We start from the raw sequence: 116,850 nt of genomic DNA, 5'->3' as shown, positions 1-116,850 counted from the left end.
TTTTACTATTATGTGTACTAGGAACAATAATTGTGTGTTGGAGATGGAGAAGAAGTGTGGGCAATTTTGTGTGTGTACAAAAACGTGTAAGCGTCCCCCACAGCTAAAAGCTGCGTTCTTTCCTTCAACTTCAAATCAAACACTCACAGCATTGCAATAAATGTCAATCACCTACCCTTTATTTGATACACTGCTCATCTTCTCACAAATCCAATCAAATATAAATCTTGTCCATCTTTTTACACGACATGTGTTGCAGCCTAAGATTCCAACTACATTCTCAATACTCAAATCAACAAATAAAAATCAATACATAATAAAAATGAAGCAGTGATAAACATACGTGAAAAAGATAGTAAATTGATGGTTAAAAGATAATATCAACTATTTGAAAGGCATCATAAATCGTCATCGGTAAGTGAAAATCAACGTTATTTTTTGTATCAGTATAAATAAGGGTTTAATGTAATTTACCTTTTTGTGATATTACAAATAAGCAAATTACTCCCCTATAAAAAAAATGATAGAAATTTACATCCTGTATTCTTTCATGCTTACATATATTAAAAAGAATTCCATCATTCATGGTAGGATGTGCATAAATGCGACCGATCCAAAAGGGACATCTCCCAACTCCAAAGGCCACTTGTACAACGTGAGAAGCCTTGAGTACAACCCCTTCCACTTTGTCAGAATGACTTTGACTTCGCCTTCACTGCTCAAAATTTATTACACCTCTGCAAAGTAATTAAAGATCGAAACTACTCCGTATCCATTGGGCTGTGTCCTTTTTTTTTTTTAATAATTGTATATATGTGATGTGTACGAAATTACCTTAATGAGGGGTAAATTGGTAGAAGCAGATGAAGATCCGATTGGCGGATAAAAGTAGAATCGTCCGATCAAGGACGTGGATGCCGCAGATTGTGACATGTGGCCCAAATAATGGTGTACATTTGGGCTCTATAAATATTCTCATACACGGCATTTGGGATAACTGGCGTTTTATCATTTTCAACCTATTCTTATCCACTTGTATATTTCTATCTCGATCAAACTAAATTGAGCGCTTGAGGGTCGTTGTTGGGGACGAACCCGACAAGTCTCACGTTCTTATTTTATCCTCAGGACCCAAACAAATATTGGGAGAGTACATGGCCATCATCGAGATCATCCTTCGATATCGCTTATTTCGAGTAAGATCAATATCCGACATATTTTATTTTATATAGATTCAATAATATTTGAATAGAAATATAAACTTTATGATTCTTAAAATTACATGTATATTAGAAACTTTATTTTCACTATAGGGCCTCAAACACCAAATCAATAATATATAAAATAAAATAAAATATGAATAAACCATCATGTTATAATAAAACCCAAAAATACTTTCTTTTCTTTTTCTTTTTTTTTTTTTGAATAAATGCATATTTTATCAAGTTGATTGCGAATGTCAAATCTGGAGAACAACTTTCATCGAAACCAGTACTTAGTTTTGGATAAAAGTTTGTCGATTTTTTTTTTTTAAATGGATTTCATTTTGTGGCAATGAAATACATAATTTCATCAAATATCAAAAGGAATATTCATAATTATGCCACACCTCAGAGAAGATCGTTGTATTTTACCCATATATCTAACGAACTGATTTTAAAATACAATATTATGATATATTTCTCAAATGAACGTACGATGTCTAACGCGTACCAAAAGTTGGAGAACGATATTTAAAAAAAAAAATTATTTTGCTACTTTAGGAGAGAAATAGAATTACGGGGTGATATTCATTTTAAATATTATAATATAATTTTATCATGAATTATGAGATGGGCCTAATATCATACCTAAAAATAATATTATTTGACTTAGGAAGAAAAAATTGTGATCTTGAAATGTATTATTATCAAGAATAGGAAGCCACCACTTGATGATGATGTTGTGATGATGCATGTTGAAATAAAATAATTGGTGGGCTCTTCTTTGTTAAATAATTGATAAAGATATAGTAAATAATTAGAGAAAAATATTTTTTTAATTTATTTGGGTTGAAAAAGAGTGCTTAATTATTAGGTAAGTTCCTTGGTCTTGCTATATATATCGCCAACTTCAGCAACTATACTATTTTAGGGCATGAGAATGTCATCTAATAACTAATTACCCATACCTATAAATTAAATATTTGTGTTATTTGATTTGGTTGACTATTTATGGATTAAATGCATCAGAAGTTTGAAAAAATAATAGTAATACATTAAAAATACCTTTTTTTTTAATTTCTATTTCTAAAAAAGTACGTTTGGGACTCGCTAGTGTGAATAGTAACGAGCTTTTTCTTTAAAATTCGGAAGTTTATTTTATTTATGAAGATATTATTATTTTTACACGGGATAAAATAAATTATATGTCCCACTGTTTATAAAGATATGATAATCATAATAACATCCTAATGGCTTCATTAATTGCATTTCTTGTTACTATATCATACAATACCATTTCAAGAAAAGACTTAAAAGAGAGGTTTGTATGAATTTAAAATAAATGATTATTATCGAAAATAAGTTGAAAAGAGGGAATTTGGTTTACAAATTTTATTTTATTTTTATTTTTAAATAATTTCAACTTTCATTACGACTTAACTAACATTTTTTTTTTACAATTTATTCCCATCACAAAAATAATAGTTATTGTAGAGTACTGTCTCCACGTTCCAGCAAAATATCACGTAAAAGGTTATTCTTCTCAACCAACAGCAAAAAGTCTAGCAAGTTGTGTATGTGTAGTGTGTGTATGTAGTTTGCAAATTTGACGATTCTAACACAGTCAATAAAGACAATTTAATTTTCGAAGGGAATACAAAATCTAGAACACTGCAAAAGATATAACTGTATTTCTTATTTCCTGCTCTATAAATGGATAATAACACCACTGGGATTTTGTCCAAACAGAGAAAAAAACCAAACACCTCTAAGTCCTAACCATCATGTCTCAAAGACCACTATTTTGTTTGTGTCTCTTTGCAGTGTTTGCAGCTCCATCCATTTGTCTCACACCAAAGCAAGAATCCAAAATCAGGGGAATGTTTGTGTTTGGGAGTTCTCTGGTTGACAATGGGAACAACAATTTCATTCAAAATTCCTTAGCCAAGGTGGATTACTTTCCCTATGGAATTGATTTTCCTCTTGGCCCTTCAGGCAGATTTACCAATGGCAAGAATGTCATTGACATTCTGGGACAAAGATTGAACCTTCCAACCTATATTCCACCCTTCAATGATCCCTCAACTAAGGGAAGTAAGATTGTAAATGGTGTCAACTATGCTTCTGGTGGTTCTGGAATACTTGATAATACTGGTGCACTTGCAGTAAGTCAATCCACTTGTTTTCTTTCTCTCTTTTTCATTCTTTATTCTCTACTTAGTATCACTAGTTTGAACGTTACTGACAATGTGAAGTGCGCTACTTTATGTAGCTGACGACGACGAACGCTCAATCAGTTAGTTTTCTTAGTTTGGGTAGCAAGAAAAGAAAGACGGTTAGGTTCTCTTTGTTGGGATGGCTGAAAATGTAAAGCTCGCTGTTTTATGTGGATGTATTATAAGCTGGCGGTGTCAGATTGTCAATGAGTGAGTTACCTTAGTTGGGGTAGCAAGAAATGCAGACGGTTAGGTTCTCTTTGGTGGGATCACTGATAATGTGATGTCTGCTGCTTTATGTGAATGTATTATAAGCGGACGGTGACAGACTCTCAATGAGTTAGTTTCCTTAGTTGGGGTAGCAAGAAATGCAAACGGTTAGATAACTGAAAATATAAAGCTCGCTATTTTATGTGAACGTATTTTAAGCGGGTGGTGGCACACTCTCAGTGAGTTAGTTTCCTTAGTTGGGGTAGCAAGAATTGAAGACGGTTAGGTTCTCTTAGTTGGGATAATCAGGCTCTGCTATATATGCTCATGTCTGTGTTGTTTGATTTCCTTTTCATGCAGGGCAATGTGATAGGTTTGAATCAACAAATCAGAAACTTTGAGGAGGTGACTCTACCAGAATTGGGGATGCAGCTGGGAGAGAGAAGCACAGGAATCCTGTCTCAGTTCTTGTTTGTGGTGGGAAGTGGAGGAAATGACTATTCACTGAATTACTTTCTGGGCAACAATAATGTCAGTGTTGAGGCTTTCACTGCCAATTTGATGACCACACTCTCTAACCAACTCAAGGTACTTGGATCTTATTTTTACTGCAGTAGTTTTGTGGATTTAAAGTAATTTAGGGAGTTTGAACGGCTTGATTACTTGGTTTGTAGTAGCATAACAACGTTAGTTATCTTCCAAATGTGTCATATGTTAGAATCATAAAGAAGATAGTTTCGGATCTATAAGTTATTGCTCTTGTTTCTAGCTATAATCAAAGAAGTTCTTCGAAACTCGCTTCATGGATGTTAATTGAGTCAAGAAACAAAATTTACATGCATTTGATATTCCAAAAGAAAAGGAAGGAAACATGAATGTTTTGAGGAAATTGCATTTGTTAAACTGCAGATTTCTTCTGACCATTCATTGCCTGACCACTTATGTTGTGCAGAGGTTGTACGGTTTGGGTGCTCGCAAGTTCGTGCTAATGGCAATCAATCCTAATGGTTGCAGTCCAATGGCTACAGCCAGGGATCCAACAAGCAACGGTTGTGTGCAAAGTTTAAATAGAGCAGCTCATATGTTCAATGCCCAATTGAAGGACTTGGTGGTTTCTATCAGGCCACAAATGCCTGGTTCTAACCTTATTTTCGTCAATTCATACAAAATTATCAGGGATATCATAAGATTTCCTATTTCTAGAGGTAAGCTTTTATATCCTATGATGATATATGCCCTTAAACAAAATTCATTAAAAAGAGAAGTTTAAAGTTAAAGAGGCAACAAAAACGAGGGATCTAAGACAGATCAACGAGTAAAAGGTTTACGGACTGATATCATGGTTTTGGTTTTATGATTTATTCACGTACTATATTGAGATACGACAAGGTTACTCGCATTTCACTTTTATGATTTGAGGAATGCTAATTACGGTTGTGAGTATGCAAGTTTATGAATGTAGTCATCAAGATGGTGTGATGCATAAGGAAAATAGTGGTCTAGATTTGTACACTCACTTGGCCGCAAGTGCAACTTAGCATTCGTCTCCTGAGGTATTATATGATGAACTAGATTAATAGTATAACAGTAACTTAATAGTAGCGTATATCCTCATTTTCACTATAATAAATGGTACGCACTGGAGTCCATTATTTAGTTGCCATCAGCTCAAGACTTGAAAAGGATATGAATATATACATTTATATCAACTGACAAATGGCTCCCACAGGAAGTTGTTCGACATCAATTTCTTCTTTTCTACTATAGGAGCATTCAGGACATGTTGGTATCCACACAATTCTGTATTAAAGATGTCGACAAATACATCATTTGAGTCATCAGTACATAATTATATGGACCCTCATGATATGCTTAGTGCCCCTAGCGCAGCACGAAATGAGTTACATTTTTAGTTGAAGATTTGGTACCTAACCACATGCTGGCCCTTCCTATTCAACATGATAGCAGAAAAATGAAGGGCCATTTTTCCTGTAATTTGACCACTGATCTCTGCCTGTTTTGTTCTCCTCTGAGACAATTTCCCTTGTAAAAAGCAAGAGAAAAGGTTATAAAACATATCTTTTGTCCACTTATTCAGCACATTCAAAAAGACTGAAATATTGATCTTTCTTGTTCATGCAGGTTTCAACAATGCCAGCAACTCTTGCTGTGAAGTAACCAAGATAAGCGAAGGCGGAACTGGAATTTTGTGCAAGAGAGGAGGGACAGTTTGCGCAAACAGGAGCGAATATGTGTTTTTTGATGGCTTGCATCCAACAGAAGCCGTAAATGTTGTGATTGCAGCAAAGGCTTTCGCTTCCTACCTGAAAGCTGAGGTCTACCCTTTCAATGTCAAGAAGCTCTCAGAAATTTAAGTTTCTTGTCTCTGTCTATGGAGCTTCCCCTATTTTTATTAATAGTGCAGTTTTAACAGTGGATGCAATAACTTGTTTGTATCGTTTGATTGGTTTAAAGAATGGAAGTACTTTACTTTCTTCCAACTCTTTGAGCACGTGATATACGAACTTGGACACGCATAATTAGGCTTGTGCATGATCATAGCCTACTATATAGCTACTTAAACTCAATTCAGGCTCAAATTAATCAAACTTACGTTTAAGATTACAATGCGAGATGAACCAGCAGAACATTAGACTTGGTTTTCTCATTTGGACAGTTTGTCAAGTCTTTGCACTGAACTATACCTGGTATTATGGTTTAACGTATCAAGGAGTATAGAACGTAACGTTACGCAGAAGTTAGTGGAAAACTTTGACTACCTGCGTGCAATTTGGTTCCACTGGTTTCTGTTCTTGGTCATGTGGTCCACTCCCAGGAAAAGAATTGGACTCCAAGGTTTCAGCTGAGTTGAAAAACATGACTCAATTAGAAAAGCAATAGTGCTTGTCTTTTTGGTTGAAAAACCAACCAAGAAAAGACTATAAAATAAAGAGGGATGCTAAGTCATTAACAACCTATTGAATAGAAAATATAGTTGAAATGAGGAGTTCCATCTCAAAATAAACTATTGAAAGTTCAACAATCTAGCAAAATTCGTGAAAACCATCATTAGCCATCCTCTCATCTTGTGGTTGAGAAAACTGAATGGGACATCATGCGAAGATTCATAAATCTTGATGGTGCAATATTTATATCATTCTGCTTATGTAGGTGGAATAATAGTGGTCCCCTTTGTGGTACTGGCATTCCAAAAAATATCTGTTGGTGAAAAAAAAATAGATCTGCATTTTTCTTACAATTGATTCATTCTTTTGGTTGCCTTTTTGTTGCTTACTTTCTTGGTTTCACATATTTGGATTCAGCCTTAAGGTCGGACAGGAGAGAAAGTGAAGTTGTTTTCATTGAATATGTTCCTGCTTCTTTTCATCTTGTTGTCAGCTGTTAGCGTTGTAGCTGACGATATATCTCCAGGCTCAACGCTTTACGCCTCAAATCCAGAACAGTCGTGGAATTCTCCTAACAACTCTTTCTCACTTTCCTTCATTCAAGAATCTGAAAACACATATTTTGCTGCCATTATCTATAATGGTAACCCCATCTGGAAAGCAGGTGGTGATCCTGGTGGGGCTGTTGATTCCTCAGCTGCACTTCGCTTCCTCCCAGACGGAAACCTCCAGCTGGTGGCAGGGTCAACAGGTTCTTTAGTATGGCAATCCGGCACTTCTGGACTAGGCATCACCTCTGCTTCACTTGAGGATTCAGGTAATTTTGTACTCAAGAACGGGAGTTTTCCCATTTGGACAACTTTTGATAATCCAACTGATACAATTCTCCCTGGACAAAATTTCACTGTTGATCATGTTCTGCGATGTGGGTTGTACTCTTTTCGTCTGTTAAGGTCAGGGGTAGCTCTCCAGTGGAATGATTCCATAGTGTATTATACCTCTTCAGGGATTAACACAACTGGTAGCTTAAACTTGACTTCACCAAGTCTAGGCATGCAGCCAGTTGGGATATTTTCGCTTTATGATCCGTTGCTTTTGACTCCTGTAATTATGGCTCGAGATATTGACTATGGTGAAGTAATTGATAACACTCTAAGGTTTGTGAAGTTGGATTGTGATGGGAATATGAGGATTTACAGTTCTGCAATGAGTAGTGGAAGGGGAAGTAAGGTTGTGACATGGACTGCTGTCAGTGATCAGTGTCAGGTTTTTGGTTATTGTGGGAGGTTTGGAGTTTGCAGGTACGATGAGTTTAATGTTAATCCAACCTGCAGTTGCCCATCAGAGAATTTTGATCCTATCGATCCGAGGGATGCTAGGAAGGGATGTAAGAGGAAAGTGGAAATTCAAGGTTGTCAAACAACAATGTTATCTTTGAATAATGCTTTGTTCTTGACATTCCAGCCAGAAATCAGTTCAGATCTCTTTACGGCGAATATCAGGGCTTGCCCATCATTATGTCTCGCTGATACTTCGTGTGTAGCCTCAACTTCCTTGGCAGACGGAACAGGAGTTTGTTACATGAAAAGATCAGCATTTATCAGCGGATATCAGTCTCCAACGTTCACTAGTACGTCATATGTGAAAGTCTGTGAGCCTGCCATGCCAAATCCTCCATTCTCTTCTAGTAGAAGTGACAAAAAATCTGAAGCACTGAAGATTGCTGTTGTGGTTCTGGGCTGCAGTTTGGCTCTGGTCATTCTAGTGGTTGGTTTTTTGTGGTTGTATCGGAGGTCTAAACCAAAATATGAAAGTTTACTTCCTCATTATTCAGTTTCTGACTATGCATCTGGTGTTCCTGTTCAATTCTCATACAAGGAGCTCCAACGTGAAACGAAAGGCTTCAAGGAAAAGCTGGGAGAAGGAGGATTTGGGTGTGTTTATAAAGGAACCCTCTCAAATAAAATGGCTGTTGCTGTAAAGCAGCTGGAGGGAATTGGCCAGGGAGAGAAACAGTTCAGAATGGAGGTTGCAACAATCAGCAGCACACACCATCTAAATTTGGTGAGGTTGATCGGATTTTGCTCAGAAGGCCGACACAGGTTACTGGTGTATGAGTTCATGAAAAATGGCTCTCTCGACAGTTTTCTGTTTACTTCAAAAGACAAGAACGTTCTAAATTGGGCACATCGGTATAGCATTGCCTTGGGGACTGCAAGGGGGATCATGTATCTGCACGAGGAGTGCCGTGACTGCATTCTTCACTGCGACATAAAGCCTGAGAACATTCTCTTGGACGAAAACTACAATGCAAGAATCTCTGATTTTGGGCTTGCAAAGCTCCTGAACCTGAACGACCATAAGCACCGGAGCCTAATCACCGTGAGGGGAACCAGAGGGTACTTAGCTCCAGAATGGGCCGCGAATCTCCCAATAACTTCAAAAGCTGATGTGTACAGTTATGGAATGGTGTTGTTGGAGATAGTAAGTGGAAAGAGGAACTTCGAAGTTTCTCCCGCTACGAATCACAAGAAGTTCACATTGTGGGCGTATGAAGAGTTTGAGAAGGGCAATATAGAGGGAGTCCTTGACAAACAGCTCATAGAAAGTGATATAGACATGGTGCAAGCAATGAGAGTCATCAAAGTAAGCTTCTGGTGCATTCAAGAACGGCCGTCGTTTAGGCCTACGATGGGAAAAGTGGTGCAAATGCTTGAAGGGATTGCTGATATACATAAACCACCTCCACCTGTGGCTCTGGTTGAAGGATCAGCACCAGCTTCATCAGTTTATTCATCCCAAATGTCAGCAATCTCATCTTTAGCTTCAGAATGAAAGATGTGGAGGGAAATCTTGATTGAGTGTGTCATCAACAGCTTTCCTTATGCCTGGAAATACTGAGTAGGACTTGGAAGAATGATAGCCAAAGTTGATTCTGTAAGAACCCTTTGATGAATATGATTTGTTTAGTCTTTTGTTGTCTTTTTCAGATGTGAAATCAGAAACGGTTGTGTGATTTTGTAGTCATAGTCTTTGTAATACTTAATGATTCTTAATTTAAATAGTGATCTGATATTTAAAGATCAATGGTAAAATCATGCCTTGGAAACAAAAAGAGGGAAGGAACACCAAAGTCAAAAGTTGGACAAGATATTCTATGTATACCCAACCGTAGATTAGCTGACCCCACAAAAACATATGAATACATATACCCCCAACTACGGTGTATTCCTCAGACTCTCACCGGTATTCCAACGCCAGACTTACAAAGTCAAAGTCGTCTCGTCCAACACACACTCTATACCTGTGTTCTTCCTCACCTTTATGTCATGTCTTTGTGGTTTGCAGTGATAAAGTATAATGAGATGACGCCCCCACCACTGCTCCTCCATCTCTTCCTCCTTATCTCCGTCGTCTCCGCCGCAGACATCCCTCTTGGCTCCACCCTCTACGCCTCCGACCCCAACTCCAAATGGGCCTCGCCTAATGACACCTTCGCCTTTGCCTTCACTGCAGACCCTACTTCATCCGCCCGGACCCTCGTCGCCGCCATTACATACAACAATATATCCATCTGGCAAGCCGGCGCCTCCACCAACTCCTCCGCGGTACTCCGCCTCCTTCCTTCTGGGGACCTCCAGCTCCTCCCCTCTTCTTCCTCCACCACTCCCCTCTGGTCTTCCGCCACCGCCAACATCGGCGTTTCCGCCGCCTCACTTGAAGAATCCGGCAATTTTATACTCAAGAATGCCTCCGGTGCCACACTGTGGTCAACCTTTGACCACCCAACTGATACCGTCGTTCCCACACAGAATTTGAATGTCAGCCATACTCTTTCATCTGGGCTATACTCATTCAAGATTCAGAACAATGGGAACTTGACACTTTTGTGGAACAACACCATAATCTACTACAACTCGGGGCTGAACTCTACTATGAATTCTAACTTAACAAATCCAACTCTTGACCTTCAAGCCACTGGGATTCTTACTCTTTCCGATCCCACGCTTGCGACCCCTCTGGACTTGGCTTACAGCAGTGATTTTGCAGCGGAAGGGGATATTTTGAGGTTCATGAAATTAGACACCGACGGGAATTTGAGAATTTATAGTTCCGCTAAAGGTAGTGGAACTACAAATATAAGGTGGGCTGCAGTGAGTGATCAGTGTCAGGTTTATGGATTCTGCGGGAACATGGGAATATGTAGTTACAATGAGACTTATCCAGTCTGTGGATGTCCTTCTGAGAATTTCGAGTTGATGGATCCAAATGATAGTAGGAAAGGGTGTAAGAGAAAAGTGGAGCTCCTAGATTGCCCTGGGAGAGAGGCTATGTTGCAGTTGGATCATGCTAAGTTCTTAACATACCAACCTGAATTGGCGTCACAGGTTTACTTCGTGGGGATTTCACCTTGTAGGCTGAATTGTCTTGTTGGACCTTGCGTCGCCTCCACTTCTTTGGCGGATGGATCAGGGCTATGTTACTTGAAGACGAGTGACTTTGTTAGCGGCTACCATTCCCCAGCTATTCCTAGCACTTCATTTGTGAAAGTTTGTTCACCTGTGATGCCTAATCCCTCAGTGGCTTCAGCTAGTGGAGGGACACGGACTAGATGGAGACTGACGGCGTGGTTGGTTGTGGTTGTGGTGGTGGTTACGCTTTTGGGGTTGGTCGCTGTGGAAGGTGGTCTGTGGTTGTGGTGCTTCAGGAATAGCCCCAAATTCGGGGGATTATCAGCTCAATATGCACTCCTTGAGTATGCATCTGGTGCACCGGTGCAATTCTCGTACAAGGAGCTTCTTAAGGCGACTAAAGGATTCAAGGAGAAGCTTGGAGCTGGAGGATTTGGAGCTGTGTATCGAGGGGTTCTTGCAAACAGGACTGTGGCTGCAGTGAAACAGTTGGAGGGGATTGAGCAAGGCGAGAAACAGTTTAGGATGGAGGTAGCCACTATCAGCAGCACTCACCATTTGAATTTGGTGAGATTGATTGGATTTTGCTCGGAAGGGCGGCATAGGTTATTGGTTTATGAATTTATGAAAAATGGTTCTCTTGATAACTTCCTCTTTACATCTGCGGAGCAATCAGGAAAGCATTTGAATTGGGAGCGTCGGTATCACATTGCCTTAGGGACGGCAAGAGGGATCACATACCTTCACGAGGAATGCAGGGACTGCATTGTTCACTGTGATATAAAGCCTGAGAACATTCTTCTGGATGAGAACTACCATGCAAAAGTTTCTGATTTCGGTCTTGCAAAACTTGTTAACCCCAAAGATCATCGGTATAGAACCTTGACAAGTGTGAGGGGAACTAGAGGTTACTTGGCTCCAGAATGGCTTGCTAATCTTCCAATAACGTCCAAATCCGATGTGTATAGTTATGGAATGGTGTTGTTGGAGATTGTGAGTGGAAGGAGGAATTTTGAAGTCTCAGCAGAAACTAACCACAGAAAGTTCTCTGTTTGGGCTTACGAAGAGTTAGAGAAGGGTAATTTTGAGGCAATTGTGGATAGAAGGCTTTACAACAACGAGATAAATATCGATCAAGTCCTGAGAGCAATTCAAGTTAGTTTTTGGTGTATCCAGGAGCAACCCTCTCAAAGGCCTATGATGGGCAAAGTTGTTCAAATGTTAGAGGGAATTATGGAAATTGATCGGCCACCAGCCCCTAAGGCTGTCACAGAAGGGTCCGTTGGTGGCACTAGTGTAACGGCAAGTAGCATCAGTGTTCTCTCTACCTTTGCAGCTTCAATGCCAGTGCCCTCTTCGTCGTCATCCCTCCAAACTGCTGGAATTTCATCTTCTGCCTCCGGAAAGCATGGGGAACGAGCATCGTCTTCATTATTACACTCCGAGACAAAGTGATCTTATAATGCCTGCAAGAATTGGTTAACCAAACAGAAAATGAAGACGATGAAACAACTTGTATCTTGCATTTATTGCCCTCATTATGAGATGCAGTATTGTTTTCGTTCTTGCGTTTTGTGACAACAAAGCTATTTGTAGTAATATTGTATCAAGAAAAAATAAGGAATTATAATTAATGTTTATATAGATGTTTCTTCTTCTTTTGTCTTGATGATATATTTATTTCCTTTTGTTTGGTAACTTGAACCTTTACTAATACTCGAGATAGACAACAAAACAATAATTGGTTACTAATTAGACCAACAATCAAAACACTTGACAACAAACCAATTTTAATGAGTTTTGCTGTCTATGAAGCCATGTACGCCAAAGACGGGCATAAAGTTCAAAACAGATTGAAAAGATTTCTAATTTAACCCTTACCAAACACTTAAACATTCTTTATTCGTGTATCCAGCTAAATCATTTTATAAAGGTTGACCCTGCAATAAGCAATTGAGGACAAGAAAACTTCATTTTCTTTTGAAATATATCCTTTTTCCCATAGGGGAGAACTTTCTTGGACATTTCAGCAAAGAGGAGAAGAAATCTACACCTCATGCTTGAAATCAATCCAAGAAAAACACACAGACAAACATCGTATAAGGTTAAATCTCTCAGATAGATACTATTACTCCCTATTTCCTTTGACCAAAGAGTTAAGAAAGCAGGGCGAAACTTCCTATCTTGTCCATATTCTGGACTACCGTGTCCCTGGTCAGAAAGACTAGCGCAAGTCTTTATTAAGATTAATACCAGAGACAAGTCTGAGCCTCCATACTTTTCTGACGAGATTGGTGTCAAATCTCCCACCAAGTATATTCTGAAGAACATTATATATACAATCCCACAATGAACCAAGAATTCTTTACATATCTACCATCGGAACTCATCATCAACATTCTCTCAAGACTTCCCATTCGAACCATCATAAGTTGCAAGTGTGTTTGCAAGTCATGGCACAACCTACTTGACACTCCCGAATTCGCAAAATCCCATCTTTCCATATCAGTCCCCGGGCTAATCCTCTACGAATCCCGGGGACACTTGGAATCCCGGAGACTCTTGGCATACATGGAAATAATTGAATTTGAAGATGAACTCGATCTTGAGGCCCACGAGCTTCACTACAATCCAGTCACTGAAATTAGCTGCAGGGAATTCATTAATGAAGAATATCCTGGTTTAGGAATACAGGGTTCTGCTAATGGTTTGGTTTGCTTCCGGAAAATAGGCCAACATCCTGAGACTGTTTACGTTTGCAATCCAATCACTCGTGATTATATCCAGCTTCCAACTCCTGGAACTATCTGGCACTACCCCACAATAGTCACTTATGGATTTGGGGCCAGCAAAACCAGTGGCCAACACAAGGTTGTCAGGATTTACCATGAATGTAGACGTGACCCCGACACACATAAATTGCTGGGAATTCCCAAGTCCGAGTGTTGGGTTTACACTCTTGGAACAGGATCATGGAGGAGAATTGCTCCAGGTCCGAAGTTGGAGTACAACTGTCGTTCCACTGGGGCTTTTCTGAATGGAAATCTTCACTGGTTGGTGACAGATTTAGAGGGCACTGATTGGATATCTTGTCTTGATCTTGAGACAGAAGTTTTTAGCACCTTTTCTCCTCCTCCTGCTATTCCGGAAAGAAGCAGATTTCTTGGGGGGCTTACGGTTTTGGGGGATTGTCTGTGTATGTGCGACAACACGTCTGATGATGAAATCGTGATCTGGTTGATGAAGGAATACGGGGTGGAGAAATCTTGGACGAAAGAATTCGTGATCAGCAAAGTCCCAAATTACGCAGGGAAATCTTACGAGGTGGTTTACCCTATCAAAATCTTCAAAGATGGAGACATTTTGATGGCGTGGCAGGAGTTTAACCTGTTCTACCACTCCCTCAAGAATAAAACTACTGCAAACGTTGATATACCTAAACTGCACACCACAATGACCACATACAGTAAGGAGGCAATGCTTCACACCCCAACCTTTCTTTCACTCCAAAGTTTCGCAATGGAGAACGTCTGCTCATTCTGAGAGATGGAGATGGAGAGGGTCAGGCCCAATAGGTCTCCGGTAGAATCTGTTGTGGTGGATATGGGCCTGATTTGAGGTTCACACCATGTCTCTTTTTAGACCCAAATCTGTCTGTTTAACATTGTCATTGCATTTATGTAATTTTTGTTTAGTAATAACAGCACCATCCCCCACACTCAGATGTGCCTGCTTAATTTTCTGAACTTTTTAATAATTGAGTATATATAAATAAAATAATTGAACATTTGAAAATTAGTAAGAGATGAACAAAAGTAGAATCCCAAATAAGAAAACTGAAAGGGAGGATGACAAAATTAAACAAATAAGAGGAGAGTGAAAAAGAGGAAAATGAAATAAAAAACAGAGATAATGAAAGCATTCAGTTTCATGTTTTTAAATAGTAATAGTATTATCAAGGCATTAAAAATCATATCAGTAGCCCTTTGAGGCTTTTATTAGGCTAACTTGCTTTTTCAGTTCCACAAAAATAAAAAACGGGATTTGCTTTTTTTTGGTCTCATGATTTATGATTTCTTTTTTTTTTTTTTGTACCAAAATTGTTAAGAAATTCTCAAAATTAGTTTCAAAAGTATTTTTTATTTAAGAAATTTGCAAAATTAGTCCCACAAGTCTTAAGCGCTTCTGGGACTATCCTTGCAAACTTTTTAATAGTTCTGAGGCAAAAAACATGTGAATCATAGGATTAAAAATGCAAATTTCCCTTCTTTATGTATGAAAAAAGCAATTTGGCCTATTTTATTAATAGCATAGGTTTCCTAAAGGGAAAAGGAAAAAAGGGCATCCGGTTATGTTGCGTGAATACAAATATATAAATATAAATTAAATAGAATATGATAGGAGTATAATTGATAGGGGAAATACAATGAAATAATCTAGGGACATATTTGCTCTTTAGATATAAGAAAATTCCGAAAAATCCTCTTTTTTCAAGCGGGTAGTGTTGTACTCGACTCATTTGATCTAATAACCCGAATTATCAACCATCGGTCTCAAACTCAGTGGAGAATGTGATTTAGCTGCCATTGTAGAGGTAGAATTTGGCTAATTTTCTCATATCAAGATTGCTATACAATATTCTCTGTTAAATACAGGGGAAAAAAATGACTAGCAATAAAAATAATGAACCCAAAATCAATTAACCAACTATTTAACAAAATAAACGTGAAACTAATAAAAGGAGAAATCGTGTTTTCACAAATGCGGGTCTTCGTAAGGAGCTCTGCTTTTCTGTTTTGTCTGCGATCAACCAATGCCAGCTTTGGATGCAAGGTTGACATCCTTCATCCGAGAATTCCCAACAGGACCTTTACTAATACTTAAGATAAACAACAAAACAATAATTGATTACTAATTAAACCAACAATCAGATCACTTGACAACAAACCAATTTTAATGAGTTTTGCTGTCTATGAAGCTATGTACGCCAAAGACAGGCATAAAGTTCAAAACAGATTGAAAAGATTTCTAATTTAACCCTTACCAAACACTAAACACCCTCTAAATCATTTTATAAAGATTGACCCTGCAATAAGCAATTGAGGACAAGAAAACTTCATTTTCTTTTGAAATATATCCTTTTTCCCATAGGGGAGAACTTTCTTGGACATTTCAGCAAAAAGAAGAAGAAATCTACACCTCATGCTTGAAACCAATCCAATAAAAACCAGAGACAAACATCGTATAAGGTTAAATCAGTCAGATAGATACTATTACTCCCTATTTTCTTTGACCAAAGAATTAAGAAAGCAGGGCGAAACTTCCTATCTTGTCCATATTCTGGACTACCGTGTCCCTGGTCAGAAAGACTAGGGCAAGTCTTTATTAAGATTAATACCAGAGACAAGTCTGAGCCTCCATACTTTTCTGACGAGATTGGTGTCAAATCTCCCACCAAGTATATTCTGAAGAACATTATATATAGGCCCATAAGACAAAGTAATTACCACAACCCAGAAAGCCTCTAATCAATCACACAATGAGCCAAGAATTCTTTACATATCTACCATCAGAACTGATCATCAACATTCTCTCAAGACTTCCCATTCGAACCATCATAAGTTGCAAGAGTGTTTGCAAGTCATGGCTCAACCTACTTGACACTCCCGAATTCGCAAAATCCCATCTTTCCATATCAGTCCCCGGACTAATCCTCTACGAATCCCGGAGACACTTGGAATACTTGGAAATATTTGAATTTGAAGATGAACTCGATCTTGAGGCCCACGAGCTTCACTACAATCCAGTCACTGAAATTAGCAGCAGGGAATTCATTAATGAAGAACATCCTGGTTTAGGAATACAGGGTTCTGCTAATGGTTTGGTTTGCTTCCGGAAAATAGGCCAACATCCTGAGACTGTTTACGTTTGTAATCCAATCACTCGTGATTATATCCAGCTTCCAACTCCTGGAACTATCTGGCACTACCCCACAATAGTCACTTATGGATTTGGGGCCAGCAAAACCAGTGGCCAACACAAGGTTGTCAGGATTTATCATGAATGTAGACGTGACCCCGACAATCATAAATTGCTGGGAATTCCCAAGTCCGAGTGTTGGGTTTACACTCTTGGAACAGGATCATGGAGGAGAATTGCTCCAGGTCCGAAGTTGGAGTACAACTGTCGTTCCACTGGGGCTTTTCTGAATGGAAATCTTCACTGGTTGGTGACAGATTTAGAGGGCTCTGATTGGATATCTTGTCTTGATCTTGAGACAGAAGTTTTTAGCACCCTTTCTCCTCCTCCTGATATCCCAGAAAGGAGAGGATTTCTTGGGGACCTTACAGTATTGGGGGATTGTCTGTGTATGTGCGACAACACATCTGATGATGAAATCGTGATCTGGTTGATGAAGGAATACGGGGTGGAGAAATCCTGGACGAAAGAATTCGTGATCAGCAAAGTCCCAAATTACGCAGGGGAATCTTACGAGGTGGTTTACCCTATCAAAATCTTCAAAGATGGAGACATTTTGATGGCGTGGCAGGACTTTTACCTGTTCTACCACTCCCTCAAGAATAAAACTACTGCAAACGTTGATATACCTAAACTGCACACCACATACAATAAGGAGGCAATGCTTCACACCCCAACCTTTCTTTCACTCCGAAGCTTCGCAATGGAGAACGTCTGCTCATTCTGAGAGAGAGAGATGGAGAGGGTCAGGCCAATATGTCTCCGGCAAAATCTGTTGTGGTGGATATGGGCCTGATTTGAGGTTCACACCATGTCTGTTTTTAGACCAAATGTGTCTGTTTAACATTGTCATTGTATTTATGTAATTTTTGTTTAGTAATAATTGCACCATCCTCCACATTTAGATGCGCCTGCTTAATTTTCTGAACTTTTTAATTACTATAGTATACATAAATAAAATAGCTGAACATTTAAAAAAAAAATAAGAGATGAAGAAAAATAAAAGCCCAAGTAAGAAAAGTGAAAGGGAGGATGACAAAATTAAACAAATAAGAGGAGAGTGAAAAAGAGGAAAACGAGAAAAAAAAAAAAAAAGAGAGAGAGAGAGAGAGAGAGAGATAAAGAAAGCATTCAGTTTCATGGTTTTATATAGTAATAATATTATAAAGGCATTAAAAATCATATCAGTAGCCCTTTGAGGCTTTTATTAGGCTAACTTGCTTTTTCAGTTCCACAAAAAAAAACAAAGGGATTTGCTTTTTTTGTGGTCTCATGATTTATGATTTCTTTTTTTTTTTTTGGGTACCAAAATTGTTTAAGAAATTCTCAAAATTAGTTTCAAAAGTATTTTTCATTTAAGAAATTTGCAAAATTAGTCCCACTAGTCTTAAGCGCTTTTGGGACTATCCTTGCAAACTTTTTAACAGTTCTGAGACAAAAAAACAACATGTAAATCATAGGATTAAAAATGCAAATTTCCCTTCTTTATGGATCAAAAAAGCAATTTGGCCTATTTTATTAATAGCATAAGTTTCCAAAAGGGAAAAAGGAAAAAAAGGGCATCCGGTTATGTTGTGTGAATACAAATATATAAATATAAAACAAATAGAATATGATAGGTGTATAATTGATAGGGAAAATACAATGAAATAATCAAGGGACATATTTGCTCTTTATATATAAGAAAATTCTGAAAACCCCTCTCTTTTCAAGCGGGTAGTGGTGTACTCGACCCATTTGATCTAATAACCCGAATTATCAACCATTAATCTCAAACTCATATAATAGTTATTCAAATTAGGCGTAATTCTATACAATGTAGTACAATTGATACACTTCATAAGATATGTCATTTATTACTATTAGATTGCACTCTGCAATCCCCACTAAACTCAAACTTAAAATTAATTTAAGCATCAAAGAATTTTAACTAGCAACCACTTTGTAAGTCTAACATTTTCTATGCAGGCCAACCATTATCTGTCCAACTCGAGATATTCATTTTATCCAATACTCAGGATCATCGCAAGCTCCTTTCCGAATCAACCCTTCATTTTTCTCTTGAAATATATCATTTTCCCTTATAGGAGAACTTTCTTTGTCATCAGCTAGAATTCTTACATTTCATCAGTCAGAAGAAGAAGAAATCTACACCTCAAGCGTGAAAGCAGTCCAAGAAAGGCACAGAGATAAACATCATATATAAGGTTAAATCTCTAAGATAAGTACAATTACTCCCTATTTTATTTGACCAAAGAATCAAGAAAAACACCGTCAAACTTCAATTCTTGTCGATATCCCGGACCACCGACTTCCCTGGTCAGAAAGACTAGTGCAAGAAACTTTTCTAACGAGATTGGGTCAAATCTCCCACCAAGCATATTTGAAGAACGTCTATATATAGGTCATAAGACAAAGCAATTACCACAACCCAGAAACCCTCTAATCAGTCCCACAATGAACCAAGAACTCTTCACAAATCTACCAGCAGAGCTCATCATCAACATTCTCTCAAGACTTCCCATTCGAACCATTATAAGTTGCAAGTGTGTTTGCAAGTCATGGCTGAACCTGCTTGACACTCCCGAGTTTGCAAGATCCCATCTTTCCAGATCAGTCCCCGGACTAATTCTCTGGCAAAGGCATAGGGACCTGGATTCGGAGCACTTCGAAATATTTGAATTTGAAGATGAACTCGATCTTGAACGCCACGACCTTCACTACAATCCAGTCACCAAAATCAGCTGCAGGGAATTCATTAATGAAGATCATCCTGGTTTAGGAATACAGGGTTCTGCTGATGGTTTGGTTTGCTTCCGGAAACTAGGCCGACATCCTGAGACTGTTTACGTTTGCAATCCAATCACTCGTGATTATATCCAGCTTCCAACTCCTGGAACTATCTGGTACTACCCCACAACAGTCACTTATGGATTTGGGGCCAGCAAAACCAGCGGCCAACACAAGGTTGTCAGGATTTACCATGAATGTAGACGTGACACCGACACACATAAATTGCTGGGAATTCCCAAGTCCGAGTGTTGGGTTTACACTCTTGGAACAGGATCATGGAGGAGAATTGCTCCAGGTCCGAAGTTGGAGTACAACTGTCGTTCCACTGGGGCTTTTCTGAATGGAAATCTTCACTGGTTGGTGGCAGATTTAGAGGGCTTTGCACGGATATCTTGTCTTGATCTTGAGACAGAAGTTTTTAGTACCTTTTCTGCTCCTAGTCTCCCGGAAAGGAGCCGATTTCTTGGGGGGCTTACGGTTTTGGGGGATTGTCTGTGTATGTGCGACAACACGTCTGATGATGAAATCGTGATCTGGTTGATGAAGGAATACGGGGTGGAGAAATCTTGGACGAAAGAATTCGTGATCAGCAAAGTCCCAGATTACGCAGGGGAATCTTACGAGGTGGTTTACCCTATCAAAATCTTCAGAGATGGAGACATTTTGATGGCGTGGGAGGATTTTCACCTGTTCCACCACTCCATCAAGAACAGGACTACTGCAAGTGTTGATATAGCGGCGCTGCAGACCGCAGGTTGTATCGGCGCAATGCTTCATAACCCAACCTTTCTTTCACTCAAGAGTTTCGCAACGGAGAACGTATGTTCATTCTGATTTTCTGGCTATCAGGCGACACACACCCACGCAGAGAGAGAGAGGGGGTTGGATCAACAATCAAGATCCAACCCAAGAAATCAGGGTTAGGCCCAACGGGTCTCCTAGCAAAATCAGGTTTGGATGGAGCTACAATTGAACAGTACTGGATATTACACGTATATGGGCCTCGTCTTCAACTCTGTTTTACGTTGTATCGATGTAACTTTTATTTAGGAATATTACCAAAAACGAAAGGAAAAAGAAAATAGGCCTCTAGTGTTGCATCGTGATCCAGTATATTTCCGATTTTCAAATAAGTTTTGAATTCATTTAATCAATTTTAAAACTTTTAGGATTCGATTCTGATACATTCAAAATCCTAATATATATATGGATTTACAGTAATTATTTGACAAGTGAAACCGTATAGTTAAAGAAATTTATAAACAGTCTCCCTTCATACAACAAATTCAATTTTCGCTATCCTAGTATTCTTACAATCCATCTGATTTAAACATTAAAAAATTTAAAATTGAAGTCTTCCCGTTGTGATTCTGACCATTGTTTAGTATGTAAACTACATAGTTATGGGTTTGCATGCACAATTTGCTCATAATGTTAGAATTCACCTAAATATAAAGATGAAATTAATTAAAAACCAAGTACAGTATAGCTTAAGAATGAAGAAATCAGCAAAGTGTTGGCATTGGGGCCCAAACTTTTCATGTGAAAGCAGCTGCTTTTTTAAAATGAAAAGAAAAGCCTCACTTTTCCTTTGAAAAAAAGTGGCCCTTTCAGCCGCTTGTTTTATTCTGGAGAGTCCCTTTTACTTTACTTACACCACCTCCATTCTTTTTTTCTCTTTTTAGATTTAGACGTCCATTATTCCAATATTTCATGTAAAAATAACATAGGAGTTGTTATCAGATCCAGATTTAATTCAATTAAATTAATTATATTAAATATATCATTATACTTATTATGTAATTAATAATTTGAATTATTTATTTTAATACTGATAAACATGATATACTCGATCAATACGTAATATAAGCACTACAAAAAAATTATAAATCACTACCACTAAAAATTATGGTAATTTTTTTTCTAGCTAAGTGACGAATGAAATGGGTTATGTCAATCTTTTTGAGGTGTGTAGGAGTTATATCAGGTTATATGACATGAAAAATGAAGTCACGAATGACAACTTTTGTTTTTTAAGACATGGACAAGTCGCCCAATATGTGGGGGAAATCTCATTTTAGTTCTTTTTCTTTCTTCTTATCTCTGTTTCCTGATTGCTGACCACAATTTATAGAATTTTCTTTCTTTCTTTTTCTTTTTTTTTTAAATAAAGAAAAGGGCACTATTTATAGATTTCGACAACTCTCTTATCGAAATACAACTACGTTTTTTTTCTTTAATATACTTAAAAGAATAATAATTTTTTAAAAGAAAACAAATGAATATTTGGGAAAGTTCAAGAAAACTGAGGAATGTAAGGTAAAGTGATATTCCGTGAAGAAATTGGCAAAGTTGGGAGAAGTTAGAATTGCATTTTTTGTTGCTTAATTAAAAGGGAATTGCTGACTAAAATTCAAGTGTTTGGTCATAACTCCTGAAAAAGGGCACATCACTAATCACTAATCACAAACTATTATCTATTTTTTTATTTGATCATTGATTACATCTCTATTTAATTAATCTCTACGTGTGACCATTAAGATTCTCACAAGTAATATTGTTCAAGACTTAATTTCATTTTAATCCCTCAAATTATGAAAATGCACATTCTTGCTCCCTTTTTTGGGAATGGGAATTTAAATCCATCAATATTTTACAAAACTTTTAATTTAAATTCATCAATATTTTACAAAATATAGTTCAAATAAAGGCTAAATACAGCACGTCTAAGTACAACATCCCAACTTCTTTTCCCATCGCCATCAGCCGCTATCAGTTCTTAGAGTAAACGCAATGAACCTTTTATTACACTCAACTATGTCTATGTGTCTGAAGAGTCCTAGGTCCCTTGGAATCTCAATCTTCTCGTATTTAACGAGTGTCGTGCAAGAATTTCATATAATGGTTATTAATGGATAGATCAGTTATTGCAATAAAGCAACAACCCCAACCTAAAAGCCTTCCCACCTAAGTTAACAGCAGGCCACAGCAAACTTCAGGCCGGTTACTTTTTTCCATAATGCCTGCACATGACCCACACTCTTCTATATATTCATCCACATGGGGTAGCTTTCCTACATCACCCACAAACCAGCCAAATTCTATTCAAGAAAGCATGGAGAAACATCAGCTGTTCTTGATGAATCTTCCCACTCATATCATGCTTGAGATCCTCACAAGACTTCCTCCTAAGACCATCTTCATCTGCAAACGTGTTTGCAAGGCGTGGCTCGAGCTGATCAACGATCCTCATTTTGCCACCTTGCATTTTTCCCGGTGCAGGGCCGGCCTGGTGGTCCACCACTCCGAGATGTTCAAGAAGTACTTCAAGCTGGTTGATTTTGAAGATGCATATGACCACCATGATCTTCCCCATGATACCATGCTGAAGTTCAATGTCAACAAGCTGAGCAGCTTTTTTGATGCTAATATCGTGGTTGACGGCTCGGCCAACGGCTTTCTTTTCATGCGGGACATCAATTATAAGCATGAAACGTTGTATATATGCAACCCTCTTACACGTGAATATATCGAACTTCCTAAGCCTCGAAGGATCGCTAGGTACCCCAGTGTCGTCACTCATGGATTTGGTGTGGCGTCGAAGAGTGGAGAATACAAAGTGGTTCGAATTTTCCACGAGCGTGAGCTTGATCCAAGAACCCGTGCTTGCCGAAGGGTTCCTTCCTCTGAGTGTCAAGTTTACACTCTTGGAACAGGGGCGTGGAGGACAGTCGGGGAGGCGCCATTTTCTTACAACAGTCGTCTCCTCGGGTTGTCTTTCCGGGGCAATCTTCACTGGTTGATAGAAGATTTGGAGGGCTATGAGCTGATTTCTTGTTTCAATCTTGAAACTGAGATGTTTCAGCCATTTCCTCCTCCTTTTCCAAGCAGGAAGCTTCTGGGGAGCTTAGCAGTCTTAGGTGACTGCTTGTGCTTATGTGATAACAGTTCAGAGTTTGATATTGACATTTGGGTGATGAAAGAATATGGAGTGGAGAAATCATGGGCTAAAGAGATTGTGATCAGAAAGATTCCGGAGCTTGCTGGCCCATCATTTGAAATAGTTCAGGCTATCAAGATTTTCACAGATGGTACCATTCTGCTTCTGTGGGGTGATTTCTTTATGCTCTATTACTGCAGCAAAACTGGAACTGCTAAAGAAGTTGACTTGGAGCAACCTAGTGGGCCTAATAGCATTGAGGCAATACACTATGTCCCAAGCTTCTTCTCTCTAAAGAGATTTCTTTTGGAGAATATGAGTCCATTCTGATCATCCAAACAGGGACGAGAAAAGTTATTGTTAGTGTGAAAGGTATAAGATTCTATATGGGATTGTTCTAAAGCAGCTATAGCATAGATACAGATAAGGATCCGACGAGAAAGGTGATTGTATTTCAGACAGGTAAGTGCCATGTAATATGATCAGTTTCAGTTTTTGAGATGCCAGTGTTCTATGTGTTATATAATTAAACCAGCTGATTCTTGAAATTCTGCTACATTTTCTCGATATTTCTCCACCAACACCGCCATTGAGTACACTAACTGCAAAAAGAAGGTTGATTTGAAGTTTATATTCAACATTGGTATTTCCAACATAAGAGAACACGTGTCAAAGCACACAGTCGCAGAGAGATCCTCGGCCGATCTCTTTGGAAATTTTGCTATAATATTGACAAGATAGATAACCAATGATAAAAGAATAATTAAATTGTTACTATCACACAGCTGGCTACATGTATGGGAGCCCAGGTAGCAGGAGAATAGTGTCGAATGTCGGCAAACAAACTAAAAAATCCAATAAGACACGGAATAGCATTCAGATGCGTTCTTGACACGTGAATTTGCTGAAGCGGGAACCTGCATTAACTAATCAGTTTAACAAAAATTATTTGCAACAACTACCAGAAAATTCGCAATCCAAGTACCTTTCCCTCACTTAAAATGGTCTTGACGGATAATTGTCATAATTCAGGATGCAGTTCATCATTGTCTTTCAGTTTCCATATCTCAGCAGTGCGAGAACGAGCCATAATATTTGAGGAGAAAGAACTGAATAGTACTCTGCAGATAATGACACCCCACATGACAAGCTATAGATACTCATTCACAATGGGAGATCGGTAACATATCATTCATCCAAGTTCTAGAAATAATATGAAGAAATCCACAATTTAGGTCTGACATCAATTTAACTCAACCGGAAAAAGCAGGTAAAAGAAGATACACTGATACAGTTAATTCAGTTCATGAATTAAGATTTTATTTAGCAACTATCCCAGGCAACCAACGGAGAATGCTACGTTGCGCATGATTGTTCTAAAATACTCTTATCCATCATAAATCAAATAAGAGATGCCTAATGATTATTCGCAGGACCAAAAAATGAGCATGTGACTCAACATATACTCAGCCCAGCATGAAACTCTCAGCATACGGTATATGCAAGCTGCAAGTAGCGAAATTCAAACACATGCAAGCTCCCACAATAAACAAAACGCATCTGCTATACGGGGAAGAAAGTCGACAATGTCATTTCACTCTAACATCAAAGATGAAAGGTGTTACTCTAACATAAGTTTTATAGCGATACCTATTGCTGTAATGCTCATAAACCTGGAATGAAGCAGTAAACTGGCATTCATCAAACCAACAACAAGATTGACTTATCCATTACCAACGCTTACTTCCTTAAATTCTTCCCTCTTAACAAGCACAAAATCAGGCCTAGTTTTTCCCCTAGTCCAGCTGAGATGGAGGACCTGAGGAAAACAGAGGGGTGATTCCACAAAAGTAGTACTGAGTAGCAACGCAAGCAAGGCTCAACAGATAACTTCTGTTTAAAACCACTCTAGTTTCTGCCAGAAAAATGCCTTTGCAAAAACCTATATATTGCTCAGGGATAATTACATTTATATGATCTATCTACATAAATCACCCATGTTCTTTGCGTATTTATAGAACCACCCTCGGCCGCCAAAAGACTGGGAAAGTTTGTGTAATAACGTAGACGTTTCTGGTGGTGCATGTGTAATTTTACAAAATGCATGGGTGATTTGTGTAAATTGCCGTAGGTCCTGGGGTGTAGTGTAATGATCTCTATTGCTCAACAAAGTGAAGATACTTCTTCAATCTTCACAAACCATACCAGCAACTCAGCAAGCCCTGGACCTACTGGTAATAACTAGTTATAACAGAAAAGGCACAAAGCCCTAAATAGCTTCAATCTGAGGAGTCAAGATTCAAACTTTACAAAGAACTAACCTCAAGTTCCACAAACAAGGGTCAGAAAATGAAAGAACGCACATCAAATAAAACTTACTGGCAGGAGAGCCGGACCTCCTGCTCTCTGCAAAGTGCAGATCCTTCTTCTTGATGATGACGCTCGACCCGATCGCCAACCCGAACCCGATTTCGTTGGTTCTGTACATGACCCGCACTCAATCCGGTTATGTCAAAAGGAAACCATCTAAGCCCAAGTTTCAAGTTTGGCTGGTTGATTACTTCATCAAAAACTTAGCCCAATTTAGACAAAGCCCGATTCTACGACCCATAATAACCATTGAAACAACTAGGCCCTAAAATGGCCAGATAATTTATAGGAATAATTACACTTTCCTTCTTTGACAATTTATTTAATTACTTTTCACCATTGTACATCGTCCCTACATGCATATAATAAATAATATTTTATATTTTAAAAAATATTATGAATAAAAAAAATATATATAATCCAATTACAAAAAAAAGAAAGAAAGCAACAAAAAAAAATCAACTTAGAGATATTATTAATATAATGATAAAATTAGTGTTGCAGTGTCATGAACGTCATTTGTGAGAGAAAATGACCTTTTTTTATATAGTATAAATATATAGGTTTTTTATAATTTAAAGAAAGACATCTAGCATACTGATAAAAACTTTCGTCTAACAATTAAGTTTCTCTATTAGTCAAAATTTAGTGAATTTGCTGATATAAATAAAAAAATAAATTGAATAAAAATTTATAGTTATCCTTTATTGATTTATTATTAATTTATTGTAGATCAAATAAATCTTTTTATGATTAGATTACCCTTATCATACGTTAATGCATTTGAGGAGGTATGTTTTCAATGTGAGGGTAGTTTAGACAGAAAAAAATAATTTGACTTGCAATAAATTAGTGATAAGTCAATTAAAGATAAATATCATTTTTTATTTATTTATTTTTGTTAATATTTAAATTCAATTAATTTTAACTAACATATGAACTTATTTGTTAGACGAAAGCAAATTTTAAGAACACTATATATAATTTTTCAACCTGCAGACATGTAACAACTTCAGGAAAGAGGGGTTTAATTATCTTTAACAAAGATTGTGTTGAATTGACAAATTTTGATGTAAGAATATTACAACGAATTTGAAATTCTTAAACTTTCGTCGTAAATTATATTTTGAACATTGTAATAAATTTTAAATTTATTTAATATAGAATCATTTAAAAAATCTTTGTTTTTGGAATTCAAATTCTTTCATACGAATGCGACACAAAAAAATTTTATGAAGTAAAGGGGAAAAAAAGCAATTAAAGGCAAATGATTTTCATAAAGAAGTTAAAGATGCGATTCTTCCTCTCAACCAAAAAAAAAAACAGCTTTTTGTGATTCAATATTTTTGCATTATGGGACATATGATTGAACTTCCTTTATTTCTTTAGAATGGAATTGTCCCATTCATCAACCAATTTGATAACAATCATTTCTAGCTATCATAATTAGATGCACCCCAATAATATATATGTTCTATCCAACACCTAACTATACTCATTCTCTATGCCCAAAAAATAGTTGTGCCGTACGGACAATCGAGTGGTTTAATGATGATATTTTATTTTATTTTTGAAAAAGAGGATAAAAAATACTAAAAAAGATTTTTTTTTTTAGCAAAATATTTTCTGTGTTTTAAAAATTGAAGCAAAAAAAAATTATTGTCTGAACTGTTGATACGAATTTTCTTGCTTTATTTTTCAAAATATAGGGAACTAATTTACTAATTATTCTTTTACAAAGTATTTTTTGATCATTTTTCGTACTATATAAATTGGAAAAACAAACTTTGATTCTCATCTAATAAAGAAAAAAATTGTGAAACATGACATGCCAATCATATCATGCGAGGTGAAATTAGATGTTGATGATAGAATTCAATCAAACTCAAGCTAAATATGGTGCAAATGATTGGCATATAATTTAAATCAAGTGAGCTATTGCAGCATGAAAAATAAATTAAATTAGTTGATATTAGATGGAAATCGATCGATAAAATCTGGACTCAAAATCTTTACACACACAAAACACACAGTCGCGCTCTTACCATCGCTTTCCCATCACTACTGCTTTGTCTCAACAAATTTTCATGCTTGCTTTATTTATTAATTTCGCTCATGTGTCCTTTCATTCTGCTTCAGTTTCAGAGCCCCACAAAAGCCCATGTCACAGTCGCCGCCATTACCAAAAGTCGTACACTTTTTTGGCCTTTACGTTGCCAAGGTTTCTTGTTTTTGGATGAGCGGGTACCATTTCTAGGCTGCACTACACAAACCAAATAATGCTACTACTATGATGAAGAATTTATGCACACAGACACCAACCGCCCGGCTTATTACAACGTGTGTGTGTGTATATATATATACATCCTGAAACATAATACTGCTACTACGATGTCAAGCTGCTCTACTTTCATCATTGAGTTCAAGAATCTTGATTTTAGGAAGAGATAAGAAGTGGGCTTGAGAAGAAATCTCTTGCTTGCTTCTCTTTTATGTTTCTTGATTTGTGAAGGGACAGCTTGTTGAAAACCAAGAACTTTGTTTTTCTTCATCTCTGAGGACTTCTTGTGCGTGTGTTACTTTCGGTTTGTAGTTTTTTGTATTGCAAACGAGCTTCCAGTTCTATATATTGGTCTTGTTTTCTGTTTACCAAAGGCCATTGCAAGAACGTGCTGGAAACCTCTCTCTCCAAGCTCGCATACATGGCTGAAAAAGGTCCAGACTTCTACTCTCACAAATTTCCTTCCTCATCCCAGGTAATTCCTTTCTGTCTGGATGATAGCATACTAATCTGTATATGGATGTCTCCATGCATATTCACTTATTTCATGTTCTCATTTCCTTTGAATGTTTGTGAAAATTAAGGTGGTAGAGGAGTTGAAGGGACTATGGTCAATGGCACTCCCTATAACGGCAATGAACTTTCTGGTGTATGTTAGAGCTGTGGTTTCAGTCTTGTTCTTGGCCAGGCTTGGGAGCCTAGAGTTGGCCGGTGGTGCGCTCTCCATTGGCTTCACAAATATCACTGGCTATTCTGTGTTAGTAGGCCTTGCTTCTGGCCTTGAGCCAGTCTGCAGCCAAGCTTATGGGAGGAAAAACTGGGACCTTCTATCACTATCTCTCCACCTCATGATCTTCATACTTCTGCTGGCTATCATCCCCATTGGTATTCTTTGGATCAATCTTGAGTCAATCATGCTTTTCATGGGCCAAGATAAGGATATCACCTCCATGGCTGCAACATATTGTATCTATTCTCTGCCTGACCTTTTGACAAACACTCTGTTACAGCCCTTGAGAGTTTATTTGAGGTCACAAGGGGTGACCAAGCCCCAATTTTGGTGCACTTTAATGTCTGTGATATTCCATATACCTCTGAATTATGTTCTTGTGATGGTTATGGGGGCGGGGGTTCGTGGGGTGGCAATGGCCTCTGTTTTGACAAACCTGCATATGATGGTGCTGATGATGGGATATGTGTGTGTATATGGGAGATGGAAGTGGAGATGGACCAGAGGGGTTGGTCGGACGTGTCGTAGGATCAGGCGTCTTCTTAAGTTGGCTGTGCCTAGTTGTATTGGAATATGTTTGGAGTGGTGGTGGTATGAGATTGTGACGGTGCTGGCTGGATACTTGCCTAATCCTAAGCTGGCGGTGGCTGCCACCGGGATAATGATTCAGACAACCAGCCTCATGTACACTGTTCCAATGGCCTTGGCTGGCTGCGTCTCTGCTAGGGTAAGTTTTCGTTGGTAGACTGATCTTTCTGAGTATTGTATCTGTTAATATATGAAAATATGCACTTGCATAAAGTTGGCAAGTTGAACAAATTAAACAGAGATCCTGTGATCCATCTATGTTGAAGTCCAGTAGAGAGCCATGAAGGACCTTTTAGAACTTGAAACTTTTATTTGAAGTTGTTGCTTTGATTTTGCTTGACGACTAGACTGAAAGTTTCAGTATGCCGAAAAGAGCCCTTTTTTTTTATTTACCTGATATGTTTCAAATTGCAAGACTCTTGATCTGTTACTTAATTGCATAATACATCATCTTACTCTACTGATCACACAGGTAAATGAGGTTGGATGAAGTTGCAATATCCATCCTGCTTACATGATCGTTTTGTAAATCCATTCGTAATGCATTACATTTGTACTTAACTAAAAAATTTTGCAACTCCATCTGTCATTCATTTTTCCTTTTACACCTAAGAAACATGATCATGCTTTTGAAGCAATCATCCATGCTTCCAATATTAGTCATGTTGTGTTCCTTTGTCAACCATGTTCTGTTGCTGGAAAATCATGCGCCTGTTTGTTTATTCCCTTATCATAGAATTCATGCATTACTCCTCATTGCAGGTAGGCAATGAGCTGGGAGCCGGGAAGCCATACAAAGCCAAGTTGGCTACAAATGTGGCATTGGTCTGTGCATTTGCAATTGGATTCGTCAACATAATTTGGACAGTGATATTTAGGGAGAAATGGGGTGAGCTCTTCACAAAAGATGAAATGCTCAAATCTCTTGTTGCATCAGTTTTGCCAATAATCGGCCTGTGTGAGCTCGGAAACTGTCCACAGACCACTGGCTGCGGCATCCTAAGGGGTGCTGCCAGGCCAGTCGTGGGTGCCCATATCAATCTTGGCTCATTCTACTTCGTGGGAACTCCTGTAGCCGTCCTCTTAGCCTTTCGGTATGGTTTTGGCTTCAGCGGGCTGTGGCTAGGCCTGCTGTCGGCTCAAGCTGCCTGTGCTATCTCAGTACTTTATTTTGTGCTGTGTTGTACAGACTGGGAAAGTGAAGCTGTGAAAGCCTCTACATTTACAAGCCCAGAAATGGGAAATGAGTGGAGTAGTGATGATGAAGAGGAACAAGAACTATTGGTTGTACAGGATCAGAATGTTAATGATGCTCTATAGGCTGGGAACTTGGAAAGTGCAGCCAATTGTTGGTCATCTGGAATTGTTTTTGTTTTCTACAATGCCCCATGAGGGATAAAGGTTCTTGGTTTTTGAGGCATGGGGCTTTGTAAATCAATAAGAAAGAAGTGTGATCATGGTGGCCTATACAGATGTCGTATAATTAAGGCTAATACAATATTTTTATCACCAATACTTGTGCTCTGTGAAAATGCAATTCAGCAAAAAATTGTCTATTTGCATAAAAGAGTAGAAATTCTCGACCCTTAGCCAGTTCATAACTGTGGAAGAAGTCAAGAAACATCCTTCTTTTCAAACTACAGACACACCCACTACATAAGGGGTGAAATTCTTGGACAGCCATATTCGTCCAATGTCGTCTTGATTAATTTACAAAAATGGAAGGACCGATCGTTGTATTAAGACTAAAGACATTCCCATGATGATAGGAGTGAAACTCTTGAACGTTCTGATTCGTCCAACATCGTTGGATTTTTATTTGCACTCGATTTATCATAGAATTACTCTTGTATAAGGTGCTTATCTATGAAGCAAACGTGTCCATACCACATCATTTTGTTGGCTTATGGAGAAGTGGGATTCTAAAGACAAGTGCCAATTTTAGAGAGGAAAAGTAGTGGATAGGGATGGTCAATGGATTTAACAAGTGTAGTATTGGTGGGGGGCTCAGAGAATGTGACAACTCAGTTAGTTGTAGAGGGGATTTTAACATTTTAAGGGTAGTGCTCTGAAATCCCAAGTTTTTGTGCTGAGTTCAACTTTTGTTTTGCTAAGGAGCGTGCACTTTCTGTTCAAATACAGACATCTGAGTTTGACCCTACATGCAGCAACCCCTTCACTATCACCCCCATTTCCTGTGGGTTTTCTGCTGCCTGAATATTGATTTGAAATCATATTTATGTCATATAATCAATGACTCGCTATGCTACTAAAGAAATAATCAATAACAAGATTCTGACAAAGCAACCAAAATATTTCGAATTCTTGAAGGAATGAGAATAAAGAAAGGTAGGAGGAGTGATCAGTAAGTACTTAAGGCTAAAAAATGTTAAACAACACAGTAATATTACTTTGCAGGAATGTCTGGTCCTCAGTCCAAACGACACTTGGAAAAGAGATATATTCTATTTCCCCCTAAAAGTTTGAGTGCAAAATCTAGAGCTCTAGGCAATAATTGTTAGAATTAGGTCATCAAAAAAGCTGAGAATAAAGAGATTTTAGCTCATCTTTGCTGTTAAGATCTTAACAGAAGCAGACAATTTGAGCCGTCAGTAGCATTTCTGGAGAATGGTTCTTTTGGAGAGCCAACTGGAGAAGGAATATTGGGCAATAGGCATGAAAATGCAAAGCCGAGAAATGTTCACGAAAAGGAACCACTTTAGTTTAAAGAAAAATGCCCATTTCATTCCATTCGTTCACATTTCACCAACTACTCCCTTTTCTCTTTATTTTTAAATGTAGCAATAAGATTACATGCTTTGCTTCTACTTTATTGATATGCTGAGATGCCAATTCCCACATTTTTACATATATGCTGGAGTTTCGTTATTCACTCATAAACTACTATTGCGATTTATATTTGTTTTTGTTTTTGAACTGTTCTTGAAACGGTCCACAACACATCGCTCATCATGTTGTTAGAATTATCGTAATTCATCTTTGCTTAGTTCTTGCACTCTACCAGAACAAACTTCAATCTCCCAAAAATAGTCTGCTTATGGTGTTATCTCTCTCTGTTTCAAAATAAACAAAATCACGGCATGTTGTTTTTGCTTCCGCATGAACTTAAAAAAGAAGAAAACTAAAGAATATAGCAAATGCTTCTTGAGCTTGACTCTACTGTCCTTTACCTATTAAAACAAACATAAGTGGCTGGGAATTGCTCAGTCAAGAATATGACTTCACTGTATATTGGATTTGAATGAGTCCACTAGATAGCTATTTCATTTGAATAAGGTAAGTTAATTTCCATTTCTTTTGTTAGATGATGTATCACTTTCCTGTGAAGAACTTTTCCATCTCATCAGCTTCTACAAGTAGCTTGTGTCAACATCCAACATGCAGTTATATTGTGCCAAAATGCAAATGTGGAAAGAAATAGAGACAAAACTTTAAGCAAATAAATGGATAATCATGTAACACTTCATTGTAAGAACATGATAATGGAGGAGTGGGGTTGAGTTGGAATGGAGTGGGGGGGGGGGGGGGGTTCATTTTAAGCTATATTCTTTCCCACTAACTGCATTCTGTTTTCCTCACAAGGGGAAGAAGGAAAAACACCATCAAAACCAATGACAGAGCATCACATCAGCAGATTACGCAGCAGACCTTCACAAAACTTGCTTTATTTTGCTTGTTATCAATAATCAACTGGGTTTAAAATTGATTCTTGGGTCAGATTGTCCATCACTTCTAGGAAACTAAAGCCTAGCCTTGTGCAAAACTAACAGCTTAAGACTGCAATGTTTCTAGTTTGAAATTTTCATGTGATGATAATAGGTTCACAAATTATAGGCTTGGAGGCAATATAAACAAAGCGATTCACCAAGCACAATGCTTAGTTTTGCGACTGCCCACCAGCTAACTTTAGTCAGCTCTTTATCAACTGGAATTGGAATTTTCCGCAAATCAAGACTCATGCTGTTTCCATCAATACATAATAGACACATAAAGAATGCCTAACAGATCAGCTGAAAGAGAAGTCCTGGAAGTTCACCAGAAAGCTTAAGAGTAGGCTGTACAACACTATTCTTGGGCATAAAATTAACACAAAAAAAAGATATGTTTTAAGAACAAAAATAAAAACAACTCCTTTCTATTCTTCCAACTGCAAGCATACAGACTTTGTGATGGATGTGATCCACAAATGCTTAAGAAGCTAAAGCAAAGGAGAAATCCGAGAAGAATTATGGTTTACTGAATAGAAGCAATGCTGTAGCAGAAGTCTTCACCATATCGATCCAGTAATGTAAGTTTCGTCTTTCAACATTCTATAAGAATCAAGGAACAGGTACATGACCAGAGACAAAATCACACTTCCTCTCTTCATTCAAACTAGTGCTATAATAATCCTCGAGTGGAAAAATTATGTCAGTATAAATTCAGGATGAAATATAACCATACAGAAACCAGGAAAATTGAAGCAATCAATTTCATATATTCAAGGCATGCATCACTATGATCGATATTAAGTCATACTACAATCTCTATAATGGAGTTAGACTATGCAATAAGTGACAGCATAAGTTGTTTTATATAAAACAATTGCACTAAACACCATGATTTCTTTGGCTGATAGTTAGAATACAACTCACTGTAATTAGTTCATAAATTGTCGTAATAGAACAAACCTAATCCATGATTTACTTGCTCAAGTTGCTGAATTTCCCCTATATGGCGTCCTTTCTGTTTTAGAGCTAGCTCTATTCCTTGAGAAATCTAACTTTTGTGGTGGTCTTCTAGGAATATCCATATCGCCACCTCGAATATTCGTTCTCCCAGAAAACCTAGTTGAACTCTTGTACACATTTTCTTCAGCTCTTCTTCCATTTGCACTCCTTGCTAAACTTCTTCTAGGATTCTTCTCTTCAAAGGTTGCACCTTTCCTTTTGAATTCCCCTCTTGTAGTTACATTTTCACCCTGAAAGGCCACCCTAGTTGAACTCTTATACACATTTTTTTCAGCTCTTCTTCCATTTGCACTCCTTGCTGCACTTCGTCTAGTATTCTTCTCTTCAAAGGTTGCACCTTTCCTTTTGAATTTCCCTCTTGTAGTTACATTGTCACCCTGAAAGGCCTCCTTGGACTTATCATTCTCATCATCATCAGACGAATCATACATGTCATTATCTTCTTCCCCACCCTCACCATCCTCTGATTCCTCTCCTCCTTTAATCACATCAATACCTGTCTTTTTCTCTTTGCTTTTCGGTTTCTCCTCATCCTTCACTACATTCATCAATTGGACATATTTGAACCTCATATTCATCAAAGGATGCCTATCAATAAACATCCCTCTCTTATATGCGTCCCTCAAAACCACAGTATATGTCCCAATCTTACTTGAGACATAGAAAATCCCTGGATGTTGCAAAATTGCACACTTAAACCTCGCCCTCAGCCCAAAACACTCTCCCAAACTAAGAAGGCTGTCCCTCTCTGCCTTCTTCCCAACAAAAAGACTGAGCAACTCATGCAACACTGCCACTGCCCACTTATCTGACTCATCGGTTTTGGTGGCCAAATGCGTTGCATTCTCATAAGGCGACACATATGGCAACTTCTGCCACTCACCCACCCACTTCTTGTACTTCTTATCTATCTCAAACCCTTTCGAATACTGCAAAGGAAATTGAATCTTTCCATCCTTTAGCCGCTTCTTTTCCATCTCGGATACTGCAAACTCATCACTCCAGCAAACCAACTCAAGCACCTTACTATTTTCACCAAAATTCTTCCCATTAATCACCCGAAAATAATCCGGAAACTCGGGAATGATAACTTTCTCATAATCTTGGGGCAAACCCAGTTCCCATTTCAACCTTTCCAACAGAACGATCGGAATTTTATTTATTCTACTTATCATCAACAACTTCAGCAGGCGGCCCGCAATGTCTTGCTTATAGTCTACACTCTGGTAGAGCAAATTTTCCTCGGAGTTTAAAGACACAATTTCGGGGGTGAGTTTAATATGGGGTTGGATGTTGAGAGAGCCCGGGCGGAATTCTTCAAAAATTGAAGGGTATTTCCGAATAAACTCAATGGGACGAAATGGGACTCCTAAGCGTTCTTTCGATTCGGTTATTAGGGAGAGTGGGACTGATTTTGATGGCTCGGAAATGATGAAGTTTTTAAGATTAAGCAGAGGTTTGAGGTGCTTCTCACGCTCCACCGCGTGGTCGAGGCCCCGGTCCCGCGGACATCTCAAGGAGGATACAGCATCATACAGAGTGCGAATGTGGTGGTGATGGTGGTGGCGGCAGCGGCTGATGTAGGCGGAGTGGTAGCGGTGGAGGAAATGCATGACAAGGTTTTAGTAGGGTTGTCAAATTCCTATAGCTCGCATTATGTATTTGGAAATGTACATATGAATTAGGTCAAATTCCTTTAGGTCCTTAAATTTAGACTCAATTACAAAATCGTCCCATAATTTTTCATTTTGTCAATAATTTACCGGCCAAAAGTTTTAATATGATTGAAATACCCTTGAATATATGACATGATATAATTAAAGGAAAAAAAATGCAATTTACCATATGTATAAAGAAAAATAAGCAATTTACCATATGTATAAAGAAAAATAAGCAATTTACCCTATGAAAAATAAAACAGTAATTTAGCTTTCGTATTATCATAAATAAAACAAATATCCCCTTAGATCCATCGGTGCACTACATATATATATATATATATATATATATTCCTTTCTTGCAAAAGAGTGACTTGGGAGGGAATATTGAAGTGCTAAAAGTTTTAAAGCCATATTCTATTCAGAAAATTGCACATTCTCTACAGAAAGTAGTTGTTTCCTTTCGATGGGTTCAAACATTTGCTTTGAATCATCATGTTCAACCTTATTAAAATTTGAATTGTTCAAAATGTATAAATATAAAAGAAATTTAGTTTCATGTTGCAATTAAGAGTTTTTGAAAAAAAAAATACATTTGAATTATTAGTAGGATTTTGGAAAATAATACAACTATTAATATATGATGGCATTGCAAAACTACAATTTTATTCGATATAGGACTAAATTGAAATTTTTGGTCGAAAATTATGTATGGGATGGGAGGACGATATTGAGGAAAAAAGAAGAAGATATGGACTACTTTGCAATTAAGATGTAAAATCGGGGCGAAAAGATGAAATTTTTCGCTTTTTCAAATAGTAATTGAGCAGGGAGTTGGAGGAAGAAGTTACGAAACGGAAGGAGCCACGGGTAAAGTCGTCGCGAGTCGTTGACACGGCCAGAGATCAGTGATGAGCAATACGGCTGCAAGCTTTTCAACCGGTGCCGCGGCGGCCAAATCTTTCGATTTATCCGCCGTTTCGAGCCCCAAGAGATGGCTCCTCTCGGAGGATCAGCTCCGCCACTGCTACGAAGCTCTCAAAGTTTTCAAAGGCAAGAGATTTGGCTCCCCGCAAACGATCCATCATGAGTTTCAGATATTAGAGGTATTTAGGGAACTGCTTCGGATATATGTGCTGATTTACTTGTTCGTTGTTTATTTTATGAGCATGGTTGTTTGCGATTTCGTAATTTTGTATTGCTTTTAGATTGTTTAAATTGAAATGCTAGCTACTGTTTGTATGACGGCAGTAAGGTGTTAATTTCCGTCACCTTTTGTTTTGTTTGTTTCTCAAGCTAGTAAATGAAACTAGACATGCGTGTGGAATTAAAAAGGTGGTGAGAATGGGAATAATACGTTTATCTTCTTTAAATTCCTTAGGCGATGGAATGAAGTTCCACTTTTGAGTTCCCTTGTAGTTTGTAAACGTTGGGAACATAGAGCAATTTAAGGATTTATATATGGCTGAGTTCTGACTTCAATTTAAATGCGAATGAATTCTGGGAATATCTAGATTAACAAGATTAGGCTGCTCTTCATTTACTTGAAAAGTTTATGGGATTTCAGCAGTCGCAATTCTTGTCATGGGTCTTCCATATAAATGATATGGCCATCATGTGGGAAAGGTATATCTGATTGCTGGTTAAGTAAATGAGGTGCTAGATGTAAGAACCTGTAATATGGCACCAGACTCTGCCATGTCTTTATTTATCCTTAAACGGTGAGATTGAATTTGAAAATCTTGGTTCTCTTGCTTTGGTATGGTGCACTTGAAAAGCTGAAGCAGTTACATCCAGCTTCTGTTGTTAAGGAAAATGGTTTAGCGGATAGGAAAAGGAAAATACTAATGTATTTCGGGAATAACTAGTTACTGTTATTACTGAATGAAGTGTTGACAAATTTTTGTATGGTGAGCACCTCCTTTTACATGTGTCTTCCTGTAATTGATTTGCAAACAACTAAGTGGATTCCACCAGTTGCTCTAGGAGCAGCACTATATTAGTTACCGAGAAATTGGTGTACACTTCAGGTGAATTATTTTGTTAGGGAACATTGCAATTTGTCTTTTACCGGTTCACTGCATGACCTATCACCCCCTATGAGAGATAAACTTGGAAGTTAAAGACCAACCAATCACTGAACATACCATGCATTGCATCTCCACATTCATTCTGCTTTTTTATTTTGCACCGCCACGTATTGTATGTCATCTTAGTGTAGTGGAGCTCTATCTCTGTTTCTGTTTCTATATGTATTCTATTCATCCTGACTTACATTTAAGCAATTTGTGATGTCCCCAACCTAGTTTCTTTTCTACATTTAATAATGTGGAGCGTACATTGCTTGATTACAGGCAAGAAGAATGGAAGCTTTGGAAATGAGAAGTAGATGCACTGTTGCGCTCAACAGCGTCCATCAGCGCAAGAACCGTTACACTGATGTCCTACCATGTACGCTAATTGGCAGGATAATGTGCTTCACCATTTAAATTATTTGTTCATCTTTCCGGATCAGGAATAATAACTTTTGAACTTTGTTGCTCAGTTGACGATAACAGGGTTATTTTAAAGCAACATAAGGATTACAAACCTTCAGCAATGGGATATATCAATGCAAGCTTTGTCATGGTCTGCTTTCTTAATCTATTACTAGAATTTGATGCTGTTTTAAGGCAGACTTATAACACACTTGGTCTTGTATATTGATTTTTTAATCCATTCCCAAATGATTCTTTTGATTGTAGACTTCTGAAAGTGTTTCTCGGTTTATTGCAACTCAAGGTCCACTGCCAAACACCTCAGAGGACTTCTGGGAAATGGTACTTCAGTATCATTGTCCTGCCATAATTATGCTCACCCGGTTGGTTGACGGTACCTACGTAAGCAATCTGATCTTGCGATCTCATAGCAAAAGATAAGTAGTATTATGATGTAGTGATTATGTTTGCTACCTTCTACAAAAGAGTCATTGCTTTTATTTTTCTCAGCTTTTGCGAACTTTTTCCCCCATTATTAGTGTGACCGTTTCATTTGATTGAACAGTAAGTAAATCATCAACGTGGAAGCTGCTTCCTTGAGCATGCATTTTTGTATATTTAGTTGGCATCCTATTTATTGTTATTTCTGTATGCGGTTAAGTGCATTTGATTTCTACTAGGATTATGCCGTTCATGTTAATTCAAACTACTCCTGATTTTGCCTGATTCCTGTAATGAAACGAAATACAGGCAGTGAAGTGTGGAGATTACTTCCAAGCAGAGGATGGCCCTAGAGAGTTCGGAAACATATGCATCACTACCAAGTGGATTCAAACAACAGATACTTCATTAATTCTGCGATGCTTAGAGGTGAAAAACAAGGAGGTGAGGAATACTTGCGTAGTCTATAAATGTTGAACTCTTATAAAGAGATTTCTCCACATGTGAATCGCAGATTACCGGTCACATGCCCAACTAAGAATGTTAGCCCAAAAAAGTATGATGCCTATTGAAGAAGTGCAGTAGGAAGTGTTTGCTGCATTTGCAATTAATGTACTGGATTGATTTGTTAACCCAAATTTGGCCTCAACCTTGTTCTTCTTTCCTTCTACCTTTGAACATGTGCCACTTCCTTGATTTGGCGCACTGTAATTCGATATCTATAAATAAGTTAAGCTTTGAAATCTGAAATTTTATCCAAAAAAACGAAAAGAAAAGAAAAAGAAAATGATACGTAATATTGTACAGCGTGAAAACAAGCAATTGAGAGAATTTGCTTTCGGAACTCTGTTTTATTCTCAATTTGTTGACCTCTAACTTTCAGTTGAACTGAAGAATCGAGGTGCTTGGTTGCGTTGACACTTATTCTGTCTTTCTGAAAATATTCTGGTAAAGATAGAAGTGGAGTTTTATTATGAATAAAAACATTTTATATATTCATGTGTACAGTCAGATGTGTCACCATTATCTGTTTTGCACATTCAATATCCTGAATGGCCGGATCATGGAGTTCCAAAAGACACTGTTGCTGTTCGTGAAATCTTCAAAAGAGTATCTGCTATTCCACCCAGTCTTGGGCCAATTGTTGTGCACTGCAGGTCTGCCTTCTAGACTGACATAATGTGATTATCAGAACTTTCTATATAGTCTGACACTTATTTGCTTTAGCAGTGCAGGTATTGGTAGAACTGGAACATACTGTTTGATCCACAATACTATCCAAAGAGTTCTTATTGGAGATATGACTGCTTTGGATCTTGTTACCACCATCACCACATTTAGGTCACAACGAATTGGAATGGTTCAAACAATGGTACAAATTCTTGATACTTCGTCATTCATATTCTGTAGTGAGAGTGACAAGAAGGCGTCTGTGCAATTGAAACTAGTTATTCATTGCTTAGATCACGTAAACTATCTTTCATCATTGAAAAATCATACTTCATGTTGGGGGAAAGCATAGTGTATCCTAATATTGGAATAAGGATATTTTTGAGTTACTTGTGTGTTTCTCCAAATATTTGCATTTATTTTAGCATTTGGATATCATTCAGTTAATAGGTATGAGAGGAGAGACTGATTGAACATACGTCCATTTGGGTTAACATAAATGATGATAGCAAATTCAGATTATCTTTGAAATCCTTCACTATTTGATTCTCCCAGACTTATTGTCACTATTTGGACATAAATTAGAAAAGTAAGAGTGCTGGTAAGATTATATACTGCTAAAAGTTTTCTGTTAAATAATTTTGGAAGTGATTTCATGCATCTTGCTGACTATATACTCCTTGCTTTGCAGGAACAGTATCTCTTTTGCTATGATGCAATCGTTGATGAACTTGAAGACCTCATATCAGTTAGCAACTCCCACGGTGGTTCGCATTGATATTTTAGTCTTCCGTGCAGCAAATCAGCCTCGTTTGCTTCTATGGACTACATATTTATTCCTTCACCTTCCTACTGGTTCTAGGCTAAATCAATAACTTTACATTGGCCATAGGTATTACAGAAAAATGGGTCCATTCTATACCTTATTTGACTCAAATCTGAAAAACCTTCACTCCGTGCATTGTATACGAACTTTTATTCTTCTTGAAACTGACCAACCATGGTACCTCGTGCCAAGCAACTCATGAATCTTTGGTTATTAAGGTTTGTTGTACGGAGAACAATACTGGATGTCTGCGCAAAATTGTTTGCAGTGTTTGCAAAGCATTCTCTAAAAGATTGTTTATGTGCTGGAAATCAAGAAGGATTGTTTTCTAAGCTTGAGGCATGGATTTTCTCGAGTCCCATGGCATACCAGGTGCTCCCCATTATGCTAGGTTAATGTGCCGAAAGATGTTATTGATATTGCAAAACATCAGCATCACTTCAAGATTTGTGAAGTGCACAGGAATATGAACATGAAAATACTCTGAGGAAAATCTGTGCCTTAAAATTTCGAGGTATTTCATGCTGATATCCAAGGTTGTATTCATCCCTACTGTTCTCTTAAGGTGAGATCTTACCCTGAGGAAAGGTAACTCCTACGTCGTCGAGAAAATTCTTCTTGACAGATCTTCTTGACTGAGTTCTCGGGGAAACCAATGGTTGAAACAAAGCTTGGAAAAAAAGGCATATAATTAGTCTGCAAATCTTGCAATGAGGTCTGGGATCCATCATTCTCAGCTGACCATATAGATATGTTTGAATGTGAGTTGATGAAAAACCTCAGAAAATAACTTGAAATTTTCCAACTATATATACTTCTTTAAGGACTGGAACTTTTGGACAGTCTATTCTAGTTCCCTATTTGTGATGGCAATGAATTCCTGACATATGATTATGATTTGTTGTGTTCTCGAAATTCTTTTGGTTGGACTGAAATCTATGTTGGTCTATTTGATTTAAAGGGTATTTTATCACATAAGAATTGATTTGATGTCGAAAATATTCAAAGAAAATTAATGACTTTACCTTTTCCTTATTGTCGATTTTAGTCGCTATCTTTCCCTTTCCACAGAATTATTCAATGTAATTGAATGCATTATAACAACTCAAAATTCAAATTAATTTGGTATTTGTTTAGACAATTTTAAATTCTTCAATAGTAAATTTTAATTATATTTTATTAAATAGGGATAAATTTTAAATTCTCCTAACATGAAAAGATTTGAAATTTTTTTAATTTTATATCCATCAATTTAAATATAACATAAAATACGTATCAATTATATGTTTACAGCATTGCAACGGGTCAATTGCTTACTAGTTAACTCTTTGGTAAACAATTAAATATAATATAATGGCACAAATATAAATTGATTATAATTAATTGAATGCATAAGGTTGGACAATCAATCGCACTCATAATAAACTAATGCTCCGATCAAATTAAATTAACCAAGTACACTTTTTTTTTAAAACTCAAACACAAATTCTTGAGTTCACCACTTGTCCTTGACCAAATCTTATTTGCACCCTTTAGAAGTCTGATTGATTAATATTAATAACTAAATTAAAACAATGAAGTTAAGCTTACAAAAATAGAGTATTAGAGCATCAAATTTGCAGAAAAGGCCCTGTAGTTTCCACAAACTGGAGAGGTAATTTCAAGAATCAAAATTTTATCCTGATTTTCTATTTCCATTTTGTGATGAAGAATCAAGAATAGGTTATCCACACTTTCTAACTTTGATGACAAAATTGTCACAGTGGTAAAAACTGAAAATGGTAATTAGTTAGCAGTGCAACCTTGACTTCAAAGATTACCATAATTACTACGCAAGATGTATTTTCACTTGTTGGGGTTTTGACCAGGTAGAAAGAGGAGAGGCTGAGGGGGAGAAAGGAAGGAAAGTGGGTGGGCTTCTCTACTCCATCCCTGACCTAGTTCTTGAATCTTGATTTTAGTGTCATTTGGTCTGTAGCAGAGGGGGGGAGAGAGAGAAAGAGTCAGCAGCAATCAGCATCAGCGCTTACACCACTAATACTACTCTTTAAGTGAAACAGTGAAGAGTCCCTTTGAAGGTTGGGACAACAAAAACTGCTCCCTTTTGTACTTTCTTGAATCTTAATTACCTTCAGTCTTCAGAGACCCTTGTTGGTAGAGTCCACAACACTCTCCAAGAACCAACCCAATCTACAGATAGAGACACAATTGTAATCTGCTATGATCCCTATATTTTTCCTTCATCATCATTGTAATTAATCTCTCTCTTAGACTTGTGTGTATCTGTTCTTCGTGGACTAGAAACAGACGCGGACAAGAATCTTTCTTTTCTTTCTCTTAGATCCAAGTCATCATCTTTATTTGCTTTCTGCCTCTTGGAAAAAGTACCCCTCTATGTGTATACACTAATAGATGTAACGTATTTGTGTATTTGCATGTTGTAAGTGATAAAATTATTTTCTTTGGCTCCTTCACTTCGATAGGGGTTTCTGAAGTTTGATTTGGTGAATTAAAGATTGGATTTTTGTAATTTTGTTGGCGTATATCACGGGTTGAGTTTTAATTTTTCATTTGTTCTGTTACTAGAGCGTGCCTGTGGGGTTCAGGTTTTTGCTGTTTTGGATGCCAATATGTTAATGATTGGTGTCATTTGTTTGACTTACCTTAATTCTCATCTTTGTTAGTTTTCGTCCACATTCTTTTTCTTGTTTCAGGTTCTTATATAGATTTTCTCTCTAGTTTGTGCGTTGACTATATAGTTTGGCTCTACCATTTCTTCTGGGAGTGTTCTTCAAGTTGTGATTTTTGCTTATGGGTCCTGATTTCCTGATTTGCAGTTGGAGATTGCCTCACAATATCAGTTGAGTGGTCAAAGCTTGCATTTTGGTAATCTTGTTAGGAGTGAAATTCAGACTTGAACTTCCAGAATCTGATTTTTTGTATTCAGTATCCACTTGCCTTAGTGAGTCACAGAAGCTTTTGGGGAAAAGTATCGATTGTCATTTTGAATTGAAGATTGGTTAGATGAGTAGCGGCAGATAGAATTGTTGTCGTCACAGTCAGAATGGGTGGGCTTTGCTCAAGAAGGTCCACTGACGACAGAGCATTGGCTGGTGCGCTTCCACATGTCAATGGTCACTTTAGTTACGGCCCTGGAATAGTTTATCAGTCTCATGGATTGGACATCCAAGAAAATAATGTTCCGACAGATGTGGAAGTTGCAGATAAGCAACTGACGGAACCGTTTTCATTCCCAGAGTTGAATTCTGTTGCTCAGGGGACAAATTTGGATGACATTAATGACGGTATACCTCGTTTGTCTAGGGCTTTATCAGATAAATCTAGGTCGACAAGATCAAAGCAAGTTGCAATTGCCAAGGTATGTGTTCCCACGAGTGTTATTCTTAACAAACTTATTTATGCTGCCGATTATTTCGTTTTTGGATTTGCCACGTTTTATTGAATACCTAATTTAAGTTTCACGTGAAATCTTGGTACAAAGCTTAATTTTTCTATGCAGAGTTTCTGAGTAATTTAAAACAGGATATGTTGCTTCTTTTGTTTTTTTTTTTAACTTGTTGCAGAAATATTATTTACTGAGGCGGAGTACATGGAAGTATTTGTTTTATTAAGTACCTGTTCTCATATCAACATATTTTTGCTGTGAAATTCAGAGAGTCTGTTATTCTTTTGTAGCTTCTGTGTCATGTACTTTCAACATTTTAAATAAGATAACACACAAAATCTTCCAGGATGATGTATAACTCCTGAATTGTATTTGTGAATGCTACTGATTCTTATGCACGGAAGTTTTATATCTTGCACATTTATGCTCATTCTCTTAACTGTTGGATATAATAACCACATATTATCTGTATTTTATTTTACAGGTCTCTGAAGTGAGTTCACTTTTGGGCAGAGCAGGCACTGTTGGGCTTGGGAAAGCAGTTGATGTGTTGGATACCCTTGGTAGCAGCATGACTAATCTGAACCTTAGCAGTGGTTTTGCGTCAGGGATAGCTACAAAAGGAATCAAAATATCAATTTTGGCTTTTGAAGTGGCAAATACAATTGTCAAAGGTGCCAATCTTATGCACTCCCTCTCAGAGGAGAATATTAGACATTTAAAGGAAGTGGTACTCCCTTCGGAAGGTGTCCAACGCTTAATATCAAGGGATATGGATGAACTCCTGAGCATTGCTGCATCTGACAAGAGGTGTTAATATTTGAAATAGTTGCACATTTTATGTTATGCTCATTAGCCTTTGACATTGTATTAGATATCCTACCCAAAAGTATTGGCTCATTTTGTCTACATTGTATCAGGGATGAACTCAAAGTCTTTTCTGGAGAAGTAATTCGCTTTGGTAATCGCTGTAAGGATCCTCAGTGGCACAACTTGGACCGTTATTTTGAGAAGTAACTTCCTTTCTCTGTTTGTATTCATGTGGTTGTTAACACATCAAGTAAACTTCCAATATAATATTTAGTTTCACTTGAAAAATTAGGTTGGAGTCGGAACTCACACCTCACAAACAATTGAAAGAAGAAGCAGAAACTGAGATGCAGCAGTTAATGGTGTTGGTTCAGTACACTGCTGTAAGTTATCACATCATTATGTGTTTGTTTCCTTTTTCCCTCCTTTTGGCAAAGATGCTATTTGCCAATGATTTATGTACAATGACAGTAGTGCTGAAGTAAAGTATCTCCTCTCATATCCTTCTTAGAAAATCGAGGGTGTTTAACATTGTGGGCTAGTTTGTTTAAAAGAGAACTTTTATGTGAATAGTGATGCTACACTATCTCCATCTTGAGATTTCTTTTCTAGCAGACACAGCCATGAGCTTGGTTACTCTAGAAAGGTTTCAGGGTCTCTTGATGATTTGTGAATCCTAAACTGAAAATTGTGTAATTTATTTTGAATAGATATATGGTTAAAGTTAAAAAGGATGAACAATTTGACGCCTTAGACTTTAAGGTTAATTCTGGTAATATGCCACTGAAGTATGAATAGTTCTTGAACATGGAGGGCTACACGCATTGTTCAGCAAACATCTCTTTTGTTTAAAGATGGTTTCAAGCTCTTTATTTGGGTGACTTTGAACTTCGAAAGGAGATATTAAATATGTCTAGGTCGCAGGAACTATATCATGAAATGCATGCACTGGACAGATTTGAACAGGACTGTCGGCGCAAGGCTCAAGAAGGGGATAACTCAAACACTTCGCAGGGAGGTAATTGTTTTGACATTCTCTAGATTTTTTTATATTATTTTTATGCTTAAACCTAGTTTTTTCAGCCATAAAACTGTAATTATTTTTTTACTTTATCAACAATTCTTTTAGACTACCCATGATACTTTAGTTATTAGTTATTACAAGAGACCAGTACCCATTGTTTGCCTAATACTGTAGAAATGATAATTTCCTCAAACAAAGAAGAGAAAATCTTTGCTGATTTTATAAAAAAGTAAAAGATTCCTGTAGATTATTGTCTAAGCCCGTTGTGTATTGTTGGTACTGGACATGTCAAATCAGTATCTTTTATCCCAATCAATTGCTTGTTCCATATGCGTTGCCTTTCAATCTGTTTGTATTGCTCAATTCCCCATTTTTTAAGCGACCAGGGATCTGTTATCATAGTATCTTTCTTGTTTCCCTGTTTATGACAACCTTTTGAGATTGAATGCATTAGCGTTGACAGCTGTACTTTAATCACATTCTTCTTTTCATCCTTCCGATGATTGCAGTTGGCCCGATCTTCAGCAATTTTGGTTTCTTTTTGCCAGATCATATTCTTTATCTAATAGTGTCTGACTTCTTACATGGACTAAGTTTAGGAATAACAAACACTAGATTTTTTCTCTCGGGTTCATGCAAAAAGGGGATCTAAACTATTTAGCTCAATTAATGGTGGGAAAAAGACTTGTATATTCCCATTCTAGCATCTGGCCTTAGGTTTTGCTGCTCATCCCACATGTTCTATCGGCCTAATTAACAGACTGCCAAGGTGGTTTGATGAAGCTTCCTATCTGATGGCTTTTTTTCTGTATGTTCTTTTGGTGAAATTTATTGATGTTTCCTGCTTTTATACTTATACTTGCATACGTTTGTGATGAAGTCTGCTATGCTGTTTTTCTTGCTGTATGCCAATTGTGACAGCTTGTGTTAAATGTGCAGCTGCTCTCTCATTGTACTCTACTTTTGACTTTCATTTTTTAATTCTTCTTTTCGATTTCCTCCTGAAGGAGACAGCCTAGCGATTCTGCGTGCAGAGCTGAAGAGTCAAAAGAAACATGTTAAGAGTTTGAAAAAAAAGTCCCTGTGGTCTAAGATCTTGGAGGAGGTAGCAATTCCGAGCTCTTTGTTTTTAAATGGGTTCCAGATGTATGCTATACGTCTACATGACTAAAGCAGCTTTTTTCAACTGGATTTATTAGAATTTATATTGCAATGTATGTCGCAAAGTTAATTTTATGGTTGTTTCTCTTATCAAGAGTTTTCTTCTAATCAACAAGCTCATCTTCTATATTTGATATGTTAAGGTGATGGAGAAGCTTGTCGACATTGTCCACTTTCTACATTTGGAGATCCATTCCGCATTTGGTAGCAGTGGTAATGTATTCAAAACCATTAAACTACTTGGCAGTTTCTGGAATTCATTAAAGCAAGCAAAACTTCTGAAAATTCGAAACCTGAATATGTATGAAATTTCTAAGAATTGCCTGTAGAATATTTCTTTGTTGCTCAATGTGTCATATGAGCTTGATATAAAGTGTCCAAAATCATGCAGCTGCTGTGCTTTTATTTGTTAATGTTGCATGCTTTCTACAATATTCTGTCGTCAATGTCGATGTTCTGTGCAATCTCTAGGTTCAGTTATAGGAGTATAATTGTAATTTTGTTCTTTTGATGGATTTACTATTAAAGATGGAAACAAGCCGGTAAAGTACCACCATCAGAAGTTGGGCTCTGCTGGGCTTGCGCTGCATTACGCGAATCTCATTACCCAGATTGATACACTTGTGAGTTTTTCTTCCTTAATTCCTCAGTAAAGTACTTTTTCGGGGTTGCACTTATTATTTCTCTCTCTTAATTGTTGCTTCGTCGTGATGCATTACCCCCTCCCCTCATGTCCAGAAGTAGGTGATGTTGCTTAACTGAATATTTGCATTTTCTCGGAAGTTTGTCGCTTATCCTTTAAAAAGGATGATGTTGCCATACATAGAGTTTGCAGAATTTTCTGAACTAAGGCTGTGATGTTAATCAGGTGACTAGATCTAGTTCCGTGCCACAAAGTACAAGAGATGCTCTGTACCAGGGACTGCCACCAAGCATAAAGTCGGCACTGCGAACCAGATTACAATCTTTTCATCTCAAGGAAGAGGTACTTACATTTTCTAACTGATCACCGTCTGATAATAATTTTCTTTTTTTTTTGTTTTAATTGTTTGTGCCTTGAATATGATTTTTATGCATCAACATAGTTGTACTGATTCATCTGGTTGTTCCTTGTGCAGCTAACGGTCCCACAAATCAAAGCAGAAATGGAGAAAACTCTGCAGTGGCTGGTCCCCATGGCCACCAATACAACCAAGTAAAACTGCAATCCCTGTCAAACAATTACCTTTCATGGGGGTCGATTGCATTTAATGAACTTCAAATTACAACTCTGTCCCTGTTTTCTTAGAGGGAAAGTCCTTGTTTTTAGTAGTTTGAGTATCAGAGTCTGACTTGGTTTGTATATGTTAAAATAGCTTGGATGCCTTGCATGCACTTACTGTCTTTCGTGATTTTCCTTGTACGAGTACCATGTGTTCTCTACTGTAAACTTTTCTAAATACTTGTGCACACCTTGACTATGTGGAATAATATAAAACAGGGCTCACCATGGCTTTGGTTGGGTCGGAGAATGGGCAAATACCGGGTGAGTTTGACTTCCTTGGTGCTTATCTTCTAATGATCTCAATTTCTTGTCTTTTGCCTGAATGCCTTATTTTACTTCAGGTCCGAGATGAACCGTAAACCTGCTGGCCAAACTGATTTGCTCCGTGTCGAAACACTTCATCACGCAGACAAGGAGAAAGCAGAAGCTTACATTCTTGATTTGGTGGTGTGGCTTCATCATCTTATCAGCCAATCAAGGGCTGCGAATGGCGGACTTAGATCTCCGGTAAAATCCCCTATTAGGTCCCCAAATCAGAAGATGCTCCAGTTGTCAAATCAGAAGCCAAGCTCACCATCATCGGCGTTGACCATCGAGGACCAGCAGATGCTCCGAGACGTGAGTAAACGGAAACTGACCCCTGGCATAAGCAAGAGTCAGGAATTTGATACATCAAAAACGAGGCTATGCAAGCACCACAGGCTGAGCAAGAGCAGCAGTCATTCTCCAACAAGTGAAAATAAGAGGGATCCTTTCCCAATCAGGAGGCCATCTTCCGTCCCAATCATTAACTTTGATATCGACCGGATCAAAGCATTGGATGTCATAGACAGAGTCGACACAATTTGAACAGCAAAAACGTATGATGGGTTCCTCCATATTTGGCAAAAGTGCGTCGATTATGCATACGAGTACCTCTCTGCAATGCATTTCTATGCGCGTAGCTGTTAGCAGTCTGTCTTGTCTGTGCTGTGAAAAGGCTTTGGTCTCCTCATCTTCTCTATCTGGAATCAGAAAGTCGGGGTGGAGAGGTACAATATGAGTGAAGATTTTATCTGTGTATACTGTTTTTCTCTGGGTGAAGTTAAGAAAATGTGCATGAGCGAATACAGAGTAGTCGGCTGGGGGGATTTCTGTTTGTCGCGGTAAAGAGTGCTCACTGGGCGCTAGTTTTCATCAGTATGTGTACAGAACAATGTGTATTTCTTTATGTCTATTATTCATCGGTCCGTTTAATGAGATGCATTCTGCTCTTCTAAATTGCAAGCTGTTAACATGCCCCGTACGATCCCTCGTTTTCTATATTCTTTTCTCACTCAGGTTGCATGCTTTGACAAGAACCTCTGTCAAGGTTTGGTTTCTCGGCCTGGAGTTTCGTGTACTTCTTCGGCTTCTGGTAGGCAAATTCTATGCCCACAATGGGATACTTCTTCCGCTTGTTGGGGAAATAATATCCCTTATAATTGTTACATGATTGATCCCTCTCTTTGAACTGTATACCAAAATCAACGGGGGGCCAGTTGGTAACACACGATTCTTCAACTGTACACGCAAGACCAAGTTGGTAAAACGTTCTTCTTGAACAGTAGGAGCAAAATCAATGGGAGGCGGTTGGTAATGGAAAGCTTAAAGTAATAACTAAAATTATTCTCAATATTGGGGTTGGAATATGATTTAATTGAGTATCTCCTTTTCCCCATCTCCTCATGTCCAAAAGATGGGTATCTGCAATGAACTCTATTCCATGGTCTTTTCAGTTATCAGAAAAGGGCCAAAAGAAGGCAAAATCATATTCCCCCACACAAGAAAAAATACAGAATTTAGTATGTGATATGACTGGTAATGCTCCCTCTGAGATGAGAACCCCACCTCACGCTGTGGAAGATGACAAAATCTTCAGAAATGACTTCAATCTTCACTCATCATCAAACTACCAAAATATTCTTGTATATATAATGGGTGTTAACATCAAATAATGCAGCTCCCACTGTAACAATAATGTTCAAATTCTATTGTCCTACTGTCTTGATTCATGTTATTTGATATTTTTTTACACGAAAGAACGAGCAAAATGGTTTCCGGTATTGATAGAGAGTGGACATATTGGTCTAAGGGTATAAAAGGAATTCACTTACGAATTGATTGGAACAAAACTGCACAATCAGATCGAAACCAATACCTCATAGAGTTTCTCTTCAACTATGAACGGAAAGAATGAAAGAGAGACGGTATGCTAATTCCTTATCTGCAAATCAGCAAACCCAAACATACGATTAGGACATGCACGTCTTTATTTTGACCATAGGCCAAACAATGGAGTTCCCCTACTGTTACCTTTCCGATAAAAAAAGCCGATATCGCTCGTGCAAGACGGCTCATATTATTCATTCATCAGCAAGCATATGAAAAAAAAAAAAAAAAAAGGATAAAAATAAGATTCAAATACTTGTGATTATAAATACAATAAACTTATAAATTTATTAATATCTCAAAGTCATAAATAAAATTCACTTACAAATTATGAAAAGTGACGTCATCATGACTCAATTGCTACCCCACATCAAGAGCGGGTATAGGGGTAAATTCGACATTTGTGCCAAAAAGTAATGATGCAGTTGGTGTTGGGTTTTTGTTTGCGTGAGCAATTCAAAATTGACTTCTCTTGTCCTTTGGCTAACAAAGGTTGACTTCAGTCAACGTCACGTCGTGTCAAATTCAAACCTAAATATATTTAAAATAATTATTGAGTGTAATATTTTTTTTTAAAGAAAGTAGATTTTGTTCACACTCTTTAGTTAGGACACAGAAATTTTTAAATAAAAAAATTTTTATTTAAAAATTGTAAATTAAAATTTACTCCCTATTATGGAATTAAAAGGAAATAATCCTCTCTAAATTAAAAATTAATAATAACTTAATTATTCAAACTTTGATACGTAAAGTGATGTAAAAATATAGGAATTTTGGAATTTGTACGAATAGCTTAAGTAGTTGAGACGTTTTAATTTCTTTTGAATAAAGGTGGATATCTAACTCTACGTAAATTCAATAAATATATATATATATATATTGTTTGAAATATTTTGAACTCGTTTATTAAAAAGAATATTACACTTTACGAAAAATCAAATGTTATTAATTGTGTGATACTTTTGTCTAATTCATGTCAGTATATTTATTTATTTATTTTGTATTACTAATAATCAGAACACATTCGTCGGGTTTATATAGATTAAAATTTCTATTTTAATTATTTAATTAAATTAAATTATAAATTTTAAGTGGTACAAGAATTATTATTTTAAAAATAATAGTATAGATAGAATAAATTATTAAATTTTATTAATATATTTTGTATGTAATTAAAATGAATGTTGAAGAACATAAAGGTAGGCAGAACGAGTGAGGTGTGACATATAGCCTATATTTAGGGTGCAGTTGTACAGTGTCAGTCTGTAACATTTCTACAATTATTACGTATTCATTGTTTCAGTCTTTGAAGTGCTCAAATTTTACACCCCATAATGACGCTACCTCTCCCTCTCCCACTCCCTTCTATAATCATTTTTTTTATATTATAAAAATAATTTTATTCTTCTCCGTTCACGTTTAGTGTAATTATATATAAATTTTTATAATTTAATAAATTATATTTAGTATTTTTAAAATTTAATTTTTTAATAAATAATTTTTTTTATTAGTTAAAATTTATTAAATTTTATTTATATTAATAAAAAAGATAAAAATTTATATTTATTTATGATCGACTTGTTATTAATTTAAAACAGATTAAATAATTTTTTTTATGATCAAATTATCTTATACATCTTCATATGCTAACTAATGAATGTGAGGAGGTAGATTTTGATAGTTATAAAGATAGTTTAGCCAGAAAAAAATATATTTGATCGATAATAAATGAATCCAGGGTAAATATTAATTTTTATTTAATCTTTTTGTTACTAGCGACAAATTTATGATTTTTGACTGACGAATGAACCTATTTATTAAACGAAAATAAATTTTTTAGAGATACTAAACATAATTTTTAAACCATAGAGAATTTATATGTAATTAACCAAACATCAGGCGAGAAAAATATAATTATTCCTATTATTTATATATCTTGTAATTAATTTTGCTTATATTCAATTCATACTATGAATCTATGTTGTTACCAATACATGATCGCTTCACATCATTATTAAAAAAATAGATTTTTTTTAAAAATTAATTATTATGATAAAAAAATATTAATTAATTATATCATAATAAATAATGATTAACCATGATCAAAATTTAGATTTTTTATATTAAATTTATTTGATCATAATAGATAGTATTCATTTATCGTAATTTTTAAAATCATATTAATTTATAATGTATTTCAAAGGTATTTAATTTATCTCGCCCAAAATGCCTCTTACCTCATTAAAAAAATATTGCTATTTCACATGCGACAGTATTTCTTTTTTTGGGTAAATGTAAGTTTCATTGATAAAACAAGATCGTACAGTACAACAGTACTCAACTGGTGGTTTCTCCCTCGACAGGCCAAGGGATACGCCATAATCTATATAACGCACATGAACTAACAGAACGAGATAAATTAACACTGATAATCATCTGTCTAATATCTTCTACAATAATAGTGGCTATTATATTCGGTGGTCGCTCCGTAAGCTCAAATCGTCTCGAATTTCGTTCCCTCCAAATGTGGTAAATGCAAGCAGCCAGGAGTGCACGATAAGCCAAGTTAATGATATGTTTTCCTCTCCATTTCCTTGCAGCCCACTCAACGTCCCGTGACCACTCTTTATTAGGCAATAGTATTTCATAATTTTCATAAAATTTTAAGAATTAAATAAAATATTTTGCAAACTGATCATGATTTATATTGCTCACTCAAACTCGATATTACATAGTTAGCACGCGCATACAAAAACTTAGTATTCAACAGTTAAAAATTCCAAATTAATTTAAAATAATATCTTACCTAACAGAATTCGACTCAACTCGATACGTTCACGACTCTACCTGTAACAGAGCAAATATATTCCAACTTCTAGACATTAAAAGTGTCGTGACCAAAACTAATTGGCTACACTAAATTGGAGCACTAATGACATCATTATAAGTAATAATAAACTATAGGTTAAAATTAAAATGGATACTCCACTTTAATTTATACCACCTAGGTAGTAATAATTGTAGGACATGCAATGGATATAAGCATAAATGGAATTATTCCAAAATCTAATATTAAACATTAATTATAGGGAGAGAGGGGCAAAAATAGCATGATGTCGGTGGATTAGATAGCACAGAATTTGGTCACTTTTTATCCAAACAAAAATGCTGATTCTAATTAAATATCCACCATTCCTTTTCTATTCATATAAAACTAGTTTTATTCTTCTATATATATATATATATTTATTTATTTATTTATTTAGACCAATTAAATTTTTACAAATAATGTAGGATTATATATATAGGGTCAATTATACTTAATTAGATTCCTCTAAAAATGTGAAATTACACTTTCCTCCTAAAAAATTTTAAAATTACACTTACACTTCCTCCAAAAATTCTTCATTTACAATGACCTCCTTTTCTTAGATTTTGAAAAAAAAAACGCTAACGTATATGAACAAAAAAGTTTACATGAATTTTAAATTTTTATCCATTATTTAATATTTTTATACTTATAAATATATAATATATATATATGAAGTGAAGTTAATATTATTATATTTATTTTTCTTATAAGTATAAACTTATTACATGAAAATGTTAAATGAGAGGTCAAATTGAAAATTTATATAGTTTTTTTGCTATCGTAAATATTCTTGGTCCGAACCATAACGAAAGCGAGTCGACGTAACGATGAATTCTTGAAAGGGGTGTAAGTATAATTTTAATTTTTAAAAAATATTATATAATTTTATATTTTTTTAAAAAAAATTATATGTAACTAACCTGTATATATAATAAAAGAAAGATATAATCATAAAAATTGCAAGTATTAGACTTTAGTGTATTGGGAGGAAAAGAATGGAACCTTATGACATGGTAGTCACTTGGTTAGGCAAAACTATTCTCTTGGAATATGTATGTAAACTTTATACTCATTACTTTTTCATATATCTATATATTAATTGGAACTAGTGATGTTTGTGTAATTGAACTCCAAATTTTTATTTTTTAGGTTTTATTATAATGATTAGTGAATGTTTATTATGTTAATGATTTTGGGGGTAGTGTTAGTTGTGAGTGTTTTGTAATCATTTCCAATTTATAAATGTAATAATGAACTTTGTAAAGTTGCAAAATGGGACTTTTGGCCAACTTGCCTTCACAAAATATGTTCTTTCTAAGTCAAATTGTAATAAATTATTGAAAAAATAATTATTTCAAAATTAATTTATTTGAAATGAAATTATTTATAGTCTATGAGACCTGATTTAAGCAGCAAAATTCTTGATTATGGGTTTGAGCCCTGCTAATATGTGACCGTCGGTCTATTTTAATATTAGTTTAAATTAATTGTTGGTGATTGAAATTTATGATGTAATTAATTCTAATAAATGAAATTCTTCAAAACCAAATGTTTAATGTTTTTTCATAAATTACAAAAACAGCCCATTAATTTCTTCAAAGTCACTAGAATTTGAAATCCTATTAGATAAATATCGTGGTCTAAATTAAAATGAATTAAGAAACGTGAGTTACTTCTAATCCACGAGTTAATTAGTGGATTAAAGCAATGATAGGAAGTATTATCTATATTAATATCAAAAGAAAAGTCATTCCATACTCACAAACGGTGGTTAATGATACCGCAGCATCATTTTGTGTGAAGTAAAAAAATATCCTTTATGATAAAGTAACTAACTTATTCGGCTTTTCAAAATCTACATTAATTGATAAATTATTATTTTTTCTTTATTTCTTTTTGTTAATATAATGCATTAGTTTATATATTTTACTCTTATTTATAATATATTTTAAAGCGTGAGAAATTATTTATTATATGCACGTTGGAACGACGTGGCATAACAACTAATATTAAAAAAAAAAATAAAAGCCTCTCCACACTCACAAATGACAGTTAATGATACCGCCACACCCTTTTTTTGTGAAGTAAAAAATGCCCTAATGATAAAATAACTAACTTATTCAACTTTTCAAAATTTATATTAATTAATAAAATAATATTTCTCTCTTGTTTTTTTTATTAATATAATGTACTGGTTTGTATATTTTTTATTTTTATTTATAATATATTTTAAAACATAAAAATTATGTATTGTATGCACAGAGAAATAATGTGCCACAACATCTAGTATATAAAATGCATAGTCAAACCCTTGTCAAAAACTAATTGAATAAATCCATAGCAACTTTACTTTTCGTAGTCAAAAAAATTCATGATAGCCAAAATGATGCTGCACAAAAGAAATCATGCTTCTCAACTCTCACCAAATTTAATTATTTTTTATAGATTATGAAAAATATATAGTTTTTCTTTTTCTCTTTTAATTTAAAGTATGTCTAAATCGCATCTAATTACACAAGTTAACAAAATAATAACTTTATGTAATGTTTAATTACGAGATTAGTGACTCAAATTAATGATGTGTGGAAGTACGAGGTGTCAAAGAACTCTTTTTCAATAACTAAGGAACTTACACGTACGTAATCATCATACCCAAAATCATATCTTGATTTGCACAAGTCAACTCTTACCAAATTAATTTAAACTTTGGAATAAATTACATAAAATAATGATCATTTTATCCTAAACACTTGCCTAATCACATATTAATTGATTTTCATAATCAAACAATTTTGTCAATCATAATAAAAACAAATCACCAAATAATCTGTTTTTTTCGTTATAATCAAATAATTTTTCATGTCATGATAGCCAAAATACAAGAATTCAATTTTAAATTTGACACGATAAAAGAGCGTATTAGATTAAGATTAATATGAAAAAAATATCGAAATCTATACAAAATTATTTGTATATAGTTCATACAAGTATCCGAGTTTACTACAAATGTTTTAATATTAACAAGAAAGAAACACTTAATCTAATGTTTTTTTAAAGAAAAATTGACAAAATGTAAGTATAGGAAACTAAAATATTTCTAATTAAATCAAGTATGTGTGGGATTGTGAATGCGACGTTTGTTGCAAGTATGCAAAAACAAGTAAAGATAAACCCAAATCTAAATGCCCACCCCCCAATCACCCCCTCCCCCTCCTATTAATTTTAGCCTAACCCCAATTAGATTTTCTTACCTCAAATTTTAAAAAGCTGCAAAAATATTCAATTTATTAAACCTTACATCGACCCTAAATTTCAACCTTTTCTTCTTTTACTTTTTCCACAAAATCCCATATGGATAAGGCCCCCCCTACCCCACCCCACCCCCCACTTTCCTTCCCCGCCAAAACCATTATAAATACCCCCATATCCCATTCCCATTTCAGTACTACTCCAAAAGTCCTGAGCCCCTCTGCATGTAGATATATACATACACAGAGATACAAAGAGAAGGTGAGGTCGACCAAACTTATACAGACAGCTTCATGGAGGTTGGGGGTGAAGTGAAAAACAATGCCCCGTCGTCCTTCCAGCTACAGCAGCCGCCTACGCCGGCGGAGCCGCTGCGGAAGATCATCCTCGTGGCTGCGATAGCCGCGGGGGTGCAATTCGGGTGGGCACTGCAGCTCTCCCTTTTGACTCCTTACGTGCAGTTACTGGGCATACCCCACGCTTGGGCGGCCTTCATTTGGCTGTGTGGCCCCATTTCTGGTTTGTTAGTCCAGCCCATAGTCGGCTACTACAGTGACAACTGTACCTCCCGGTTTGGGCGGCGCCGACCATTCATCACCGCCGGTGCCGGCCTTGTTGCGGTGGCTGTCTTTCTTATTGGTTTCGCTGCTGATTTGGGACATGCGGCGGGTGATTCTCTTGGCAAGGGTCCGAAGCCTAGGGCTATTGCTGTTTTCGTGGTTGGGTTTTGGATTCTAGATGTTGCAAATAACATGTTGCAGGTAATTATACGTACAAAATCATGGGGGAGAATTCGGTTATTTTTCGAGCTGGTTAGGTTAATTGGATTCTGATTGTTCCCCCCTTCCCCTTTTTCTTTTTGGTGTTTTTGCAGGGGCCGTGTAGGGCATTTTTGGCTGATTTATCCGGCGGAAATGCGAGAAAAATGAGCACCGCTAATGCTTTGTTCTCCTTTTTCATGGCGGTCGGCAATGTTCTAGGCTACGCCGCGGGTTCATACACCAGCCTATACAAGATCTTCCCATTCTCCAAAACCGAAGCCTGCGACTTGTACTGTGCGAACCTCAAGAGCTGTTTTTTCATCTCCATAGCTCTTCTGTTGACTATGACAGTACTCGCACTCACCATTGTTCGTGAAACCGCACCCGCCGCCGCGCCGGAACAGACGGCAGTGGCTAAGAAGGGGAAGATTCCGGTGTTTGGGGAGTTATTCGGTGCGCTGAAGGACTTGCCCCGGACGATGTGGATTTTGCTGCTGGTGACGTGTCTGAATTGGGTTGCTTGGTTCCCTTTCCTGTTATTCGACACTGATTGGATGGGAAGGGAGGTGTACGGAGGTGAGGTGGGGACAAAGCTGTACGATCATGGAGTACGCGCCGGTGCATTGGGGTTGATGATCAACTCTATAGTCTTGGGCTTAGCTTCCCTTGGGGTTCAATTCTTGGCGCGTAGGCCTCGCCGGGTGAAGAAATTGTGGGGTGCGGTCAACTTTTTGTTGGCAATTTGTTTGGCCATGACTGTTTTGATCACCAAGTTAGCGGAGCGCGGCCGGCCGGCCTCCGGTGCCACTGCACCCCCGGCGGTGGGTATAAAGGTTGGAGCTTTGGCCCTTTTCGCCGTCCTTGGCATTCCTCTAGCAGTGAGTACTCTTAATCCAATCGATATTTTCAAATCAAGAATAAATTACATACCTCAAGTGCTATATTTGTTTTAGACAACTTTAGTCCTAAAATTTCATAAAATACATACAATTAAAATCCCGTTATATATAATTCTCACATAAAAAGATAGATATAAAAATTTATCATGCTAAAATTATGTCTATTTTAATTTTTTATGCGCAAATTATTATAAGATTTGGAGTGTGAACACTAGAAAAAAGTTCATTAATAGATTTGGCAAATAATTGGGTGTGGAGTAGAAGAGAGTTTTTGGAGATAATGCTCAAATTTGGCAAATAGCTAAAGATCCCAACAAGAAAAGGTTGTGTTGTTTTGGTTGTTTCTAAATATTGTCAAAGCATCCCATCTATAGTTTGGCTCAATGCTTAAGCAATTCAAACATCTATCCGTGTTGATTTGGTTCTTAATAGGCACTTGTCAATTTTTTCATTAGGCCACAATGTACAATAATGTGGAGCAGATAAGAGCGAATTGCTTTTAATTTCCCTCTTTTGGGTTGGGAAAAAATAGCAATAACTATAGTTTTGGCACTATATTAAATTATTCTTGAGATAGATTCGAATTCAAAGAAACATATAAAATGCAATGCAAATTTGTTATCATAAGATAAACAATAAATTGTCATTCATATCATTAATCTCATATAAATGTCATACATATATTAGAATTGTTGTGTGTGAGTGTGTGTTTTAATTATTAAATATGTATCCAAGAAATATCGTACCTACAATTATACAGGTATTCACACATCATAAATTAATCCCAAATACAAAGACAATAACCAAATTTGGTAGTATAGCTGCCTGCCCAAAAAGTAATAATTAGGTCCCGTTTGGTTATCATGATGAAGATATTGTCAAAAGCAAGTTTATCTACAGTTGCGCACATGCTAAGGCACATTGAATGTCCTCTTGTAATGATGGGTGTTGTGGTACTTGGCAAGACTTCATTCCACAAAAGATACACATGTTGATTTTATTAAAAGAAAGAAAAAGAAGAAGAAATAGAGAGAGATGCGCATGCACAAAATTCCATTTTGCTTTCCTTGTTGTTGGGGTACATGGTGGTTGATTGAGTTGTTGACTTTGGTAAAAAAAAGTGGTATGTCCAGCACCACTGGTAATGAATGGAAGAACCACTTCTTGAATAATTCAGATTTATTTCCATAGAAATCATCATTGATCCCGTAATTGCTTTTTAAATAGATTGTTTATTGGCGAATAAGCTGTTGAATGCACTTTGCTTTCTGGGGCCCTCCATCACGGTGTTTCTGTTTCATCATGTGGAGCCAGCCTTGTCTGCTCATCAAGATTGGCTGATTGATTATTCATAGTATTATTACCAAATTGACTTATAACCTCCTGCTCTAAAACACCACTTATTTCTCTTGTTTAGGTAACTTACAGCATCCCATTTGCTTTGGCTTCCATATTTTCCAGTAATTCTGGTTCAGGACAAGGTAAAAAGTTCAAATCTTTTTTCTATTAAATAAAGATTCTTTTCAGTTTATTGTTCTGAGCTGATTGTGATGAATCACATGGTCAGGTCTGTCGCTTGGAGTTCTGAATCTTGCAATAGTCATACCACAGGTAATATTTTATTACCATATTGGCCACAGAGCAGTATGTTTGTCCATAACGGATCAACAGAAATTTCTATTCTCTGTAGATTATGTCAGTGTGGCATGTTTGTCCATTTGACTTTTCTGTCTCCCAATCTCAAAGAATAAAGGTGTATAGAAGAAGAATACACACAAAAAAAGATGCCATCTTATTAGTATGGCATAAAGTTCCCACTTTTAACTTCAACTGGGAAACTGCCAAAGCAAGTAACATGTCAAACAGAGTGATCAGACTGAACTGATTTGTATGTATCTCTGCATTGTTTGTTTGTTTCTTGCAGATGGTGGTGTCTGTGGCTAGTGGGCCATGGGATGAATTGTTTGGAGGTGGTAACTTACCAGCGTTCGTGGTGGGTGCCATTGCAGCCGCGGTGAGTGGTATTTTATCCCTCGTCATGCTGCCGTCACCGCCTGATGATGTTGCAGCAGCTAAGGCTATGACCGTCGGAGGATTTCACTGAAATGTTTACGTCGCATTTAAGTTCTCTTTCCGGGCTTGAAGTTGTTCGCATCTCGTTTTTCTGGGGATTGTAATTTTTGTTGCCCCCCACCCCCGGGCCATCTAGTGCTTTCTTTCTGTCAGAAACTATGGCCAGATTTGTAAACGCTAAGCGTGATATTGGTATGACTGTTAAGTATGGTCTTCCGGGGATGCCTAAACTAGTTTTCTATTTCATTATGAAGGTCTTGAAATCATTTATCCGAATTCCAGAGCAATTACATTTACGTTTGGGACTTTCTTGATTTAAATCTTTACCGTTGTTCTTTTTTCTGATATATGTTCAGCATCTCAATTTGTTCAAAGTCTTGGCATAAGATTCAATTCTTGAGAAGTTAAAAACATATGCTGAATCAAGCCAAGTTGCCAAGATTGCGCAGGCCAACAACATTGATCATGAAAATTGGGATACTTGACATGCTCAGTATTGTTGCGCTTTTAGCTTGATCTTGATCTGCCAAGAGTTTGGCATATGGTATGGACCCTTCTTATATAGAATACGCGCTTGGAGGTTAGAGGTGAAAATTTTGCATCCTTGTAATTGTAATTTAATGGTCCAAAATGAGAAGGGAAAAAGGTTGTTATGACCAAACATTCTAGGAATGACTAGAATTCTTTGGGGGGGCCGGGGGGCGGGGGGCGGGGGGGTGGGGTGGTTGAGAGTAGTTCTGTCGCGATTTTTGATGAAAAGAGGAGAGAATCAGGGAGGACCGTGTTGTCTTTGGACAAGCAAGATTTACGGAAGACTCGTTTTCCTATTTTCCATCCACACAAGAATTCTCCAAATATATGCTCCCATAAGAATTATTGTATTTCTGTTGAGTTGAGAATTTTCTTGATTTACAATCCACCATCAGAAAGAAACGTGCACGCACTCACATAGTAAGACAAGATTTTTTGTCTATCTAGATACGGAGTGTGTGTGCATTCATTTGGTTGGATAATATCTTGGGCTCGTAATATTATTAGCAAAAACCATATTGTTGAGCAAACGAATATGGTTTTCGATGATACTATTGAGTCTCAGATTCCACCTCCTGATGTAAACATCATAAAGAAACTAGCGCTGGTAGCGTCGGTAGCAGTCGGCGTACAGTTCGGGTGGGCGTTGCAGCTGTCGCTTTTGACTCCATACACACAACTCTTAGGCCTGAAACATAAGTGGGTATCCTTAATTTGGCTCTGCGGTCCTATATCTGGTTTGGTTGTCCAGCCAATAATCGGTCACCACAGCGATCGGTGCACTTCCCCTTTCGGGCGGCGACGCCCGTTTCTTGTGTCAGGCACTGTCCTCCTCTCCATTGGTGTCCTGCTTATAGGCTTTGCTGCTGATCTAGGCCGACAGTTAGGTGATTCTCTGGAACCAGGGGTTAAACACGGAGCAATCACAATATTTGTACTCGGATTTTGGTTCCTAGACGTCTCAAACAACATGATTCAAGGTCCTTGCAGAGCCCTTTTGGCTGATGTCTCATGCCAAAATGATGCTTTGGTGACAATAGGGAATGCCATGTTTGCGTTCTTCATGTCTGTAGGAAGCATCTTGGGCTATGCTGCAGGGTCCTATGGGGAAATTCATCAACTTCTGCCATTCACGAGCACTGAAGCTTGTGATCTCAACTGTGCTAATATCAAGACTTGCTTCCTTATATCTGTTCTCCTCACAATATTCATAGTAACAATCGTTGTTGTTTTCGTGGAGGAGGAAAGACTCGATCCATCCTGTCTGCTGTACTGGCAAGAAAATCAGGGTGCAGAAGAGAAGCCCCCCTCGTTTCTCATGCAGATAATAATAGCTGCTAAAAGCACACCAAGGCCAATTTGGATCTTGTATATGGTGACAGCCCTCAATTGGATAGGAATCTTCCCATTTACCCTATACGACACCGATTGGGTTGGCAAGGAAATATACGGAGGACAAGCTATGGGAAGCCCTGAGCAGATTAAGCTGTACAACGACGGGGTCCGTGCAGGAGCATTTGGACTAATGTTTTATGTAGCCGTATTGGGGTTCGTCTCCCTATTCTTGGAGTTGTTGATACGCTTACTAGGCAACGTTAGCCGCCTCTGGAGCATCTGCAATTTCATTGTTGCAATCTGCATGGGAATGACAGTGGTTGTCACCAACATTGCTGAGAATGCTAGAGATGCTAACGGCAATGCACTTGTTCATCCTCCCACTGAAGTTAAAGCATCTTGTTTTGCTATCTTTGCTGTGTTGGGTATACCACAAGCGGTGAGTTCTTATTACTCCCATAACCTACTCTCAACAATAGCTCCTAATTCAAGCCTGACTTTGTGTCGTCTGCAATCTTGCAGGTCACCTATAGCATCCCTTTTGCTCTGGCTTCCATATACTCCAAGGACACCGCAACTGGCCAAGGCAAGTGTTCGACAAGATTAGGCCGTATACGCCTATACTTTCGTCTATGGATCTTTTCTCAGAGCAATGTTCTAACACACCGTTATCGTTCTCCTCTTTTTTTTTCTTTAAAGGGCTTGCGCTGGGGCTTCTCAATCTCGCCATTGTGATTCCACAAGTAAGTTTCATTCCTTTCTCAGCCAAATCTAGTCTGGAATAGAATTAGACCATAACAAGTTCCAAACGTGATGGAAGCAGATAATAGTGAGTCTGGTTAGCGGACCGCTGGATGCATTATTCGGGGGCAGCAATCTACCTGCGTTCGTGTGGGGAGGTATTGCAGCAGCAATTGGAGGCATTGCCGCTTTCAAATTGCCCCCAGCTGAATCGCAAAGCAACATTCAAATATGAAATTTTGTACAGAACATCACCCGATTTTGAAGCATAACTTCACTTTTCAGCATCGAAGTCTTGTAAATTAAAAAATAGTCTAATTCTTCTTTGTTGTGAATATGTTTACATTTGTTTATACCAAAGAGCAATATTTTGGTAGAGTCCAACGTTCCACGTATCAAAACTTATAGTGGCGCGGAACAACTCAACCGAATTTGCAAATGTTGTAAAAAATTTTTTTTTTCCTTTTCTTTTTATTCAATTTTGTTTAATAATAGTCTGTCTTTAAGCTGTACAGAAGTGAAATGTTGACGGAAGGAGAAAGCTTGTTATGTATTGATCTTTATACACTTTTGCCTCTGACACATACCTCTTCCCCTCTCCTGGAAAACTCGGCCGGTTCTTGTTGTTGGCACCATCGGTGGATCATCATTATCGGTTGATTCAAAACGAAAGAAACAGACGACAGTCTTTGTCATTGTTAGAAGTTGTTGTTGCAGTAAATTCCGATGTTACATTCAGCCTAAGATCATGCACTGGATCACATGCTGAGGTGCATGCCATTACCACCACCCGGAAGTAATGAAATGTCATCCATATCCCACATCCCCACCCGTTTCTATTGAATCCATTAACGGACATTTTTTAACTAAATGGGTGTTACAAATGTAAATTCGCTCAACTCACAAGTAGGTGGGCCTTCAGGGAATTCAATTCTATCGGTCCAAATCAGGGGCGCGGGCCGGCCCATTTGCATCAGCCCAACTCCCTTAAAGTAAACGAGCTCCATAGTATATTTTTAACACTCACCAGCTCACGCACACGTACCATAATTGATGTGCTATATACACTTTTTTTTTTTTTTTTGGTAAACGTAATTTTCATTAATAAAAAACACACAATAGTACAATAAAATTCTTTAGTTGGTTTCTCCCTCGACAGACCAAGTAATATGTCATAATCTAAATAAGGCACATATACTAACAGACGTGGCTAGGTTAATATTAAGGATGCGTTGTTTGACATCTTCCACAATAAAAAAGGCCAACGTGACGGGAGTCCTCTCTTCATGCTCAAATCTCCTCAAGTTCCTTGCTATATACACTTCCTTAGGTTTAATCTCGAACCCTCCCCCTCCATCTCTCAATTGTCTTCTTTATTTAAAGGAATTCATTGTAGTTTAAGAAATTACATATAGTATTCTTGATATTGTTTAAACTCAATAAGTAGATCCTTTTATTAGTAAAATTTATTAAATTTGCTGATATCAATAAAAAAATTGAATAAAATTTCATATTTATCCCCAATTGACCTACAGATTTATTGTAAATAAATAAATCCTTTTCTGACAAAACTACATTATAAAATTAAAAGTGCACCCCCTCACATGCATTAATATTTGAGTATGTAAAATGATAGTTCGATAAAAAAAAAAAAAATTTATTTGACCTGCAATAAATTATAATAAATTAATTTAGGGTAAAATATGAATTTTCATTCAATTCTTTTTTTTTAATTGATATAAAAAAATTCATTAAATTTAAATTAATAAATAAATTTATTTATTAAATAAAAATACTAAATATAATTTTTTAAACCATACAAAATATACTTATACTATCCTTGTTTAATTTTTCAATTTTACATGTTGCGCCTATATAAGCTGACACTGTTCCTGTCGTGTTTTAGGCAGAGGAATTCCTCCAAGTCAGCAACTACGCATTTAATGCAGATCATGTTTTTCTTAAGATTTTTTTAAGATAAATTACAATAATCTTTCCTAAAATTTGAAAAATTATAAATATTTTCTTTATATTTGACGAAATTATGTCATTTTTGGATGGAAGTATGAAATTATCAATTTTACCCTTACTGTATTTTTTTTATTTTTTATTTAAGTTTAAAACTTATAAAAAAAATCGAATGATGTGAATAAAAAATTTTAAAAATTATAAAAGAATTATCATTTAGTCCATAATTTTTTTTTAAAAAAAATTATAATTTTTAATCTACAAGAGCATTTTGGATAGAAACCTAACGAATTGGATTAATTGTTGAACGGCCATTAAAATCAGGGAAATATTGGTAATTTTTCAAACAATGATGATGTATTCATAATTATGTCAAACCTAACAAAAGATGGTTGTAATTTACTCTTTTTCTTTAATAATTAAAAGATTCCATTAAAATGAATTATCAAAAAATAATAATTATTGAGCTTCAAGAGCCAATTCATAATTATACTAAATTTTATTGGAGTAGCTGTGGATTAAATGTACTAATTCCATAATTTGTGGAACAAAAAATGTAATATACTTTATCGTATGGTATATAAAATGCAACTTTTCCGGTCTGCTTTTGTTAAGATGGATATTTTTTAAATGAAATTTACATGCGACTTAGGTTCAAACTTTAAATTACAGAACATGAGAAACTGCACCAGGACCTCCACGCCTTTTCTTCTACCATCAACACGTACCTTCGCTGTGTGTCTGCTTGCATTATTTAGTGACATTTATGTGTAACACCAGAAACACAGGAAAACGTTACATCAAGATCTTCGAACTTCCTAACCAATTTCACCGAACCTTTCCCCAAAGACAACTCTAACCCACTCTCTCACTTCTTCAAAATTGCATGTTTTCCTAATCAAAATCGTCACTCATTTGCTCCATGGATTGCTCGGAAGCAATTCTTGAAAAGCCGGCCGTGGCCTACGAATTCCTTTTCAAGTCCGCTTTAGCAATACCCTTATCGCACTATTTGGTGGGGTTGCTTCTCTTGTGCCTTGTTTTACTCTACAATTATTTGGAGTTTCATTTTTTTCAGGATCTTTTTACTGGGTTTCGGGGGGGACCTGTGTTCTTGACGTACAACCCCAGCTCGGAGATTTATCATGGTGTTGTGTCCAAGTGTAGGACGCTTCATGGAAGGTAAGAGTTGCAAAAAGAGCCTCATTTTCATTTGTTCTGTTTTCGGATGTAGTGTTGATGGAGGTGGTTGAAAATGTGGTTGTTTAATAGTTTGAATTGGATAGATATCACAAGGAGAGAAAATAAGCTATTGGGATCTCTGCGGTGCCGAAATCTGATGGCATTTCATCAATAGGTATTTTATATATAGATGGTTTAAGATGCTCAGAGCCCCGTGAAACTACATCTAACTTATTATTTGGTTGGTGGTGGTTAACCGCAAAATCCTCAAGTGAGAAGTTGCTAGCAGAAAAGAACTAGGTGATGAATAAAATTAATGCACAAAACTCGTGGTTTTCCGAAAAAGAATGATTCTTTATGATTCTTGATGGAGTTGATTCATCAAGAATGATTGAATTTCCGGGTTTATGAGCACAATTTGTTTTCAACAAATGCGGTTCTCTCTATGTGGTTGGATGTAGTTGACAGGGAAACAAGGAGTATCTGTATCTATGACATTGCTGAAAGCCACTTCATCGTTGTCTTTATTGATGTTTTATTTGTAATGTCCATTTTATTTAGGTTAATTTTTGATGATATGCTCTCTATATGCTGTTGTAATACTTGAACTGGATAGGTACTTGGCTACACCCTGGCTGTCAAGTCCACATTTCCAAACTTCTTTCGTGAACTTCTTTGGAAGGCCACCAGTGTTTACCTATAGAAGGTGAGGTTTCGTGGAAAAATAAGTTATTTTTCTGATCGTAATTTTGATTATTACCTCTCTGATGTGTCTATATGGTTCTCAGACAGATGTTTCATGCATCTGATGGTGGGATTTTTGCTCTGGATTGGCTAATGCATTCTGATGGTAAGGAGCTTAACTATGGCTGATGCATATAGCTGATACACAGCACACAGGCATACACTGATAGTTTGCAGTAAGAATGTTACGCATAGGTTTAGTGAGTTTCAAAGTATCAGTTGCTTAAATTGCTTGTCTTTCTAAATAGCTGTCCCATAGTACTTTTCATGTTTAATTGCTTACTAGTTTCTCTGGCAAAATCAGACTTCCAAATTTTGAATCCTTTTCGGATTTCTCATTTTTGTATCGCTTACTTATACAGAAACCAATATCTCATGGGTGTTATAGTTTCAAATAATCAATCAGATATTCACAGTATGCATGCTTGTCTAGGATATCAATACTTGAAGAAAAAAGGCATCATATTACCATAATTGTGAAACAATTATGAATCCAAAATATTGTGAAACAATTATTCTATTTCTGTTATTTTACTCCAACTGGCCTTATTTGAGTTCTGTTTCTACAGTAAATTGGAATGTTTGGATTAATCTATTGGTGTTAAATTCCATTTTTTTTTATCTTCTGTTTGCTTTAGTGGCAGTGTCTGAAGCGGCATTTCAAAATAATCATGCCATGAGTAAGGATGATGCAACTCCTATTGTGGTTATGGTCCCAGGACTAACAAGTGATTCGGCTTCTCCTGTAAGCTTAGGATATTGCTGCCAATTGTTACAAGAAGCTTGTGTTCTAATGATCACCGATATTTTTTATTGTCTCCCCTTTGGTTATTAATTTTATTAGTTGCATATCGATGTGAAAAATGTGAAATGACTCCATAAGGCTGTTCTTGCTTCTTTTGTGATAATTAACACAGGTACACAGAATCCTTTTCTTTGTAATGCATTATTATTTAAATGAACTTTTCTGCATGCTGCAGTATATGAAACACCTTGTCTTCTATACGGCAAAACAGGGATGGAATGTGGTTGTCAGCAATCACCGAGGACTAGGTGGTGTCTCAGTTACTGTGAGTACTGAAGACACTGTAAAATTACTTGCACAATATCATTCAGTTTCACTGAAGCATTATTTGTAACTGACAGTTGTCTCTTTGAAAAGTATTGTTTCTAAATATGTGACGGCATTTTATCTTTTGATATGAGCACCTTTCATGTATCTAATTTGGAACTTGAAGTCATAGTATCTATTGGCTAGCCTTCTGACGTATTTGATTGTCTTTTTGTCTTTTTTCCTTGGCTTTCAGAATTTCTTTTTTTTGGTAATTTTCCAGTTGGCAATAAGAATACATGGAACTCTTAATTTTAGCCTATTCGGGTTTCTCACTGAAAATTTGATTTCGGTCAGCCATCCTGTATGTGACTTCAATTTGAATGGTGATATTTCTGCAGTCTGATTGCTTCTACAATGCTGGATGGACCGAAGATGTGCGTGAAGTCATTACGTACCTACATCAAGAATATTCTGCAGCTCCATTGTTTGTTGTGGGAACTAGTATTGGAGCAAACATTTTGGTACAGTAACGCTATATCACTTCCCTCTTTATGAGGCAATAAGAATGTTGGTAACTGACATGCATTTCACATTGTTGGTGCTAGGTAAAATATCTCGGAGAGGAAGGGGAGAATGTTCCGATTGCAGGTGCTGCAGCAGTTTGCTCTCCTTGGGATCTCTTGGTCAGTTTATTGGAATTAGTAGAATTAGGATAAAGGTCTATGAACTGTTTTCGTCAGTGATTATTAGACCCAGTGATACTACTCTGATTGGTAGGGTTCATATGATTTAATGTGCATACTCTGATAAGTTTACTGAGTTGGTACTAGGAAGCACTTCTTCTTTGTGACCGTAGTTGTACACTGTTTAAATATAGATTTTGAAGGTAAGGTAGCTATAAAGCTTTACTTTCTAAGATATGTCTAGTAGCTGCATTGTGAAGTCCTAGCTGCAACATTTTTCTTGTAATATATGTTAATCTGAATTTTCTAACCTCCATTTCTGCATTCCCAGATTGGTTCCAGGTTTATATGCCGAAGGCTTATCCAAAAGTTATATGACAGAGCTCTTACCATTGGTCTTCAAGGTTATGCACAGCTGTACGTTGCATTGCCTATCTTACCTGATTCTTAACAAGATTATTAAATTTTCCAGGGAATTTAAGTCTTTGGGATTCAAACAGATTGAAGGATTCAGATACTGTTTGGGGTATGGTTAAGAAATTTATAAACTTACACATATATTATACTTGTTTCGTGCTGCAGACATGAAACCCGTTATTCTCGACTTGCTAACTGGGATGGTATTAAAAAGGTTAGTTTCCACAGTATGTTCTTTTCTGGGCCTCAACTTGTGTTGTTTGGTTCAGCATTGTCTGGCAAGTGTGCGAATTCTGAGATTTTGCCGGTATTTTCGATTTATAAATTATCGTAGTATTTAGGTTACAACTGAATTTAATATTTGTGCTGTTGATTTAAAGGGAAGTAGTTGCTGAAACCCAAAGTATCTTTTTCACGAGTCTTGTTCTTCTATATTTCTCATGGTTCATCTTGCAAGAATTTTTCCTGGTTGGATTTGTTCTGTACAAAATTAATGGCTTCCACACCTAGCTTCAGCAGAATTCTGGGCTTCCTTGTCTTTTCAAAATGAAACATTTATTGTATGTCAAAAATAGTTCTTTCTGTTTCTACTTTAATGATTTTTACAAAGATTATGTAAGTATATATTGTTCTGAACGTTTCTTCCAGTTAGAATCAGGGTTTGAATTGGGCTCTTTTTGTTGCAATCTTGTGTGATCGCATCATAGAGCATTGGTTTCCTCTGTTGACATTTTTTGTTCCATAATTTAGTGAATATGGTAAAGATGTCTTGCTTCCTGGGCACTAACAAATTTCATTATGCTTTCTGCAGTCACGCTCTATTCGAGATTTTGATACCCATGCCACATGTCTTGTCGGGAACTATGAGGTACCATCTCTCTTAAAATTTTCAAAGCATGTCAAAGATACTTCCTCTCCTCCGAACTCTGGATGCAGACTGTATCATTAACATACTGAAACATCTCTTCTTTCTCCAAGACCGTGGATACATACTATAGGCGATGTAGCAGTTCATCCTTCATCGGGCAAGTTTCAGTCCCACTCCTCTGCATAAGTGCATTGGACGATCCAGTGTGCACGAGAGAAGCCATTCCTTGGGATGAATGCCGGTACTGTTTCTTATCTTGACAACAGAGAAGTGTTAAATCCCTTTCTCTCATTTTACTCGGTATGCTTAGTAATACTAATTTTTTTGTTGCAGAGCAAACAAAAATGTTGTCTTGGCTACAACGCAACATGGTGGACATCTGGCTTTCTTTGAAGGCCTAACTGGATCTGGCCTGTGGTAATTAATTCTTTCAACCTGACAATTTTGTTTCCATGATACACCTTAGCTTCTCCATGTTGCAGATTGTGCATTGAGAGAACATAAAATTTTGTCAAAATCATCTTCTTCTGCCTAAACATCATCCGTCATGCTTAAGTTTTGATGTCTTTTACTTTAGGCATTTCACCACTTGCTGATATTTCATCTTGGTTAGGATGCTTTTACTGTGGAATGAAGTATATAATATATGTAATGCATCAAACTAAGTGTCACTCTTTCCAAATTCAAATTGAAGCGAACTTGCATTATGTTACTAGGTATGTAATGGAACTGAAAGAAACTCAATTCTCCTTCTTGATGAGATGCAACTTTTCCATATGAACATGGCGATTATTCTTATTACTCTGTAGAGATACAACATAAGGATAAAAGTGAAATTAGGTTGATGTATCATAAATATAAGGTGAAGACAGTGTTTCATCACTCACATGGATTTGAATACAGATTCAAACTCTTGGAACCGTGCCTTTGATTTAAACTAATTCACAAAGTGTGACAACTACAAGAATCTGGCACGTATCTGAATTCAATTTTGCTTTATTCTTCAGGTGGGTGAGAGCAGTTAATGAATTTCTTGCAGCTTTACTTGCAAGTCCTTTCATGCATACACAAAAGAAGGTGCAAATCGTTTTCATTTCCTTACTTCCCTGTTCATGGGACAGTTTCCTAGCACATTATGCTGTTGTCACTGAGGACACACATACCAACTCATAATTTCTATGGCGGTTTAACCACATAATTAATATGTCATCCTGTTATTGCAGGCGGAAAGTCTTGCGCCTCATTCTGCACTTACACAATCTTCTATCGATCAAGGCCCATATCTTAATGTAGCCGATGGAATGGTGGCTGCAATGGTCAATGAGCGAACAGATGGTGCCATCAATGAGACGGCTGAAGAGAACAAAGATCATGGCCAGACTAATCAAATAGCTTCCGGTACAGAAAACCATCCATTCACCAGTGGTAGAAAATCTAATTCTGCTGTAGATGCCAGTCAAAGCTCTGAAGATGGTGTTGATTCGAAGGGCTCAGGTATTGTTGCGAGGTGCTTATATCAGCTTTCCCGACAAAATAACAAGTCAGTCTGGCTGCTTGCTTATATAGCTATTGTATCAACCTGGCCACTAGTTGGGGCTGCACTTGGTTTTTTCTTCGGGAGGAAGTTGAAAAGAGCCTTGCCAGGAAAACCACCAAAATGATCGACCATAATGCGGCTGTAATATGTACATTTGTCTGTAATATGTAAATTTTAATGCGGCTCTTGAACCATCCCCATAGGTAAAACTTTTGCTTTCTGTTGGTAATAAGCTTCAAGAGATGTCATGATTTAGTTTTTGTTACCTTTTGGTTTCATTTTTCCTATGTTGGAGTCTCGGGAAATAATTGATAGGGAATTTGAATTTCTGGATAAGTGTAGAACAACCACAAAATCATGGCATGTCTTGTTTAGTACAAGAATATCATAAATGTACTATCTCAATATAAGCAAGTCTACTTGCCGCTAGATGAAGTCAGATTTATCAGCAGAAAGAACAAAAGAATATGATAAAAAGGTTTATATCATACATTACAGCACCAAGAAGAGGCTGTTATGAGAAACCTCTCTTGCCATCCTAGAGAAATAGCTTGGCCCTCATCTCTTTCAGAAACTCGGAAACCTGCATCGTTTTCTCCGTCAAATTTTACTGGAGAAGAATGGGTTCTGATCTTCAGCAGCAGTTTTGCCTGCATTACAGACTTTGAGCTTTGTTTAATCCCCAAAAAACCATAACTCTCCATTCTACTTTTCCATGTTTCCATCTTCTCAAATCTTGGACAGCAGTCATTGTCCGCATCATGATTTATCACACACTTAATCACTTTCCCCAGATGGTTCTTCTCAATACTCAACCTCTCAGCACTATCAAGTGGCAGGCAGTCATCCAATGAATCAAATATAGCTGCAAAATAATGTAATGACTCCATGAATCTTGGCAAAAACTTGTGAGTGTCCCTGCTCCCTTCTTGTTCCACCAGAACTACAACAGAAGGACACAGCGAATAGACGTACTTCAATGTCTCTGAGATCTTTGAAGAACTGTTCAATGAATTCAGATGGAATACTAAGTTGACAGCAACTGTTTCATTCTTCTTTTGCTTTGGTTTCACAAGCTTGGAGCCTCTCACCAAGCCATGAAACTCGAAAACTAGATTGCGGAAGCCTTTAGCAAAGCTCACTAGTCTTGATTCAGTTTCTTGAAGTTCCTCCATGCTTCTGCCAAACCCTGTAATCTTGAGCAAGATCCGATTCGTAGTAGTTGCATTTTCTGATAGGGATTGCATGAGAGAGGGCCACTGGAAGCCATAACAGATGTCAAAATCGATTACATGCAAAGCCCTATTGTTAGTATTCCGCTCTTTCTCAAAGGCTTCAAGAATAGCCTGATTTGCTGTGAAATGAGCAAACTGATAGAATGGTGACACCTTATAGAGTTGTGTGAATGCCAAGAACTCTTCATCAGGAGTAGGGATTTTCATTATCATGTCATAGAACGGTGATTTCCGAGTGAGGAGCTTGGCCACAAGTCCATCAGCAAAATAGGCAGCAACTCTTTGGACTGAGTCTCCTGTCAAACACACATTTTGGTATAATTCACAAAGGTTTTCGACAGCTCTGCAGATGTTGTTCTCATTCACTGAAGTGGCAGATATGAGCAGCAAATGAATCAAATGAAGTCCTCTTCCATCTGCATGAGTTCCATCTTTTCTCTTGTGATCCAGCTTTAGCATTTGTTCCCTCATTTGAAGGAGGGCAAATATTTTACCTTCATCACAAGTCGAATCCGAGTGATTTGGAGCTTCCCTTCTCTTCCTTTTCCTCTTCCTCTCATGACTGCTATATGTGTCCACAGCAAGTCTGAGGCTCAAGAACTCCTCCTCATCTATTCCCTCCATCCGAAACAAAAAAAATCAAGAGAAAGATTCAGGACGAAAGATGAAAACAAAAAGATGTAGAAATTGCTTTCAACAGAAAGGAACAGAGTGGGAATAAAACTAGGAGGGAAGAAGATTTTCATGTAAGGATACAGCCAAGTTCATTACAAGAGAGATGGAATCAAATCTAGCTTTTTTAACGTAAAAGTTGACAAGAATGATAACTATAAGGTATCTTTCCTGTTTATAAATCAGTGTTCAAGGGTCAAGAATCTGTGAGACTACATTGTTTGAACACTATGAAGAGAGTATTTGTATTTTTGGGCAGTTCGGAGAGGTCAAGAAATGACATATGCAGTCGACAAATTACAGCAAGGAAGAATTTTTGAGCATCCAACCGTCCCAAAATAGACTTTGTCCAACATGCACAAATTTAATCTTATTCAACTTCTAGATTCTTTCTTCTGTGTCAATTAGTATACCTGTTCAGAAAAGAACAAAAGAAGTTGGAATGTGCCATTGAATTCTACATCTTATGTAACAATCTAATTAGAAAAATGTGAGCAAGTTTTTATGTGCTGATACATCAAACAGTGCTTTTCATGCACACACGTATATCTTACTGACCAACTGGTATCTGTTCACATGACTCTGTAAGTCGAACATATTTCAGCAGTTATATTAAATAACTGATTATCCTTAAAATACAAATTAAGGTACTCGTGATCAGCAACATAATTAGAATATACGGTACCTAATGATGTTGATGGAATTCTGTCGTTATCCGGCAACAGAATCATAACTTTTGTCAGTTGATGCTTCAACTTATGTGCTTGGAGGTATATACATATTGTGTGCAAGTAATAGACAAAGCAACCTGAATTCCAGCAAATATTTCAGGCATGTTCTCTGGAGAAACCTTTATTCTAGCTGATCCTTTCCAAGATATGACAAACCGATTGAATACCCTTTTATTCATATAGATCTAAGTATATTACATATCAGATTAAAGATTCAGCAGAAATATCAATGAAATGCGCGTACAGTTGTTTGGCTACAGATCAGACAAACGAGGATGGATGGGTTCTTCGATGAGGCATCTAAGACAAGTTTTCTCGATGCTTACAGTGGAAATTTTTTCTAGCCCACTTGTTTAGTAACATTAGACTCTGCTCAAGAGATCAGAATAGCGTGTAATTCAGGACTGTTTTAGACTTGTCTTCTTCCATTTGTCAGAACTACTTCTCGAAAATTAACTAGCAGACTCCAATTACAGCGATGATCTGAGAGTTGGTAGACGTACTTCCATTGAATATTCCATCATCGGGAGTGCTGTTTGAATGAATCAACTTAACAGCATGCATAGGTTGTCGGCTGCAACACTGAGAATCTTGTTATATTGAGAATATGCACGGGGGCCGCCTAATGAAGCACAAGCCGACAGCCTTGGATGCAATGCATAGTAAAACATGATCGCAGGTACCAATCGGTGTCTCATTTATGTATTTTGCCAATAGTTCTTTTCTGCAACCAAGAAATTGACATATGGCAGAATTCTTGATCATACTCTACCCACTTACACCAGGGAAGAAATCAAGTAGAGACATCCTTTACCTCAGAAAAGGGGATAGAAAGTTCTATTTTGTTGTGCCCACGTTGATTTTGCCAGAGAACTTTGAAGTGGACGTCAAAATTGTCTTTGCCTGCTTTCAATTCTTCTGCTAAAGGGGTTCATTTTCTTTAGTCTCGTCTCAATTCTAAAGGTATTGTATCCCACTATTTTCAACTACAAACTGCCAAAATCATCCAACTCGACATTCAAACGCATCTGCTGTAGGATGCTTCTTGTATAGTTTTTGCATGGAGCTATACTGTAGATGCCTTCAAGCTTATGGTGGAGGGGATCCGAGTCGACTAATCCAAAATGTGGCTTCATGTTGACATAGAATTCATCAAACATGCAATAGGAAGTGTAAATAAAAGAGGGTCATGGTGACAATAGCACAGATGATGACCAGCTCCACACCCAAGTCTAAGTATGGGTATATATTTATCTATAACGAAAGCGAGATAAAAACTGGACCCTGAGTTGATTCTTATGAATCTCACCTCACACCGAGATCTATTGCAATTATTCAATTCATTCAATGATTTTGCACGCCACCGTTACAGGTAAAAACTAGGCAGAGAGGATGCCAGGGAAAAAGAACTGAGGGCACAAAGTTAAGCATACAAACATAATCTCTCCTAAGTATCAGCTTATAACTTGATCGAACGATGAACGTAATATGCACATAGGAGAGGAAAAATAACGTGTTTCCTTTGCTAATGCATCATATATTCAGATAGCAAAAATTCCCAACAATGGCGGTATGGTCCAAAATGCACACTCCATATCCTCCCCAACTAAAAATTGTTTTTCCACATTACAAACAAAGATCCACGCTGAGGGAAAATGAGATAACAAACTCCGAGACACTTTCTGCACCGTGTCAACTGCCTTCAGATTTCTCCAAAGCTGCAAAAGTAAAACCAAAAAGAAAAGAAGAGAGCCATGTGAGTTCAAATAATTGAGCAGTCACCTTAGTAAGATATTATATCAACCTGAAGGAACCCTGTTAGCATTCAAGAGAGAGAAGTACAGATTGTTAATCATCCATTTATTTCATAATGAGCTGTTCATGCCAAAGCAATCCGATCAGTGATGCCTAGTGCAACATTAATGAATTCTAGTAGTCACATCTTATTTGGCCTGTGTTTTAACCAGAAAGTCATTATCCGCTCATAAGCAGTACATTTCTCAAGATCACAGGTGAATGGTTACTCAGCAAGCAAAAGACTGCAATCTGCATGCAGTCCCAACTCCATTACTTCAAGCCACATGAAATCACCGAATCGATTAAACAGATGGGCATTGTGAAAATACAGATCATACAAATTTAACTAAAAAATAAAGCGCAAGATAGAGAGAGAGAGAGAGAGAGAGAGAGAGAGAGACTGTTATAGTTAAGAAGCTTCTCGATGAGATCAACATGAGTCATCAGCATTCTTCGACAGCAATAGCGAACCAAAGATAGTGCATCAAGAGCATCTCTGCATAACAATATCATTAACAGATCAATAGCTCCAACTTCACCCCAAAAAGAGAATGATTAAATGAATTAAATTTGTTCATTGTTTACTGCCCCCATCCCATTTGAATTAGAGGGTATGGCCAAGGTAACGCTAGCTTTGACTTGATTTTGACAAAGGAAAAGCAAATAAAAATCAGTCTTCATTTTATTTTAAGGAAAATAACCTAAATGATACAAAACCATACCTATGCTAGATATTTATCCAATTAGAAACATAGTTCATTTCTCCTATTACACCAAACAAGAAAAAGTTCTCAAACTGATAATATCTTTTTTCCAGAAGAAAGACATGATGCAACACGACCAATTGGCACACTGCGTGTTACATCTTACAACATATTTAGATCATCAGGTCATTTCTAAGCACAAAATAAGGTTCTTAAGGAAATAATAAACAAACAGAATTGAAATAAAAAGCGGAAAAAAATTATTATTTATGTCATACACCAAACTTACATCTTAAACCTCCTAAGCTCATGCATTCACACCATTAAATGCTTGAAGAAGTCCGACTACATAGATTCAAAAGCACTACTAACATATGCACAAAATTTTTCAACACTTAACCCACCAAACTGCTCCAACTATTAACAGTTTAACATGCACATACAGCAAATAACTCAGTTGCTATAATATTTTTTTCCTTAAAAAGAGAAAAAAAAAATTCTTAACAACCTTTTCCAGAAAACCCAGGAAAATAGAGAATTTAGAAAAACCTCACCCTTCGCTGTAATCAGCCTGGAGCAAATCAAGATACATATCCCATTTGTTTCCAATCACCTAGTTTTCAAAATAAATAAGTAAATAAAGAACAGATTTTTAACTAAACAGTAGCAAACAAAACAAGTTCAGAACCAAAGATACAAAATTCAGAGAAAAGAACATCTATAATCACCTTTCCACATGTGAAACAGCGGACCGGAATGATCATCTTCACTAGCTAGGGTTTCAGTCCCGTAAATTGAAGTCTTTTTTGCTTTCTTTGCTGCTCGCCTCTTCAAATACCCCGAATATATATTTACCCCTGGCTTGGGCTTTTATAGAAAATAAATGGCCCAAAGTATTTTGGGCCGTTTACATGATTTCAGACGACGAAATTGGGCCTCATATTTGATGACTAGCCCAATATTAAGTTTTTCATATTTTTTAGAACACGTTAAATTACAGTGAACTCTCCTAAAATTCGACATAATTATAATTTTTTTATTTTTTAAAATTATCACTACGCTGTAATTTTAGCAGTCTAACAGCTAGCAACATTTATTGATATGCCTTAGATTTTTATTCATTTTTTATACTAAATCAATTAAAATATCCTTACGGAGTATGAATTATAATTTTATTTATTTTTTTTAAAAAATTATGATTAAGTGGATAATCATTTTAGAATTTATAAAAGCATTTCATACACCTCATTCAATTTTTCTACAAAATTTCAAAATTGTTACTAAAAAAAATACAACACCAACGAAATAGACATTTTCAGACTTTGTTCAAAAATTATATAATTTTATCTAATATCAAGAGATATTAATAATTTTTTTTAAATATTAAAAAATATTTATAATTATGTCAAATTTTAGAAGAGATGACTATAATTTACCCTACTTTTAGCATTATTTATGCCTTTAAAAGCTAATTGAAAAAGCGTTTATTTCTTTTCAAAATATAAAAGCGTGTAATCAAGCGTTGGCAGGTTGATGATGTTTATGAACCGCCGAAAATTTTTAAGGCATCTCTAATTATGTTTCTATGACAATAAATGTAAAACTTGAATCTTTATCTTGAGCACAAACAAGCAGTTGGAAGTTGCCCAAGTTAAAGAGCTTGTTTTCCCTCAATTTTTCGATTGTGGGTTTCGCTGTCAGCCCTTGATTCTGAGGTACTTTTCCACTTGGCCTGTTATGCGATTCTTGATTTCTCTTTCAACAGGCTTAATTTGTCTCTTTTTGGATGCTTAGATTAGTTTATCTCTTTGTAAGGTGTTTATTTGAGTTAACAGACGGATTTTTAGTGCAATTTGCTTAGTTTTCCCGGTTTGTGTGGGTGAGCTCGTATGAATTCTGGCTTTTCTCTCAGTTTTGTCTTTAGAATTGGCTTCTGTGATGGTATTAGTTTTTAGTGTTGCCTTAATTGTTGATGCACAAGTGTGGGATCTGTTGTATGTTTAACACTCGTCAAGGTGACACATGTAGAATTTGATATGTGAACCCATAACTCTTTTTGCTACATTGTTAAAGTTTTTCTATGTGTGAAGTTGGCGACGGCACGGTATAATAAGAAGAAAAACCAGCTTGAATCCTGTTTTTTTGAATGTTTATAGTTTTGTGTGGGAGATGAAATCTCCAGCAGTCTCCAATCTTCTTGTGAAAATGACCTCAAGACTAGTTCAATTTGGTGGATGCAGATAAAGAACTTATAGAACTCAGTAGCTTCTGTGCTCCGTGATTTCTGTCTTTTTTGGATATTTCTGCTATTTGTGTTTCAGCGAATGACAGGGACAAGGAACAACGGGCCTTGATACATTCATATCCTCTCCCAGCATGCTTCCTGCTGCAATATAAGAACAAAAAGGAGAAAGAAATACTTTTGCTTGTTATTTATTTATTAGTTATTTTGTTGGTTGGAGAACTGAAGCAATGACTTTATAGGAGTCAAAGGTTTTATGCTGACTGGAGATACATTGGTAAGGTAGAGTTCATGCATTGAGTAAATGGCAATATGCATTAGTTCCCTCACTTTGGAGGACACTGAAGGAATTTTTAGTTTCTGTCGGCGACATAGCCTTTATCTCCTCACACATCATCAGATATGGAATTAATTAGGGCTTCATGGACAAGAATATAGAGCTTTTGTTTTCTTTTATCCTTTTGTTCTCCTTTTATTTTTATTTTTTGGATGACATTATGAGAGCCTGACATTTATGTCACCTGCCTGCAGTGTCCTGTTGGCAAGTTATGCAGCTGCACTACTGAGGAAGATGTCTTTCTTTTCAGATTTTTTTCGTCACTCTCTTGCGCATCATGTAATTACTGGCTTATTCACATTGTTGTTATTGGACAAACAGGTTATGGCACATCCAGAACCTCCAACTGCGATGAATTTGTATCAACCAAACAGTGCCACAAGAAAGCCTCGCATTCTGCTTGCTGCCAGTGGAAGTGTGGCCGCAATAAAATTTGCTAATCTTTGCCATTGTTTTTCCGAGTGGGCTGAAGTGAAAGCAGTGGCTACCAAGGCATCACTCCATTTCATTGACAGAGTATCATTTCCCAAGGATGTAACTGTTTATACTGACGAGGATGAATGGTCCATGTGGAAAAAAATAGGCGATAATGTGCTACACATTGAGCTAAGAAGATGGGCCGATATTATGGTCATTGCACCTTTGTCAGCAAACACACTAGGGAAGGTAACAATGTTTGTGGTTATAGTTGTTTAAAGTTATCTGTTAACATCACAATCCATCTTCTCTTTTGTTATATGCTGGTCAGAGTAAGTAAGTTTAGGCTAGATTTCTGGTGCAGTGTTCACTTCAAAATCACTGGCTTTGTAATTCTGCGTCCATATTGTTAAGAATAAGTGTTCAGTACTCTAATATAGCATAATTCAACTCACCAAGTAAATTTGCTTGAATTTTCAACTTGATTCGAGTTAGCATTTACTTCTGTTGAGTGACTTTTTCATGCTAGCAATCAGATGTTATTTTTTTCATTAAACTTTGTATAATGTTGTCTTTTGTCTTTAAGTAGATTGCGGGAGGTTTGTGTGATAACCTGCTGACCTGCATCGTCCGGGCATGGGACTATAGTAAACCGATGTTTGTGGCACCAGCCATGAATACATTCATGTGGAACAACCCTTTCACGGAACGCCATCTCATGGTGATTGATGATCTTGGGATTTCGCTTATCCCACCAGTGACAAAGAGGCTAGCCTGTGGAGATTATGGAAACGGTGCAATGGCGGAGCCTTCTTTGATATATTCAACAGTACGAATTTTCTATGAGAATAGAGAACAATCAAATGGTGGCAATGTTTAGCCATGATCTATTTCAGAAGTTTTTTCTATAAATGGAAACTAGTGTATCTCAAGTTTCTCACCTTGTAGGAATGACGAATAGCATCTTTATCAGAAAAATCTGTGTTAGTGTCAAAGCTGCAACCTGAAATTTGCAAGTGATTCTGTTTATCTTACTTTCTTCACTTTTTAAAATTTCATGTTATTATAAAAATATTCTCCTATTAATGTTGTCCACCGAGAGGCACGGACAAGCTGAGTCATTTATCTGCCTTTGGGTGCATGAGCCAAAACTACAATCAATCAGTTAAATTCACCATGGTAGATGGTTACAGGATTAACATCAATATAGAGATTCGCTTAGGCAGTGTAGATAGATAATGGTCATTGGATTGTTTACGAGGAGAAAAAGGACAAACAATTCATAAACAAGACATTCCAAATTTCCCATCTCAAGAAAGAAACATCCACCGACTCAGCTACAGCGTGCTGCCCATTTCCAGTACAAAAAACTTTCTTGTCCGAACTATATCAGTCTAAGTGGCAAACTTTTAGACAATCTCAGCCAAAAATTCATGACAAATCTGTCTAAGCCGACATGTCGGTGTACTGTGTAGATGGTGTTGCTCAACTAGTAATTCTTTGTTGCAGGTACCTCCAAAACAATGAAATCTTGCAGTGCTCTGATCAAATATACCTATGGGTTGGACCCAACATCCACCCCGTTTTGCTTCAGGTATTCCTTTGCTTCAACAATATCCTAGAAGACAATGTAAAGATATCAGCTTTTCATCCAACCCAACACCGCAAAGAATCTGCTTTTACGAGTCATTTATCGACCAGAGGCATTCTAACCATATCCAGCCTCCAAAACCAGAAGAGCACATACTAACAAGCACATGTTGTTTGTAATTGCAAATACTAGGAAAGTGTTTGAAGCAAGAAATGTGAAGAAACCTGTTGCAATAGAACGGCCTCATGCGGGCAAGTCGGAAATTGCATCAGACCAACTCCGACCATTAACAGACCATAGCACCCAAGTGATACAATGAAGTAGAGAGGCAGCTGATACAGAAAAGTAGACAGCAGCACAGTGAGGATGCAGGAACAAGAATTTACCAATAGAAAATCAGAAGAAAACAGCAAGAAAGCTCACCAACCAAGTATAGCTCTCGGGTATTTTAGATGACTGCAATAGGCTAATCCAAAGAGCCGACATGGCTACCAGCAATGCCATGATCTTCACTATATGCTTCATTTGATGTGCAGTATTTGTCTTCCCTTTCGGTCCCCAATAAACCATAAGACAACCAAGAAATCAAAATCTTCTATAAGCAGTAAAACCCAGATTATGTTATTTCAAAAAAATTGAGAAATCCATCAATTGCATGCTTCAAGTCGCAGATAATTTGGATTTTTTTTCTTTTCCGACAAAGTGGGGATTTTCCATTTCCGAAAGATCGATTCCATCAAGTATTTTAGCTTCTCTTTGCATTGTGGTAATGAAACTTCTGTAACTCGACAAAAAGAAAAAATTAGAAAGAAAAAGAACTGCGGAACAGAATAACTTTCTGAACAATAAAAGAAGATCAACAAAAGAATGCCGAAAAAACAGGAAAATCTAACCTAGATCATTCACTTGAAAAAGAGCTTACTCAAGAGACTAGAAAGAAGAGAAGAAAGGCCGAAGTTCCTCAAAGCAGCTACCTTTAACTTCTTCTGTGTCCTTCTCGAACTGGGATTTGGGAATTTTGCCCTAATTTGCTTCTCGCGGGTAAGAATGCAAGACCCAAAGGAGATCTTAACGACAAAATTATTCAGTAATATTTTGTTAAATGATGATAACTGATTAATCATTCCTTTCAAGAGATTAAAAAAATAAATTATTGGTGTTTATATTTAAAAGTATTCATTTTAATTAATATTTTCTTTGGAAGCAAAAAAAAAAAAAAAATGGGAATAATTACAATATGTTTTTTTGAAATTTTGCATAATTCTATGTATGCCCCCAATAATTTGAAAAATTTTATTTTATATATTTATTTTCGTTTAATAGATAGATTCATTCTTTAATCAAAATTAATTAAATTTAATAATATTAAAAAAATTGAATGAATATATTTACCCCCAATTGACTCATTGTTAGTCAAATAATTTTTTCTAACCAAAACTACACATAGAATGAGGAAATAAGTCAGTGGATCATGAAATATAAATTTTTATTTATAAATTTTGTTAAAATCAGAAAATTTTAATTAATGAATGTAAACTGAAAAAAATATTAAGAATATCTAATATAATTTTTGAAATTATAGGATCACTATATAGTTATATGAAATTTTAAGGATAAATATTTTTATTTTATGTTTTATGTTTGACGATGAAGTTGAAAAATCACAAATTAGAAAAGGGAGCCGTTTCACAGTGAGCAAAGCAATTCCAAATAAGGTCCAACGGTCACCCTTTTCAAGATTCATTCAAATTTCCCCTGAATCCCTCCCTTTATATTTCAAGAAAACAATAGCCAAAAACCCACCAGCCATACATACTCTCTCTCTCTCTCTCTCTCTCTCTCTCTCTCTCTGCAATGGCTGAGAATCAAGAACATGCGAAACCAAAGGAGAGGGAAATCCCAGTATTTACAGTCTTGAAAAACAATTGTATCCTCAAGAATATCTTTCTTTTAGATAACCCACCTTCAACTTCTTCTCCTTCGTCTTCATTGTCAGTGGCAGAAAATGCCGATCAAGAACCCGATATGGAAGAGACATTGCTGGTGGGAAGACACCCCGAATGCAATATAAAGTTGGAGCACCCCAGTATCAGCAGATTTCACCTTCGCATTCACTCCAATCCCTCTTCTCGTTCTCTTTGTGTCACTGATTTGTCCTCTGGTGAATTCTTTTTTTCTTAACCCCTCTCTCTTTAGCATGTATGGGTCTGTGTCATGTTAAATGTTCTGGCGGTGGCTTTCTCATATGACTTGATTCTTTAACCGTTCTTGATTATGATATAAATCCTTCCGTGTATAGTCTATGTTTTTGAATTTGCTTCTTGGACTTGGGTTTTGTTTTCTCGATATGTACTCCAAACCCTCTCTAGAATCCTCACCCTTTCTATATTTTTAACTTGAATTTGTTGTTTGAATTCCCATGCGGCTTTTGTTCATCAGTTTTGCACAGAAAGTTCAAAAATTAGATAATTGTAGGCCTTTCAAGTTAATCGGCAATGTTTGCATCTAGCAGTGCATGATGTGCACCCAGATGTCTATCCGTGTGTCTTTCAAGTTGCATTGATTTTTCTAGTGACACTTTGTGATTGAGATGGTGTGGTTGACAACAGATGCAGCTTTGGGATTATATGCTCTTTGGTTCTTGTTCAGCATATAATATTGTGTGCAGCATATTAAAAGTTCAATCAGTATATTTATGTAATGTATGTGCCTTTGAGATTATCCTTTTATTTTCTTAGATGGTGATCTGGTGGGCTTTCTTTTTCAGTACATGGGACTTGGATTTCTGGAAAGAGGATTGAGCCAGGTGTCAGGATGAAACTAAATGACAGTGATACGTTGTGCCTTGGGGCATCGAGTAGGTTGTACAGACTCAATTGGGTTCCACTCAGCTCTGCTTATGATCTAGACAAGCCATTTATGCCTCAATTGGACGCTGCAGACATAATCGAAGAAGAAGAAGATGAAGGGGTGATGGATCAGGTCAATTATAGTAAATTTACTTGAAAGGATATCTTGTTACAAATATGGCTATCGTGAAGTCTGAATTACTGTTTTCATATTCTGAATTTGATTTTCCAGGATGAGAATAGCTTGTCTCATAGAAAATATCATGTTCAGACTTTGAGGGACAACATGGAAGGGCTAGAAGTGCTATTTTCGGATGAGGACCTAGGTTCGTCTATTCAAGAAGTGAGTCCAATGGCTCCTCTAGTTGCTAAAGACTTGAATTATTCATTCTCCAATGATGAGGAAGCAGTGAACAACAGTTCACCTGGAATATGCAATCAAGAAAATGAACTCTTTAGTAGCCAGATATATCAATTTGAAAAAGAAAATAGCACACCAAGAGCAGTGAGTACAGAGACTTCTGGGATGAATTCAGACAAAAAAGCAGGACTGAGCATTTGGTCAAGGAGGGGGAAACCTGAAAGTGTAAAGATTGAAACCAGCCGAAGCAGAGGAAACTGTGCAAGGATTAATATGACCTCGCAGGTTAAATCACTTATCCATGAAAATTACAGAAGTGAATCAATTCTAAGTGATCAGTGTGCTAGTCCTAATAATAATGAAGAAACTTTCACTCCAGACAAGGAGAATATCTCTCCAAGTTCTCTTCTGGTTAGATCCTTGAAGAGCAAAGGCAAACAAACTTTGAAAAGTGAATCAATCTTAAAGATTTCTATTTCTAGCGTGGATCAGGATGAAGAAGAAATTTACACTCCAGAAAAAGAGAATATGACTCCAAAGAGTCTACTTAGGTCCATGAAGAACACTGGAGAGTTAGAAGAAGCTAAACATCCAATGTCGTATGGATCATCGCCCTTGAAGTCAACTATTAATAGCAACATGTATCAAAACGGAACCATGCTTCCTACTTTGGATAAAGCAGGTCAGCATCGACAAGTTCTTCAGGAACGAAGACCTGTAAGTCATGGCATGTCGAAGAAACAGCTGGCTGTATTGAAGGCTAGAGCAGATAGGGACCCTTTTAATCCTCTGCCTGTCAAGTCCACTAGTAACAAAAATAAGGCCAGCTCAAAACCTTCAGTTCATGAGGACACCAAGAGAGGTAGCAGATTTATCAACTATCCTGACGCTGTACAGGTTCACCATTCACATGTAAGTTTAATTGGCCTTTTTTCTTGTGTGATTAATAAAAAACTAACGTGAATTGAGCCTATAATTTATTTATTTTTCTTCAATTAAACTCAAAGCTGGAAACAGCGAAGTTAAGGAATATTTCTGTATGTTTATCTGACATCATTTTTTTCATGGACAGCTTCTTTTCACCATTAACTCTTCTTCATACTTAAGTGTCAAAGTTCTGCTGCATTTTAAAATATTTTTTTATGCAACTTTTGCAGAATAATACTATGAAGGTGGTAGAGAACAGGTGGATTATTGTAGTAGATACTGCTTGTTTCCTGAATAAGAAGTCAAGGAAGGAATTGCAGCTACTGCGAGGTCTTCGTGGGACTACTTTGGTTATTCCTAGAATTGGTAATGATCTGTCTCTAACCTCTGGATACTTGATTCTTGACTTTGGCGACTAATTAATTTCTTTTTTTAATTCTCAGTTGTAAGGGAACTTGATTGCATGCTGAGGCGTGGAAGTTTCTTCACAAGAATGACTGAGGTTTCCGCAGCACTGCAATGGATTGAAGAATGTATGGCTGTTGCAAAATGGTGGATTCATATACAGAGTTCAGCAGACGAATGCCAGCTTATTCCACCAACCCCACCTGCTTCTCCCCATTGCTCCAGTGAGGACAAGGGTGCATTCCCTGTTGGCTCTATTTCGTTCTCTCCATATAGTTTACAGGAAATTGTCACTCCAACAACCGCAGACCATATCCTTGAATGTGCCCTTTTCTTTAAACAAACCCGGAAGAATGGACAACTTGTCCTTCTTAGTGATGATGTTACGCTGAAGATCAAGGCTATGGCAGAAGTAAGGGAACCTACACTGAGTACAATTTTCCACTAAGAGTACTTTGAATACAATGGAATTTGCCTAATTCATTTATGGCTTTGTCTACCTTTTGGTACAGGGTGTCGTTTGTGAGACTGCACAGGAGTTCCGTGCGAGTCTTGTGAACCCATTTTCATCGAGGTTTCTGTATTCAGACAGTTCTCCGATAGGACCAACTTGGTCTTGTGTTGATGATGTTGTGCTTAAGGAAAAATATTATCCCAGCCCTTCGAAGAAGCTGCCAAAGTCTGGAGATGGTGCAAAGGGCTTGAAGCTCATACTGCTGCATAATTCCAAGTTCAGGCAGATCAATCCAGTCAGTCCAAACCCACTTGCTGAAAACCGCTCTATATATCAAATTTAGGATCCAATTAGAATCTTGTTCACAAATTACTTCCAAACATGGAATGTAGCTCAATTTCTCATTGCATTTAAAGAACTGCATTCTCCTCCAAATGTTCACTATTACTCTTGCTTTCGGTGTTTCTCTATTTTTGGTGGCTGAGGCTTAATTTCCAATGGAAGTCCTGCTTCTACTTTTTAACTACAGTGAAAAGATTTAATGGCAATGCCTTAGGTACTTGCGTAACTTAAGATGAACCTTAAGCTCAAACAGAAAATTGAATGTAAGCTGGTGGTCAATGTCATATCATCAGCACATAAAACCTCCTGTTATTTAGAACCATAAGCGAACAACTTCTGATGCAGAATTGTCGAAAACTACCAAATAGCTCTTCACAAATCAGTTATACAATCATTTGCATAGGTGGCTGCTTCTTGAATACCATGAGCGAATACCAAAATGATGCAGTATCAGGCATGCCAGAAAACGAGTGGCATCTGCAAATGAGAAATCAGTAGCCTTTTTCACTTGATTAGAATGAAAAGGGAAATAAATTATCATGAAATGATGTTCTAAGGTACATGCTGTTAAAGAAAATTTTATTTGATGTCAATGAACTAGCCCATGCGTACAAAATAACAATGGCCCAGAAAGAATGACAACAGAACCAGAATCACCCTACTCCAGATCATTTGAGCCAGTATATCTCCCATTCTTTGGAGGGTAACAAGCCCCAGAAAGCAGAAAAGAGAATGAATTTTCTGAGTCTTCAAATGGAGGTCGAGGAAATTCGTGGAATCCACTCATGCTACTTGTGTCAAAACCCAAAGGTGAGAAATAACTTGTAGGATCCTCCCCAGCCCCTTCCACATCCATGACATTTTGACATGCACTTCGACTTGGAGCATCCAACTTATAGTTGAATTCCAGTTGTTCAACTTTATTTGTTGCTTCACTGCACTGTCCTCGATCAGATGGACCAGCAGATCCTTTAGATTCTTCGATAGGAATAGCAGGGGTGTGGCCTTGGAAAAGGGCAATATGACCAAAAAGTTTATCTTTCCTGGAGAAGGTTGTACCGCAGGAGCAAAGCCATTTATCTCGGCCGCAATGCTTTTCATGTGTTTTCAGATCTGCAATGACTGAAAATTTCTTCGTATTGCAGCGGCTGCAAGTGTAAGTCTTGTCACAATGGGTTCTCTTATAATGATTTTTCACACATAAGATTGTTTTTAGAGGTTGAAACTTCTTATGATCCTTGTTGCGCTTGCAGCCAACATAAGGGCAGGAATACCTCTTGATAAGAATTAGCTCAGAGCTGGATTCCTTATTGGGCTTTGCAAGAGCAGCCGGCGTTTTGTACTCATCACCATGACCTCTCATGTGCATCCGCAAATTGGCATCTCTCTTGAATCCTTTTCCACATATCGTGCAAAAATGGGTGTGAGGTGCAAGGATCTCTTCCTTCTCAAGTTGCAGAATTTCATATGAACCAGGAGGCAAGTTCTCTCCTTCATCAGCATCATCATCACTTTTCATTTCATGGTCTTCAATGGGGCAGTTCTGTTCAGCCCCAAAATAACCTGTTAAATCAGAGTTATCTTCCACCTTGTTCACATTGTTATTGTGCGGAGGAACATTATCTAAAACTCCCGCTGACTGATTCGTTACTCCAGCAAATTGCCCCAGCTGGCTAATTGAACTTCCAGAGCAAAGGGTTTGCGTTACAGATGGTAGAAGACTCCCTGCAGTAGATATTAGTTGAACTATAATTGAAGTGAGATCAGCAGTAATAAGCTGCTGCTGCTGAACCAAAACTTGATCTGCTCGACCTGTAACTTGACCTCTACGCTCAACAATTAAATGCACCAGATCCTGAAGCTGATGAATCTTCGTCTCCAGGAACGAGAGATTGTTCAGCATTGCTCTTGGATCCCAATCTTGCGTATTACTTGATTCATGAGCATCACATGTCGGCTTATCTTGAGGATCACTCATTTGCTTCTGGGTATTCACGTTACAAGAAAGGGTATTTTGAGCTCCAAATGGTTGATTGAAATCAGGAAAATGTTGCTGAACCAGAAATGATGAATTTGCCCACTTCTGCTGTTGTGAATTAAAATCGGTGAAAATTCTAATGTTTGGAGGCGTGTTGAGTGATTCACAGCCCGATGAAGACTTTGTCCATGTATCTGCACATAGCCTCTCTTCAGGGTCCATAATTTAGTTAGTTTTTCTCAAGTACCAAATGGGTGATATTAAAACTGCAATACATGGGGCGGGAAAGGTGCAAAAGTTTTAGCTGGTTATTAGCTAACAACATATATGTTGAAAAAATTTACACAATGTAGAATTCGTAGATGTTAAAGAAAGTACATGACAAATTATTGAAGATGAATAAATGAACAAAAATCATGAATTAATTTTACCTGATTATAACATTAATAACCATCATAGTTTACCAATTATGTGTTGATAAAAACTACTATCAGCCCAAAACGACAAGCAAACCTCAATTATCTATCCTTTTCACTCCAACTTGGAACTGGATCTCAGTGCAGTGAAGGAAGAGTAATGCTGAAGAAACCAATTGTTGTTTATCTTGGAAAAATTTCCAAAGGGAATAAGTTCAAACACATTTTAAAAAGAATATTAAAACTTCAGTATGGATGAACTTCATAGGCTTACAGTGAATCGTAGTTCAGTCAGAAGATCCTCAAAATATAAGGAACGAATATCAAGCTTTCAAACTAATATACATAATTAGTGCAAACTTGGGTGTCTCCTTTCCAGGTCAAGCTACACAGGATACAATTCCATCCTCAACCTCTAATAATAAAACAATTTAACAAATAGCGATCTAGGCATCTTTTAGTCCGAACAGGATCTAAGAACTTAAAAATATTTCAAAACAATGGAACGAAGATACAACACAAGGCACGTATATACCAAACCACCATAAAAGATAAATAAAACTCAGCAGTCAAATAGTACATAAAAGATTCCATCGTGTTGTCTTCTAAACGAAAGCAGTATAAAGTTAAAATTTTCAAGTACAACATGGAGAAACATATATAGCCATATAAATTGAAAGAAAATGCCAAAAGAAATAAGTTTAAAACAAATAATCAAGAGATATTTAAATGCTTATGCTCTTTTTTCCTGCTCTTTACTTGCAGTGATGTTTAGCTATATCATGAAAGAGGAAACAAATTAGGTCAGCCAACATCAAAAAGTCACTAATCCTCGATTTTTCCTCCCAAGATGTTCAGGCAAAACATAGCAACTCCCACACCAAAAACAAAAGAAAGATAGGAGAAGAGAAGAAAAGAATGAACAGCCAGCCACACCAGTTGGTAATAACTATGAACAGTAATTCTAGCTGAGCTGAATGGCATCTTTCCGATTATTCCTATATTAGCAACTAAAACCCAACAACTTAGTGTAGGTTTCTCCTTTTCAGGCTGCACAAAGCCACGAACCCTGCCCCCCAACCTGTGGTTATGAAAAGACTCAAGAATCATTTTTGCTCAATCCTAACTACTTCTGCCCACAAAGGAATGCATGGGCAATAAAATGACCAATCATCAGTTGCTCCTTCCCAAGCAACTAGTAACCCCCCACCCCCCAAAAAAACAAGAAAATGAAAAATACAACTAGAGACAAAGACATCTTTTTTATGATTGAACTCACATGACCTAAGATCCTAAATCATCTCACATTCCCAGAAATATACAAAATATTGCTTATTCCATCTTTCTTCAACTCCTTCATACTAATGGTCAGGTACAAGCCCAAAATTACATTCAAGATTATTGTTACACTTAGTTTCTCAACCAAAGATCACCAGAACAAATAAGCAAAACATTAGCACTAAAACGATTAAACCGTCGGAGAATAGATATCAAGAATTTGCAGAGCAAACAAAGAAAGAACAGCAGAAAACCATTGATCCAATAGATATCAAACGAAATAGATAGAAACTCACCAGACTAAAGAGAGCCCGGGTGCTATTTCCCTGTTGTGAGTCGATGATTTAAAAGTAGAAAGGGGTTCTAAGAAGGAAGTCAATCCATATATATCCCCATCTCTGCTTCAGTAATGTCCATATTTTTATTTTATTATATCTTTTGCCCTGTAATTGTTTTTCCTATTTATCTGGGTCAATAATTTTTGGTGTGGTTCCAAGAAGTCTAGTCCTGTCTCTCCTGTCTCTCACGGGACCACTTACTCTCAAATCCCTTTCAATTAAAAAGAAATTGATACTTTGGGGCCACTAATAAGTATAATGCTAAATCATGAAGTTCTCTATTTCTTTTTTTAATTCTTCTTCTTGTTTAATTTATCCATGTTTAGGCCGCGTTTGGGGTATTCTTAAGAGTTCCGCAAGAACTAAACTTGATTCTTCATTTCACGAAGAATTGAACCAAATGATCTGACTTGGTGTCCTGACTACAGAAAATTCAGCCCATTCAAATTCCTCTTACTCTTGTCTTTCTCGACTCCCATCCAATGAAAGAACTGCATGATACCATCATCACATGTTCTGTTTACGAATAAGTTTCTAACCTGCGGACAAACTTCATCACGCCCCAAACAAAGCCTTAAAGCTCATCTGTCGTCTTCTGCAAAAGAAAAATATTAAATTAAAAGAAAGTTGAATGATTACACGCTTGATCTGGGAGTGAGTGAGTAGATGCCCACCAACCTGGATGCTTCCCACATCCCACAGATTTGCTAAATCACGCAAAGCAACTCATGGCAGACACACTTAATCTCACATAATTCTTTGGGTTAGTAAATTAAACAGACAGTTGGAGTACATATGGAGCAATAAAAAATGCAGTAAAATAATGTTTTGGGGGGATGCGCCTCTCGGGGGAAGGGGTCGAGTGTCGATACTCGAGGTCGCCGGAGCCTTCCCCGAAAGAAACGCCACTTGCAAGTTGAAAAAGGAGTCCCTTCTGCCGCGGCAAGTCAACTTATAACTGCACAAAATAATTAGGGATAATCACATTTTCCCCCCAATACTTATACTCTATTTACACAAATCATTCATATTTTTTTTCAAAATTAACATACATCCACTAAAAACGTCCATTTCATTTATACAAACCACCTTAATTTTTTCGAAAGATCACACATGCACCCCAATAACATCAAAATCATATACAAATTACCCTTTTCTTTTTGGACTACCATGGGTAGTTTCTATAATTACGAGAAAGATAAAGATATATTTTGTAAATAGATCATATATAAGAGAGTATAAATGTAATTATCCCAGATAATTATTTGTATTTTAGGGTGTCAATGCAATTTATTTCAAGAGTTGTTCGTATAAACTTTTACCTCTGAATCCTAACAGATATCAATATAAATTATAATTACAACATTATGAGGTGTTATTATAATTATATAAAAAAAATATAAAATATTTACATAATTAAATTTAATATTAGAGAATGTCAGGCATAATTTACCCTAATTATTTTAAATTGTCAATGAATTTTTTTTATACCTATATTAAATATTTTCATACTACAATAATGTCATACCATATATATAATAACAATATTCATTTTATAGTAACACAAAACGATATACGACGATCGTTATTATTAGTATTAAATAGTTGAAATAACAATTTTGATTTTACCAATGATAGTTTAGTATAGTGATTAAAGTCGAGGTCTTATAAATAAATTGATGTTATGGGTTAAAGTCCTACTGAAAACAATTACAACAATCATATCATGATCAATAATACCAGATAAATGAAATTTAAACAATACCTACCATATAGTAGAACAACATCCCACGCATATAGTGGAGTTCGAACTGACGGCCTCTATGGTCATGAGACATTAATTTCATCAATTAAATTAGGCCCCATTGCCTCGCTTGATGCAAGTAATCAACATGAGTTCAATGGAGAATAAATATAATAATATCGTCAACTAAAAGATGACATGGACCATTTGATACATATATTTAAAAATATAATTGGTATTTTAAAATTTTATATTGTGGTGTTATAGATCGTGATTTGTGAGTGAGAAGTGACTGTTATTTTTTATACTAATATAGATTACGCAGACACAAGAAAACATCCACGAGGAAAAAAATTTAAAAAGAAATAGGTGCCAAATTTGACCATTGACTTTAATTCTTGAAATTCTAATTGGAATCTAATTTTGTTGAATTTAGAGCAATCATATAACAAAATTGTAATTGTATTTCAATTTCGTGTCAAACTGCAACTTCAATCAAAATAATATACAACCTAAATTCTCACACCCGCATTTAATTCTCGTGAGTCGTGACGAAAAACAAAAGTACGAGTTTGAAAAAAAAAATGTTTTTCAATTTTTTTACTACAAAAAATATTTTCGTAGTGATTGAGATGCTAGTTTTTGCTTCGAAAAAATTAAGAAAAATATTTTAACGCCTGCTAGCTGTTTTGATTTTTTTGTAAATAAATTTTATTTTATTTTTTGCTATTTTATCGTTATTATAATGATCTTGCTTCAACTTTATTTTTTTAATTTACTTTTAAAATAGTATATTCGAGTTTTAAATAATTTAACAATAATCAAATTTATAATTTATCTAATATATTTATATATATATTAGTTAATATGTTATATTAATTGAAATAAAATTTATTTTTTTAATTAAAAATAATTATTATTGACAAACAGCAAGTACAAATATAAGCAAAATTAGTTTTTTTTTTTTAAACACATGAAATTAAACATTCTTTAATTAATTAAGTCTATTTTAAAAGTACCTAACAAAACAATCTAATTTAGCTTTTATCTGTTTTTATTTTCTTTTACAAATTTTAATTCTAACTACAATTTTAAAATTTTTTTTTTCAAAAATCAGTCCGTTAATCCTATTTCGATAGCAACCATAAATGATGTAATAGTGATGTTGCAGTAGGATGAGGAGAAATTATTGAGTCGGTGGATAGGATTTCATAAGAATATATTCTTTCTTTTTGTTTTGTTTTTTTTTCTATATTTATTGGCTACCAAAAGGGAATAAAATCAAAATGAAAACAGCAGACAATCTTTAATATGTTGTCATTTTGAATCTTCCCCAATGACTTGCTATATTCCTCCACATGCATTTCTAAACCAACCCCATCAAAATGGGTAAATTACATCGGACACTTCTGAGGTTAGTCTTGGTATAATGTAAGTGAAGAAGTGTTTCGATAAAATTTCACGACTGAATGAAGGGCGTACTTGTAAATTTTGTAACGTGCAGAAGATGTTTGTATAATTAAACATAATTTTACGATCAAATGTTGGATGACACATAAATGGGTGAAAAATTTAGCAAGACTTTGTGCAAGAGATGATGTGATCTTCATCACCCTCTAGAAAAATGTTCAGTTTGTGAATGAGAAGTAATATCTGTGGATGAGTTGCATAGACAAATTCCCGGTATATGAAAACTGGAAGATATCTCTGACTAGAGCAGCTATGAATACAAGCTAAGCTTTAAGATAAATCCAAGATTAATGCCTAAGAGGTTTGCGTAAAAGAACGTACGAACGATGAGGTCATTTCTTCTTCGATTTGATGGGAACTCCTTTGTACATGTCGACTTTTTCCTTGAGGGCATCTCTTCTGGGACGTGCGACTTTGTTGTTAGGGTCGAAGAGCAGAACTTCTTCGAATGCCCTTAGAGCGGATTTGAGGTCGTCGGATTTCTCGTAGGCATCGCCAAGGTTGTTCCAGGCGGTGACATAACCGGGTTGAAGTTTGACAGCGTTCTCAAACTGGGAGATGCCCTTCTCGAGTTTCCCATCACGAATGTAAGTGACACCAAGCGCATTATAAACCTGGTGAATTTGATAAACGAGTATATAAGTAAAATTGAGAGTATGATATCGGAATGAATGATGATGAGGAGATTGAAGTGCGTCGTACTTGAGCGAGATCTTGGTCGTCCCCGTCCCATTTATCGATTGCTTGAAGAAGATACTTGGTGGCAGCTGGATAGAACTTTCTTCTCAACATCACAGCTCCAAGTTCAAATAACTCAGTTGCACTAGCATCACCACTTCTAACTTGCTCCTGCATATATTTATGTAAGCGACCATGAGATAGGGAGAGAGGGAGACGTAATCATTATAATGGGATGAATGGAAGCACAAAACCTCATTCAAGCGCACAAATGCCACTGTTTGGCCTAACATGTCACTGAATGAATTTGATTAATGCGACTCCTAATTCATATGTAAAGTATGCAGATCATGTAAAGGAGTAGAGACTTTAGTTGGGTACCAACGTATAAACCGAACACCACATCTTAGTGGGAACAAAACTATACAGAAGCACTTACTTGCAATTCTTTTGCAGAAAGATCGAGTTCTCTGCGCACTAGGACTTGACGAATCACGAAGAAGGTCCCAACCCCGAGCAAAGCTAGGAGTAAAAGCAAGTAGGACAGTTGGATACCCAGTTCAAACAGCTCCCCAACCTCATATACCACATTTGCTCCTACACCTTCACTTGCTTGTGCCACTTGAACAGGTGCCAACAATAAAAGCGACGAACATAAAACAGTGGAAACAAACAGGAAAGGTCCTTCTACTCGTTGTATCTCCTCACCAACTGATGAGAACTCTGAAATAGGAGAGCAGAACTAGTCAAAGATGCCAGTAATCCATCCTGAATGTAGGAGAAAATGCATATGACTGACTCAAACGGCAAGTTTGTACTCAAGAAGGTTAGTCTTCAGACATGTTACCACCCACAAAGATGGGGTTCACATAATTAACAACGTAAAAAATGAAGCGAAGAAAGAAAAGAAGTTTACATAGATTTTAGGATACAGAAGACAAAATGGAATTATATTAGAACAAGAGTATATAGAAGTCATTGATACATGGAACCGTCATTACCTTCAACGTTTGTCAAGATCAAGGATGAATACCTCCCGCCTTCCTTTCCTAGTACCTACGTTCATCATCATCCAAAGATCAAGTCACTCACTGAGCAAGAGCAAAATGACACAGGTCTATGCAGGCTTATCACGAGAAATTTGGTTCATCATTTATTAGTTCGGTTAGGAGAAGAAATCATCCTTGATGCAGAGAAAATTGTAGGATAATTTTGGACGAATGGCTAACAGAATTTCAATCAACTCATATAGTGGAATGAGCTCAGGAAATATTGCCTTAGGCTTTCTCCAGAACCCCAAGTTGCATCTATGTTTTACATTCTCTGTTTCATCGGAAGCACATCACATGTACCAATAATCCGAGCAAAATCATTCAAAAACTTAGTTCAACTCCCAAGAACATGAACTGAACCAGCAAATCAGTTCTTAACCATTTTTCTTCTTGATTATGACTCTGTCTCACCACATGTATATGGCTTGTTTGAAGCAAACACAAAAGCCTTGCTGGGAAATCACTATTTCACAAGGCAGAAGGAAGTAATGAAAGATCAACCAAAAATCACACATGCAAAGACCAAAACCAAGTGAAATACATCTGGAAAACTCCACAAGAAATGAAAGAACTAGTGTAACATTACCCAACCCCACAATTCCCCAAACACACACATACACACGGCATAGAGTGATACCTGAAGAGAAAGCTTCGGGACCCTGAATTTCCTTTTTGTGGGCTTTCTTGAAAGGTAACGAAGAGACGTCCCATTACCGCGGAATATGGAGAAAGCACAGGATATGGGCCACTGATTCTTGCTTCTTGGCTTTAAATTTGGGACAAGAATTGTGGTGCTGTCACAGTGTTGCGAAGGAGGTGAAAAGGTGCAATGGATTAGCATTCTCTTCTACGACCACTGTCTAGCTGCACTAATTCTCAGCTTCCTTGTTGGTAATATGTGCAAAAATTGAAGCTTGGAAGCATCAAGAATCAATGACTTGCGCTGTTCCCTGGGCCTGGATCATTCTTCGGTTTACTGCTCTGAGGATAAAGTTCACAGGTTTATCTCTACCAAATTATCAGACCCCAAACTCCACCCGGACCCGATATCCTGTTGAACCGGCACCCATTTGTGAATTTCCTTTTTCATTTGCTGTTATTGTTCTCTTTTTCAACAATAACAATAATTGTTATTATTATTATTATGTTACCAGTATATATATTTGTGGTTGATATTTTAAACATCATATATGCCTTGTGGTTGGCCTTTCCCTTGCGTTTGTGGCCAGTCTTGAGTGGTGATAGAAATGTTATGCAAGTTTGCAAATATTAGTTTATGGGCCCCAAATACTTCATGGATATTTGGTGGATGGATGATCCATTGGTTAGAAATCTTCTTGCAACATTAAAGATTTTCAACTGTTTTTTAAAACTGACACCGAGTTGCAGTACAAGATAAGTTTCAAGTATATGTTTCAGTATACAAACTGTCTGAATTCTGGAAACAGCTCTGTGTTAATGTCTACAATTGTACGACTTAGCTGCACCACTTATGCAGTTAAATTGCATACACTTTCGTTAGCCAAAGCCTCAATCAACAACTTCTCATATATACATACGATCATGACATGCTCTGCAGCAAGGAAGACTTCGAGGGGACCTGATAAAGGTATTCCAACATCTATTGGAGCGCCATACAATGCAGTCGTTGGTTGTCACCTGTACCTGATGGACAAAAACGAATATACATTTTTCAGGCTCTACACACATTGATTGAGTTATTTTTACTAGCTCACATATGGAGAATCTTTATATTACTGGTTTGATCACCCTGCCATGATTCTTTATTTTCACCATTTTCTGGAGCAGGGACTGTTGCTTTGCCGTACATGGAACTAATCTTGCAATGACCAAATAGAAGCTCCACTATGTCACTGCTTTCAAGCCTATAAAGCAATATATTCACCAAGTTGTAAGAGTTTCAGGATCATGTGCTTTTAGAATTCTAAATTGGGTTTTCAAAACCGATATGAAACTATTCTTTCATCAGGGCAATGGAATCTACGAGGACTGACAACGTCCCTCTTCGTAAAAGATCATAATATTATCTCTTAAACCTCAAACCAAGTAATTCAATGATTTAACCACCTCCAACAGAAGCCAGAAATTTCATATAACACTGATTGATCCCCTACGAAAAGAATGGGATGGACGGTCCTCCAAATCATCAAAGGATAGCTTACCATTTGAATGGGATCTATTTTGCCACCTGCCATCCTGGGTTTTACTAAGAAAGTCCAAAAAGCTGGATAAGATTACTGAATCATTACTTTGATCTCTCCTCGACAGCCAATGCTCCTCAATGTGGACAGCTACATCCCTGCAAAGTAATGGGAAAAGAGATGATATGGGGAAGAAAACGAAAAAAGGGTCAGAGGATAACATTTTTTGAAGCATTATTTTTACAGCAAGGTGACTACCTCTTTAAAGAAAGAACTTCATAATTCCTCCGCAGAAAATCAGCATATTTTGTTAGGGCTTCTTGTGCATATTGTCTGCCCACTGATCTCACACTGGCAGCACTAAGTAAATTTTCGAGAGACCCATGCTTTTTCAAGAGCTTTAAAGCAGTCTTTCGACCAAAACCAGGAACAAGATGCTGGATGCCAGGGACACCATCAATCTCATCACCCAACATGCATCCTGCCGAACATAGGTCCGGTCAAACCAAAATTAGAAAAAAAATAAAAAATCTTTTCTTCCAAACAGAAATGCTGCTGATTCTGCTCCTTCTAAATCTCATATTCATTAATACCCAACTTCACTGAAAAATGTAGCCAGTATAAAATATAATACCATTGGAAGAAAGAGATTATAGCAAATGTTAGGGAGAAATAGCATACAGCTTTAGATGTAAATTGGCATTTCTTGCAGCAAGTTTAAAGAAGAAAAAAACACAACTTGATATGGCGCTCAGATTCTTGACCCTCACACTTTGCGGCATATCATGCATGCACTTAATGAATAGTTGTAACAATGTGTATTACCACATCAAACAGCAAAAAAATGAAACGCTTACTTAAGCTCAGATCAGACTGTGGGTCGCAATTGTACTGAGCTACATAGTGCTTTATAGTGTAAAAGGACCATCTATCCAATTCCGGCATAGGTATAACAATCTGAACATCTTCTGATATCAGTTGCTTGAAATCTTTGTCAGGGGAAGCAATTACAGCTCGATATCCCTTCAGTAGAACTTGCTCTACAAGTGTGGCAACAACATCATCCGCTTCATGCCCTTCGATCTTCACGACCTGTGAATTAATGTTGTAACATCGAATACTTAATCAGAGCCTAAGATCTTCATTCCTACTTGATTCTAGTATCCTGCAACATAAATTGTTACTTAAGCTTGTTTACACATTTTTGTCCAAGGTGTTGAATTTGACACCAGATAACCTCAGTTACATGTTGAGCATTTGTTTTATGCTTAACAGTTTTAATAACTTCTATGAATATATTGATGAGTCGTTGTCCTTTCTTCCATCTAAATGAGTCTTGTATGTATTAGGGTGCAGAAAGAAATTTAAAAGGCTTAAAGACAAGTATAAATTTTGAGGAGATGACACGCATTTTCTCCTGCCCTGCCATCAGATCATAAAACTTAAAACTTTAGTTAACGTCATCTAGTTACAAGTAAATATTGTGGCAAGACAACTGCAACTCCCACCTCAACATTTTTTCGCTGAATCATAATTTTTAATAAATCAACAATAAATTTGATGAACATGAAGTTTGACTCACTGGCACATTGCATTTCTGAAGAACTTCAACAAGTTTTTTTGATCTTCCAAAAGAACTCTTTGGGAACCTTTCAACAGTAGGGAACTGCAATATTTTCCGTCTATTCGCTTTATATGATGGTAGTAGTTGCCTGCGGTACTCATTGCCTCCTTCCCCATCTAGAACCTACACAATCATTCTTTGGTCATTCATAACTCATCAAAGCTAACACCAAATGGAGGTCTACCGAACTCCAAATCGTAAAACCTGAATTGCTTTCTGCAAACAAAGCTAAATTAACAGAGTATCCTTGTCAACTACATTCAACTAGAAAGTCCTCTATTGCCACCACCATTTAAGACATAGCCAAAGCCAATCAGCAAAAGCAATAGCCCCATTTATCTGTATGGTCATGATTTATGCAAATTGGAAGTACTCAAAGAAACACACTTAACAAATACATAGCAGCAATTGTATATGTATCCATATTAGATCATCAAAATACAACCTTTTTCACCATTGGCAGGAGTATATTATTCACACACACACACAGACGGGGCTTACAGCTATGACGGGGTCATTGAGGCTGACTTGGGAAAAGAAAAGGGAAATCCAATGAGCAAAAGCATGCAAACTCGGACTGCTTCCTTTATAGCACAATGGATTCACATCCAAGAAAAACACCCTCCCCTTTCTTGACATCTTGTTATAGCAATTACTACTACTATTTCCACTCAAAACTTCATTCTTTGATGGTAAACCCAAGAGGGTGTCATCATCAACAGCTGGTTGATTACAAGGTGTTGCTGAAGAGAGGGGTTTGATGAGTTTCCAAGATTTCGCCTTTCCGGTTCTTGAATTTGGCAGTGAAATGAAAAAGGGCAGATGGTGAGTTGTGGAAGGATTGAGATAATGACAACTAAAATTAAAATGAGATTTTTCACTAGTTTGCAGATTGGAAGCCATGGAAACGGAGATGGCTGCTTCCAGCAATTCCGCCATGCTCAAAACTCCTGCATTTTTCTTTATCCCTTTGGGTTTATGAAATTATCATCTTTATGGATGAATGCAACGTTAAAAGTGCTTTTTATCTGTCAAACGTTTTTTACAGAGTGAGTCGCGTTTGGTTTAGCAAAATATTTTAGATAATTGCAATAAGACCCTCAGACTTATCAATGGTTCCTTTTTACGTCCCTTAGATAATGAAACACCCCCCCACCCCCCCAATAATATACAAAGCTTACCATAAAATAGGTTTTGGAATTCAAAGGATTACTTCATTCAAAATTTTCATTTTCTTTTTATTCAAAAATTTAAAAAAAAATTCTCAAAATATAATGAAATATTTGGAATTTGTTTATTTAATATTTTAATTTAGTTTTTTATTTTAAAAAATTCAACATTTTGCTTACATAAGTGATGGAGAAAACCCCAATTTTTATACGGAATACCTAAAGTACCCTTAATGAAAAGTATTTCCGTCATTTGGCAATTCTACATCCCCACGCCAACGAAGGCCAGTTGGATAATACGTAATCCAAACCCGTTCCAAGAATGACGACCTCGGCACATGGAGGACCATCCGATCAAGGATGTCTGTTATTCCGATGGCGACACGTGGCTCAAACAACAATATCCACATGAGCCATATAAATACCCAAAGATGCTACATTTTGAGGTAACTATGTCAATCTTGTTTTCAACCTATATTCATCTGATCGCACATTTTCGCCTCGAACACTACTAACTTGAGTGTTGGATGATCGTTGTCGGGAACGCACCCGACGAGTTTCACGTTCTTGTCTTGTTCTTAGAAACTTATTACTCGATTTTGATAGAATTAGTCGGATCAAATTAGTCACGGGCCACCTGTAATATATCTTATTAATTATTTTTTTTAAATTATGTATCAATTATTTTTTATGTGAATTGAACTATTACATTTAACAAAATAATTGATCACATATTCTGACCAATACCAATTCGAACTAGAATATAAAAAAAAATAAAATTGAAATAGTAGATACATACACTTGACTTCTGGCCAGTGTTCTTGACAATACCGGTAAAGTTGGTTTGATTCTTGAAAGCTCCGCCCTTTCCTTCGATGCATTCGATGATTTTTCCCCTCTTTACAACAATAAGCCAACTCCATTTCATCATTCCCTTCTCCCTTCTCTCTTCATTTCTCTCCACTTTTCACGCCTAAACAATGTCTCACTCTCACCTCCTCCAAACTTCCTTCATTCCCGCCGCCCCTCCGTCCCTCCGCCGCCTCTCCGGATGGCCTGCTCCCCTCCCCCGGACAACCCACCTAATTCAGTCCAAGATCCGTGAAATCTTTATGCCGGCCCTCAGCTCCACCATGACGGAGGGAAAAATCGTCAGCTGGGTCAAATCGGAGGGTGATAAGCTGTCCAAGGGCGAGTCAGTTGTGGTGGTTGAGTCTGATAAGGCGGATATGGATGTGGAATCTTTTTATGATGGGTATTTGGCTGCCATTATTGTGGATGAAGGTCTTTCTGCTGCTGTTGGATCCACCATTGCTTTACTCGCCGAGACCGAGGAAGAAATCGCGCTTGCCCAATCGAAGAAAGGGTCTTCGTCTGCCCCCACATCAGCGCCGGCTACCGATAAGAATGATGCTCCAAAAGTGTTGGACGAAAAGCCGAGCCCTGTTGCCGCTGCTACAACAGCTCCAAAAGCTAGTCTTGGCAGTGCTGCAGTCGGTGCATTCGGGTCGGCTGTGCATCCGGCGTCTGAAGGGGGAATGAGGGTAGTGGCTTCTCCTTATGCCAAGAAACTGGCGAAGGATTTCGGGGTCGATTTGAAGGGGGTAGTTGGGAGTGGACCGAATGGTAGGGTGGTGGCTAAGGACGTGGAGGCTGCTTTGGCTGCTTCAAAAGTGAGCGGTGCTGGTGCTGCAGCAGTCGCCAGTCAGGCGGCTAAACCGAGTGGTGTAGAGTTGGGTTCGGTGGTGCCATTCACCACAATGCAGAGTGCTGTGAGCAGAAACATGGTGGAGAGCTTGGCGGTGCCGCCTTTCAGAGTGGGCTATACTATTACCACAGATGCACTTGATGCTTTGTACAAGAAGGTAATGTGGTTTCATTACGTTTTTTTTTATATTCTTGTTTTCTTGGTATAGTGCTTGAAAATTGTGGTTTTGTAGAGCTCTGTTCGATACTTGTCCAAATATGATTATTTGAGTTTGGGAACCAATACGAACTCAAGAGCAATAGATTAAGTGGAACAGGCCAGGAGAGGATTTTGTAGTCTCAAATCTTTGATGGATGTACTTTGCATTTCATAAAAGATTCGTATATAGAGGGCTTTATCAATTGCTCAATGCATGATTTATTGATCGTGATTGCGACCATTTTATAGTAGCTAAATTTTCAAAAGGACTTTTATTGTATAGACATCTTCTATTGAAGAAACACATGAAATCAGCGGAGCCGCATAGCTAAGGGGAAATCAATGAGTTTGCATCTATGAACTGCTTCTTTTCTGGTTTTCTTGTTAAGATGTTTCAGCAAGTTTTAATCTTTACAAATACTTCTCAGATCAAGTCTAAGGGAGTGACAATGACAGCATTGCTTGCCAAGGCTACTGCTCTTGCTTTGGTGAACCATCCTGTTGTAAATTCTAGTTGCAGAGATGGCAAGAGCTTTACATATAACAGTCATATCAACATTGCAGTAGCAGTAGCCATAGATGGTGGTTTGATTACACCAGTACTTCAAGATGCTGACAAGGTGACCATACAATTTTGGTCAATATGTATGAGACTATGATTTTTATTGCCCTCCTCCGTTGACCTCTGACATTGTTTTTCTCCCCATTACTTTTTTCCTAGATTGACATATACTCATTATCAAGAAAGTGGAAGGAGTTGGTTGACAAGGCACGAGCTAAGCAGCTCCAACCTAATGAATACACTACAGGTAACTTTTGTTAATTAATTGCTCGTACCTGTTTAGTTTACCTGAGTTGCTTTTGTTCCACTGGTGCAACCACCTATTTATTTTGAAAAAACAAACCTGAAGACAAAACACAATTCCTGCACATCCCTTTTGTTACATTAAAGCTTTTGCTTACCATAACTTGTGTAATTGCTTTACAGGCACCTTTACTCTATCTAACCTTGGAATGTTTGGTGTGGATCGCTTTGATGCCATCTTGCCACCAGGAACTGTAAGTAGTTATTAGTTTTAAAGGGATTACACAGCCGATGCTTTGCCTGAGATTGAGGATTTCTTGCAAGTCGACATTTATAATAATGTCTTGGACCATACATGTCATTTCCTCAGGGTGCTATTATGGCTGTTGGAGCTTCTCAACCCACTGTTGTTGGTACTAAGGATGGTCGTATTGGCATGAAAACTCAGATGCAGGTGGGATCATATTCACCATAACTGGTTATACTTTACAAGACACATTCTCTTTAATGCAAACTTGTCATCACTCCTTTAACATTTGTGCTTTCTTGCAATATTTTCAGGTAAATGTTACTGCAGATCATCGCGTGATATATGGTGCTGATCTGGCTGCTTTCTTGCAAACCTTAGCTAAGATAATTGAGGATCCCAAAGATCTTACTCTTTAGATTCATCTCATCCTGGAAGATTGAAGCTTTTGTAGCATATTAGTTTGTCGGTGAGCTCCAAGGAATGACCACCTTCACAGAAGAATCAAGATGCTAATGTCCTCGGACAGTGAGCAATTATCAGGAATCAAATGAAAGATTTTTAACAGGTAATCTGCGGCAGCAAGTTCAAATCGTCACATAGATAAATCCCTGGGTGTCTCTGATTAGAAGTCTATCTATTGCTTTTACGGGAACATTGATCTTTTGGTCTGAGTTCAGAAGTGTTTTGTATTATTCTTACGGGATACACTGATCGCGTTGATTTTGAGATGGTTATCAAGTTCTAAGTTCAGTTGTGGATCTCAGATGTTTATGACACTTGAAGTTCAGTTCTCTGTTTTCATCTTCATTTTATGATTTTATCCATTGGAGGCCATTTAAGATGTCAGTGCTGCTGCTCCTTTTCTCTCCATAATATGTAAGATGCAGCTTCACTGCCTATGAAGTTCTCTTTCAGCCTTCCCAATTACTTCTTTCTTAAATCCGCATAGATACAAACAAAACTATACAAATGATTCACAAATAATCTCTCTTTAGCTTTACAGTAAATTATGATGAGCTTTCTAAAGTTCGTCGTAATTACAAATACCTTTTCATTATTTAAAAAATTACGAGTACTTTTTGAAATTAATTATTATCTAACACATATTTCCTTATAACAGTCCATTGCAGAATAGTTATTAAACGGTCGTTAATTCTCATAAAATATTTATAATTTTTCAAATAATTAGAAAATATTTTTAATTATGTGAACTTTCAGTGAGTCCATTATAATTTATCATCTACCCTTAATTTGAAAATAGTTAGAAGTTGGGTAAGTAATTAGATAATAATTGTCTCCTCCTACAATGTGGTCAATAATTAATTAACTAATAATTCCTCAACATAACATAATTTGATTGAAAAGACATAAAATATAATTAATTAAGTCAAATTGCAATAATATCTCTAAACATTTTAGGAATGGACATAATTCCTCATAAATTTTAATAAATAGCTTTCCCTCTATTTCTATCAGTGAGTCTCCGCAAATAGCCAGAAGTTGAAACCATGGTTGAACATACCAGTACATTATGGTAATAATAATGCTTGTATTTCAATAATTGAGTAACATATTTGAAAATTCATCATCCTAGTATATCTACAAATAAGTAGTTTGTCCAGACTGTACATCAGAGTTCTTGCAATCTTATTGAGAAAATTAGAAGAAATTACTATATTTTCCTACAACATACTCCAATATGAAAATGTTTCCTGCCAATGTATGTCTGTCCTTAAAAATCATGCCAGAGATGTAATTATCCCATGTAAGAGAACACTATCAGATTTTACATATAAACAAAGTCAGGTTGAAGGAGAGACAGCGATTTTCACTCATGGCATCTCTGTCTTACCATGAAACACTCACCATTCTCATTGCTTCTGTTATGGCTGTCTCTGTTGCTGCAGCATATCAAGAATGCAGCAACCAGAAATCAGTTAAAGACTATTGCAACGTAACGTCGTTTCCCGACTTATGTTACAACAGTCTTGTTCCTAAGATTGGTTCAGGCATCACTGAACCTCAAGAAATCTACAATCAATCAGCTGAACTGGCCCTGGCTGAAGTTTCAAAAGCATCACTCGAGTTTGCTGTCAATGGAAAACTCCAACAACTCATCATTGGAAAAACGTCAGACAACAGATCAGCCCTCTCAGCAATAGAAAGTTGTAGGGTGCTTTTTTCGCTTGCGTTGGACACCATCAACACTTCCTTGTCATCGTCTGATGTCACAACGCCAGAGAATCGTGACAGCATAAGAATCTGGCTGGGTGCTGCAGATGCTGATCTGGAGACGTGCCAAGACGGGTTTGACAATTTTTCCTATGATATAAGAGATCTTGTTGCTGAAAATCTGAAGAACTCAACTGAGTATATAATCATCAGCCTAGATATCATATCTGAAATCGACAGATGTGCAAGCTCAACCATGGAAGGAAACAAAAACTGTTATAAAGGTGATCACAACCCTTATTGCTTGTCGATCAAAGGAAGAAAACTTCTTCAAGCTGCTAGTCCTAATATAGCAAACTCCGATGTTGTAATGGCAAGAGTTGGCTCTGGAAACTAGAGTGCAGGGTAGTATAAACAGGGCTAATCCAGGCAACAGCCTCTTGTTTGCTTCCTTCCTCATTTAGAATAAGCCTTTGTGGAGTTGAGTAGTAAATTTATCTGTTGTTAGCAAATTCTGTCAAGGGAACGGAGGCTTCTTTTTTGCTAAATCTTTCTCGTCATCTCTTAGGAAATAATCGACAATTTACCTATGACAAAGTGTGGATGCCACAAAATCTAGTACTCAGCTTCTTAGGACACTATGAGCGATGCTCTTTTATTTATGATATAATGGTTTTTTCCAATGTTTTCTCATCATACTATACCTTGCAAATCATACAAAGTTTTCAATTTCATGGGAGGCAACAAGAAGTGCTAATGGTGAACTAAGCAGATTAACAGTGTGATGTAAAAATTTTCATATCCTCCTGAAATGCCAAAAGGAACTTGCTTTAGGACAAGGTGGCAAGCCCTTGTCAAGACATGGCATATGCACTGATATAAGACTTTAAAGTGTTCCATCAATTATTACTACACCGTCTCTTAAGTTAGACTTAGGTGGTCCAATTAATGTCCCCCTATCTTGACATAAACAAGTTAATAGTGCTACAAGTTGTAGCCGTTGAACTAAACTCTTAACACATAATTAACAACCATACCTTCCACCCCAACCACCACCATACCCCTTCCCACCTCTTTATTACAAAGGCCACGAAAACAAACTTATGGCCACTGCAGAAGAAGACTTCAGCTTCCCTGCCACCACCACCGATTCACCACCGCGATTCATTGAGTCACCACCTCTTTGGCGGCACTCCCCATCCCCAACCTCCCACCACCAGAAACCAGAAAAGTCTAGAGATAAACGAGTAGAAGATGAAGAGAAATTCAGTTTCCAGCCGTCTCTTCTTCATGAAGATGAAGAAGAGAAAATGGACATGTTGTGGGAGGATTTGAATGATGAATCCTCAAGAAGCTGTGGGAAAATGGAACAGAATTCTGATATTCCTTCTCCGGGAAGGGAAGTGCAAGTCAGCTGTGTTAAAGCCTTGAAGTTATCAAAAGCAAATGGAGGCAGGCTTTCTGGGAAGAAACTAGACATTTTAGTACTCATCAATGTCTTGAAGAAGGTCTTTCTCATGCATAGTTCTCATCGTACTATCAAGAAGCAAGCATGGTAACCTCATAGACAGTACTGTAATTTCCAAGAATTTGAGTTTTGGCTTGAAATTCATTTTCTTTTCTTGAGTTTCTCTCTTGTTTGGCTTGGTATTGGAAGAGGAAAATAAGAAGAGAATGATGATGAAGAAATACTTTTTCCTTTTTTTTTTTTTTTCTTGTTTTATTACTTGTATTTCTAACTCTGTACATATGTTGCCTTTGGATGGTGTGATTGTGTTTTAGAAAAGGCAGGGCATACAATTGTACATGGGAACAAGATAGGTAATACATTTTGAATATACTAGTGATGTTGGTTGAATTGTTCATTTTCATGGGTTTGTTCTATTTGTCTTTGATGATTAAACACAGAGATGTTAACCCTTTACCAGTAACTGTCACCAATCAATTATAAACACCTTGTTCAAGCTGTAATGCACTTCTAAGGGAGTTGTTCATCCTTGCAAATCATTATTTATTGAACGTCATTAATTATGGTGGGTGGTTTATCAAAAGATAAACTTCCAATTTTATCAAACAGGAAAAAGAAAGTAGTTTTGTCTTTGATCGATTAATCAAGGCAATTCATCGCATTCATATTTGCACCCACAATATACACCAAAAGTAAATGCACTACTGAATAAAAATCACAGGGGGCGTAAATTATATATGTAATCGAGGAAAATGGTAGAAAGGGGGTTAAATTAACCCATCAAAATTTGTCACCTAAAAGATAACAAGAATACATACTCTAGCAATCGCTCACCAGTTGATATCACAATTAATATTTGGTACAACGATATTGGGTGCTTCATTATACATTCAATGTTCGTAAGAAACTCAATGAATTGAATTGAGGGTCCAGAACCCTGTCTGTGTTTTTGTTCTATCTTTCAAGCGGCACCAGCAAGATTGACCTTCCCTGCTCGTATTGTGTCAACCGAAGCAATGGACTCTCACTGCTCCTCACAGCAGTTGCAAATTTACACCGTATGCTACCAGAGTCACCACAACTCTTCACAATGTATATTACGCTGGAAGGACAAATTACTCAGTAGACACACCAGGTTTTCAGGTGAAGGCACTGTAGACAACTACTCTGTCTCGTGTTGGGGAACATTCCTCCTCCCCTCAGACCTGTGGTGGTACAATTTAGCAATTTTTCGCCTCTCACAGTCCTGACATATAGATACCAAAATGTGAACCAGAAATATGAGAAAGGTATAACACATTTTAAAGGATATTCTTGTTCAGGATTGAAGTACAATATGCACCTTGAACATATTGAGATGAAAGGGTTTCTCGGGATTTGTCCTTCTCAATTTGTGATATGTGTAGGCAAAACTTAGCTGGTCACGAGGAGTAAATCGGTCAACCTCGTTAAACCAAAGGCAAGAAAACAAGTTTGACATTGGAGTATGAGCCCTGACAATGAAAGACCCTTCAGGTACATCTGCCAAGATATCATCGAGTCATAAACAGCAGAAAAAGATTATGCTGAAACCAAAAAAATTAATGCTGCGGAAAAGATCATACTGCTGGGCAGAAGCTTGCTAGGATCTGATGCATTAAATCTTCTCATCCCATCTGCTTGATAAAATGCAAACTGATCATCTATAACGCTATGATTGTACTTGTTGAGCTTCTTATTCTGGGCAACCTCTTCCCACAAACAATGGCGATCATAATGATTTGAAATTGCATATTCATAACCTTTTCTCCATAGAAAATATTCCAAGATAAGCAACGGATCAAGTTGGAGACGAAGTTTGCTATCCAACCAAATTGTGTACCTGAAATAACATCCAGACGAATTGTTTACAAGAAGGTCCTGAGAATGAGGTTGTAAAGCTGATTCTACTACAACAGCCAATTCAGAATAAGATAACCAATTCATGAGTGCGATGAAGATCTTGAGCAGAACTTAAACTATTACATGTTGGTTCTTGAGTAGATGTTAACACAAAAAGATTTCAGAGTCGGACCAATTCCATGTCCTCCAGAAATTAAGATCCACAAGAAAATTTTCATCATCTCTTAACGTCCACAGGATAATGTTTTAGCATTTCATTGAAAGAAGTTAATACTCTCTCCTCCAATCCCACAAGCAAAAGGAACCTATTGCACACAACTCATTAATTTAATTCATCTCTGATTAAGTAACAGGCTTCAGAATCTTCACCATTTTGCATGTAGGGCGAGATTATCCTCCTAACAATTTCAATTCTCATCCCAGGCCCAACACAACACGATTATAAGGATTTAGTAAAAATTAAAAAATAACGACTGGAGAATAGGAGATTAGCAACAAAAGACACATGATAGTGGGGGTAAAATAAGCACAACCATGTAATCTATGGGCAAAATGTCTTGGCTAGTTTATACCTGGCTGAAGGAAAGAGTCGGTGTGGCAAAAATTTGGGTATCTTCCCTACTCTCCGCATATCAGTGTAAGGGAGGTTCTTCACCACCACAATCTTCCACAATCCAATATAGCCCATCATATCAGGCATTTGGCCTTCTGATGAAAGAGTTCGTAAAGTTACTTCATCCACGAACATGACAAAGCATACATTTTTCCTCGAGAATCGAGAGACCTAAGTTTTAAGAAGAAGTGAGATCAAAGTAATTATAGCAGTTCTATTTAACAATATTGTATCTCTTGAAACATCAGTAATAAGTTACTTAAAAGTTACTTCATCTGTCCTCTTTTCTAGTTGCCAAATAATACAACCACTGCAGTTATGGTCCTCATCTGCACATATCATGTAATGCTCAAGACCAAGGATATTTGAATCTTTTTGCTTCTATTAGTTAATCTCAGTACACTTCTCTTACTTTGTTCGGAGAAATTTATCCATTTCACAAGTGTGCTTTCATGAGGTGAAAATGTACAAAAGTAAATGCCGTTAACCTTAATTGAAGACAAGAATCAGATACCTAAAAATAGTTTAGACATTTAGGCAGATAATGCTGGGAGCCAATGAGTTAAATAAATTAAGCAGACGATAGATAAGCATATCATATCAAAGATGCTTGTATTCTTGATTTAGCTTCAAAGCTAAAAAGGAAAAATTCATTCATGTTGTTAGCTGATGAAGGAAACAAATCAAAAACAATTTTCTAATGTTGCCGGTGTCACTACTGATCCCAACCCACTTTTCAGTGTCCGTTTTCCATTAAGAATTGCTAATACTAGTGCATATCAAAATAGTTACTGTTGCCTTTCCTGTGATAAATTGAAGTTCCCCGCTCATATATTATTATATGTGCACCAGGAAATGAGGTTACCTACAGTAGTAAAAGGAAAAAAGGGGTACAAAGAATCGTACCGCTTTGCTAATTGGTGATCTTAAGCGATCAGAGTTACCAAAGATGCACGAGATAACAGCAATGTGGCAACTACTAATGTATTTCGCATCATCTTCAGCTAGGTCAAATCCTGTACTAGGTGACCCTTTAGGACCTTTCACAAAGCCACAGTTAATTTTCTGGTCACGTGCAATGAAAGACTCTTCCCTTTCTCTGAGACTCTGATGACCAGCAAATCTAGGTTCCCATTTCTCATCTCCCATGGGCTTCTCTTCTGTCTCGGTATATTGCAAGGAAAATCTCACAAATTTTCGACTTTCTAAAGGCTCTATGAGTAGTGCAGTGGAATTCAAAATTTTCATCTCACAAGAACCTGAAATTATTTGTCAGTATCTAACACAAATCAACACAGACATGGTCAAAAGGAAAAAAGAGAACTAACTGTATTCTTTAAATATATTAAAAAGAAATCCATCAGTTTAGAAATTTTGTTTTGTTTCTGGAGAAGGAGAGGTTGCCATTATGCAATGCAGCCATCACTGTTACACTGAGTAGAGTGAACTGATCAACTATCTGAGAAAGTGAAAGGTTTTTTAAGTGGCTGTTGCTAAACTGGATGCAAAGTACCGTATGTTAGCATCACATAATTACAAATATATTATTATGATTCATATCAAGACTTGAGCAAAGGAACCTACTCAAGCTGAGGTAACAAAACAAGATGCTACTCATAAAATGAATAAATGCCAAACAATATCACCAAGAACTTTACTGGCCTTTTTGAAAATAACTTGTATTGATATAAGTGTAGGAAAGTTAAACATTCATCCACAAGTTTGCTAGCAGAGTAGCTTCTTGTCCAACTAACTGCCATGAATTGAGCAACATAACAGTCAAGAATAAGTATTCAACTTATTAGACGAAACAGATAATTACCAGAAAATTTTCGACGTCTAGATTTCTTTTTTGAAATTGTGTGCTTTTCAGGAATTAGCCTACGGACAGGCTGATCTTCGATGGAACTGGCATGTGCAGAATTTTCATTTATCTTATTATGCTGGGAGTCTACAAGAGATTCTGTGCTGTAAAAACCAGTGGAAGCTTTATCAGCCTTGTCATCAAAGTTTTGCTTCTTGTTTCTAGCACGATGCACATGAGAAGCCTCCTCAGTGTCAAAAATATGGGGCTTAGAGGCACTAGAGTGGTGCTCGTCATCATGTCCAACATCATCATCTTCTTCCATTTGATCATCCTGTAAGTCGATACCATCATCATATTCATCGGAATCATCTAGTGCTCTATCTTCCCTTCCATCAGTATTCTCGGAGTGCTGGTTTCTAATATCGTGTAAATCTGTGGACTCTCTAATGCTCTTTAAAGAGGCCTCATATTCAGCTTCATACATTTTTAATTCATTGCGTCCAGCCTCATTGTATAAGCCATTTCCTTGGCGAGCTAAGACTTTATGAGACTGGTCATCATGAGATTTTTTCTCACTTTTTTCCACTGGAGTCTGAACCTTACCCACAGAACCATCCTCAACACGATCCACTTCCTCCTCGGTATAATCTTCATCTCTTCTTCTATCATCCTTGTCCCAGTACCGTGAATCCCGGCCATGTGCAGTTGATCCATGGCCAAATTTGAGCTCCTTGGGTCGTTGTATTCGTGTCACATCCATGAGAAAGTCCGAATCATTGCCCGTGTCATCATCCTGGACTTGGTGTGTATTTATTTCCCCTCCTAGCACAGAAAGAATGGGTAAATTGCCAAAATCAACCACTTACAACTAAGGAATCCAACAAAAGCTCTAGTACTAGAGCTAGCAGCAGATTAACACTGGAATTAAAAGTATCTCCATCCAAAGTTTAATAAACCACAAATTCCAGCATTGAGAATGCATGGATGCAGCCAGTTGCAGCTGGAAGAAACTATGAATCCTGAATCAATATATGCACATTATAAAATCTGGTCAATAAATCTGTCAGCATTATAGGTCTCAGTTGAATATCTACAGGCTTAGGTTGTTCCCCCTGCATCGTATTTCCTGAAAAATATCTGACTCGGAAGGGAAGAGCTTGAAAGAAAACATAGCTTATATTTTTCATTTCAATGAATAAGATAGCTCCTTTGATAAATGGCGCATATCAGTTGATACACAGTGTCACATTTGTCAACTCCATGAAGGCCTTGCATATCCTCTTAACGTTCTTTTGAGATTTAACGCATTTAAATATAATTACACCAACTCTAAGGATCAAGTCCTACGACAGAAACCAAATCACCTCAGCCATGACATCAAGAAATTTAAAAATTCACTCAAATTCCCCAATCCTCCAAATACTTTTAGGTTCCTTAATCTCAAATGAGAAAACTTTATTCCGATCACAAAATTACCCTTTAAAATTTGCAAAAGAAATAATCTCAATTAAAATGTTCGATCACTAGCAGCAGTCAACCACTCTAATTTAATGACTATATCTATAGTCCACTTCCCAATCCATTAACTTAAAGCAATAAATCAATTATCAAATTTTCGACTAAACACGCTCACATTCAACTCAAAAAAGCACGAGCTTAGCACAAAACCGCCAAAGTCCACAGTAAATAGAGAAATCCATGGTTTTATTACCTTTACCTTGCAACGAGAAATAGAAAAAAGCGGAGATCGACAGAATGAGAGAGAGTGTCAAAACGCAGAATCCGAAGGAGATCTTATAAGCCGGCGGCGCCTTGGGCCGCCGGTGGAAGAAGTGCCTCGAACCTCCACGGACGCCGACTGAGACGTGATCCGTAGCGACGACGTATCGCGGTCCACTGACGCCGCCGGATTGCCTGTACTGAGCCATTCGCGCATTATGAGATGAAGACACACAATGCGCGTATGTATCTCCGGCTGCGGCAGGAGCTTGTACCGGAGTTCGGAATGGGTAAGACGACAATTTAACGGGATTCGTACGGACAGCCGGCGATGTTCGAGGAAGAGCACCGGAGAGTTCTTTCCTTGATGAGGGAGCAATGACCAGAAAGAAGCAGGAAAAGACTCGGACTCAGACTTCTACTTCCCTTTTTTATTAATTCAATATTTTTCTTTAATGGGATATTACCAAAATGCCCTAATTTTGACGTTTTTGTGCTGTCCATATATTACTACATGGAATTATTAATATATTTAATTTTAATAAACTTTTAGTATATTATATGATGTAACTGATCGTTTCTATACATATAAAATATAATTAGAAAAAAGGCATGTTAAATTAGTGATGTGGTCGAGGTTTTTTGGCTAAAGAATAAAATTGAAATTTTTACTACGACGTAATGAAATGCAATTTCATAAAGGGGTGCTGCTTTCAAGAACAATGGGTCCCACTCAATGAATAGTAACTTGCATAAAAAATTAATATTTTGGTATTTATAATAATGTTAGAAATTATATGATGTGGTGGGTTGTATATGTTTAGTGTATGCCTCATACATAACAAATTACTTATTTACCCTTACAATTTAATATTTTTTATTAATGTACATCAATTAAATCACTAAAATGGTAATTTTGACTAATTCAGTAGGTTTGTATAAGCTGACTGATTTGGAATCATGTGAGATGAAATTAATATGGAATATCTTTAGCAAATTTTGATTCTCAACTAGGTATAAAATACTTTATAAATGATCTCACACATGAAGTATTGATGTGCCCTCTAAACTTACTAATATTCATCTATTCCTTTATGATCAATAACTCGTTTTAGATTCATTTATCAACATAATAATTTAGATTTTAATAATATCAAAATTAATGACTTTATGAATAAGCAATGTTTATGTTTTAGGGGAATTTGCGCTTGTTGCCGTCAGCTCATAAGCTCAGAAAATTGTGGTATCGATGATAATATTGATGAGTGGAACATATCATTTTTTTTTTAATTGATTGTGATTGTATTTTAGTATATGACCATGCTCTATACATGTGTATGAAATATACACAAAGTATTTTTAGTTTTAAAAGTATACATACATGAACTATTTAAAATTTTGAATTCATAAAGCTGATATTTTATTAAATATTAATAACTTATTATGGGACTAGCAGTTAAGTTATTGATTGAGTATGAAATTATATTCAAAATGATTATTATTATTATACTCAATAAATTACATATTGTGGAATTATAGTTATCTTTTGTAGTGTTATTTTCGGACCATCTTTGAAGTGGACTGAAACAACCAAATGTTTGAGTGGATTTACCCCATCTTAACTCTGTGTTTTTATATTGTTGACCTATTTTCTATATTTTGAATTTATTTTTAGTTTATTTTTGCCTTGCTCCCTTTGTCTCAAATAGATAAAAATTTTCTCCCATCATCACTCCATTTCGCCATCGACCGTCTTCCACCTTTTGCCCATATCCATCACGTTTTAGACCGTCATCACCTGCAGCCACCGTCAAGCTGTGCCGCCTTGTGACAGTGAAGAACTGTTTTCTCTTTGTAGAAGAAGAATATAAAGAAAGAATGAGAGAGAAAAATCTCTCTATCTCCATTGATTTTCTTTCTGATCTTTATATTTCTGGTATTTTTTTATCGATTTGATTAATTCTTTATTTTTCTTTTTCCTTTTCCTTCTCTTTTTTTTTTCCCTTAAGATTAATAAATTCTTCACTGAAATTATGGGTTTAAATACCAAAACTCTTTTCAAGAATGTTCTTGATATTTGAGTAGTTGATATGAATAAAGTTCTTAATCCCAATTGAAACAAAAATAGTAAAACACCCTTTTTGATAACTCTGAAGTTTTATTTGTTGCTGCAATCCCAACTCTGTGAGGTTCAATTATTTTTTCAATAGTTGAAAAAAAACCCTAATTTTGGATGGCTACAACATCTAATTCTTCGTCTCCTTTTAATCGAGCTCAAAATCTCCTAACAGTCGTCAGTCCCGATGGTCCTTGGCGGCCTGTGGCATTTCCTCCCACTCCGACATCTTTCCTCCACTTTGGTTGCCATGAACTGTTGCTCAACAACATTTTCTAACTTCATGTTTTAACTTTGAATTTTGCGCATCTTCCAAATTGGAGAAAGTCAGACGAAGAGTTTTTTTTTTTTAATTTTATTTTGTGTGTTTTGTAATTTTATTACAAATATATATTTTAATTATTTAAATAATATTTATTTTAAAGTTTTATAATTAAGTGGAATAATTTAAAAGAATAAATTTTTTTTATAAAATAAATCCATCTAAATTAATTAAAATAATCTATTAAAATTTATCAATCCAAATAGAACGTATAAAAAAAATTCTTAATCCATTACTAATGTGCATAAAATTATTTATTAAATATATAATTATTATTTCAAAAATAAGAAAATAAATCTTTAAATAATTTTTCAAAAAAAATATAATTACAATAATATATATAATTCAACCCGACAAACAAAATAATATATATACATATATAAATATATTATATATAAAACAAACATGATTTGACAAAAAACGGTGAATTTTATCTCTCAATATATAAAACCAAACATACAACACCTATTTTATCTTATACTATTTTAAATTATCTGCAAAAATAAATCAAAACATACATACTGTTTCTAACATATACTTATTGGTCAAAATAACAAAACACTACAAAAATAAAACCAAATATAATGATGATTTCTAAAAATGAACTTACGTCCTATATTTATGCACTTGACTTCCTCAAATGGACGGTTAAGATTAATTTTGATGGAACTTTAAAAAACTTTCCCAAAAATATTTTAAATACTATAGTAGTTTTTACACCTAATAGAATTTTCCTAAAACTTCTCCCAACTTCAATACTTTATGAAATGTTCAAAAATATTTTAAATTCATGCCTTAATTATGCAACTTATCAGGAATTGGTCTCTCACGTTTTATGGTCAATGAATAGTTTGTCGAAATTTGGGACCTACCTGATTGGTCGTAGTTAGTATTTTTAAAATATTAAAATATATATTTTTAAAAAATAATACTACCGTAACTTTATAATATGACATAACTTTATTGAAATTTTTTATTTTTTATTTTTGTAAATTATATGTGCATACTTTAGCATTGAAATATTAAAATTTTAGAATTTGTGTTACTTATGTAACTGCCAAAATGTTTATAAACTATTTATATCAGTATTTTGAATTTA

General features: G+C 36.6%; 25 protein-coding genes, 1 long non-coding RNA gene and 1 pseudogene across 45 annotated transcripts; 18 read left to right on the top strand and 9 right to left on the bottom strand.

The window, feature by feature from the left end:
• The first annotated feature begins 2,867 nt into the window (after positions 1-2,867).
• On the top strand, positions 2,868-6,129 carry LOC105176314 (GDSL esterase/lipase At1g29670). Its single transcript, XM_011099084.3, has 4 exons — positions 2,868-3,367; positions 3,989-4,216; positions 4,581-4,833; positions 5,771-6,129. Exons 1-4 carry the CDS (start codon positions 2,987-2,989, stop codon positions 6,001-6,003), a joined length of 1,095 nt encoding a protein of 364 aa, XP_011097386.1. The 5' UTR covers positions 2,868-2,986; the 3' UTR covers positions 6,004-6,129.
• A 478-nt stretch (positions 6,130-6,607) lies between these two features.
• LOC105176308 (G-type lectin S-receptor-like serine/threonine-protein kinase At1g34300 pseudogene) lies at positions 6,608-9,369 on the top strand (annotated as a pseudogene).
• A 530-nt stretch (positions 9,370-9,899) lies between these two features.
• On the top strand, positions 9,900-12,602 carry LOC105176300 (G-type lectin S-receptor-like serine/threonine-protein kinase At1g34300). Its single transcript, XM_011099058.3, has one exon. The coding sequence runs from the start codon at positions 9,900-9,902 to the stop codon at positions 12,399-12,401; it is 2,502 nt and encodes an 833-aa protein (XP_011097360.3). The 3' UTR covers positions 12,402-12,602.
• A 567-nt stretch (positions 12,603-13,169) lies between these two features.
• LOC105176292 (F-box protein At3g07870-like) lies at positions 13,170-14,664 on the top strand. Its single transcript, XM_011099045.3, has one exon. The coding sequence runs from the start codon at positions 13,296-13,298 to the stop codon at positions 14,487-14,489; it is 1,194 nt and encodes a 397-aa protein (XP_011097347.1). The 5' UTR covers positions 13,170-13,295; the 3' UTR covers positions 14,490-14,664.
• A 1,695-nt stretch (positions 14,665-16,359) lies between these two features.
• LOC105176283 (F-box protein At3g07870-like) lies at positions 16,360-17,829 on the top strand. Its single transcript, XM_011099033.3, has one exon. The coding sequence runs from the start codon at positions 16,486-16,488 to the stop codon at positions 17,650-17,652; it is 1,167 nt and encodes a 388-aa protein (XP_011097335.1). The 5' UTR covers positions 16,360-16,485; the 3' UTR covers positions 17,653-17,829.
• A 1,352-nt stretch (positions 17,830-19,181) lies between these two features.
• Positions 19,182-20,891, top strand: LOC105176274 (F-box protein At3g07870). Its single transcript, XM_011099021.3, has one exon. It carries the CDS (start codon positions 19,383-19,385, stop codon positions 20,550-20,552), a length of 1,170 nt encoding a protein of 389 aa, XP_011097323.1. The 5' UTR covers positions 19,182-19,382; the 3' UTR covers positions 20,553-20,891.
• A 1,559-nt stretch (positions 20,892-22,450) lies between these two features.
• Positions 22,451-24,206, top strand: LOC105176265 (F-box protein At3g07870). Its single transcript, XM_011099010.3, has one exon. It carries the CDS (start codon positions 22,738-22,740, stop codon positions 23,986-23,988), a length of 1,251 nt encoding a protein of 416 aa, XP_011097312.1. The 5' UTR covers positions 22,451-22,737; the 3' UTR covers positions 23,989-24,206.
• Positions 24,207-24,400: 194 nt separating this feature from the next.
• Positions 24,401-26,254, bottom strand: LOC148788915 (uncharacterized). 2 transcript variants are annotated; one of them, XR_016064033.1, is made up of 4 exons: positions 26,038-26,254; positions 25,309-25,477; positions 24,644-24,779; positions 24,401-24,575 (listed from the first exon to the last, which is right to left on the bottom strand). It is a non-coding gene; the product is annotated as an uncharacterized LOC148788915 (long non-coding RNA). The 2 variants fall into 2 exon arrangements; XR_016064032.1 differs by lacking the exon at positions 25,309-25,477 and having other exon boundaries at positions 26,038-26,243.
• Positions 26,255-28,173: 1,919 nt separating this feature from the next.
• Positions 28,174-31,142, top strand: LOC105177657 (protein DETOXIFICATION 54). The gene is made up of 3 exons (XM_011100882.3): positions 28,174-28,784; positions 28,894-29,766; positions 30,390-31,142. The coding sequence occupies exons 1-3, from the start codon at positions 28,731-28,733 to the stop codon at positions 30,945-30,947; spliced, it is 1,485 nt and encodes a 494-aa protein (XP_011099184.1). The 5' UTR covers positions 28,174-28,730; the 3' UTR covers positions 30,948-31,142.
• Positions 31,143-34,202: 3,060 nt separating this feature from the next.
• Positions 34,203-36,703, bottom strand: LOC105176250 (Ubiquitin carboxyl-terminal hydrolase family protein). Its single transcript, XM_011098991.3, has one exon. It carries the CDS (start codon positions 35,989-35,991, stop codon positions 34,339-34,341), a length of 1,653 nt encoding a protein of 550 aa, XP_011097293.1. The 5' UTR covers positions 35,992-36,703; the 3' UTR covers positions 34,203-34,338.
• A 62-nt stretch (positions 36,704-36,765) lies between these two features.
• LOC105176234 (protein-tyrosine-phosphatase PTP1) lies at positions 36,766-41,844 on the top strand. Of its 2 annotated transcripts, none has more exons than XM_011098970.3 (8): positions 36,766-37,142; positions 38,391-38,487; positions 38,582-38,664; positions 38,781-38,915; positions 39,264-39,398; positions 39,963-40,111; positions 40,182-40,326; positions 40,816-41,844. In XM_011098970.3, the coding sequence occupies exons 1-8, from the start codon at positions 36,948-36,950 to the stop codon at positions 40,900-40,902; spliced, it is 1,026 nt and encodes a 341-aa protein (XP_011097272.1). In that variant the 5' UTR covers positions 36,766-36,947; the 3' UTR covers positions 40,903-41,844. The 2 variants fall into 2 exon arrangements, with proteins under 2 accessions (XP_011097272.1, XP_011097280.1); XM_011098978.3 differs by having other exon boundaries at positions 36,772-37,142; positions 40,185-40,326.
• Positions 41,845-42,796: 952 nt separating this feature from the next.
• Positions 42,797-49,854, top strand: LOC105176226 (Ikzf5 (DUF668)). 4 transcript variants are annotated; one of them, XM_020691834.2, is made up of 13 exons: positions 42,797-43,028; positions 43,788-44,329; positions 44,841-45,166; positions 45,277-45,369; positions 45,459-45,549; positions 46,091-46,184; positions 47,198-47,295; positions 47,495-47,564; positions 47,880-47,974; positions 48,220-48,336; positions 48,470-48,546; positions 48,832-48,876; positions 48,957-49,854. In XM_020691834.2, the coding sequence occupies exons 2-13, from the start codon at positions 44,015-44,017 to the stop codon at positions 49,462-49,464; spliced, it is 1,929 nt and encodes a 642-aa protein (XP_020547493.1). In that variant the 5' UTR covers positions 42,797-43,028; positions 43,788-44,014; the 3' UTR covers positions 49,465-49,854. The 4 variants fall into 4 exon arrangements, with proteins under 4 accessions (XP_020547493.1, XP_011097261.1, XP_020547492.1 ...); XM_011098959.3 differs by having other exon boundaries at positions 42,797-43,160; XM_020691833.2 differs by having other exon boundaries at positions 42,797-43,201.
• Positions 49,855-57,113: 7,259 nt separating this feature from the next.
• Positions 57,114-60,935, top strand: LOC105176216 (sucrose transport protein SUC2). The gene is made up of 5 exons (XM_011098947.3): positions 57,114-57,687; positions 57,801-58,565; positions 60,004-60,067; positions 60,154-60,197; positions 60,511-60,935. Exons 1-5 carry the CDS (start codon positions 57,220-57,222, stop codon positions 60,688-60,690), a joined length of 1,521 nt encoding a protein of 506 aa, XP_011097249.1. The 5' UTR covers positions 57,114-57,219; the 3' UTR covers positions 60,691-60,935.
• A 480-nt stretch (positions 60,936-61,415) lies between these two features.
• On the top strand, positions 61,416-63,815 carry LOC105176204 (sucrose transport protein SUC2). The gene is made up of 4 exons (XM_011098937.3): positions 61,416-62,964; positions 63,048-63,111; positions 63,225-63,268; positions 63,349-63,815. Exons 1-4 carry the CDS (start codon positions 61,726-61,728, stop codon positions 63,499-63,501), a joined length of 1,500 nt encoding a protein of 499 aa, XP_011097239.1. The 5' UTR covers positions 61,416-61,725; the 3' UTR covers positions 63,502-63,815.
• Positions 63,816-65,912: 2,097 nt separating this feature from the next.
• LOC105176196 (alpha/beta-Hydrolases superfamily protein) lies at positions 65,913-71,984 on the top strand. Its single transcript, XM_011098928.3, has 14 exons — positions 65,913-66,416; positions 67,033-67,122; positions 67,205-67,266; positions 67,799-67,905; positions 68,141-68,230; positions 68,613-68,735; positions 68,820-68,897; positions 69,229-69,314; positions 69,480-69,528; positions 70,126-70,182; positions 70,293-70,423; positions 70,516-70,599; positions 71,190-71,259; positions 71,406-71,984. The coding sequence occupies exons 1-14, from the start codon at positions 66,157-66,159 to the stop codon at positions 71,841-71,843; spliced, it is 1,725 nt and encodes a 574-aa protein (XP_011097230.1). The 5' UTR covers positions 65,913-66,156; the 3' UTR covers positions 71,844-71,984.
• Positions 71,985-72,126: 142 nt separating this feature from the next.
• LOC105176187 (GRAS family protein RAM1-like) lies at positions 72,127-75,713 on the bottom strand. Its single transcript, XM_020691836.2, has 2 exons — positions 75,172-75,713; positions 72,127-75,081 (listed from the first exon to the last, which is right to left on the bottom strand). The coding sequence occupies exon 2, from the start codon at positions 73,576-73,578 to the stop codon at positions 72,205-72,207; it is 1,374 nt and encodes a 457-aa protein (XP_020547495.1). The 5' UTR covers positions 73,579-75,081; positions 75,172-75,713; the 3' UTR covers positions 72,127-72,204.
• A 146-nt stretch (positions 75,714-75,859) lies between these two features.
• LOC105176177 (DNA-directed RNA polymerases I, II, and III subunit RPABC5) lies at positions 75,860-77,702 on the bottom strand. Its single transcript, XM_011098910.3, has 4 exons — positions 77,587-77,702; positions 77,413-77,471; positions 76,556-76,650; positions 75,860-76,075 (listed from the first exon to the last, which is right to left on the bottom strand). Exons 1-4 carry the CDS (start codon positions 77,620-77,622, stop codon positions 76,050-76,052), a joined length of 216 nt encoding a protein of 71 aa, XP_011097212.1. The 5' UTR covers positions 77,623-77,702; the 3' UTR covers positions 75,860-76,049.
• A 693-nt stretch (positions 77,703-78,395) lies between these two features.
• On the top strand, positions 78,396-80,888 carry LOC105176139 (phosphopantothenoylcysteine decarboxylase HAL3a). 4 transcript variants are annotated; one of them, XM_088877850.1, is made up of 4 exons: positions 78,396-78,573; positions 79,632-79,668; positions 79,760-80,103; positions 80,444-80,888. In XM_088877850.1, exons 3-4 carry the CDS (start codon positions 79,762-79,764, stop codon positions 80,732-80,734), a joined length of 633 nt encoding a protein of 210 aa, XP_088733976.1. In that variant the 5' UTR covers positions 78,396-78,573; positions 79,632-79,668; positions 79,760-79,761; the 3' UTR covers positions 80,735-80,888. The 4 variants fall into 4 exon arrangements, with proteins under 4 accessions (XP_088733976.1, XP_011097200.1, XP_020547719.1 ...); XM_011098898.3 differs by having other exon boundaries at positions 79,632-80,103; XM_011098873.3 differs by lacking the exon at positions 79,632-79,668 and having other exon boundaries at positions 78,397-78,573; positions 79,759-80,103.
• A 245-nt stretch (positions 80,889-81,133) lies between these two features.
• On the bottom strand, positions 81,134-82,558 carry LOC105176118 (dolichol-phosphate mannose synthase subunit 3). 4 transcript variants are annotated; one of them, XM_011098844.3, is made up of 4 exons: positions 82,420-82,558; positions 81,869-81,993; positions 81,670-81,777; positions 81,134-81,472 (listed from the first exon to the last, which is right to left on the bottom strand). In XM_011098844.3, exons 2-4 carry the CDS (start codon positions 81,968-81,970, stop codon positions 81,410-81,412), a joined length of 273 nt encoding a protein of 90 aa, XP_011097146.1. In that variant the 5' UTR covers positions 81,971-81,993; positions 82,420-82,558; the 3' UTR covers positions 81,134-81,409. The 4 variants fall into 4 exon arrangements, with proteins under 4 accessions (XP_011097146.1, XP_011097138.1, XP_020547721.1 ...); XM_011098836.2 differs by having other exon boundaries at positions 82,368-82,526; XM_020692062.2 differs by having other exon boundaries at positions 81,869-82,223; positions 82,339-82,494.
• Positions 82,559-83,201: 643 nt separating this feature from the next.
• Positions 83,202-86,911, top strand: LOC105176110 (forkhead-associated (FHA) domain-containing protein). The gene is made up of 6 exons (XM_011098818.3): positions 83,202-83,606; positions 84,213-84,427; positions 84,527-85,567; positions 85,813-85,948; positions 86,026-86,399; positions 86,500-86,911. Exons 1-6 carry the CDS (start codon positions 83,300-83,302, stop codon positions 86,782-86,784), a joined length of 2,358 nt encoding a protein of 785 aa, XP_011097120.1. The 5' UTR covers positions 83,202-83,299; the 3' UTR covers positions 86,785-86,911.
• Positions 86,912-87,295: 384 nt separating this feature from the next.
• On the bottom strand, positions 87,296-91,705 carry STOP1 (C2H2 and C2HC zinc fingers superfamily protein). Of its 4 annotated transcripts, XM_088877574.1 has the most exons (3): positions 91,472-91,705; positions 91,333-91,388; positions 87,296-88,955 (listed from the first exon to the last, which is right to left on the bottom strand). In XM_088877574.1, the coding sequence occupies exon 3, from the start codon at positions 88,759-88,761 to the stop codon at positions 87,442-87,444; it is 1,320 nt and encodes a 439-aa protein (XP_088733700.1). In that variant the 5' UTR covers positions 88,762-88,955; positions 91,333-91,388; positions 91,472-91,705; the 3' UTR covers positions 87,296-87,441. The 4 variants fall into 4 exon arrangements, with proteins under 4 accessions (XP_088733700.1, XP_011097108.2, XP_088733698.1 ...); XM_011098806.3 differs by lacking the exons at positions 91,333-91,388; positions 91,472-91,705 and adding an exon at positions 90,752-91,301 and having other exon boundaries at positions 87,296-89,027; XM_088877572.1 differs by lacking the exons at positions 91,333-91,388; positions 91,472-91,705 and adding an exon at positions 90,752-91,300 and having other exon boundaries at positions 87,296-88,970.
• A 2,414-nt stretch (positions 91,706-94,119) lies between these two features.
• Positions 94,120-96,826, bottom strand: LOC105176091 (Tetratricopeptide repeat (TPR)-like superfamily protein). Its single transcript, XM_011098795.3, has 5 exons — positions 96,375-96,826; positions 95,687-95,741; positions 95,125-95,408; positions 94,710-94,856; positions 94,120-94,621 (listed from the first exon to the last, which is right to left on the bottom strand). Exons 1-5 carry the CDS (start codon positions 96,576-96,578, stop codon positions 94,340-94,342), a joined length of 972 nt encoding a protein of 323 aa, XP_011097097.1. The 5' UTR covers positions 96,579-96,826; the 3' UTR covers positions 94,120-94,339.
• A 294-nt stretch (positions 96,827-97,120) lies between these two features.
• LOC105176075 (5'-3' exonuclease family protein) lies at positions 97,121-100,526 on the bottom strand. Of its 5 annotated transcripts, none has more exons than XM_088877937.1 (7): positions 100,025-100,525; positions 99,482-99,646; positions 98,757-98,991; positions 98,158-98,380; positions 97,921-98,057; positions 97,474-97,623; positions 97,121-97,402 (listed from the first exon to the last, which is right to left on the bottom strand). In XM_088877937.1, exons 1-6 carry the CDS (start codon positions 100,460-100,462, stop codon positions 97,604-97,606), a joined length of 1,218 nt encoding a protein of 405 aa, XP_088734063.1. In that variant the 5' UTR covers positions 100,463-100,525; the 3' UTR covers positions 97,121-97,402; positions 97,474-97,603. The 5 variants fall into 5 exon arrangements, with proteins under 5 accessions (XP_088734063.1, XP_011097080.1, XP_011097085.1 ...); XM_011098778.3 differs by having other exon boundaries at positions 97,496-97,623; XM_011098783.3 differs by having other exon boundaries at positions 97,508-97,623.
• Positions 100,527-101,513: 987 nt separating this feature from the next.
• EMB3003 (2-oxoacid dehydrogenases acyltransferase family protein) lies at positions 101,514-104,411 on the top strand. The gene is made up of 6 exons (XM_011098755.3): positions 101,514-102,557; positions 103,027-103,218; positions 103,320-103,407; positions 103,587-103,657; positions 103,774-103,857; positions 103,965-104,411. Exons 1-6 carry the CDS (start codon positions 101,673-101,675, stop codon positions 104,067-104,069), a joined length of 1,425 nt encoding a protein of 474 aa, XP_011097057.1. The 5' UTR covers positions 101,514-101,672; the 3' UTR covers positions 104,070-104,411.
• A 1,076-nt stretch (positions 104,412-105,487) lies between these two features.
• LOC105177650 (putative pectinesterase/pectinesterase inhibitor 24) lies at positions 105,488-106,222 on the top strand. The gene has a single exon (XM_011100876.1). It carries the CDS (start codon positions 105,488-105,490, stop codon positions 106,220-106,222), a length of 735 nt encoding a protein of 244 aa, XP_011099178.1.
• Positions 106,223-106,829: 607 nt separating this feature from the next.
• LOC105177640 (uncharacterized) lies at positions 106,830-107,696 on the top strand. The gene has a single exon (XM_011100866.2). It carries the CDS (start codon positions 106,929-106,931, stop codon positions 107,382-107,384), a length of 456 nt encoding a protein of 151 aa, XP_011099168.1. The 5' UTR covers positions 106,830-106,928; the 3' UTR covers positions 107,385-107,696.
• A 350-nt stretch (positions 107,697-108,046) lies between these two features.
• LOC105176055 (uncharacterized) lies at positions 108,047-113,727 on the bottom strand. 2 transcript variants are annotated; one of them, XM_011098734.3, is made up of 7 exons: positions 113,306-113,727; positions 111,610-112,416; positions 110,694-111,046; positions 109,747-109,958; positions 108,898-109,154; positions 108,636-108,814; positions 108,047-108,539 (listed from the first exon to the last, which is right to left on the bottom strand). In XM_011098734.3, exons 1-7 carry the CDS (start codon positions 113,520-113,522, stop codon positions 108,456-108,458), a joined length of 2,109 nt encoding a protein of 702 aa, XP_011097036.1. In that variant the 5' UTR covers positions 113,523-113,727; the 3' UTR covers positions 108,047-108,455. The 2 variants fall into 2 exon arrangements, with proteins under 2 accessions (XP_011097036.1, XP_011097045.1); XM_011098743.3 differs by having other exon boundaries at positions 113,312-113,727.
• Between the last annotated feature and the right edge of the window lie 3,123 nt (positions 113,728-116,850).

The sequence above is a fragment of the Sesamum indicum genome, linkage group LG2 (assembly GCF_026168435.1).
Source record: "Sesamum indicum cultivar Baizhima isolate 11 linkage group LG2, ASM2616843v1, whole genome shotgun sequence".
In the NCBI taxonomy this organism is placed as follows: Eukaryota; Viridiplantae; Streptophyta; class Magnoliopsida; order Lamiales; family Pedaliaceae; genus Sesamum; species Sesamum indicum.
This window is presented reverse-complemented; position numbering and strand designations above follow the sequence as displayed.

Bases quoted from the DNA above. Each gene is read 5' to 3' on its own strand.
- LOC105176314 (XM_011099084.3), top strand. From the start codon at position 2,987: ATGTCTCAAAGACCACTATTTTGTTTGTGTCTCTTTGCAGTGTTTGCA. The intron at 4,217-4,580 runs GTACTTGGATCT...TATGTTGTGCAG, and splicing joins CACTCTCTAACCAACTCAAG to AGGTTGTACGGTTTGGGTGC. The intron at 4,834-5,770 runs GTAAGCTTTTAT...TTGTTCATGCAG, and splicing joins AAGATTTCCTATTTCTAGAG to GTTTCAACAATGCCAGCAAC.
- LOC105176300 (XM_011099058.3), top strand. From the start codon at position 9,900: ATGACGCCCCCACCACTGCTCCTCCATCTCTTCCTCCTTATCTCCGTC.
- LOC105176292 (XM_011099045.3), top strand. From the start codon at position 13,296: ATGAACCAAGAATTCTTTACATATCTACCATCGGAACTCATCATCAAC.
- LOC105176283 (XM_011099033.3), top strand. From the start codon at position 16,486: ATGAGCCAAGAATTCTTTACATATCTACCATCAGAACTGATCATCAAC.
- LOC105176274 (XM_011099021.3), top strand. From the start codon at position 19,383: ATGAACCAAGAACTCTTCACAAATCTACCAGCAGAGCTCATCATCAAC.
- LOC105176265 (XM_011099010.3), top strand. From the start codon at position 22,738: ATGCCTGCACATGACCCACACTCTTCTATATATTCATCCACATGGGGT.
- LOC105177657 (XM_011100882.3), top strand. From the start codon at position 28,731: ATGGCTGAAAAAGGTCCAGACTTCTACTCTCACAAATTTCCTTCCTCA. The intron at 28,785-28,893 runs GTAATTCCTTTC...GTGAAAATTAAG, and splicing joins AATTTCCTTCCTCATCCCAG to GTGGTAGAGGAGTTGAAGGG. The intron at 29,767-30,389 runs GTAAGTTTTCGT...TCCTCATTGCAG, and splicing joins CTGGCTGCGTCTCTGCTAGG to GTAGGCAATGAGCTGGGAGC.
- LOC105176250 (XM_011098991.3), bottom strand. From the start codon at position 35,991: ATGCATTTCCTCCACCGCTACCACTCCGCCTACATCAGCCGCTGCCGC.
- LOC105176234 (XM_011098970.3), top strand. From the start codon at position 36,948: ATGAGCAATACGGCTGCAAGCTTTTCAACCGGTGCCGCGGCGGCCAAA. The intron at 38,916-39,263 runs GTAAGCAATCTG...AACGAAATACAG, and splicing joins GGTTGGTTGACGGTACCTAC to GCAGTGAAGTGTGGAGATTA. The intron at 40,112-40,181 runs GTCTGCCTTCTA...TATTTGCTTTAG, and splicing joins CCAATTGTTGTGCACTGCAG to CAGTGCAGGTATTGGTAGAA.
- LOC105176226 (XM_020691834.2), top strand. From the start codon at position 44,015: ATGGGTGGGCTTTGCTCAAGAAGGTCCACTGACGACAGAGCATTGGCT. The intron at 47,565-47,879 runs GTAATGTATTCA...TTACTATTAAAG, and splicing joins TTCCGCATTTGGTAGCAGTG to ATGGAAACAAGCCGGTAAAG. The intron at 48,547-48,831 runs GTAAAACTGCAA...AATATAAAACAG, and splicing joins ATGGCCACCAATACAACCAA to GGCTCACCATGGCTTTGGTT.
- LOC105176216 (XM_011098947.3), top strand. From the start codon at position 57,220: ATGGAGGTTGGGGGTGAAGTGAAAAACAATGCCCCGTCGTCCTTCCAG. The intron at 57,688-57,800 runs GTAATTATACGT...GTGTTTTTGCAG, and splicing joins TTGCAAATAACATGTTGCAG to GGGCCGTGTAGGGCATTTTT. The intron at 60,198-60,510 runs GTAATATTTTAT...TGTTTCTTGCAG, and splicing joins TTGCAATAGTCATACCACAG to ATGGTGGTGTCTGTGGCTAG.
- LOC105176204 (XM_011098937.3), top strand. From the start codon at position 61,726: ATGGTTTTCGATGATACTATTGAGTCTCAGATTCCACCTCCTGATGTA. The intron at 63,112-63,224 runs GCAAGTGTTCGA...TTTTCTTTAAAG, and splicing joins GGACACCGCAACTGGCCAAG to GGCTTGCGCTGGGGCTTCTC. The intron at 63,269-63,348 runs GTAAGTTTCATT...TGATGGAAGCAG, and splicing joins TCGCCATTGTGATTCCACAA to ATAATAGTGAGTCTGGTTAG.
- LOC105176196 (XM_011098928.3), top strand. From the start codon at position 66,157: ATGGATTGCTCGGAAGCAATTCTTGAAAAGCCGGCCGTGGCCTACGAA. The intron at 69,315-69,479 runs GTACGTTGCATT...TTCGTGCTGCAG, and splicing joins CTTCAAGGTTATGCACAGCT to ACATGAAACCCGTTATTCTC. The intron at 70,600-71,189 runs GTAATTAATTCT...TTTATTCTTCAG, and splicing joins CTAACTGGATCTGGCCTGTG to GTGGGTGAGAGCAGTTAATG.
- LOC105176187 (XM_020691836.2), bottom strand. From the start codon at position 73,578: ATGGAGGGAATAGATGAGGAGGAGTTCTTGAGCCTCAGACTTGCTGTG.
- LOC105176177 (XM_011098910.3), bottom strand. From the start codon at position 77,622: ATGATCATTCCGGTCCGCTGTTTCACATGTGGAAAG. The intron at 77,472-77,586 runs GTGATTATAGAT...TTTGAAAACTAG, and splicing joins GCTGTTTCACATGTGGAAAG to GTGATTGGAAACAAATGGGA. The intron at 76,651-77,412 runs GTGAGGTTTTTC...ATTGTTATGCAG, and splicing joins CAGGCTGATTACAGCGAAGG to AGATGCTCTTGATGCACTAT.
- LOC105176139 (XM_020692060.2), top strand. From the start codon at position 79,615: ATGTCACCTGCCTGCAGTGTCCTGTTGGCAAGTTATGCAGCTGCACTA. The intron at 80,104-80,443 runs GTAACAATGTTT...GTCTTTAAGTAG, and splicing joins CAGCAAACACACTAGGGAAG to ATTGCGGGAGGTTTGTGTGA.
- LOC105176118 (XM_020692061.2), bottom strand. From the start codon at position 82,015: ATGGTTTATTGGGGACCGAAAGGGAAGACAAATACTGCACATCAAATG. The intron at 81,778-81,868 runs GTGAGCTTTCTT...TTTCTGTATCAG, and splicing joins CCGAGAGCTATACTTGGTTG to CTGCCTCTCTACTTCATTGT. The intron at 81,473-81,669 runs GTTTCTTCACAT...ATTGTCTTCTAG, and splicing joins AGGCCGTTCTATTGCAACAG to GATATTGTTGAAGCAAAGGA.
- LOC105176110 (XM_011098818.3), top strand. From the start codon at position 83,300: ATGGCTGAGAATCAAGAACATGCGAAACCAAAGGAGAGGGAAATCCCA. The intron at 85,949-86,025 runs GTAATGATCTGT...TTTAATTCTCAG, and splicing joins TTTGGTTATTCCTAGAATTG to TTGTAAGGGAACTTGATTGC. The intron at 86,400-86,499 runs GTAAGGGAACCT...CTTTTGGTACAG, and splicing joins AGATCAAGGCTATGGCAGAA to GGTGTCGTTTGTGAGACTGC.
- STOP1 (XM_011098806.3), bottom strand. From the start codon at position 88,983: ATGGACCCTGAAGAGAGGCTATGTGCAGATACATGGACAAAGTCTTCA.
- LOC105176091 (XM_011098795.3), bottom strand. From the start codon at position 96,578: ATGCTAATCCATTGCACCTTTTCACCTCCTTCGCAACACTGTGACAGC. The intron at 95,742-96,374 runs GTATCACTCTAT...TGATGAACGTAG, and splicing joins TCCCGAAGCTTTCTCTTCAG to GTACTAGGAAAGGAAGGCGG. The intron at 95,409-95,686 runs GTAATGACGGTT...CTCCTATTTCAG, and splicing joins GATCTTGACAAACGTTGAAG to AGTTCTCATCAGTTGGTGAG.
- LOC105176075 (XM_088877936.1), bottom strand. From the start codon at position 100,462: ATGGCGGAATTGCTGGAAGCAGCCATCTCCGTTTCCATGGCTTCCAAT. The intron at 98,381-98,756 runs GTAAGCGTTTCA...TATGTTCGGCAG, and splicing joins ACAGTCTGATCTGAGCTTAA to GATGCATGTTGGGTGATGAG. The intron at 98,058-98,157 runs GTAGTCACCTTG...ATTACTTTGCAG, and splicing joins GAAGTTCTTTCTTTAAAGAG to GGATGTAGCTGTCCACATTG.
- EMB3003 (XM_011098755.3), top strand. From the start codon at position 101,673: ATGTCTCACTCTCACCTCCTCCAAACTTCCTTCATTCCCGCCGCCCCT. The intron at 102,558-103,026 runs GTAATGTGGTTT...AATACTTCTCAG, and splicing joins TTGATGCTTTGTACAAGAAG to ATCAAGTCTAAGGGAGTGAC. The intron at 103,658-103,773 runs GTAAGTAGTTAT...TCATTTCCTCAG, and splicing joins CCATCTTGCCACCAGGAACT to GGTGCTATTATGGCTGTTGG.
- LOC105177650 (XM_011100876.1), top strand. From the start codon at position 105,488: ATGGCATCTCTGTCTTACCATGAAACACTCACCATTCTCATTGCTTCT.
- LOC105177640 (XM_011100866.2), top strand. From the start codon at position 106,929: ATGGCCACTGCAGAAGAAGACTTCAGCTTCCCTGCCACCACCACCGAT.
- LOC105176055 (XM_011098734.3), bottom strand. From the start codon at position 113,522: ATGGCTCAGTACAGGCAATCCGGCGGCGTCAGTGGACCGCGATACGTC. The intron at 111,047-111,609 runs GTAATTATCTGT...AAATAATTTCAG, and splicing joins TAGACGTCGAAAATTTTCTG to GTTCTTGTGAGATGAAAATT. The intron at 108,815-108,897 runs GTATGATCTTTT...ATATCTTGGCAG, and splicing joins TAGCAAGCTTCTGCCCAGCA to ATGTACCTGAAGGGTCTTTC.